Source organism: Helicoverpa zea, chromosome 30 (assembly GCF_022581195.2).
Source record: "Helicoverpa zea isolate HzStark_Cry1AcR chromosome 30, ilHelZeax1.1, whole genome shotgun sequence".
Lineage (NCBI taxonomy): Eukaryota > Metazoa > Arthropoda > Insecta > Lepidoptera > Noctuidae > Helicoverpa > Helicoverpa zea.
Window position 1 is genome coordinate 4,410,788 of NC_061481.1, and position 144,179 is coordinate 4,554,966.

The window sequence follows — 144,179 nt, forward strand, 5'->3', positions numbered from 1 at the left end:
GGTCAACTCTATCTACAAACCTACTACAAAATAAACTACAAACCGACAAACAAAAATATATTTTTTCGCCTTTATAATATACTAGCCGTTTTCCCGTGGTTTCATCCGCGTCCCGTAGGAACTACTGCCCGTACCGGGATAAAATATAGCCTATATTACTCGCAGATAATACAGCTTTCTAATAGTGAAAGAATTTGTAAAATCTTTCCAGTAGTTTTTGACTTACAAACCGACAAACAAAATCCCCCCCCCCCCCCCTTTTAATATTAGTATAGAAACAATTTTGCTTACCATCTGGTCAACTGTCGGCGAATTACTGTAACGTCCCGCGGTGTCAACGTGACAATTTATTGCAAATGGCGGACCATCATGGCCGACGCTTTGTTTTGGGTAAGAATAATTTACTGTATTGCGCGTTTTGGTGAGTTTTCGGTTAAATGATTGAAAGGTGATAGTTTTTTGAGCTTCGTACTGTAGGTTTACCTTTTAAATGCATAAAAATACTTCATCTATTACATACTATTAGTACATACTACTTAATATTAGGTATGACGCTGAAGTTTCTTTCTTTGTTTAAACTCGGTAATTTCAGGAACCTCCCGAGATTCAATTTGAAAAATTATGTCAGTGGTGGATAGTATACAGGGTGTGTCGATCACAATCATATTAAATCCTATCGCATATACTTTATGATATTCTATGGCGAATTGTAAAAAAAGTAACCTTATCCATTCAGTGGTTTAGCCACAGGAGTCATTTTTCGTTTTCATAATTTACAACATCATGTGTAAAGCAGAGATAAAGTTAGGAATACCTATTAATTAATAATACCTAATTGACAGCTGTCAGTTTTCAAGGGAGAATCTCAGTTGTTTGTTATGACTGACTTTTATATGGTGTTCTAATTTTCGCACATTTTTATTATGTTTACTTTGTTTGAAAAACTCATTTTTTTTATCTTTACGTATTTTTCTTTGTTTGTGTTAATCGACAAATATTAACCAGTATATTAACGCATTTCATTTAATGTGATTGTGAACGACACAACCAATATAGAAGATAGTTAATCTGGGAAGGCTATAAGCTACTTTTTATCTCGCTATGCGAAGTTAAAAGCTAGCTATTTACGTACAGCAGAAAGTAAAAGTAGAACGCTGCGCCACCTAGCGGTAATATCTTAACTAAATACACAGAGAGAAAGCTCCCAAAACGTTTCACAACAAATTCACATAACGCTCAACAGATGGCGTTAATTTCAACGATGGCATGGTACTCAAAACATTAGATAGATGGCGCTGATACACAAAACCTACGTTCTTAGAAAACATAGTGAAGGATTGTAGGTATTATAGATGGCGCTACACATTAATAGTATTCATACATTTTTTCTTCATATGTATAGAGTAATTAAATAAGGTCAAAGGCTAGCTCTATACTCAATCCCACCCAAAACAAAAATGTGAAAGACTGCCAAGTTCGATAATATGGGAATGCTTCGCCTATAAAAGAAGTGAGATCTGAATAAGTACCAAGTTCCATACACATACCTCAGTTAAAAATAGTTACTTTTTTAATGATGTTACTTGGCAAGTTTTCATACACCTTGTTATAAACCTACTAAACGCAATGAATCAAGTATTTAATTTTGGCTTATGTTTAACTGATCACCAGATATAGTAACAAACAGCAGACAAAAATAGTAAATGATCACCAAAATGAAACTCGCATTTTAATGTAAAACTATCACCAAAGTTTTAACACTTTGCTATCCTATTTAAGTGAAATTACTCCAAAATAAATCATGCGTAAGCCAAAAATAGTAAATGATCACCAAAATTAAACCACCATTTTAAAGTAAGATTATAACCAAAGTTTTTAAATTCTGCTATCCTATTTAAGCAAAATGAGTCCAAAAAAATCATTGTTATCCCAAAAGTAGTAAATGATCACCAAAAGTAGTAAATGATCATCAAAAAAGTTTTTACATCTTGCTATCCTGTTTAAGTAAACTGACTCCAAAAAAATAAGTTCGGCCTGATAAAATAAAAATGTAATAACATTATGGGGACCCTTTTCCTGCACTAGCGTGGAAAATTGTCTATTGCATGCCTCTAAACAGTGCGATAAGAGTGTATTGAGAAACACTTTCTTCTTCTTCTTTCTCCTGCCCTGTTCCCAATTTTACTTGGCGTCGGCGCAATATGTCATTTTCTTCCATTTTCCCCTGTCACTCGTCATACTGACACTCACGCATGCATTGCAAGCCGGACACATAACTTAATATGGCATCATAATACTTTATTTGGTAATAAGCCTACATTTTATGGCAATCACAGTGACTTATTTAGGCAAAAATAATACATTAATTTGGTCGTCAAGAGTTGGTGATCATTTACTAAATTTGGTGGTCGAATACAATTTAAAGTGAAGTCGTGACTAAAATAGCTGGTACTATTACATTTTTAGACTTTATTTTTCTGGTGTTCAGTAGATATTTCTGGTTGCAAAACTTAGGGTATCAAAGCATTTTATGGTGGTCATTATATTTGTTCCCTTTAATTTTCTATTAAAACTTGCCAAGTAATCATCATTAAAAAGTAACTATTTTTAACTGAGGTATGTGTATGGAACTTGGTACTTATTCAGATCTCACTTCTTTTATAGGCGAAGCATTCCCATATTATCGAACTTGGCAGTCTTTCACATTTTTGTTTTGGGTGGGATTTCATTTATTTTTGTAAGGTTGTTTATTTTATTTTTTTCTTATGATGAAGTTAGTTAAAGAAATGTCTCATTTATACTATTTTTTAGATTTTTTAATATGCACTATGTTTCTTACAAAGAAATGAACTAGATTAACTAAATGGACTAGATTTACCAACTGACTGACATGACATGTTATCATATATTATGTTCGTGGATCAAAGTTACACATTCGTTATTTTCGAAAGTAATTCACACTTGGCCGTTTTCAGATTTTTACTTTACTTTGACTAAATACAAACCTTTGTACCATTCGAAGATATATTATATAAATATAGATAAAGGACAATGGGCACTTTGTATGGGATTTGGTACCCGCTCCAACAGTAACGTATGATATATCATTAGAAAGGTATTTACGTGAAGAATAATAAAAACTATGGGGCATGCCTCAATTAGCTGTCCGATCCGAGTAACGATAAAAATTAAATCGACATAGAAACGAGTATGTCATCCATATATGCAAATTCATTAGGAGGCATATGTCGTCAGTATAATAATTTTAAACTCAGTTAATAGACATCTTAAATTGTTTGAGATACACTCTATTATAATCTAAAGGTTGTAATAGTCTATGGAGTCATACTACGGAAACACAATCGTCATCTGATTTGACAAAAGTTCAAAACATTTCTGAAAACACAACTAATCATTTTAGTTACATACTATCTTTAAACATACTGGCTTCCATGTACCTACACATTATATGAAATAAAAAAAAACCTGTTATTAAAACACGATAATCATTAAACATTAATTGATTGTAAATACTGAAAGACTTTCATCAAATACATAAGCTATATTCTGCGTGAACTGCAAAGGTTTGCACACAGACTTTTTTTAAAGCAGTGGGCAGGCAAACATTCTAAGAAGGCCAAATTCTTGTTTTTTTGTTACTTTACCAGTTTTTATTCAATACAGTTGGATTTAAGAACTACATCTACGTTGATGATTTATGAACATTATACATTCTATTAGTCGATGTCACGCGAAATGGACAAGGTATTGGGACTAGACGTCATAGTAAACATTTTTTGGCTTGCCAAGACCTACGCAATGGTACTAGAATCAACACTGTTGGACAGGGTACCAAAACGCCCATCGTCCTTTAGTTCGTTTTAGTTCCTTAGGGGAATAAATTTACACCGGGTATAAAACACCTTCATTATTTTGAAACCGACTCACACTTGGCCATTTTCAGATTTTTCCCTTTAACTTGACATAAAGACCTACCTCCATGCCAAATTTCAAGTCAATACGACCATTGGAAGTGGTCTAGGTTTTTGATGAGTGAGTCAGTGAATAAGTGAATAAGTGTATAGTAAAAATAGCGATTTTCTGACGTCAATATCTCAAGACCTACAATAGGTATATTAATGAAATTTTGTATTTTAGATAAGTGAGGGGGTCTCAACAGATACTAGAAATTTGATATGCGTAAATAAAATAGATTTTGAGTTACAGGGGGGTCGAATTTGGCCCGAAATGGTTCGTGTAATATAACCCACGGCCGGTGTGTCGCTTTTTTGCTCGAACTTGGCGGACACACTGCCGTGTGTCTAGATACCTACAAAAATAATAAGGACCGCATAGAGTATTTATTGCTTAAAGAATTTGGAGAGCTATATCAACCAAATACCTCATCTATACTAACTTATCAAACATAATGTGAATTTTATAAAATCATTACATTTATGGGAAGGTGAAATAATAATTAGCATTTCGCCGTCAATGAAAATAAATATATCTTACAACATCAACAACGCGTAAAAGGACAAAAGGTACCTTCGTCATTTGTCTCACAAAAGATTTTCAATTTGACTTTAATATACCTATCTAGGTACAACGTTCGATTACAAATATTACGATCTTGATAACATAGTCGAGTATTTACTTTTATTTCCTTTTTACCACCAGGGGCCCGATTCTGCTAAGTTAATAATGTCAAAATTGAATAGAAATTGAATCGCAATAGCAGTTTTAATCTTCATTCTGCTGCGTCTTCCAATGACATTCGATTGGTTTTTCGATTGCTCTGCCATTTGGTCTATACGGTAGTTTGCTCTAAAATCATATTGCAATCGTAGATCATTTGCAGATAAAATGATTCATTATTATATGACAGAAAAGGATAAAAACGTTTATTTAAAAGAAAAAATTGCGGAATGCCACATACGCTTCAATCGTAATTGAGTCGTGATTGGATCTCAGTCGAATGTGAATTGTATGTCGCTTAAGTAAAATTAGGAGAATCGGGCCCCTGGACTACCTACTTATGAATAAAGTCGAACACTTTCATTATCAGTGTCATTTTTATTTCCTTTTTAACACCTGGTTTTCATAACCTTGCAAATATGCTTCAATAAATGTGTAAATATCAACTGTTTCTTGAAAGAAAAATAAAAACAGAAAGCAGACTTCACAAACTGCTTCTTATACCAATTTCTATCGAGTATTGAACATAGTATTGAACTACCATTTCCAATATTCGTAGAATTGGCTTTCAACTTCAACGAATTTAGTTTTGTGAATATCTGATTTGAATTCTCATAAGTGTTTTCAAAATATTAATACGATAAAACGTGTTTGGAATATTTTTATTATATTTAAAAAAAATAGAAGTATGCATATTTTTTCTAAATAAAAATCGACTGCTCAAGTTGAAAATAATAAGAAGACCCGTGTTAAGTTATTACGGAACACTACTTATCTAAATGGATACCTTATTGACGAGCATTCTCAAATTGCAGAATATTAGGTATTGTGCAAAATGGCTAGTAATAAAAGCTCCGACAATAAAATAAGAATGGACCTTACTCAAAATACTAAATCTACTACCTAAATACTAACTTTCCGACTACTTTTGTCCGAACAAAAATAACGAAACGACCGAAAGAGATACTGAAATCTTCGAAAAGTAAACATGACTGTTTATTACTATAATACTTTTCTACCAACATAAATTACGTTCTACTGAACACTATGCTTTGTAATTTTTATTTTTACTTGCCTACTAATAATTCATAAATTTCCTTTCATATTTCATAGACTGGTGCTACTTTAACTGTACCTAACACTGTATTGAAAATATTATTCTTAGTGATTATACAGAAACTATAAATTTAATTCATGGCACCTAAGACGTCCCCTAACTCTGATTGTAACTTGTAGTAACGTGACAAACAAAGGCATGAGCAGGGGCACGATTCTACTAATTTTACTTAAGCGACCTACGATTCACATTCGACTGAGATCCAATTTCGACTCAATTACGATTGAAGCGTATGTGGCATAATGCCACACGCAAAACACGCAATTTTTTAATAATGAACCAAATGATTTACGATTGCAGTGGCATTCCGCAATTTTTAATAATGAACCAAATGATTTACGATTGCAATATGATTGCCGAGCAAACTACCGTAAATAGACCAAAATAACCAAAATAGCAGACCAAACGCAAACCAATCGAATGTCGTTGGAATACGATTGGTCTTATATTACTAGCAGAATGTCCGATATGGTTAAAACTGCTATTGCGATCATATTGCGATTCAATTTCTATTCGATTTTGACATTATTAACTTAGGAGAGTCGGGCCCCAGTGATGTGTTGTAATGGTCTTACCTGGCTGTGGGTTGAGTCTTCGCTTGACATACTCCATGAACTTCTCCGTGAGGCCTCGCTTCTTTGAGTCTTTCTCTTCTTTGTCATTCTGAAACATAAAATTTTGGTCATAATGACAAAATATCTTGTGACAACTACACATTATGAGTATTACAGCCAGTTTCTTCATCAAAAGTAAAAGCCAAAGTAATGTCGTAAAGTAAAAGTAACGGTCAAATTCGTTTTTTCAAGGCTAAAGTAACAGCAAAAGTAATAGATAAAAGAATTTGACCGTTACTTTTACTTTATGACATTACTTTGACTTTTACTTTTGATGAAGAAACTGGCTGTAAGCCATTGAGTCCACCCGTCACCCAGTGCTGCAATTCGACGTCCGATTATTTATAAATGTACCTACTTATGTCTACAAGCCGTTTGTTTGTGTATGTGTGTTTATTACGTTTCTCCTTAGCAAAGAAATGGCTGAACGGATTTTCATGAAACTTGGTACAAAATGTACAAGCATCACAATGTAAAAAGCATTTCATAAGGGTGCGAGAGGTGCCAGGAAGCCTTTACTTTATATTAAAGAAATACTCGTTTAATGCACGGTACCACGGTATTTCACACTTCAAAAACCTACAAAACCCAAGAATTACCATAATAAAATCATCGAATACCTACGCGGCCAATATTGGCCACAAGCCAAAACGTTGGATCCAACACGTTGGCACAAATGACGCGTTAAGCCGCACGTGCGTATTTGTAAGTTATACGAAAAACGTGCTCGACATTTTTAGAGAATATCTTTCGGATTTTTGAGATTTTTTCGCAACCTTTTTTATTTTTAACGATGTCAAAAATCATCACATGACCCCTCCCGCTGTGGGTTAGCAGCGATGAGGGAGTGTCAGACTCTTACTGACTAAAAACCGTCGTATTCCGTCGTAGGCCTTTAATGTACCAGGGCCGCGGTAACTCGCGCGAACAATCCCGCAGCCCCAGATTTTTTCGCAACTTAAAGATTAGTACAGCTGTTGCACCAGTTTTTGTTATATAGTAAAAGAATTTGGGAAGTTTTTATTCAAAGGAGGTTTTACGGTGGTCTTGATATTTAATAGGTTATTTATACTAATTACTATAGACTTGCGTTTTCTGCGGTTTGAGTCTGAGTCTAGAGTCTAGACTGGTAGACTAATGGTACGGAACCCTTCGTGCGCGAGTCCGACTCGCACTTGGCCGGCTTTTTATCTTAGTGAGATTACTCCTAATATCATTTAATCTTTACCCCCCCCCCCCCCCCCCATCGAAAGAAAATATTATGGCTAAAATATTATACTTTGAGCTACATAAGTTAAAGCGAGCCCAATTATTACTGGATCATTTAAATCGGCCATTTTGTCCATATCGTAGCCATTAAATGCAGATGCAGACTCAGTTAATTATAGATAGTTCGATATTATAGACTTAATCTATAAGTTCTCACAGTACAGTCAACTTCAGGTCAGTGGTAACAGTTTTATAGAAAAATCGTGCTTATTACTATTAAGTTAAGGTGCATGACAGTTACCACTGATGTGCAGTCTACCGTACCTATATCTACATATTTTAATTGGCATTCCATATATTATACAGTTGGTACATTTTACAGTCTAGAATAAATATGGACCCTATACGGCACAGCTTAAAAAGAAGTTGGAGAGGTTGACAGTAGCTTATTACTAAATTATACATAATTATATTAAATAACTAGCTTCCGCCCGCGGTTACACCCACGTCCTGAGATAACTGCTTCCCGTACCCGAATGGTGACAAAAACTCCTATGTCCTTCTCCTGGCTCTAAACTACATCCCTGCCAATTTTCCGCTAAATCGGTTCAGCCGTTCTTGAGTTAAAAGTGGAGTAACTAACATGACTTTAGATATATATAGATAAAAAACCTACACTGTGAATTGGTACAGCCTTTTTAACGTCTCACTGGGTTGGTGATTTCAGACTAAGTATGTAGTTCAGGTTTCCGCAAGATGTTTTCCTTCACCTTTTTATCAGCCATTGGTGTCCAAGATATACTTAGAAAGTACATACAAACTTACAAAAGTTGCATTGGTAAGTTTAAAAAAGTAAAGAAAAACGAAATTTTACGTGAACAACTTCCCATGACAGGATAAAATACAGAACATGACTATCAAATTCGTCACGACATTAACAGAGCCCATAATTTACGGGTGATATCGCTTATAACACATTTTATTGGCTATTTTTCTTGGAACACTGCCAATTCAGCTCGTTTGCAGTTTTTTAACGCTTTTTGTACTGTTAAACCTGATTTTATTAATCAGTTTTTATCAGATCCTCTTAATTAGCTTTAACTACGGTTTTTTGAAGCTTAAAATGTCCCACACTGGACCCAGAGTATGGGGTAGGTCACGACAATCAACTTTTTTTTTGTCTATGACGATAACTGTTTTATGAGCATAAAAACTTCATTTATGCATATCGTAAAATATAAATCAGTAAACAACTACGGATATATTCTATTCTATATTAGAAACTTTTGACACTTTTGTTTTGCGTAAATAATGAAGTTTAGTTCCTTCGACTACCGCTAGATGTCGCTATTCTCAACTTCTGAAACTTAACTTATTATTTAAGCTGCAATCTGCTAGTTAAGTACCACTTATGTTCGTTTGAGATTGCCATGAATCTTAACGTTGAGTGACTTAACTGTAGGCGATAATGTAACTGGTACAGTCAACTTCAGGTCAGTGGTAACAGTTTATAGGAAAATTGTACTTATTACTATTGAGTTAAGGCGCATGACAATTATCACTGATGTCTACCGTACTTCTTTCTTTGAAGACAAAACTGTAATGTTTGTACTAACTCTTTACCCGTACGACTGTTTTTCGGATGGCACCTCAAACTGTAGGTCCCGGCTGTCATTGAACATCCTTGGCAATCGTTACGGGCAGTCAGAAGCCAGTAAGTATGATAACCAGTCTAACCAAGGGGTATTGGGTTGCCCGGGTAATGGGTTGAGGAGGTCAGATAGGCAGTCGCTCCTTGTGGCACACTGGTACTCAGTTGCAATCGGTTAGACTGGAAGCCGACCCCAACATAGTTGGGAAAAGGCTAGGCAGATTATGAATTATGATTTTTTTACGTTGATTTTTTCAAAGTAAAAAGTTGTTTTAATAAAAACGGATATTTGTGTTGTTGGTAAACTTGGGCTTCCGTTGTACCAACCAAAATTGACTATTTAATATGTAAAATATTTAAATAAATCCCTCTTATCACTTAAACTGTAAATCGAAGTCAAAATGCCGTCCATATATTACGGCCGGCAGATAATATCTATGCAACCATAAATTATAGAGGGATTACGCCACGTTGTCTATGGTTAACGTTAATATGGATAGATATTGGTGTTTATTGCTGTTTGTCTATGGATTTAGCACGTATAGACTAAAATACAGCTTTATGCCCACTTCACATTACAAGATCTATGAAATAAACAAATAGGTAGCGTGGCTTTCTATACTACTATTACAGCCTTTTTATCGTCTCACTGCTGGGCTGCGGCCTCCTCTCACACGGAGAAGGATTGAGCATTAATCACCACGCTTGCTCAATGCGGTTTGGTGATTTCAGACTATATAGTCCAGGTTTGCTCAAGATGTTTTCCTTCACCCTTCAGCCATTGGTGTCCAAGATATACCTACTTCCAAATTATTAAGGCTTTCTATAGGTAAGAGTATTTACCAATTTCTCGTCAGTAGGTCCGGAGATTCAACAAATGAAATACTTTTATTTTACAATTGGTACTTACTTGTAAAAGTTGACGCTCAATGCTTGTCCATGTGAGAGGAGGCCTGTTGCCCGATTCTCCTAAGTTATTAATGTCAAAATTGAATAGAAATTGAATCGCAATAGCAGTTTTAACCATATCGGCATTCTGCTACTAATGTAAGACCAATCGTATTCCAATGACATTCGATTGGTTTGCGATTGGTCTGCTATTTTGGTGATTTTGGTCTATACGGTAGTTTGCTCTACAATCATATTGCAATCGTAAATCATCTGCAGACAAAATGATTCATTATTGAATGACAGAAACGGATAAAGACGTTTATTAAAAAAAAGAAAAAATAGCGGAATGCCACATACGTTTCAATCGCAATTGAGTCGTGATTGGATCTCAGTCGGATGTGAATCGTATGTCGCTTAAGTAAAATTAGTAGAATCGCGCCCCAGTGGGACGGTAAAAAGGCTGTAACGACTGGTAGAAGCATCGTTCTTTATGCTGTGGTGCAGGTTACCTCTATTGTTGCAAATATGAAATGTTTGAAGAGTGAATGAATGAAGATTTTATGAACAATATTCCTTAACTTTACTCTAGGGATATAAAGTAGAGATATACCTAGTTATAGTGAGGTTAAATATGTATTCTATATGATCTATCTATAGGACGTCCACCAACAAGGTGGACAGACGACCTTATAAAGGTCGCCGGAAGACGCTGGATGCAGGTTGCCTCCATCAGGTATCTGTGGAGATCTAAAGCCCCCAGTACACATTGGCCTGTGTTGGGCCAAGCTGTGCAATGTAGGCCACGATCAAATGGTGTTTACACATTGGCGCATGGCTCATTCCTGCCTGGCAAACCACATGCGATGGACGTCGAAGTAATTAAGGCTTCGGCTATTTATTTGTACACTACTATATATATTTATATTATACTACACTACTATATTTATTTTTACACGCAACACAAAAGTGTACTTTATCCTCAGCGGTCGGTGACGAACTAAACATTGGCCGAATGTGTAAACACCACTCGCCAAGCTGGGCCACGATTCCTTTGATGTGTGCCCAAAAAACCGACAACTCGCCGAATGCGCGCCAACCTTGACAAATGTCCGCCAACCTGCACCAATACCCCGTGTACACATTGGTGATGGCGTGTATTGGCCGCACTTGGGCCAACGTGTACTGGGGCCTTAAGGGGGAGACCTATGTTCAGCAGTGGACGTCCTAAAGCTGAGATGATGATGATGATGATGCAGATGATGATGATCTATGATGATGTCCTCCTAGCCGATTATCGGCCACGGCTTCTGTTCTCATGTAAGGAGATCAACCAGCTGCGCAGGACATATTATAATGCACATATGATTTATACTTCTATACTAATATCATAAAGAGGAATATTTTTTGTTTGTTTTGTACGCAAAAAATCTCTGAAACGACTAAACCGATTTGAAAATTTCTTTCACCGTTGGAAAGCTAAACTCTTCTCAAGTAACATAGGCTATATTAATATTATAAATGCGAAAGTAACTCTGTCTGTCTGTCTGTCTGTCTTTTCTTCACGCCTAAACTACTGAACCGATTTGTGTGAAATTTGGTACAGACATAGTTTGAAACTTGAGAAAGGACATAGGATAGTTTTTATTACAAAAAAAAAAAAAAATATTCCGGACATATAGCGCCATCTATTGGTCAAATCAAAAATCTGCTGGTAGTCACTATTCCACGCGAACGAAGTTGCGGGCAAAAGCTAGTAGGCTATATTTTATCCCGGTACAAGCAGTAGTTCCCACGGGACGCGGATGAAACCGCGGGAAACGGCTAGTGAATAATATTGCTTAACTTTACTCTAGGGATATAAGTTCAGTAGAGATATACCTACTTATAGTGAGGTTAAATATGTATGTGTATGATGACGTCATTTTCTTAGAGTTAATGGAATTCCTAACTTTAGTTATACCCCTCGGTTTCGGTCGCGTCCTAAGGGAAATCTGAACTTAATATAATAAAGCTAAAGAGTTAATTTGAACGCGCTAATCTCAGGAACTACTGACCCGATTTGAAAAATTCGTGCAATGCCATTTATCGAGGAAGGTTCGTGCAGAGGTTCCCACGGCATGCGGGTGAAACCGCTGGCAGAAGCTAGTATGCACATATTGGTACTGCCTCGTTGGTCCTGTAGTCGCACAGTGCGACTGCTGTACATGAGGTCTCGGGTCCGATTCCCGTAAGTCAATTTTAGTCTTTGTGGGTTTAAAAAACTTTCACAAAGCAGCCTGGAATCTGGAAGTTGGTGATTGATTCACCCGTGTATCGGAGAAAGATAGAACAATATCTTCTGCCTAACCATTTCCACAATCAAACCTCATGCAGCTGAGTACCAGTGTGCCACATGGAGCGACTGCCTATCTGACATCCTCAACCCAGTTACCCGGGTCACCCAATATCCCTTGATAGTACTGGTTATCAGACTTTCTGGCTTCTGACTACCCGTAACGACTGCCAAAGATGTTCAATGACAGCTGGGACTAGCAACTCAACTCAAAAAGCGTTTATTCAAATTAGGCTGATAAATCAGCACTGTTAGCAAAACGCTCGCCCTTCACCACTTCCTATGTTATTGCTGGGAAGAAGAAGTGGCGCAACAAACTCCCCAGCAACACATGTCTGTCTGTTAGGTTGGAAGAACCAGAATTTATACATTTAGCCAATTTAACGTGCCTTCAACGCCTGAACGTTATATTATAGCTATATATTTTACATTCCCTTGTTAAAGCAAAGTGTGCGAACAAGCAATAAATAAACTGAATGGCTTCAAAATATTTGGGCTATGTAGCTGCAAAATATTCACTCTACAAGGCAGACGCGAAACGACAAATAACGAGCTACCCCATTTTCGGCCACGGCAGCTGTTCTCATATAAGGAGATCAGCTGCGCAGGACATATTATAGTGCACGAGCATTTGCTTGGATACAGGTGCACTCACTATTCCTTCACTCTCATAGCGGGATGGGACGGCAATGCGACACCACCGGAGAGAGATCACAAGCAGGTCCGACATTAACGTGTTCTCCGATGCACGGGTGTATCAATCACCAACTTACAGACTCTCAATTGCTTTGTAAGGGTCCGTTCAGTTAATTTGAAAATCGGGTACTTAGTATTTGAAGTAAGGTTTATTTTTGCACGTGCACTGCTTTTGTCATTAAGAATGCTCGAAGGCGCTCGGTGTGAAATAATAAGAGGAGCCAATCGGCTCCGATCGCCTACTTTTTCTCGGTCTTGTTGACGTTTGGCTCCGATTGCATCTCATGCAGCCGATCGGAACCGAGCGGAGCCGATTCTGGTCTGTGTGAAAAGAAAAATGCGCGCCGATGCTCTCCGAGCCGGTCTGTCTGAACGGACCCTTCGGCTGGATTTAGGAATGGAACCCGAAGCCTCATGCTCAGCAATAATACGAGATACTAAAAATGCAGGTTACCTTACGATTTGGTTCCAAGTAACTGGGTTGAGGAGGTTTGATAGGCTGTTACTCCAAAGTCAATGTGGAACTGCCGGGGCTGCGGGATTGTTCGAAAGAGTTACCGCGGCCCTGGTACATAAAAGGCCTACGACGGAACACGATGGTTTTTAGTCAGTAAGAGTCTGACACTCCCTCACCGCTGCTAACCCACAGCGGGGCCATTTGATGATTTTTGACGTCGTTAAAAAAATCGTTTTTATTCCAAACTAGCTTTTGCCCGCGGCTTCGCTCCCGTCAATTGACTTCTCTACTTTACCCTATTTTTTTTTTCATAAAAACCTTCTCCTGACAATAACAAACACAACAAAAAAAGAATTAGCCAAATTGGTCCAGGCGTTGTTGAGTTATGCGCTTACCAACACATTTTGCGATTCATTTTTATATTATAGATAGGCCTTTGCAGGCTCTTATGAAACGCCACACTAACTACTCCATCAGCGACATGGTAGGGAAGAGCTAGGCGGATGATTAAAAGAAGTGTTGTATGCTCACCTGGTCTCTATCTCTTCGCTGAGCCCTCTCCTTGCCACTCTCCTTCTGTCCAGCCACTACACCGTACATAGTCACTTCAATATAGTGTAACAGTGAATGTTACACTTTACACTATTGTCATTATACGTTTTCGTCTTTAACTGTAGCTTTTCTGTATTTATTGTTTAAATATTTTTAAAAAGACTTAAGAATCACAAGAAATCAAAATATGCTATCGACGTTAAGCCAACGCGAAAAATTTTATCGTTAGGAATATTTATTCATTTCGAAATTGGTTCGATATAAAATGTGTGATAAAATTGTTAAGTGGATACTGATTTTCATGGTGATAGGTAGTAAGTAGTATTACCTAGACCTACAACGAAAAGGTTATATAAAGAACTAGCTTCCGCCCGCGGCTTCGCCCGCGTAGAGTTCGGTTATATCGCGTATCCAGGCCCGCCGCTAGCTGTTTCCTCGCCCGCGTGCAAAACTGATTATGCCGCCCTACGACTATATATTATACTGGGTTTTTTCAAAAAATATATAAGGGGGGGGAGGGTCCAGCGGATCCGGACCCCCCGCCCATTCATATCTATTTTACTTGTCCAACAGAAAAAAATATGTATATAAGTATATGCACCGCTTTGATTGCAGAAAACTCACCTACTTTTGGATATATAAATATATTGCAATACATAACATACATTACACGTAACTTTTTATTTACTTGAAATGCTCTAAGACTTAGAGTAACCTAAGAAGTCCTGGGTCAGCCCATAAGCAAACTAAGCAATTGATTAGGGCATCAATGCAGTGCAATCATTACCCAAGTAGCCCCTATGTATTGAAAGATTGTGATTAATAGGCAGGTACCAACATATGTATATCAAAGTGCTTAGAACAGATTGTGGGTAACTTAAATATCTATAACAATGTTGAAATTCAGTAAAATATGTTATTTATTTACGGTTCCCCGTTGAAAAAGTCAACGCAGAAGACACATTTTATATGTAAGGAAGCGCGAGCGAAGCGAGCGCGAAAATTTTTTAGTCTAAGGGCACAAAACAAATAAAAACCACTGTAAATTAACAAAGCAAAGTCAAAAAGTAAGATACGTACAGAAACGGAGTGCAAATGTATAGGTATGAAGCCGCGAGCGAAGCGAGCGCGATTTTTTCCTTAGATTTTTCATGAAGTAAACATATCATGAAAAGCCAAAGTGTTCAAAAAGCTATAACGAACGTGCGCGAAAAATGACTTTTCGGAACTGAAAATGAATGCCTCAACAATTAAACAAAGTTAAATTGTGATCTAACATGGAGCCGCGAGCGCAGCGAGCGCGAATTTTTTTGGGGATGCAAAGGGTGAACCCGTCAAAATTGATAGGAGACGACCAAAGCTTTTTCTGAAATTTTATTGCTAATCTACTCATCTATTTTTAGTAAAAATATTTTTATTACGTAATTGTGGCTTAATTTTGCCGTGGCTTAATTTTTTTTTTTAATTTTGAAAATGATCTTTCAACAGATGCACAACTGAAACCGGCTGTGTAAGTAATATTCTTAGCGCTATTGCTGTCGGAAATCAAATCAAATCATTGGTAAAAAGATGTTGTATTTTTTTAATATTACGTGAAAAGTCGCTCGATTTGCCGCCCCCTAGGACGTGCCGCCCGCGTGCGGTGCACGCCTCGCACGCCCGCTTACGGCGGGCCTGCGCGTATCCAAGAGAATTCTTCAAAAGTCCGGGATAAAAACTATCCTATGTTCTTTCTCAAGGTCAATTCTATCTCTGTACCAAATTTTATTAAAATCAGTTCAGTGGTTTAGACGTGAAAGCGTGACAAACAGAGTTACTTTCGCATTTATACTATTATAGTTCGGCCATTCAGAGAATGCGTTCCTGACACGTCGCGATTGAACTGACTGAATTATAACATTCATTGATTATTGATATAATAATGTTGTTTTAATGCTCCTCAATTGTTAAAACGGTAAACAACCAGCAAAAATATTTTTATCGTAACTGCAACGCCATTGCAAAGTTACGTCGTCAGTTCAATCGCGACGTGTCAGGAACGCATTCTCTGAATGGCCGAACTATAATATATAGTATATAATATATATAATATATATATATATAGTAGGGATTCTACTGTATTCGCGATAGCCTTCAAAATAAACTGTCAGCCAACCATCGGGCGACTATCGGCCAACAATACAGACTGCAGAATGCGGAAGCTCTTAATAAAAGTATCAAAACTATACAGTCGGTTTATTTACACAAATTCTTTAAACTACAAAATAGCAAAATACAAAAATTTGAAAGTTACACTATAAAGATACTGTAACTTCTTTTAAAGAAACTTTATACTGCCACAAGAATTCTCATTCATATTACTAAGTACCTACTACCTATTTCGTGCGGTTTCTCCCGTGTCCCGTGGGAACTACTGTCCGTACCGGGATAAAATATAGCCTATATTACTCGAGGATAGTGTAGCTTCCCAACAGTGTAAAAAATCTTCAAATTGGTTCTGAAGTTTATCGGAGTCTTTAGGGTACATCATCTCCTGAGCCTTTTCCCAACTATGTTGGGGTCGGCTTCCAGTCTAACCGCATGCAGCTGAGTACCAGTGTGCCACAAGGAGCGACTGCCCTATCTCACCTCCTCAACTCCACCTAAGCGGGTATAAACGCGAGTAAGGAACGAATATTTTGAAAACATTAGCAAAAAAGCCAAGTCATGACATTTAAAAAGGTTGTATACGTATTTAAAAAGGATAAACAAATAATGCTGTTGTTATTTGAATGTTGGTACAACCGGCCATTTTTATACCTTCATTCTTTTTCCTTTTTCCAAAAGGTTCCGTACATAAAGGGTAAAACGGGACCATATTACTAAGACTTCGCTGTCCATCTACCACCAGGCTGTATCTCATGAACCGTGATAGAGAGTTAAATTTTCACAGATGATGTATTTCTGTTGCCGCTATAACAACAAATACTGAAAACTACAATTATCATCTGCCTAGCCTTTTCCCAATGAATGGGTCGTCTATGTTGGGGTCGGCTTCCAGTCTACCCAGATGCAGCTGAGTACCAGTGCTTTACAAGGAGCGACTGCGCTAACTCCCTCAACCCAGTTACCCGGGCAACCCCTTGGTAAGATTGAAAAATACAAAAAAATAAATATTTTCGGTAATTCTTATACAACAAATGTGTTTTTTTTTGTCCGTTTTACAGGTGTAACCTACGGAACCCTTCGTGCGTGATTGTGACTCGCACTTGACCGGATTTTTTCAATGTTTAGGATAGGTCGTTAGGAGGAAGGAATTCGTAATGAAAAATAAATATAAAGTTAGATACAGCTGAAATGTTTGTTTGAACGTGTTAAGGCGACGAATTGTTAAACAATGGGGCTACAATACGTGCGCTAGCTTATAATTAAAGGACGTAAGCGACAAAATGGTTTTGTTATTTCATTATTTAGAAATGATAATTTGATAAATATTCCTTCTACTATTTTAAAGAGTATATATATACTCAAGAGGCTTAAATCGGTCCCGTTTGCCCATAAGATGTGAAGCTCTTTTTAAAAAGAGGTTACATGTTTGATTTATTCTCTGTTAAAAAAGTTACCTAACCATGTTTTGAAAACTAACAGGATAAGGTTTTTATCATGAACTTTCAGGTAACCAACTTGTATTTTGATCCGTTTTGTATTTACTGAGAAAAATTGAGATCATTGGCGCCAAAATTTCCAATGCGTCCTCTTAATCTCTTTAGTAGCCTTATTTTTATCAATAGGCTTTGATTTCCTTATATTATAAAGCTAAAGAGTTAGTTTAAAATCGCTAATCTGAAAGACCAACAAACCAATTTGAATAAATATTTCTTCTTATTTCTTTTAATGATATTTTAGTAGGCTGACACGATTTTTATGTGTAACATAGGTAATATTTTTCACACTGAGGAGAAGGTTTTAACTACACTATTGAAGTTGATTTAATTTCTTCGTTAAGCAGTCTTTCAGTATAAGTCGTGGTGACCTAGTGGGTAAAGAACCAACCTCTCAAGTATGAGGGTGTGGGTTCGATTCCCTGCGGGTTGTTCGAAAGAGATACCGCGGCCCTGGTACATAAAAGGCCTATGACGGAACACGACGGTTTTTAGTCAGTAAGAGTCTGACACTCCCTCACCGCTACTAACCCACAGCGGGAGGGGTCATTTGATGATTTTTAACGTCGGAAAAAAAAAAAAAAAAGGTCAGGCAAGTACCAATGCAACGTTTCTATGTTTGTATGTACTTTCTAAGTAATCTTAGACACCAATGGCTGATTAAAAAAAAAAAAGGTGAAGGAAAACATCTTGAGGAAACCTGGACTATAAAGTCTGAAATCACCAACCCGCATTGAGCAAGCGTGGTGATTAACGCTCAATCTTTCTCCGTGTGTGAGGAGGCCGCAGCCCAGCAGTGGGACGATATAAAAAGGCTGTAACAGTAACAGTAAGCAGTCTTAAATACCCCATTTAAATAGGGCTACTTTTTAATTGCATCGACACTCGAGTGAAACAGTTTGCGGAAGCTAGTTCAAAATATTCGTACGCATAGTGAAACTAACTTTTGTCGGCTGACCTTCTCATAAACCGTTATCTTTAGACTAAATTAAACTGCTGAATAAATCCTACTAATATTATAAACGCGAAAGTTTGTATGTATGGATGTATGGATGTTTGTTACTCTTTCACGCAAAAACTACTGAATGGATTTTAATGAAACTTTACAATAATATAGCTTATACATCAGAATAACACATAGGCTACAATTTGTAAACATATTGTTCGAAATACTAAACCTGCGCAGACGAAGTCGCGGGCACCAGCTAGTTAACAATAAAAACTAAATGTACTGCGGTAACTTTAAAATGTTCTCAAACTAAGTTAAATTCTTATCTCCTATGTGTAAAATAACTTTGTTACTGCTAAAATTTTATTGAAATTTAGTTTTTTTCCGGGTCGGGGACATAGTATATAAGAAATACTGACATAGTATTATAGAAAGTGTAGTGGTAAATATCTATAAGATTATTTTTATTTTATTTTATTTATTGGGAAAACAAACAATTGTGCAATAAAATCTTACAGCTAGTTTTAAATTTAAAGTAATTAAAGCACAATTCACTACGTTTCCACATGTTACTAGGTTAAGAAAAGGGTACAGGTTGGGGGTGTCTGCGATACTACTTCATTATATAAACTTAAACTAAACTTAAACTAATTATGTAGGTATTTAATTAAATACGATTATATTGAAAAATATATATGTATAGCAAAGTTGAATTTTTTGTATAATGTCGTCAATTTCTACCAAATGCCTACATAATATTTTTATTTTTGTCTTCCGTAAGTATTTGTTTTTAAATAATATTGCCACTAAATAAAATCAAAATTTCTACCACGAAAAAAGCGCGCGAATCAATCACAGATTATTAACGAGCACAGATTATAAATAACAACTTATTTTCGCATAGATTATAAAATGGCGCGTTTCCCGCGCAAACGACTAACCGTCGACGTTCCGTTATACGTACTGAATTCATATGTAGTACAATGCAGCATCCTGGGAAATGTACCACGTTATTTTATCAACAATTTATAATGTTACCTACCTTATGTGCACAATATAAGGTCGGTTTTCGAATGTCATAACTGCAAAAGACCAAAGGATAGTTTGTACGCACTGTCGATTGTCTATCAAGCAATTTTGTGCTCTATTTCAATAGTATTAAGGTAGGTTTTAGGAGTGTTACCTAAACGATAAAGGACAATATATTTTGGCGGGCTAGTGCAGATAACATGAATTAATTTTAATTTATTTTCGTTCTGTTAATTTGACAAAAAACTTTGTAGATTCACGTTTTTTAAGGTTTATTTTATGGATTAAGTTTTCTTGGCTAAGAAACAGGATTTTCGTAAATATGTAGGTATCTTACTAGCTTTTACCGCGACTGCAACTGCGGAATTTCTGAATACTTATAGATAAGAATTTAGCTTGAAAATATGTATAAAACATTTGTGTGAACCAACCAAGAATATGACCAACCTGTTTAACCTGTTTACAGAATTACATCGAAATATGTTCATCGTATTTTGCTTGAAAGAGTAACAAAAAAATCCTATCCCTACTTTGTTATCAATGCGAAAGTAATTCTGTCTGTCTGTCTGTTACGATTTCACGTCTAAACCACTGAACTAATTTTAATGAAATTTGGTACAGAGATAGAATTGACCTTGAGAAAGAACATAGGATAGTTTTTATCCCGGACTTTTGAAGAATTCTCTTGGAAACGCGATATAACCGAACTTTACGCGAGCGAAGCCGCTGACGGAAGCTAGTTACCAATAAAATAAAATCAACTTCTTCAAGACATCGACTCCATTTACGACAATTTTGAAATCAGTTAAATCAGTATCGCAAGTTAAGTCACAATGACAGGCTAGTACTGTAGACTGCACATCAGTGGTAACTGTCATGCACCTTAACTCAATAGTAATAAGTACGATTTTCCTATAAAACTGTTACCACCGACCTGCAGTTGACTGTACCTATTCAAATAGGAAGTAGGTAAGAATCACTATAACAATAGCAATTGTGTAAGTTTGTCCAAAACTTCAGATAGTACTGAATAATAGATACTGACCTCAGAAGTTATGTTAACTTAATAGTTGACATAACTTAATAGATACTTAAGTTATTGTGTTATCATGACTGATTTATTAGCTGTTTCCTCCTGCCTCGTTGGTCTAGCTGTCGTAAGCACCTCTGCTAATCGGGTTCGATTCCCGAAATAACTTTGTGGGTTTTAGAAACTTTCACAAAGTAGCCCGGAGCCTGGAAGTTGGAGATTGATACACTCGAGCAACGGAGAGCACGTTAATGTCGGTCCTGCGCCTGATCTCCCTTCGGTCGTGTCGGATTGTCGTCCCATCGGGCTATGAGAATGAAGGAATAGTGAGTGCACCTGTGTCTGCGCAAATGTGCGTGCACTATAATATGTTCTGGGCAGCTGGCTGATCTTCTTATATGAGAACAGCCGCTGTAGCTGATAATAGGAGGACATCATCATTACTGATTTATAAGCCGTGTTTCCTGTATTTCCCAACCTAAGTGAGTATGAAGTAGGTACTAGCCGTTTTTCCGTGGTTTCACTAGCATACAACTTCCCGAATGCGGGTAAAATATAGCCTATTATGTTACTCGGGAAGAGTGTACCTAGGTTTTCAAAAGTGAAAGAATTTTTCAAAACAGTTTAGTAGTTTCAGAGTCCCTAGGGTGAAAGAGGATGTAACTTTAAACGTAACGATGTAATGTAAAAAAACTTGATTAATCAGTAAAATAATAGGTATTTTAACTTTCACCAGTTCATTCGTCAGTTATTCAGTTAGTGTAACTAACTAGTTAGTATTCCATCAGCGAAAGTTAAACTCCGGACTTTTTAACGAGACGGATTTTTCAGTTAACTGTGGACTGAAACCGCCAAACATGGAAAGTTAATGCTTATTTGACCATGTTCCTGTGTATACCACACGAACAATTCCTTAGTATCATCTGGCTAGCCTATTCGGTTCTTAGATGGGTGACCAGTAGACCCAGGCCCACTAGGGCCAATGCCTGCCGGTGCTGCGGTATTGTTCGCGCTCATTACCGCGGCGCTGGTACATAAAGGGCTTCAGAAGGAACATGGTGGGTTTAGTCAGTAAAAGTCTGACACTCAATCACGCTGCACACACAGCGGGAGGGGTGATGATTTCCCATAAAAAAAGAAAGTCAGAAAGTCTTTCAAGCAGTCAAAGAAAGTCAGAAAGTGTTTCTACCAAAGGGACACCCTTTGGTAGAAACACTTTCTGACTTTCTTCTTTTTTGCTAACTATAACTGGTAACGGGTAACTGGGTTAATTGAGCTCCCTGCTCCTTGTGGCACACTGGTACTCAGCTGCATTCGATTAGACAAGAAGCCGAAGACTAGACAGGTGATTATTGAGTGTTATATGCTTCAGAAAATCCTATTGTAGGACAAAGGTTGCTTTAAAAAAAATTCAGAGCCATTGATATTCTAGTACTGCGAAATCAAAACCTAGAAAAAAATCGGAATCCTATTGTATTATTTATGAACTGGTTTGTTCTACGTTTTATGTAGGTATGAATTCTTTTGTTTCCGAACCAATAGTAGGATACTTTTTGATATATTGTCCGGCAACGTCGGAACACTGGAGAACAAAATGACTAGCGGAGATGTACCTACTAATGTATCGGGTGTGTCGTACCTAATCACATTAAATCCTATCACAACTTTTTGATATTCTATGCCGAATTGTAAAAAAAATAACCTAATCCATTCAGTGGTTTAGCCACAGGAGGCATTTTTCGTTTTCATAATTTACAACATCATGTGTAAAGCAGAGATAAAGTGAGGAGTATCGAAGTTGACAGCTGTCAGTTATCAAGGGAGAATTTCCGTTTTTAATGACTGACACATATAAGGTGTTCTAATTCTCGCAAATTATTCTATTTACTTTGTTTGAAAAATTATTTTTTACGTACTTAGGTATTTTTTTTCTTTGTGCTAATCGAGACATATTAACCAGAATATTAACGTATTTAATTGTCCCAACATTATATTTATATTCTTCTGAAAAAACTGAACCAATTTTAGAAAGGTTTTCAGTATTAAGGAAGCACGAAAAATAACTGACGCTGCAAATATTGACTCAAAAATATTTAAAGTAATAAAATGAAAACCTTTAAAATTACAACCCCCAAGTGAATACAGTCAACAGCAGTTTATCTCATAAATTGAACTCGCAATGATGTACAGCGGTAACTATCAGAAAACATAAATGTAGGTACACAATTTATGAACATTCTACCAATATTGCACCTCAATACCAAATGAAATAATATATTAAATGAAAAACTTTTTGCAATAAAAATGTACAACCGACTTCTAAAACATTAAAAAGCCAAAAAAAAACCGGACAAGTGCGAGTCGGACTCGCACTTGTCCGGTTAGGCGCACAAAGGGTTCCGTACCAGAGCAAAAATGAGCAAAAAAATCACGTTTGTTGTATGGAAGCCCCCAAAATTATTATTTTACTAGCTTCCGCCAGCGGCTTCGCCCGCATGGTGTGTTGATAAAAAGTAGCCTATGTGTTAATCCAGGGTATCACCTATCTACATACCAAATTTCAATCAAATCGGTCCAGCCGTTTTTGCGTGATTGAATAACAAACATACATCCATACATTCTCACAAACTTTCACATTTATAATATAAGTAGGATTTTAGTTTTCGTATAATTAATATAGTTTTATATAATTAATATAGTTTTCATAATATAATATCATATTAATATAGTTTTCAGTATTTGTTGCCTGGTGACAGACGGACGGACGGACAGAGGAGCGAAAACAATAGGGTCCCGTTTTACCCTTCGGGTACGGAACCCTAAAAACTAATTTTAGGTACATCGGCCTAGAAGTCGGTGTCCAGTAGATGCAGCTATGTTTATTTCGCCACCGACTTCCAGGCCAGTGCCCCTAAAACAGTATTTTTTTGCTTTTTAGTGTTTTTAGAAGTCGGTTTTTGTTATTTTTCACTTTCCATTACATATAGTTATCGGCACGAATCTTGAGCGCTGACCTTCATCTACACAGAAGCGATTTATTAGCAAAGAACCAACCCCAAGTGACGGCTATGACGCGATGTGCTGCGGGCCAATCACCGCTTTAGCCCGCCCCCGCGCATCACTTCATACCACAAAAGGGTCCCAATAAATTACTTCTGCGCAGGTGAAGGTCAGCGCTCAAGATTCATGCCGATGATGATTATAATATAATCATTGAAATGATATTATCATTTCATTAAAACAATAATTATTTAAGGGTCCTAACGTTGTAATGAATATCGGAAGCTGTATGTAGTTCTGATGACAATACAATAATATGGTACTGTCGAACTGATCTGATGATGGAGCCGGAAGATATGAACTGGAACTTCATAATGGAACATCGTATCGTAGCTGTGTTTGGACTTGTTGGAAAAGTATTGTGATAAACTTTGACCACGATTTAAATATTTCAAAACAGACTACTCATGAAACTCATGAAAAATTAACTAAATATTTTAAAGTTTCGAGAACAATAATAAATTATTTAATTTCAGATTCGTAACTTTTGTTTTAGTTGACAGCGATGAATATCTAAGTGGGTAACTCAGTTGGATCGTGTTCAACGAATTATTAAAGCTTCTTTCAGGGGCCCGATTCTCCTAATTTTACTTAAGCGACACACGATTCACATTCGACTGAGATCCAATCCCGACTCAATTACGATTGAAGCGTATGTGGCAATCCGCTATTTTTTCTTTGAAATAAACGTTTTAATCCTTTTCTGTCATTCAATAATGAATCATTTTGTCTGCAAATGATTGACGATTGCAATATGATTGTAGAGCAAACTACCGTATAGTCCAAAATCACCAAAATAGCAGACCAATCGCAAACCAATCGAATGACGTTGGAATACGATTGGTCTTATATTAGTAGCAGAATTCCCGATATGGTTAAAACTGCTACCTATTGCGATCATATTGCGATTCAATTTCTATTCGATTTTCACATTATTAAGTTAGGGGAATCGGGCCCCCGAGTTTATTCTGAAATTATTCTATGTAGCTAAGTATCACTGTAATCACTAGGTACGTATAGAAGTTAGGAAACAAAGTGGCTGTTTCTGTTATATAGCAAACAATAATCCAACTCCCACTGGTTCGCGAGTCCTTATTTGTTATTTTATTTATTTATTATAAAAAGGTAAATACCTTATATATTTATTTATTATAAAAAGTCGTGGTGGCCTAGTGGGTAAAGAACCAACCTCTCAAATATGAGGACGGACGCGGGTACGATTCCAGGTCAGGCAAGTACCTTCCAATGCAACTTTTCTAAGTTTGTATGTACTTTCTAAGTATATCTTAGACACAAATGACTGTGTTTCGGATGGCACGTTAAACTGTAGGTCCCGGTTGTCAGCGAACATCCTTGGCAGTCGTTACGGATAGTCAGAAGCCAGTAAGTCTGACACCAGTCTAACCAAGGGGTATTGGGTTGCCCGGGTAACTGGGTTGAGGAGGTCAAATAGGCAGTCGCTTCTTGTAAAGCACTGGTACTCAGCTGAATCCGGTTAGACTGGAAGCCGACCCCGACCCGTTGGGAAAAAGGCTCGGAGGAAAAAGGTAAATACCTAGATAAATCATATAGGCACCAACTCAGTCCCACAAAACTGTTGAAATGGTTTGTCAGCGGGGTGAATGAGCGAGGTGATGTCAATTGAATTACTTTTACAATTTTTAAAATTCGCACGATAAAGGTATATTAAGGTCATAACAATGTCGTCTTACTTTTTTATTTTGTAAATATTGTTTTTTTAACTTAACAACTTTTTAAATAATTTATGTAATATTAAACAACTGGTCACACTGGTCTGTCAATGTCAAAGTGACATTAATGACGTAACAAAATTGTTATCAATTTCTGTGAGTGAAGTGGATATTTTCGAAATAACGAATAGTATTTATCAATAATACTCATACAAGTTATCAAAATGGCTTTTCCGAAAATAGACGGTTATGTGGTGACTGAAAAACTAGGCTCCGGTAGCTATTCCACTGTTTATAAGGCATATACAAAGGTAAAAAAAAATCTGTTTCAACTTCCTTTGTGTGAATGTAAACACTAGAATTTATGTATTTTGTTTTATCTTTAAAAGCAAATACTATAATTTATCTATCATATAGTTTGTGCGTGTGTATTTTGCGGTTGTTTCAACTGGTTTAAACTGGATAATTTAATTTTAAACTTCTTATTAGACGACGAGAGAACACTTGAAAAAATTTAAGTGTTTACCTACAAATACCTATTTTGAACAGCTGTTTCGTTTATATAAATAGTCGTAAAAAGCCGCGTTACCTTTACAATAAATCAGTTTTTTTAGATACCTATTAGAACAAGCCAGTGCAGCTATATTTTTAGAAAATTAAACCCAATTAGAAAATTCTCTTACTCTTGGGATGCTACACTATCCTACATTATGCTATATATTAAATACATAAATAATCTTTTTTAATATAAAGTAAACAGATTGTAGCTTAATGTAACAGATTTAAAAATTTGCTAGGTATCTGCAGGTATGAGTCACTAAGAAAAAGGTAGTTGAATTTTGTGGCATGAAAAGGAAAAATATACCATTTCTGTGTAATATTATTAGTCATTGATTTGAGGAAAAAATTTACAAATATTGTTAACTTAAGAAAACATAGCCACACTTATACTGAAAACCAAAAGACTATGTTTGTTTTTTTGAACACACTAATCTTAAGATCTACTGGTCCAATCTGAAAAATTATTTCAGTGAAAGCTAACCCATTTATCAGAGAATGCTATAAGCTACTTTTTATCAAGGTATAGTAACATGTTTCTACATAACTTTCTAAGTATAACTTAGACAGCAATGGCTGATAAATAGGTGAAGGAAAACATCTTGAGGAAACCTGGACTATATTGTCTGAAATCACCAACCCGCATTGAGCAAGCGTGGTGATTAACGCTCAATCCTTCTCCGCGTGAGAGGAGGCCGCAGCCCAGCAGTGGGACGATAAAAAGGCTGTAGTTGTGTGTTTGAAATTTTATACTTCTTTTTATCTTGTACTGCACTCTTCCACAGGTGGGCGCTCGCTCAATCGTAGCAATAAAATGTGTGGACAAATCACGAGTGAAGAACTCAGGGTCTGCGGTAGATAACCTGATTACGGAGATACGTCTGCTCAAGACGCTTACACACACACATATTGTGCATATGAAGAACTTCACATGGGACGACAAGTGAGTGGGAATATATGCTTTAATTACTTCTTTATAAGGCTCACTGCTGACTGCCACACACTGTTTGACTGCCTCGTGCCTGGTCTAGTGGTCGCAAGCGCGGCTGCTGTGCTCGAGGTCTCGGGTTCGATTCCCGGGTCGGGCTGAAATCGCTTTGTGGGTTTTCTTTAACTTTCACAAAGCAGCCCGTAGTCTGGAATTTAGTGATTGATTCACCCGTGCATCGGAGAGCATGTAAATGTCGGTCCTGCGCATGATCTCTTTCCGGTGGTGTCGGATTGCCGTCCCATCGGGTTATGACAGTGAAGGAATAGTGAGTGCACCTGTGTCTGCGCAAATGCTTGTGCACTATAACATGTCCTGCGCAGTTGGCTGATCTCTTTAAATGAGAATAGCCGCCGTGGCCGAAATCGGCCGTGGACGCTATTATAAGGTTCAGTATCAAAAGCCTGTCATTGAACATCTTTGGCAGTCGTTACGGGTAGTCAGAAGCCAATAAGTTTGACAACAAGTCTTATTAGGGGGTATGGCCTATCGAGTTGTCTGTGTAAATGGGTTGACGAGGTCAGATAGGCAGTCGCTCCTTGTAAAGCACTCACTGTCTGTACAGAGAAGTCTTAGTAAAAGTAATTTTTCCCTTTGTATACTCATCATTTGCCTAGCCTTTTCCTAATTGTTGGGGTCAGCTTCCAGTCCAGTGTGCTACATGGAGCGACTGCCTGTCTGACCTCCTCAGCCCAGTATCATAGTAATCGTGACCTGATGCTTTTGAATGACAGCCTATCTGACCTCTTGACACCAGTATCATAGCAATTGTAAGCGGATGCAGCTGCTTGACTGTGCCACATGGAGCAACTGGTACTCAGCTGCATACAGTTAGACTGGAAGCCGACCCCAACATAGTTGGGAAAAAGGCTCGGAGGATGAGGATGATGACATTTCCTAATGTCATGAAGTAACGCCTGATTCCATAATTTACATTTTTTAAAAAGATATTATTTTATAACAGAAACATCTACATAATAATGGAATATTGCTGTGGAGGTGATTTATCTAAATACATACATAAGTACGGACGAGTGCCGGAAAAGCAGGTCAGAATCTACTAGTTTTTATTTTTGTTATTTTGTACCATAAAGGTATAGTTATCGGCACGGATATTGAGCTCTCGGCGGAAGAGTGGGGATTGCTTTGCGCACTGTACACATAAGGCAATAAACCAATAAATCACTTCTGCGCAGGTGAAGGTCAGGGCTCAATATCGTTGCCGATGATTATACCACTATCCTTTGTTTTGAGTAAATAAATAAATATTATTATTATATTAATAAAGGCTACGAAACTACTGAAACGATTATTGTAAACTGTCTGTTTCCCCGCAGTTTCACCCGCGTCCCGTGGGAACTACTGCCCGTACTGGGATAAAATATAGCCTATGTTACTCGGGAAGAGTATAGCTTACCAACAGTGAAAGATTTTTTTTTAATCGGTTCCTGTAGTTCAAACTAAACAAAAAAAAATGATTAGAATGAGATTTTTACCTATGATTTTGGCTATAATTTTATATTTGTTTTTTATTGCAGGTTTTATATTTCCTACAACAGTTAGCATCAGCATTAAAGTTTCTAAGAGAAAAGGGTGAGTTCATTAAAATATAATTACAAATAACATTAAAAGATTCTTAGGGAAAAATAAAAGAAAAATACACTAAGGCCATGTACGGTAGACTGCTCATCAGTGGTAACTGTCTTGCACCTTAACTCAATAGTTATGAGTACGATTTTCCTATAAAACTGTTACCACTGACCTGAAGTTGACTGTACCTATTCGACTGACTTATAAAATATCGCAATTATTGGCAAAGATTCTATTTTTTATTAAATCCGTATGTGGTAGATTTTTTTGCAAGCAACTTCATATATTTTCATTGATTAGACATTCATGACATTTTGTGAATAATTGTGTTTCTAACCGACTTCTGCAGAATGTATGTATTTTTGCAGGGGTGGTACACATGGACTTGAAACCACACAACTTATTACTGCACAAAGGTTCAGACGGAAAATATGTGCTGAAAGTTGCAGATTTTGGGTAAGTGTCACCAAAGTCACAAAGCATCAATTGTTATTAGTATATCTTGGACACCAATGGCTGATAAAAAGATCGAGGAACCCTGGACTATAAAGTCTGAAATCAGCCACCCGCATTGAGCAAGCGTCGTGATTAATGCTCAATCCTTCTCCGTGTGAGAGGAGGCCGCAGCCCATCAGTGGGACGATAGAAAAGGCTGTAACAGTAATAACAAGTTACAAATGTTTTTTCATCGTGTTTACCTACCTATATCGGCCTTTTCAGTGCAAAGAACAATGTCAGGTTTCGGCCCACCCAATCAACTTTTAAAACTGAATTCTCACGGACACAAAGTTCTTTACTACAACAATTTACATATAAAATACTAACTTCTTATAAAATATTTAATTGTTATCTAGAACTTTTCAAAAAAAAATATCATGTTAATAAGTAATTATTTTGTTTATCGAGTTCAGGTTTTTCGTTTGAATAATTTGGAATAATTTGGTTTTGAGAAGTTCAATGCAAAAGTGGAAAACATAGAAAAGCTTCTGACATTAAACTACACAAAAAACTGTAAGAATTTTCACTGTACATGAAATATTTTTATTGAGCCTAAGTTACTATGGACGTCTGACATTGTTCTTTGGCATATTATGATAGTGCATATAATCTGATATCTACTTATTACATATATTTTATCTTAAAACTGTTCTCTGTTTACTAGCTTCGCTCAACACATGACGGGAGACAGTGTGCGGTCGGTTCGTGGGTCTCCACTGTACATGGCACCTGAGATGTTGACAGGAGAGTACGATGAACGAGTCGACTTGTGGAGTGTCGGTATGTATGTCATTATAAATGACTAGCTTTGCTCAACACATGACGGGAGACACTGTGCGGTCGGTTCGTGGGTCTCCACTGTACATGGAACCTGAGATGTTGACAGGAGAGTACGATGAACGAGTCGACTTGTGGAGTGTCGGTATGTATGTCATTATAAATGACTAGCTTTGCTCAACACATGACGGGAGACAGTGTGCGGTCGGTTCGTGGGTCTCCACTGTACATGGCACCTGAGATGTTGTCAGGAGAGTACGATGAACGAGTCGACTTGTGGAGTGTCGGTATGTATGTCATTATAAATGACTAGCTTTGCTCAACACATGACGGGAGACAGTGTGCGGTCGGTTCTTGGGTCTCCACTGTACATGGCACCTGAGATGTTGTCAGGAGAGTACGATGAACGAGTCAACTTGTGGAGTGTCGGTATGTATGTCATTATAAATGACTAGCTTTGCTCAACACATGACGGGAGACAGTGTGAGGTCGGTATGTATGTCATTACGTTACATTTAATTAAGGTGGCTCTACATTCATACATTAATAATATATGTACAGTCAACTTCAGGTCAGTGGTAACAGTTTTATAGGAAAATCTTACTTATTACTATTGAGTTAAGGTGCATGACAGTCACCACTGATGTGCAGTCTACTGTACATGAATCATTTTCTTTATTTTTCTCTGGATCTGTAAGCTAAGGGCTCTGAAGCTATAACTTCTAATACACTCTCCCCTGGAAAGCTACACTCTCCCTGAGTAACATAGGCTATATTTTATCCGGGTACGGACAGTAGTTCCCTGAGAACAACAGCGAGAAAACGGCTAATTTGTAATATTTTTTTGTTATTTAACTGTGATTCTGAATAACAGCCAGTTTCTTCATCAAAAGTAAAAGTCAAAGTAATGTCATAGAGTAAAAGTAACAGTCAAATTAGTTTTTTCACGATTTTATCTATTAGTTTTGCTGTTACTTTAGCCTTGAAAAAACGAATTTGACCGTTACTTTTAATTTATGACATTACTTTGGCTCTTACTTTTGATGAAGAAACTGGCTGTAAATGACCTCTATACCAATAGTAATTAGTGAACATTTCCTCACAACAGGTGTGATAATGTACGAGTGCCTGTTCGGTCGTGCGCCGTACTCCTCCAACACGTTCAAGGAGCTCGTCGATAAGATACAGAGGCAGGCGCCCATAGAGGTATGTTTTAATGCCAGTCCCCGGAAAATAGCACTCGACTTCCACTGACTTTGACCTTGACTTTGACCTTGACCTTGACTTGACTTGACCTTGACTTGACCTTTACTGTGACTGGACATGGACTCTGACTTTGATCTTGACTTGACTTGACCTTTACTTTGACTTTAGTCAGTTAGTAGTATTAGTCGACATTTCCTCGCAACAGGTGTGATAATGTACGAGTGCCTGTTCGGTCGCGCGCCGTACTCCTCCAACACGTTCAAGGAGCTCGTCGACAAGATACAGAGGCGGGCGCCCATAGAGGTAATAGGACTCGACTTCGACTGACTATGGCTTTGACTTGACTTTGACTCATTCTGACGTGGACTCTGACTTTGGCCTGACTCTGACCTTGACTTTACTTTGACCTTTACTTGACCTTGACCTTTACTTTGACTGGACATGGACTCTGACTTATCTTGACTTGACAAGGTACAGAGGCAGGCGCCCATGGAGGTATGTTTCAATGCCAGCCCCGGAAAATACTTTGACTTTGACATGGACTCTGACTTTGACCTTGACTTGAATTTGACTGGACATGGACTCAATCAATCAATCAATCAAAACATTTATTTGTGAACCATAGGTAAGAACAGATCTTAAAAATATAAAAAGTATCACTATGCTTTGCCAAGTAAGGTGGCGTACAAATATTCAGTAATAAAACTATAACATTATTACATTTGTTTAAAAATTATAGGTACATACACAATTAAGGCACAATACATTTTATTATTATAGTATACAATAGATTAGGTATATCATAATATGTCAATTATATTTAAGTAATTAATTAATCATTTTTAACCGACTTCAAAAAAGGAGGTTCTCAATTCGACCGTATTTTTTTTTTTTTTTTTTTTTTTTTGTATGTTTGTTACGCGATTACTCCGCCAGTTATTAATCGATTTTGATGATTCTTTTTTTGTTTGATAGGATATACTCCCGAGGTGGTCCCATAGTCATCAGGTCAGGATCTGATGATGGAAACCCTGAGAAATCGAGGGCAACCTTCGAAAGTTGTAGGCATACATAGGGTAAAAACTTGACACTCAGGTGTACGCCTAAAAGCACTATTCAACTGTGAAGATTTGGAGCTGATCTGATGATGGAAACCAGAGAGGGTCGAGGGAACTCGACAACTGAATATGTGAACTACCTCGTGTTTGGGCTTAAATTATTTGTATTGACAAGACCTTTGCAACAGTGAAGGTTTGGAGCTGACCTGATGATGGAGACCAGAGAAAGTAAGTCGAGGGAACTCGACAACTGAATATGTAAAATACCTCGTATTTGGACTTATATTCTTTGTATTGATGAGAACTTCTCACTTGTATGGATAGTGACAACTATTCGTATCACTGAAAAGCTTTAAATAAAAAACTTTTTTACAAAAAAATTAAACCGACTTCCCAAAACACTAAAAAGCAAAAAAAAATCTATTTTTAGGTGCATCGGCCTAGAAGTCGGTGGCAAAATTAACTTAGTAACATCCATTAGACACCGACTTCTAGGCCGATGCACCTAAAAATAGATTTTTTTTTGCTTTTTAGTGTTTTGGGAAGTCGGTTTAATTTTTTTGTAAAAAAGTTTTTTTAATATTCATTATTTAGAAAAATACAACAAATTAACATTATCATAACAGCTATACTTAATGTTTACATGTATCGTAGTGTCGAAGAAACGAGACCATGATACGCCGTTAGAAGAGTTGCACGATTTACAGTTTTACTCAGCATATAGAGGGCATAAGAATGTTGATGTAGTTTACTACACACATGTTCTATTTGTTCTCTCCAATTTATTGAATCATTTATATATAAACCAAGAAATTTTGTGGCTTTTGTCATGTTAACTTTTTTTCCATTATAATTTATATTTAAATTTAGGTTTATTTTTGCTCTTTGTCCAAACTGCATTAAATTTGTTTTATCTAGATTAATCTTGAGGTTGTTCTTCTCTAACCAGCTTACTACCGAGCTAATATTTTTATTTATTTCTGTTTCGATGGAATTTGTTTCATCAGTGTCAAAGATAAGCGTACTGTCATCAGCGAACATTATCATGGGATATGTCGTAGCAGACGGAAAGTCATTTATATAAATTACTAGCTTTTGCCCGCAACTTCGTTCGCGTGGAATAGTGACTACCAGCAGATTTTTGATTTGACCAATAGATGTCGCTATATGTCCGGAATAATTTTATTTTTATTTATTTTTTTGTAATAAAAACTATCCTATGTCCTTTCTCAAGTTTCAAACTATGTCTATACCAAATTTCACACAAATCGGTTCAGTAGTTTAGGCGTGAAGAAAAGACAGACAGACAGAGTTACTTTCGCATTTATAATATTAGTTTGGATGAAGAGTAGTGGCCCAAGCACACTACCCTGTGGCACTCCATATTTAATAGTCCTAAGAGGAGATTCAAATGAAATTTCTGTATTTTTAACTATTTTATTAATTATTGTTAATTGTTGCCGATTGGAAAGATATGATTCAATTAATTTAGATATGTTTCCTCTAACGCCATATGAGTTAAGTTTTTTAATTAAGATTTTGTGGTCCACGTAGTCAAATGCCTTTGACATATCCATATATAACCCAAGAACCGGTAGTCTTTTATCTACTCTAGTAATTACTTTATTTAAAAATTCATATAACGCCATATTTATGCTCTTGTTTTTCCTGAATCCTTTTTGATTATCTACAAATAGTTTATTCTTTTCAAAGTAAGAATTTAAATTGTTAGAAATAACTTTTTCAAATATTTTTGACAAGATAGGAACTAAAGCTATTGGCCTATAGCATGACATATTTTTCTTATTGTCCTTCTTAAAAAGAGGCTTAATGGTTGTAATTTTTAATTTATCAGGAAATATACCTTCAGCTATGCATAGGTTAAATATGTGACTGAGTACAGGTGAAATAATTCCCGATACATATTTCAATACTTTTTTATTTACGCCGTCATATGACCTTGCCTTTGACCTTGACTTGACCTTTACTTTGACTTGACATGGACTCTGACTTCGACTTCAACTTTGACCTTGACTTCGAATTCAAGTTTAACTCTGACTTTGACTTCGCCTTGACTTTGATGATGCCTATTCATCGATATATCGATACTCCCCAGATCCCCTCTAAAGCGTCGATATCACCCGGGTGCCGGGAGTTGCTGCTCCGCCTATTACAACACGACCCCAACAACAGGATAACATATGAAGAATTCTTCAGCAACGAGTATTTGGACCTTCAGCATATGCCTTCTAAAGAGAATTATGAGAAGGTATGTATTTACATACAACCCGTGCCAATAAAGAATGGGATTAGAAATCGCGACAGCTGTATTCAACTCTCGCTCATGTGCTATAGTGTAATCGCGACAGCTGTATTTACCTCTCGCTCATACACTATAGCACATGAGCGAGAGTTGAATACAGCTGTCGCGATTTCTAATCCCATTCTTTATCGGCACGGGTAGTACAACTTTTTAATCCTAACTAATATTATAAATGTGAAAGTAACTCTGTCTGTCTGTCTTTCTGTCTTTACCTCACACCTAAACTACTGAACCGATTTGTGTGAAATTTGGTACACAGACATAGTTTGGAACTTGAGAAAGGACATAGGATAGTGTTTATTACAAAAAAAATATAAAAATATTTTTTTTTCGGGACATATAGCGACCAAAAATCTGCTGGAAGTCACTATCTGCAACTTGCAACTTGCAGGCAAAAGCTAGTTAAGGGTCCGTTCAAACAGACCGGCTCGGAGAGCATCGGCGTGCATTTTTCTTTTCACACAGACCGGAGCCGATCGACTGCGCGAGCATTAAAGAGCATTAATGACAAAAGCAGTGCACACCCAAAAATAAACCTTACTACAAATACTATAAGTACTCGATTTTCATCGTGTTAAGAATTTGCGCTCCTCTCCGAGCCGGTCTGTCTGAACGGACCCTAAGTATTCAATAATGCACTAAAAATATTTCTTTCCCAGGCCGTAACACTTATAAAGAGAGCCATAGAGTTAGATTCATCAGGGCAGCTAGAAGAGGCATTCACTCTCTACCGGGATAGCTTGCTCTACCTCGTGCCGTGTGTCGGCTGCGAGACCGACTCGTTGCGAAGAGCCGCCCTCGCTGCTAAGTTAAGCAGGTAAGATAATGGCGTCCACGGCCGATTTCAGCCACGGCGGCTGTTCTCATTTAAGGAGATCAGCCAGCTGCGCAGGACATATTATAGTGCACGAGCATTTGCACAAACACAGGTGCACTCACTATTCCTTCACTCTCATAACCCGATGGGACGGCAATCCGACACCACCGGAGAGAGATCAGGCGCAGGACCGACATTTACGTGCTCTCCGATGCACGGGTGTATCAATCACCAACTTCCAGACTACGGGTTGCTTTGTGAAAGTTTAAGAAAACCCACAAAGCGATTTCGGCCCGACCCGGGAATCGAACACGATACCTCGAGCACAGCAGCCGCGCTTGCGACCACTACACCAACGAAGCAGTCAAGGGATGAGTGACCGTCAATGACATCCTCCGAGCCTTTTCCCCAACTATGTTGGGGTCGGCTTCCAGTCTAACCGGATTCAGCTGAGTACCAGTGTGCCTGAGCGACTGCATATCTGGCCTCCTTAACCCAGTTACCCTGGCAATCCGATACCCCTTGGTAAGACTGGTTAAAAAGTAGCCTAAATGTTATTTCGATATAGAAGCCAATTGTTTCATCAAAATCTATCCAGGGGCCCGATTTTCCTAATTTTACTTAAGCGACATACGATTCACATTCGACTGAGATTCAATCACGACTCGATTACGATTGAAGATTGTATGTGGCATTCCGCTATTTTTTCTTTGACATAAACGTTTTTATACTTTTCTGTCATTTAATAATGAATCATATTGTCTGCAAATGATTTACGATTGCAATATGATTGTAGAGCAAACTACCTTATAGACCAAAGTCACAAAAATGGCAGACCAATTGCAAACCAATCGAATGTCGTTAGAATACGATTGGTCTCATATTAGTAGCAGATCAGTGATAACTGTCATGCACCTTAACTCAATAGTAATAAGTACGATTTTCCTATAAAACTGTTACCACTGACCTGAAGTTGACTGTACTTTCGTATTTATCGTTCAGGTATATGGAGCGAGCTGAAGAGCTGAAAGTCTACCTGAAGACCGGCAGCTTCCCGCAGCAGAATACCGCGGCTGTTCTTATCAGTACTGCTGGGAATAATTGTACTTCTAATACGGGTATGTACAATGTTATTACGAATATGTAATACACCAAGGTGTTATAGTAAGTTCAACTCAGTTGTGCGCGCGGCCTTATGTGTGGGTAACCCTTGTACATATACAGTAACTTTGTGTGCGTGACAAGAGGTACAGTCGGGTACAATACAGTTATTTAGGGGTTGTATACGGGGGTTTAAAGAAAAACAGTTATTACGTAATTTAATGTTTATTTATTTATAATGATTATGAATCGCTATTTGAAAAATCAAATGATGAATTTTCGGATTCGCTACTCTCCAAGGAGAATTATAAATTCTGACTCCAATGTCAAAATGTCTATAGTATTCTTCTTTTTTCTTTTCTACATGTCGACAAGTATTACGCCACATCCCTTCATCAATTTGACTTAAACGTTCATTTATGAGTTTCATTATTTTGTTATTTTGGTCGACATTATGCGAAGCAATATAACTTTTTAAAATTCCCCACACATTTTGTTTACATTATTATACTAGATTATACCTCTTTTTACATTCTTAGTCCACACTTTTATTTATTGTCCACGTACCCCGAGCTAGAAAATATGTACTTAAGGAGTATTCAATTCTTAGATACTGTCAATGTCAATTTGAAAAGACGTATGAAAAAATATATTTAATAATAAAATAAATTATTATATTTAATAATAATAAAAAGCTTTGAATGTCGTTTTATTTTTTGAAACGCTTTATCTGACTCCTTAATAATTTCTCCGCGAATAACTAGTATTTTCGTAAACGACTGTACCCATAAGAAAAAGTGATAAGAACACGTCATGCTCGGACGACGTCACTGTCACACGAATGAAAGTTGTATATTTACAAGCCGACGCACACATAGGGCCGCGCGCAAATCTGAGTTGAACTATCTATACAATGCACAGTGCTGACTATCGCAAAATTATATAATTATCTACTATTTATAGTCATCGGCACGAATCTTGAGCTCTGACCTTCACCTGCGCAGAAGTAATTTATTGGGTCCCTTTTGTGGTATGAAGTGAGGCGCGGGGGCGGGGTAAAGCGGTGATTGGCCCGCAGCGCATCGCGTCATAACCGTCACTCGGGATTGGTTCTTTCACGCATAGGTAAGTGACGCAGCTGCAGCGCTTTTTTTTTTTGTTTTACTGTTTGTTTTGTCCCTAGATTTATTTGTTTGTATTTGTGTGTGTTTGTTTTCTGCGTCATTTGTGTGTGTAAATAAATGGTTTTCTTTCTTCTTCTTCTTTCTAAATCACTTTTGCCCAGATGTAGGTCAGAGCTCAAGATTCGTGCCGATAACTATACTGTGTTCGCTTTTTAGGTTTGTCTCCAACTAAGAAGAAAAAACGCTCGCTCTCCTAGAGGCTTCTTGTCGTTTTGAACTCTTTTTTTCGGTGATTACCAACTTTTATAATCTTCAAATAAACAGACAAAAAATATTCGCGCTCGCGCCTACTATTCATCTTAACACTTTTTCAGTATTTACCCCTTAGATATTCCTCGTTAAGGCGCGTCCCCGAGCAAAACGCAGCGGAAGCCGTTTATTGTACCTACTGTTTTTTGAAGTCAACTTCTCTTTGTCTAAAACAAATACCAACTATAATAAAAAATACATATAATTTGTAGACATTCTTGACTCTTGAATGGTAGTTTTTTTTAGTTTTAAGCAGAATAATGTCTAATTATAGGGTCACAACAAAACCAAAGAAATGAGAAATAATCACTAATAAGACTAACTATTATTTTTATTTGCTACCTAAACTATTATGTAATTTAATAGCGAACATTATGGTATTTTCGAAATACGAACATTTTATTTTATAAACATTTTAATCCAAAATATGAACGTTCTCGCTACGTATTTCTTGCGCCAAGTTTGTATGGCGCAGAGGCTCAAGGTCATTTGCTCAGGGTACCGTCTTAAGTGATATTAATACTTTTTTCTGTGCTCCTCGTCAAAAAAAATTAATATAAATAGAAAAGTGTTCCTAACATTGTAATTCGTATTTTTCTAACACACTCATATATATGTTAATAATATTGACAGCACAATCTCGTCCTACCTGTTCTTCGTGTGTTACGGAGCCCTGCAAGTGTAGTGCACAAGTCAACGGCACAGTGGAAGTACCCGACAATATTGTACAACAGGTAAGTAAATACTACTTGTGACGTTGATAACTTGTGTGGTACCTACTGGGGCCCGATTCTCCCAATTTTACTTAAGCGACATACGATTCACATTCGACTGCGATCCAATCCCGACTCAATTACGATCGAAGCGTATGTGGCATTCCGCTATTTTTTCTTTGAAATAAACGTTTTTATCCTTTTCTGTCATTCAATAATGAATCATTTTGTCTGCAAATGATTTACGATTGCAATATGATTGTAGAGCAAACTACCGTAAAGACCAAAATCACCAAAATAGCAGACCAATCGCAAACCAATCGAATGTCGTTGGAATACGATTGGTCTTACATTAGTAGCACAATGCCCGATATGGTTAAAACTGCTATTCCGATTCAATTTCTATTCAATTTTGACATTATTAACTTAGGAGAATCGGGCCCCCGTACTGTCACACCAAAACTATTCAAGCGATCACAGATATTCAAAACTCTGAAAAGAGATTGTCGTCCCATCGCGCTATGAGAGTGTTGCTCAAAAATAAATCGATTTTTCATTTATTTATCTTCTAAATGATAATCTGTGTCTCGTTTCAGACGGCGGCGTCTTCTCAACCTACCAATATAAACACAACGCCGAAATCTAATCGCTTTGGGTTCAAGCGATTATTTGGCAGACAGGCGTCCATACCTTATTTAGATACCAAGGATTCTAGTATTGTGAGTATTTAAGATGCGTCGCATGGCCGCTGAATGCCGAAATTGGCTTGTCTCAAATTTTTTGGCCAAATCTATACAGTTTTTGACGGCGAAAAAAATATATATTAATCTTGAACATATTTCTGAGAACCCTGTTTACTGTTTTGAGAAAAATAATCATTTTTTTTTTAATTTAACAACGTACATTGATAAAATTTGTAACATTAACGAGTCCATATGTAAATACAGAACTTGGTTAATTTTTATTTTTGATTATTCAACTTTAATTTATATGTATGTAACGAACGTTGCGTCAACAGGCTTCTCTCTCTGAGAGAGAAAGAGAGTGTTTTGGGTGCATTCAGCCTCTTAACATTTATTTTCGTATTTCAGACAGCAGACCCAACACAAGAAAAACAGAAAATACCTCAAGCTGAAAATAATGACGGTTGTAGAATTACATGAACTTATATAACATAAAATATAAATATTGCTTAAATGTATGTGGCCTTATCAGTTCAGTATTGCACTGTTGTGTTCAAAAATGTGCTTTAAAATTATTTTGAAAAAATCTACGGCCTGTTAATATTGATTTTAGAGTTAATAAAGAAACACTATTACTAAGATTTCGCTGTCCGTCTGTCACCAGGCTGTATCTCATGAACCGTGATAGTTAGTTGAAATTTTCACAGATGATGTATTTCTGTTGCCGCTATAACAACAAATACTGAAAACTAGAATAAAAATGCTGTTTTAAGGACGATATTAATAACTGTATGAGACTCTATAGAAGCTTGTCCGATTCACACTTTCTTGCCAGTTTTTTAGGGTTCCGTACCCAAAGGGTAAAACGGGACCCTATTGTTTTCGCTCCTCTGTCCGTCCGTCCGTCTGTTCGTCTGTCACCAGGCTGTATTTCATAAACGGTGATAGTTAGAGAGCTGAAATTTTCACAGATGATGTATTTATTTGAAAAGTAGAATTAAATACCTAAATATTTTGTGGGGCTGCCATACAACAAACGTGATTTTTTTATCCATTTTATAAATAATGGTACGGAACGGTGGTATGGATGCAATAAAGTAAATGGGTATGTTAGTATAATTGATTCTGTAAAAATATGTGCTTGGTGTGTTTAGTCCACGGCTAGCATGTGTTCACGCCTTATCAATGCAAAATGATTAATTTGAAAAGAATTAAATTGTAAGTATAATGTTTTTGTTTAAATAATTATTGTATAAAACAATGTTGATTTATTTTTAAAAATATTTGTAAGTTGTTTATGTCGACGTAAAAGAACCAGTTAAAAATTTAGGTTTTCAAATGACTTTTACCGTCTTACCACAAAAACTTTTAAACGTCAGTTTAAGCCTTGTCTAAAAAAATGTCAAATTATGACGTTGACATATGGTTCATTTTGCAGCCACAATTTTTTTAGACAAGTGTAAAACAGGCGTTTAAGTTTTTGTAGTAAGGCCATTAAAGTTTGGTACATACATATTTAAATCCTTCACCGATATTATAAAATTAGCTACCGCTAGCAGTTTCACCCGTGTCTCGTAGAAGCTACTTTCCATAGCCTTACAGAATACTAGCCGTTTCCCGCGTCCCGTGGGAGCTACTGCCCGCACCGGAATAAAATATAGCCTATGTTACACGCAGATAATGTAGCTTTGTAATGGTGAAAAAATATTTAAAATCGGTCCAGTAGTTTTTGAGATTATCCATTCATCATCATCATTGATTGGCCACAGAGCATCTTGGTCAGATGATTGTGGCAGTGCTTGTCTGCGCGGTTATTAGTGCCGCAAGCACTTTCTTTTGTGGCTAAATAAGCCCATTATCCATTACAACCAAACAAAGTTTTCCTCTTTAAAATATTAGTATAGATATAACTGACGTTTCGGTCGTATTGCACCGACCGTGGTCACAGGTGGACTGATGACGGCTAGTGGCGTCTCCTTGAAGCACAGTTGCTACCCTCGTTTAGTTGTCACAATTTTCACATTTTGCATTTGCAGTCATTTTATCCGGATGCGGGATGTAGTGCCCTCGAGGCGGGTGAAACTGCTAGCAGAAGCTACTAGTTGTATAGATTTGAGATTGTGAATCACGAAATTGCTACTTATAAAACATTTAATGTAAAACTGTGATTTTTCATAATAAAGACACTATTTTGTTGTTATTTAATTTGTTTTGTCTTGCATTTTGCCAAAGGTCGTTAAAAGCAGTACAATAATGTTAAAACCCACCAATCCAAATTGTAACGTCGACGACTGTTGCTTAACCCCACCCATCCAAATTGCGACCTCCACGTTTGTTGCTTAACCCCACCCATCCAAATTGTAACCTCGCACCCATCCACATTGTAGCCTCGACCACCGTTGCTTAACCCCACCCATCCAAATTGTAACCTTGATGATTGTTGCTTAACCCCACCCATCCAAATTGTAACCTCGGCGACTGTTGCTTAACCCCACCCGTATGAATCATACGAGTGACCCGTTTTTGGACTCGTACAACATTTACAGTGGCTTCCTATAATCAATCTTTTGCGATTAGGAATTGAATTTTGACATTTATTTTAACATTTAGCTCCATATAAATTTCCGATCTCCAGTCGAGTAACAACGGAAAATCGGTTATAGAAAGTCGCAGATAGTCGCCATTACCAATATATCAAACGGCAGAATCCTAAACGCCGTTCCCAATAATCCTACTATCTGTAGCATCTGTACGCATGTTTTTACATATATCGGGACATCTTTCACACACGGTCGGTTAGCCCCATGGTAAGTTAATTTACTTGTGATATGGGTGCTAACACAACTGATAAACTACATATAGCTACATATTTATAAATATATATTGTAACACCCAGACCATGGCCAACAAGCATGCTCATCACACAAATGTCGACCGAACCGGGAATCGAACCAGGGACCACAGGTTCGGCAGTCTGGCATGGTGACCATTGAGCCATCGAGGTCGTCAAATATGTAAATACGTTTTATGATCAAAATAAAACAAAATGATTCAATTGTATCCATATTTTTATTTCATAACTTATACCGGACGCTCCTCAATCAATAGTTTAAAACGGACGAGACATATTTAATTGATATTATTTTTTCTAAAGAACTTTTATTTTAAAATCCATTTAAATTGCTCCTGGATTAATTTATACTATTATAATATTATAAAGTAAAGCTGAAGAGTTTGTTGAAAGAACTCAGCATCCTTCACCTTTTCCCAACTATGCTGGAGTTGGCTTCCAGTCTAAACAGATGCAGCGAGTACCAGTGTGCCACATGGAGCGACTGCCTATCTGACCTCCTCAACCCAGTTAACCAGGCAACCCAATACCCCTAAATAAAACTGATTGTCAGACTTACTGGCTTCTGACTACCAGTAACGACTGTCAAGGATGTTCAATGACAGCCGGGACCTACAGTTTAACGTGCCATCCGAAACACAGTCATTGGTGTCCAAGATATACTTAGAATGTACATACGAACTTCAAGCAAATTCTACAGCTTTGCACATAATATTAGTATAGATTTTTCAATGGCTGAATCTGTTAAAACAAGATATTGATAAAAGTATTTATTTTATTGGTTTGTTTTATATTAATCAGAGTTCTTACATAATTACAAACTTGACTATTTATGAGAGATCTCAACACTAGGTATTATTTACCTAAACTTGAAATAATGGAATTATAATATTGTAGATTTTTCTCGCACTTTAAGGCTTTTATACGCACAAAGTTTTATTTGAAAAGAACGGCTTTTTCTTTGGGGAAAATAACGGTTTTCGGTACGGCGAAAAGTACTAATTATGATTAATAGCAAGTAAGGTTTTCCGTATAAAATACGGTGTCTATGCCGTAAAATGCTAAGGTTTTTTCTTGCTTTACAAATTCACACAACATACTTTTCTAAGTTTAATTCACATAACTTTTAATATCGATAAAACCATCATCGCTCGCATAAAAAACACCGTAACATTCACGGCAAATTCCGTCTTTTTCGCTTCCATAAACCCGTTACTACTTTGGAAAACCGTATTTTACCGAAAATGTCGCGATTAACGTCGAAAACAGCAATTTTACCATAAAAGCTCTGCCTCACTAGGACGCCATGGCGACGTCCGTGTACATTATAGTGGCAACCACGGCTACGTCGCCAAGCTGCCAGAGTATCCAGAAGCCACGTAGAGAACTGTAGCTCGTGGCCACGCTACCAATTTGGTGACGTTGCCAAGCCGTCGCCATGTGAGTTAGGTACCATACATTTCAATATTAACTGCTTGGATACGTAGCCGGCGACGTCGCCATTGGCGTCCTAATGAGGCAGAGCTCTAAAACACCGTAATTTCACCTTCAAAAACCGCGCTTTACCGTGAGAAACCGCACAAACCTTACCAAGTGCTCTCATGTGAATAGCTATAGAACTAATAGTTATAATCATCGCCGTTCGTGTCTTCCGGGTTGTATTTATTCTCGTCCTCGTTCGGTTCCTGCTTGATCTGCACGTCCAGGGGCGCCATACTGAATTCTGGATAATCTGCGAAAATATATGGAAATGTTAGATTTTTGACGAAAATGTTGAGTTTTTTTTGTGTTTTGTAGAAATATTTGGTATGTACTTATATGCTATTTACGAAAGTATGTTTGTCGCTGCAAAAACGTCGAGACACAGCGTTGTTGTTCCAATAAGCATTTCAGAAGTAAATAAGAAGTAAGAATTTGTTATATAAAAAATCTTCTGTTTTTAGAATTATTTGGATTTTTTCGGGATTAACTGCAGACAAAGAAAGAAAGAAACATAGACTTCTAACAAGTATACCACATTAATAACAAAGTTTGTGAGTTTTGTAACTTCTTCACGCACAAACAGCTATACAGATTTTGATAAAATTAGGCAGTAATATGCAATAAAGTATATTTTTACTTATTTTATATTTTAACGTCAAAGTATAGCTTATACACTTCAGAATAACGTATAGGCCACTTTTTACTCAGGTGCGGATAAATCGGACTGTGTCCGGCTAAAGCTAAGAACTCACCATCAATAAACTCCTTAACATCACCACGTTTGACTCTCCCTTCTATCCGGCAGCGGTTAAAGTGTAAAAACCGGTTAGAGTACGAAATGTTGGAGATAGGCCCAAGTTCATGGACAACAATTACGTAAATTTTCTTAAAAATACGTGTCGACATATGAATTTTGATGTCCAATTGGACTGTTGTTTTGTTTATCAAAATTATTTTATTTTTACCAGTCTATTCATTTTATACCTTAAAAACCATCTGCCTTTTATATCTGACAAATACTATGCGGAACCGCATAAAAATTGGGTCACAAATACACGTGATAATCGCATAATTTCATATATACAGATAAATCTCCTTAAGATTCAGTCAAAAACAGACGTTAATGTTGTCGGTGAACTTAGGCCTAGATTGGTCAAGTGATAAAAAGAACCTATATAGGGAAAAATACCTATATACAGTGGTTAAAATACCCAAAATGTACGCTACTGACCGTCCATAGGCTCCTCCTTGATCTTAATATCCTCCGGCTTGACCTTCGGCTCCTTCCGCTCCTTGTCGCGTCGCGAGCGCTTCTTGTCGCGCTCGCGCTCGCGCTCCTTGTCGCGCTCCCGACGCTCGCGCCGCCGCGGGGAGCGAGAGCGAGACGAGCGACGACGACGGGCCGCGGTGCTGCGGTAGGGAATACATTTTGTTATTAAGGAAAATAAATGATTAATTTGTTTTGGTATATATATTTTTTTTATAACGTTAAACCAATTGAAATAAGCATCTAGAATCAAACTTATTTATATTTTTGACGTTCATAAATATAAAGGCCTAAATGAAATAAATAATTTGAATTTGACTTTTGTACGTCACAGGAGATGTATTTAAATAAGTTTAATTTTAAAGTTTGAACAAAATAACAGTGACGACATTTTCAGTTTGATAGGGACCAATTCAGCATCAAATTTTAGTAAACCAGGGTAACATGTATGGATATTGCAAAATCATAAGAAATTTTAATAAAATCTATTCACTATGGAACAATTGTGTCAATTCGTACTCAAAAATACTTTTACATAATTCAAAATCTTACATTTATCATCTTATATTACACAAACACTCTTAATCCTAATCATTCTCGACTTTTACGCCAAAACTACATAACCGAAATTTCGCTCATAGATGGATCACTCTGAAAAAGGACAGTAGGTATATATGATCCCTTGCTAGACCGTACACTACTTAATACGATGGTAGAAAACAATACTAGAAAGTTAAGTACTGAACACTGTTGTACTGACGAAAAGGTACTAAAGGTAAAGATGAGCATAACTAACTTTACGAAATGGTCAGAACGTTTAGCTGATTTGGTAACTCGAGGCGAACTGAACTTACATATGAACAGTACAGTTGAAATGTGAAATGAAAATGGTGTAAATTGCTAAAGTGGGTAATGTGTGGTTGCACCGTACAAGGTACTTCACTCCCTCATATAACGAATGGAACCTTGAGAAACAGCTAAAGGTTATAAAACTAACCGCTCAGCATCCTCCGGGTCGCGCTCCCGCGCCTCTCGGTCGCGCTCACGCTCGCGATCGCGATCGCGTCTGCGGGAACGCGACGCGGAGCGGCGACGCGACCGCGACCGAGACCGCCTGCGACCGCCTGCCGTCTCTGTGGGGAAGAGAAGCGGTATGTTATAGAAGAGGGTTGTGGGTTTGTGAAAAATCCACTTTAACTTTTAAAGACCTGCGGTCAAAGTCGGGTAAAATATGAAATTACGGCCCATTTTCACTGACAACATGAACATTCACTCAACTGTTTACTGTTAAGGTGAAAATATACTTATACAGATAGATTTAGAAGCATATCGGTTTACATAAATACAACACGACAGTTATGTCCCCAACCATATTAAATATATGAAACCGATAATGCTTCAGCCACGAGACATTAGTGCGGTTTCACCTTTTCTAAACAATTATTTTAAGAAAACTGCCGTTTATGTTGTAAACTTGGGCCTAGGTGTGACAGCGATGTCACGATTCTCAATATTGTTGTTGAAAATGGACCTTCTCAAAGCCTAAATTATCCGGACGGTATGTGACATAGTTAGTTCTTTCAGAGCGCGGTTGAAACTCTTGTATTCATAAAAACCTGCAATAAAGAAACTCATATCTACTCTGCTTCGCTCGCGCTGCTCGAGGCGGCATCGCTCGCTCTCCCGCTCGGCTTATATCTACAACTCACGCGTCCGGTCAGGCCTGGCGTCGTGGCGGGGCCGCTCGTCTCGCTCGCGCTGCTCGAGGCGGCATCGCTCGCTCTCCCGCTCGGCTTATATCTACAACTCACGCGTCCGGTCAGGCCTGGCGTCGTGGCGGGGCCGCTCGTCTCGCTCGCGCTGCTCGAGGCGGTATCGCTCCCGCTCGCGCTCGTTGTCCTCGCGGCCGGAATGCTTGATGTTGACGTCGGCGCCGCCGCGACGTGTGCCGCCCAGTCCTCCGCCTATAAATGGTCATTACGTTATTTGGAGAAAATTTCACGGACATTCATTTATGTAAAAATCGGTTAACCAACAAGTTTATATCTATCAGTTTTTTTATAACATTTTGCGGGAATTGTCTGTTCCCGAATACCTATAATAGGTACATATATGTTCAGCTTTAACTCAAATTTTAATCTATGCTTCTATATAAAGAGGAAAGATTTGTTTGAATCGAATAGGCTTCGGAACTACTGAATCGATTTAAATAATTCAGAATTTGAACTGAAAACGGGCTGTTTTATTCGATCAAGTTAAGAAGTTACCCCGGGACATGGGTACAACAGCTAGTTTGGTATATATTTCAGTTTTTTCCCCTAGTATTGTGTTAATAAATGGTCTTTCTTCAAACTTGCTTCCAAGAGTACCACTTTTTTTTAACGACGTCAAAAATCATCAAATGACTCCTCTCGCTGTGGGTTAGCAGCGGTGAGACAGTGTCAGACTCTTACTGACTAAATACCGTCGTGTTCCGTCGTAGGCCTTTTATGTACCAGGGCCGCGGTAACTCTTTCGAACAACCCGTAGAAAACTGTACCACTTACCCAATCTTCTCGGCAGCCATCCCTTAACCGTGCGAGCCCTCTCGACATCGACTAGTACCCGCTTTCCGTCAATCTTCTTCCCGTCTGCATGTTTGTACGCGGCTGTAATATAGGAAACGGCTGTAGCGTTCGCAATACGGACAGAACCGCGCGACTGGACTAGTGGCGACACCTTATTGAGTTATAACTTGAACCTTTTTAAAAAAAACAGTGTCTATGGAGTTTCTTGCCGGCTCTTCTCCATGAGAGCAACTTTTTGGAACCGTGCAAATAGTGTGACGTTTCATAGGTGCCTGCAAAGGCGTATCCCCACTAATATTATAAATGCGAAAGTAACTGTCTGTCTGTTACGCTTTCACGTCTAAACCACTGTAACGATTTTAGTAAAATATGGTACAGAGATAGAGTTGACCTTGAGAAAGAACGTAGGATAGTTTTTATCTCGGACTTTTGAAGAGTTCTCTTGGAAACGCGATATAACTGAACTCTAAGCAGGCGACGCCGCGGGCGGAATCTAGTTTGAAATAAAAACATTTGATTTTGACTGAAGTTGTCAGGCCTTTTTACCGACATAATTAGTTTCGGAATTCACTCTTATATTAACTGTAGTTTTTGCTTTGAATACATGCCATATATGCATCCATATATACCGAAAATACTTTAGCATATCTTTAAGGAGTAATAATAAATTTTTACTAACAAGAAATGCTTTAATTGTTTAAAATATGTAAGCATTTGGAACAAAAACATTTTATTTACGTATTTTTTTTTACAACTATCTAACTAACTAAATATTTGGACTACTATTATTCTTACATTGGATAATTATTCAGTCTTTTATTTAACTGAAATAAGTAATTAAACTCAAAAAGGTGTCTAGTTTATTTTTTAGCGTAACATAGTCACGCGGTTCTGTCTTATTTTCTGTCAATCTTTTCTGCACATCAAAAAATGTAATAAAAAAAAAAAACAATTCGTTAATTATTAAGTGAAAAATCACTTTTATATTTCAAAATTCAAAAAGTAGTCATACTTTGACTAGAAATTATGCAAAGTGACCAAGAATTAACAACTTTGCCCGCAAAAGATGTGCACAAAAGATGTGATTAATATTAGTTTCAAAATGGACAATTATTATTGTGATTTTTTTTACCTATTTTTCGTGAAGTAGTCCTTGTTAAGACCATTATTATAATAATAAATATCGTGTCTAAAAAGTTACAAAATTAAGAAAAAACGCTTTTTGAAATTAAAAATGGATATTTTTAAACACGATATAACATTGTTTTGTTGTTATAAATACATACAACCTGTAAAGATTCACTTCCCGACCAACAAATGCCGGGTTCCGTCCAACTTGCAACTTTGACCGGCCATTCCGCAAAATTCACCGGTCAAAGTGTTAAAAACATTAATTGTAGTAATAAAAATGTTTTGTATACCTACTTTTTTATACCTACCGACCAAGCCGAGCGACCATATTTAATGAAAAACTCTAGAGGATCAAAAAATTCATACCCACCGTTACAAATACCTACCGTATGAAAATTTACCACTTTTTTTTACTTACAAAACCCGCGTTTTTATCCGTATAACGGCGATTGTACACTTTACCTGGTGCGCTTTTACTTACTTTATCCGATGCGCAAAATACGAAATTACTGACACTTATTTCCAATCAAAAATTTTAATTATCAACAAAAAAAATACTACTTTTTGTTAGATATCAATGAAAAACTTTCGTTCATATATCAAATCAATTAAATTACTAATTTAAGACCAAAAAAAAAAAACATCGAATTAAAAGCTACTTTTCGACGAAAAAAAAAAAATTTTTTTTACTTTTTTTTTGCAATTTTTCGACATCCCGACTCCTTTTTGGCCGGTTATAGAGGCCTCGTCGCCTAAATAAGTATATATAAAATTTTATTTTGCATGTATGTTGGTTTCTTACCACATACAAACCTATTTTTGGTAGTACTCGATTGTCGCTACGGCAAGTCTGGTTCGAAAAAGAAAAATTACTTATTAATATAAATATGCGGAAGTGTGGACGAACCTTTACATACATCGTACATTCTCGGAGGAGATTCGTTTTTTGGTCTGGAGAATCCGTGAAATAACTGGTTAAAGTACGAAAAAATATAGAAAAATAAAAATGTTAGTTTTACTTCCGAATGTAAAGTAAAAAAATTCATTTAAACCAAATAAGTTACTTTTCTAGTAGAAATTCAATATCATTAAACGGTAAAAAAGCCCGTATCCGACAAGGCTCGCGTCAAATCGCGGATAACGGCTATTCAATACTTTCTTTTTAATTTTGTACAAAGTATAATTATAATTGTACCTGGTAATTTAATAATCAAAGTAGCAAGTTTAATAAAAAAAGCGTAATTTTGAAAAAATCCTGCAGTTCGAATCTAGCTTGGTCTGGCAGTTACAATTAATCCAAAAAGACACGTAAGTATGTAACTAAAACATTCGATAAAAAATAGATAGTGTAAAAAAATATTACAATATCAGTCAGATAAATAAGACTGCAAAAAAATAACCTAAATAAAAAATAAAAAAAAAACAGAAAACATCCAGAGACAATCTCCTCCGAGAATGTCTCAACTCCCGCGCATCGATCGACAGAATGGCGCAAGGAGATATATCACCATTACAACCTTTTTTTATATAAAACTCTTTGCTAGAAAACATACTGGAAATATTTCTTTTAAGGTGCATTTACACGGTGCAAGTAGCTTGCGCATGTTGAGGCACATGCGCAGGTTACATGCATTTTAAAAACGTGCGTGTCCAGCGACTCGCGCATGTACCAAAGCAAGATACCCACCCGCGTGCTCTTGTCACTTGCGCGTGTTAACTTGCTCCAGCTACATGCACCGTGTAGACCCACCCATAACATGTCGACTGTACCGTCATAATGGTGATAAAATAATAAAGTAAAAAACATAATAAATATTTATTTTTTTATAATATACAGATTGGTGTTGGTTCTGTGGTGTAGATAATTTAGTCTAGTTTTAAGAATTTTGTTAATAACCCAAAGTTAGTAATATACAATTTACCCTTCATAACTTAAGCTTTTATCCTCCAGTGCTAAGTTCGATAAATATACCCGAAACAATTTTGACTTTATATATTTACCCTATCTTTAGGTGTAACCGTTCAAAACTTATTACCATTTACCTTGTTATCATACTCACACGAACTTTCACACAGACTCCTACATATAAATAAGAAACGAATCGCTTTGCTTGCGGACGGTAACTTATGCGTTTATTTTACTAGTCCTATGTAAAAAGAAACAACTTTCTACGTTACCCAACATTTTTACCCTAACTTTACTCCTCACCCTATGTCAAAGTTACTTCATATTTTAAGCACCTTTTACCCCTATACTATTCTCCCAATTTTAATCGTTACCTTACGCCCACTTAATAACCTCCACCACTTTGCTAGTTACCCGACCCTACCTTACTAGTGACCCTTACACTACAAGGCCCACTTTACGCTTTAGCCTATTCCTAAGTTAGCGTATTCCAACGTTAGCCTATAAATGATATAGGCTAACGTTGGAATACGCTAACTTTACTAGTTAAACTACGCCAACATTACTGCATATTCTAATCTCCTTTTACCCCATAACCTTTTCTCACTCTTCACTGTACCCTTCGACTATTTTACCATTACCCTTCGCCTACTTTGCTAGTTACCCTGTCCCACTTCACTAGTTACCCTACACCACATCACCAGCACGTGGTCTGCTCGTCACCCTGTTGGAGAGCTACTCACAGTGCATGTCGCGTTCGTGTTCGTACTCGATGAAGGCGTAACCGCGGGGTTTGTTGTTGTCTTTGTTGTATATCATGCATATCTGGTAGGGGAGAAAGATGGAGAACATTAGTACTTATAAAACAATTTGGCTACGTTCTAACCAAAATAATTGTCAGACCCAGAATGTAAGTGTCAATCAATGCATATTATGCATCCGTGCATTGGAGAGCACGTAAATGTCGGTCCTGCTTGTGATCTCTCTCCGGTCGTGTCAGATGGCCGTTAAATCCCGCTATGAGAGGGAAGGAATAGTGAGTGCACCTGTGTCTGCGCAAAAGCTTGTGCACTATAATATGTCCTGCGCAGTTGGCTGATCTCCTTATACGAGAACAGCCGCCGTAGCCGATAATCGGCTAGGAGGACAACAATATTAAGCATAACGTATCGTCGGTTAGATGTGAACGAAAAGTGAATATGTATGATAATACAATAAACTGCGTAACGTTCGCTCACATTCGGCGGCAGACAGTCAGTTTGGTTTGAACACAACCTTACTGTCATCTGCCTAGCATAACCAGTTATGTTGGGGTCGGCTTCCGGTCTAAGTCAGATGCAGCTGAGTACCAGTGTTTTACATGGAGTCAATGCCTATCTGACCTCCTCAACCTAGTTACCCAGGTACCCTCTTGGTAGGCCTGATTGTCAGACTTAGACATACCCACCAATTTAAAGTGAGCATAAAGGATGGATCTTGTCATGACAAAGATGGTCACCCGCGTATCGATAGATCAACCTCAATGTCTGTAACTTAGCCACAAACTCCTAACACACATATATTTCATCATATATGCATATCTATACTAATATTATAAAGTTGAAGAGTTTGTTTGCTTGAACCCGCTAATCTCAGGAACTACTGGTCCGATTTGAAAAATTCTTTCAGTGTTAGATAGCCCATTTATCGAGGAAGGCTATTATAGGCTTTTTATTCGGGTTCGTGCAGAGGTTCCCACAGGATGCGGGTGAAACCGCTGGCAGAAGCTAGTTAATTGATATAATTGCGAAAGCGAATTTGTTTGTATTGCTTCCACAGTACCTACATAATATAGCTAAATTAATTTGGATGAAATATGATATGGCGACACACATATATCAAGGACAGTGTATGGTTAGGTCCAACCACAGTGTATCATATTACCTAGTAACAATGTAGAGGTCAGATAGGCGGATGCTTCATGAAAAGTACTTGTTGCATCTTTTATATAGCAGTGTACTAAAGGTATAATCATCGGCAAGATATTGAGCCCTGACCTTCACCTTTAGAAGTGATTTATTGGTTTATTGCCATAAGTGTACAGTGCGCAAAGCGATCCCCACTCTTCCGCCGAGAGCTCATTATCCGTGCCGATAACTATACGTTTTAAATGCCAACTGCCGACTGCATGATGTCGGCCACAGCTGCACTTGTATGTATTTACATGAAACCATTTTGGATCGAAGCGGCAGCAGCATGATCAGTCGCTGTCAGATATCAATTGTACTCAGGCTGTCGCGGCATGTGCGGTCGGCAGTTGTATTCAAAGCGAACCTTAAAACTTTGGGAATGAATTAAGCAAAAACAACTTACTTTTTTAATCGCTCCATAACCTTCAAACTCTCTCCGTAACTTAGATTCTGAAGTATCGTAGTTCTGTGGACAAAATAACATAGAATTAAAATCATCATCCTCCCAACCTTTTTCCCAACTATGTTAGAGTCGGCTTCCAGTCTAACCGGATGTAGCTGAGTACCAGTGCTATACAAGGGGCGACTGCCTATCTGACCCCCTCAACCCAGTTACCCGGGCAACCCAATACTCCTTGGTTAGATTGGTGTCAGACTTAGTGGCTTCTGACTACCCCTAACAACTGCCAAGGATGTTCAATGCCAGCCAGGAGCTAAAGTTTAACATGTTGCTTCCTAACTGGAAAATATTTTTTCAAATTAGTTCAGTAATTTCATAGTCTTTTGAGTGCAAACATATGACCCATTGACCTAAATATGTATATAGCTCTATAGCTAAAAAAATATAATGTGATACTCACAATCCTAGCCACAAACAGAGTCTTGAAAGGGTCCATAGTGGCCCTCGCATTTGTCGTGGGGTCCCATAGCGCAATCTCCTGCTCTAACTTGTACGCTGTCTGCTCCGCTCTCTCTCTCCGTCTGCGCTCCAGTCGTTCTTCTCTTGTCTCCACTCGGGTTGGTGGGGGAGTTTCTGATGGGTGCTGTTTGAAAATATGAAGGTTAAATTAAATATTTCATTATGAAAAGTATTAATAATGGCGTTCACGGCCGATTTAGGCCACGGCGGCTGTTCTCATTTAAGGAGATCAGCCAGCTGCGCAGGACATATTATAGTGCACAAACATTTGCGCAGACACAGGTGCACTCCCTATTCCCTCACTCTCATAACCCGATGGGATGGCAATCCGATTATGAAAGTAACCAAGTCATGGTGGCTTAGTGGGTAAAGAACCAACCCCTCAAGTATAATGCCCATTTTCAACAACAAATACATGTATTTAGGGATCCCCTAAGAGCATTTAGGCTGGAAACAGTGCTTGACCAAAGCTCAGCGCTGACCAAAAGTCGACGTAGCTACATCTGTGCAAGTCTATGAAGGAGCATACAGCTACGCTGACAGTACGAGCGTGATGTTGTATGTGATTCGGTCTGGACGTACGGTTAGCACTGACCGTCGGCCGAGCACTGTTTCCAGCCTTAGGGAATACTTAATATGAATTTCGTTTTCATCAAAGTTTAAGTGTCCTGTGTATAACCTTTACTTTCTTCCGCCAGCAGCTTCGCCCACGTGGTGTGTTGATAAAAAGTAGCCTATGTGTTAATCCAAGGTATCATCTATCTACATACCAAAGGAGGATGCCAAGCCGCCATAGTTATTTAGGCCCTGAATGCCCACAAGTAAATCGATTGTTTCTATTAGTATGCCCCACAAAGAATATATTGATAAAAGAAAAATTATTGAAAATAGTTGAAGTTTTCAAATTACAAGGTTTTTTTAATGTGCCCTATATAACGCCTATATAAGTATTAAAAAGTTATTGAAAACGTTCTCATTATCAGCAAGAGCGGAATCCATATTCAGGCCGTGGTCGTCAGGTATAGGAGAATCACCAGAGTCAGTATTCATGGTCAAAAACGTCGATTTTTATAGCAAAATACACGCAGCGAATCACTAAGATGCAAATGCAAACAAAGTAAAGTTACTGAGATGTTTCGTGTCGTGAATAGAAGAGTTAAATACGTAAAATTTACATATTTTTTTTACTAAAATAAATTTCTTGGGCATTGCAGGGCCTAAAATCGGCATTCCCCTTTCAATCAAATCGGTCCAGCCGTTTTTGCGTGATTGAATAACAAACATACATCCATACATTCTCACAAACTTTCACGTTTATAATATGAGTAGGAAGTAGGATTATTGAGGGCGCCCTTATTCTAAGTGACAGTTAGGGAAACGTTTAGAGATTGTTGGTGAAAACGGGCACTAAGTGTTTGATTCCAGGTCAGGTTAGTAACAAGAGTATGTATGAATTTTTGTTTGTATATCTCGGACATACTTAGAAAGTATATATGTTACCGTAAGATTACAAACATCGTTAGATTACAATCTATCTCGAGAGATTGTAAACTGTCGAATTATTGTGAACCGTAACATCTGATTGCAATTTAACGCATTATTTTTCGCTATATTATAATCTATCGATGAGAAATTGTCAAATTGTCAACTGTCCGAAAGCTCTCTCTGATTGGTCAGTCTTTTTGTAAGATCGACCAATCACGACCAGCCGTTCTGTTCCCATGGAGTTCCCGTAGAGTTAGGAATGAAATAGAGGTGTCAGTTAAATAAAATAAATGCTCTTCAAAAATTCTTCAAGTATTAAATTTATATAAAAATAACTCTTATAAAAATACAGTTAGGTATTTTGTCTTCAAATACAAACTAATATTTAAAAATAAAATAAAAGGGGTGCTAATTAAACAGGCTTCTTTTTAATATCATTATTCGCCCCCAAAAATGTATGTTGCCTTCTAAATTACTAAGTCAGCCACAATTAATAAAGCGTCGAGCATCTAAATAATACTATCTTAGCCACGAGTTATCTTCCACTCTAAATACAACTCAGCATGATGGTTATTTTTTTGCATCTAAATTTGTAGCATGCATTCTAACAGTAAACTTCTTAAATACTATTAAATGACATCATAAAAATATTTATTTACCTTCTAATTTTTTAACTCGTACCTACTGAGTTTTTTGTTTAAAATATAACACATCCCATATTAATTGACCCAGCATGGAAGTAAGCATGCAACATGCAGCAAGCATAACTTCTGTCACGGCTCCGGCGCTGCGGGGCTCCGGCGGTCCCATGCGAGCTTATCGTCGCAGATGGTTTTCACGCTCACCACCGCAGCTTCGGCTTGCTGGCCGGCAGAGCCGGCCAGCCTCAGCCGCGGCGGCGAGCGCTGAAACTACCTGCGCCTCAGCTCGCAGGCCGCCTCGCCCCTCCGCGCCTACGCGGTTTTGAATTGCACTCTAGGGGTAGGGCAGACAAGACTACGTGGAGTCGGTTTTGCAGCGATTCGTTTTCGTCACTAACTTCAATTTTTAATAAAATTTTTAATTGTGTGTAATTTGAGTCTTCAAAATTAAGTACAATTTTTGATTTTATAAAAAATTAAACCGTCACTTATTTTTGCACGTCAAAGAGCTGTGACACCGGGAGTTGCAAAGAACATTGTCTTTTTTGACGTTCTACCAATCAGCGCGCAAGATGCATTCCGTTCTACGCCAGTTGACAATTTGACCGCTCTACATCGCTCTCGATCTTACAAAAAGACTGACCAATCCATCGAGCTTAGAATTATAAGGAGACGCCGTGTTGTTATTGACGTATCTATAGTTATATAAATATGGGCGAAATATGAAACAAACTATGCAACATAGTTCTCTCTCACTCTTTCTAAGCAGATAATTATATTTGAAAACAGGGACAACAATATTTTTGTGGTTGCGTGAAATGGTGACATTTATTTTTGATATCCTCCTGTTTGTAGGTGCGTGCCATATCTGGTACATATGTCATGGTAGTTGTGCTGTCAAATAGGTGCTCTTCGTGACTTATTTTTGCTATTTTATAGAAAATCACTCGTGTTTACTTTTAAGACTTTACTATTTCAATAGTGAATTTATCAACGAGTATGCCTACGTGTTGTATCGTGAAGTGTGGTGCAAGTAAGCACAAAAATCAAGCTGGATTGTCTTTACACAGGTTAGTAACCAGTTTTTGCTAGATTCTACATAAACTAATTCACATTGGATAAAAAATATGTTACGGAAACATGAATTGATGGTGAAAGTACTAATATTTAAGTTTATTTCTGTATAAAAAGCTATATTTAGAAATAAATGTTGTTTACAATAACATATCATATTGGCATAGTGCTGTACAGTTGTCATAACTGTATCGATATAATATCCACTTTTATAATTCAGCTTTTACTAATTTTAACAACAGAAGTTACTGTTCCTAAGACACTGAGCCCTCAGAGTTGTGTATTATGTTGAATAGAACATCTCTATTTTGTTATTTACTTAAGTACTATCTTTTCATCGCGGTATTACTCGCGTTCCGATGGATCTAATTCCGTACCCGAACAGTAATAGCCTATGCCCACCGGGTAAAGTGTAGCTTTCAAATCGGTCAACTTGTTTCGGAGCCTATGCAATCCAAACAAATAATCAAAGTATAGATAAGTTCAAGTTTTGATGTTCTTTAATTAAAAAAACATTTTTTGCAGGTTTCCTATACGAAATGATTTAAGGACAAAATGGTTAGAAGCTATTGGTGAGGAAAATATTAATCCCAGACATAAATATTGGTTTGTCTGTTCGCTTCACTTTGAAGATAGTTGTTTTAATAGAACACTGGATATCTTAAGATTACGTGACAACTCTGGGGGTCTACTCTAATTCACCGAAAAACGAAGTTTCGTACGAAATTTCGCGAACTTCTTACCACGGTTCCATTTCGTTCCGAAATTTCGTACGAACGAAGATTGTTTGACGTTTATTGTCTATAAACCTACTCTAATTCGAAATGCTACGAACGAATATTTGAGTTTGACAGACGAAACTTCGGAATTTTAACCTCAAATTCAACGAAACCAAAGGAGTTATCGTTTGATTTTCGTGTTACTTTTCGTTTTGTGAATTTTGTGTGAAAATTATTGGCAAAGGCTACAATAATGCTTTTAATCAAAGCAGCTTTACGTGAAGATCATGTAGAGCGAAGAAGGAACCGGCAGTGCTTGCGCAATCAATTAAATATTAGCGAAATTCCCGACGTAGAGTTTGTAGGAAATCACAGACTCAGTCGGCAATTTTTCGAAGGGTTGTGCCAGGAATTCGTGCCTTTATTACCTCCAAACAATGCACATTGCAATTGCTAGACCTTCTGGAATCGAAAATATTTCCATTCTCTTAACACCCAAGTTGTAAGTATAAGAACTAAACATTAATGATTTAATTGAGGCATTGACTGTTGTTTATTATGATGCTGATCAATCCTTTATTATTTTCCAGATATTATGTGACAGCGATACTATATAACAAATGTGGATGTGTCATTTGGTGGAGCAACACACATGATGCTTATATTTGGAGAGAGTGTGATATTAGAAGCCACTTGGAGGGTCTCCAGAATGAAACAGTTTATCTGTTAGGTATTGTTGGATATGGGTGCAGGTGAGACAAAGAAAACACATGTATCCTGAACGACTGTTATATTTCGAATGTAAGAACGTACGATTAAAGTGAACATTGAATGATTGAATGTTTGACGAATGATTGAAGTAGGTATGCTTTATATAATCTTGGATATTTGTAAAGGAGGTATTATACGTACATCATGCGTATATTCCAACAGCCCCCCTCAAATGTACAAGCATTTTATACAATCATAAGTCAAAAATCGTTTACCCAAACTTGGCTGCAAAACAGCACCTTTTGAACGTCAGGAATTTATAAAAGACAGTCCCCAAAACGCCCACCTTTCACTACTTCCTATGTGTTTTTACTGGGAAGAAGAAGTGGCGCAACAAACTCCCCAGCAACACATGTCTGTCTGTAGGTTAGAAGAACCTTAAACATTGTTTGATATATAAAGTATACAATACAATTTGTACATTGCAGTATAGGACAATATGCAATATTTACATACACTTTATACAGTCATAAATAGTACCTGCTGCATATCAAATTACAATAACTTTGATCAACAGCTTAGATTATAAACATAATAGCATTCTAAATAAAATCATTGAACTGAAATTATTCAAAAATTTACATTAAGTTCAACTTAATTCTAAAAACTTTGCATCATAAGTCAAAGTCAAAACATTTACTTCATTTAGACCATAACAAGCACTTATGAAAATTAAAAACATAAATAAGTTTGATTCTAGTTGCTCATTCCAACAGTAGCTTCCTATGGAGAAGAAGAGGCAAGTAACTCCATGGTTACTTTTTTTTTTTTTAAATACATAGTATGGTATTACAGTTTATATGTATTGATACATACAATAACAGCATGCGAAGGTCATGTAGAATCACAAACAAAAAACATATGAGAATTAAATTACCATTAAAATGCTTCATGCTTCAAATTTTCATGTTTCACGAAAATGCATGAGTCAAATACCATTTATAAGAATAATTATTAAACATGATATGAATCTTTTAATGTACTTTGTAACTTATCTTGTAATAAGTATAAACATTCACATATTTTACATTAATTAATACTTTTATATGTACATATTTTGTCACCAGACAAATAGTCAAAGGAAAAATACAATTTTACTAGCTGGTAAAATTTTAATTTGGTTATTAATTAGATATTGTTATGTCCTATGGAGCAGGACCACCACATTTCTAAGCATTTTTATCTTGAACTTAATGTTCCAACTTATAATATGCTTTCTTAAAAAGTGTGGCTTTTTTATATATGAGTTTTAAACCTCATGTCATTCAGTTCCAGACTGTTGCCTGGTTGTCTGGTATTTTGTTATTACATTTACTTATTTATTTACATATACAACCTTACATCTACCCTTACAGGACGTGCCTAATGCGGCAGATGGGTTCTTATTAATTCTAAACTAAACTAAAAACACATAAATAACACATCACATCACATCACACAAATCAACACATAAAAACTTAACTAAATTCGTCACAATATCGTTTGTGATTTGTAGGATTATTAGCGATGCTAATACAACTGTTATTAACTTCATATATCATCATTGTCTGTTTTATCAGAATAGAACTATGTTATAATGATTTTATCCAAATAGCTTCTCTTATAGCTTCAAATAAGCATATATTCAGCTTCTGTTGAGGAACCGGCGACTATTTTGTTTCCGTGTATTCCACGAAATTGTACAATTATCAAACACTTTAAATATGTGATCTGTTGTACTTATGCGGTCAATAACGTCGCCTCAACCAATCAGAATCTGCATACCCTGCCATCAGTTGTTTGTAATCACATTTCACATAGGTGAGCTTTAATTTAAGAGTTCCTTTTATGTATCTCAAAAGATGTTTTAACCACTTCCATAACTTCATTAATTTTACTTTGATACTGACTTATAATACCTATAGCAGCACAAATATTTGGTCATGTACTAAGCATTGAATGCGCATTGCGTACATAAGGCACTTCCATATAGATATCTTCCTTGATAATGCCTTTCTAAACGGCGGTTTTTACATCCATAAGATGGGCATGTAAATCAAACTGATTTGCAAGAGTTAAAATAAATTGGAAAGATTATATTTGAGCTACTGGAGTCAACGTTTCGTTATAATCTTGTAAGCATTGTTGAGTGACACCACGAGCTACTAATCGGGCTTTATACCATGTAGGTTTACCCAACTCGTTATTTTTAATTGTACATACCCAATTTGAGCTTTTTATGTTAAAATTTTTAGGTCTTGCTATGAGAGTCCAAGTATTATTTCTATGATTAGACTCTATTTCACTTTTTGTGGTTTTCAACATATGTATACTAGAATCATCCCCACTAAAAATGTCACAATAGGTGCATGGTAGTGATTGAACAGTTGTGAGCGATAAGCAAAAATGGGTCATCAATCCTTTTATAATCTATTGGGGTACTTTGAGAATTATTTGTATTACGTCTCAGTTTGCTAGATGAAGGTCCAGCTTCTGAGCTATTATCAGGGGAATGATTATGTTTGTGTTTGTTGCCTATTAACTTTGCCGATTTATCGTCGTTATCGTGCTTGTTAATTTAGGCGGGAATTTGAACAGGTATTATAGAAATACAACTCATCAAATCATCATCATCATTGGCCACAGAGCATCTTGGACAGATGATTGTGGCAGTGCTTGTCTACGCGGTTATTAGTGCCGCAAGCACTTTCTTTCATCAAATCAACATCCCTCGCAATAGGGAATTGGTTATTTTCTGTATTAGGTAAATAGTTTGTAACCATTTTGGTCGTAACCAACTAATATGGCTTTAAATGACTTTTCGTCAAAGGATGATGGGCAATTTTGTATGAACCCTGGCCTGATAACCAATAGCGTTCTAATGTGAATTAGATTATTGCTTATACCCTACAGTTACTGAAATAAAACAGTTCATGTCAAGAATCGACCGGAAATAAGTACAGTCGGGCACAAAAGAGTTATACTTCTCGTACCATTTTTTTTGTTAAAATAAAATATATAGAAGAAAAATTCATTGCATGATGTATTTTAGTCAACTTATCACTTATTTAAATAAGCCTAGGGTAGACTATCAATAAAAATCGGTCTTAACTAGGCATAATTGTTTTAATAGCAAAACAAAACTTAAAAACTTTTACTTTTACCACCGTATACTATTTCCATTATTGGAGATATATTGGAGATATATTTCCTCGTTCTGCGGCACCAGGATAGTCGGCCCTGGGTTGTCGAATTATTAAATCGCATCAAACTCCGTTGCGTAGTTTGGAAGAGTTAAGCTTTCAAAGGGACGTAGGGATATAAGGAGTGAAAAGCGACTTTGTCTTATACTATGTAGTGATGCATAAATAGTAACCAAACGGGTGGCCAAGTCCGCAAGGATACATGAGGGGTTTAATCAGTAGAATAAAGTTATTTAAGTTGTTTGTCAGCTTTCACAGAGTTCTCATCATATGGCACGTCAGGCTTGTTAGCCAGGACAGTCGACAGGCATTGGTGATGATAGATTGATGCCAGCACACCTCCAATTCCACAGGATTATATTTCAAACCAAGATGTATTATCCTGGCCATTAGACGATGTCTGTGCAAGTACTCACGACAAGTATTTGCATTAAATGGGCTAAGGACTTAACTGAACCGTTTTGAAAAATCTTTCAGTGGTGGAAAAGCTACGTTATTTATAATAAGAAGATAGGTTTTCCTTATATACCATACGTGCCAAAGTAGTTTAATTCCATAGGCAGTCGTAAGCTTACAGGACTGATATCTTTTTTCTCCAGTGCACTGGTTAACAATGTTCCACCCATAACAAAAATTGAATTTTAGGGTATAAGCTATCATTTGATGTGCAAATGGATATTATTGGCTATGCCGGTTAAACTCACTGGAACAGCGGAATAGTTACACCTTACGTTGTGAATACTAACTGTTTTTTTTTTAATATGGACACATGCACCTTCTGTGACACGTCCTGACTGATATTGACAATAATATAACGCACGTAACAGCCCTCCCATACAAAATGAAGTGGTTCAAGTCCATGGGCTGTCCTATGCTATCAAGTGTCATATCTTCGTTCTCCGGTGGTTTACAATATTTTGCCGATAATAAAAAATGAAGCATATGACATAAGCTATCATTTGATGTGCAAATGGTTTTTATTGGATGTACCGGTTAGACTCACCGGAATTGCGGAATACGTACACCATACCTACGCTGTAAATACTACCTGCTAAATAATCTTTTTTTTGTTCAATAAACTTGGAAAACATAGGCACAGACACCTTCTGTGACTTGTTCTGACAATTATTGACAATAATAATGCACTTAAACATCCCTCCCATATGCAATGAAGTGGTTCAAGTCCATGGGCTGTCCTATGCTATCAGGTGTTATATCTTCGTTCTCCGGTGGTTTACAAGGTTTTGCCCATAACAAAAAATGAAGCTTAGGGTATAAGCTATCATTTGATATGCGAATGATTTTTATTGGATGTACCGGTTAGACTCACCGGAATGGCGGAATACGTACACCATACGTTCTAAATACTACCTGTTAAATAATCTTTTTTTTTATAAGCTTGGAAAATATGGGCACAGACACCTTGTGTGATATGTCCATACTAATATGGACAATAATATAATGCACTTAAACATCGCTCTCATACAAAATTAAGTGGTTCAAGTCCATAGGCTGTCCTATGCTATCAAGTGTCATATCTTCGTTCTCCGGTGGTTTACAAGGTTTTGCCCATAACAAAAAATGAAGCTTAGGGCATAAGCTATCATTTGATATGCGAATGGTTTTCATTGGTTATGCCGGTTAGACTCACCAGAACGACGGAATACGTACAAAATAAGTGGTAAATACTACCTGCTAAATAATCTTTTTTTTTCAATAAACTTGGAAAATATGGGCACAGACACCTTCTGTGACTCGTTCTGACAATTATTGACAATAATAATGCACTTAAACATCCCTCCCATACGCACTGAAGTGGTTCAAGTCCATGGGTTGTCCTATGCTATCAGGTGTTATATCTTCGTTCTCCGGTGGTTCACAAGGTTTTGCCCATAACAAAAAATGTAGCTTAGGGTATAAGCTATCATTTGATATGCGAATGGTTTTCATTGGATATACCGGCCAATTTTACCCATCATCCTTTCGAGGCTTTAGTTTTATCATGAACATGTTGAACCGAATCATCATTATTATTTTAAATGTCAATGACTTATTTTCGGTTTCGTATTTTCGGTATTGATTGTGTCATGTTTCGTATGGTGTTTTATTATTGGCGAGCGCTTTTGTGGGTAGTCTATTTGTTAAATATGTATATTAATATAGCGTCATCGCAGAATATTTTATATAATTTCGCACTTGTAACCAATGGTCGAGCCATTTCGCTTAACGTACGATTCATACGCTCCTCGACACCATTTTGTTGTGGCTATTCGATACTGTTAAACAGTACCTAAGTTATTCCTTACAAACACAATAATAATCTTTAAATTCATTAGAAAGATATTCTCGCCCACTATCGCAATATAAATTAGTTTACTTTATGGTTAAATAAATTTTCACTTTTAGCAACAAAATCTTGAAAACATGTCAGCACTTCTGACTTAGCGTAGGTACATCAAATATATAACAGTGTGATATTGCACTGTAATGTATAAAATTGTCTATAAACGTAGCAAAATAGTTCTTATCATCTACAGTACATGGTTTTTACCAAATATGCAAGGTTCACATAATTCATCAGAATTATCAAATAAAAACATTATTTTCATCAACTCCATATTTGAACATTTGATTTTTCTGTTTATTTAAGTGAGTACTATGCCGTATTATTTATACTCTTTTACACAGTCTTGGTGATTCTCTTCAACAAAATTTAAATTACTCAGAGAATTATTACTGTTTAAAAGTAATACTAAAAAAAAAACATTAGTGATTGATGTTCTCACCTGTCATAAAACATTTATTATTTTTACCATAAATGTAAAAAAAAATTACCGACATACCAGTCTTTTGGCATATTATAACGTACCTCCGGTGAATATAAAACGTCATCAATTGATCCTTGAATTTATGTTGTTACCTCGATTTACCCTTTACCAAACTCCAGGATTGAAACTCCTTTCCTAGCAACACCGATCTTCAATGGTGTGGATAATTCGACGTACGAGGTTAAAACCTTTTTACATTGTCAATCTTTTAATTTTTTTTTTTTTCAATATGATATATGTCATCATGATCTGTCACACCAGAATCTAAAAGAAAATAAACAGTATTATTTTCTACATAATTAGCAGACAATTTACATTATGAAATCATAAAAATGAAACCGTCCTGGTCATTGTTGCAGTATTCAATGTTATTGGCAGACTTTTGAAGTTCACCCATTGATTATTTTGCTGCAGTCCCTTTAAGTGACGGCAGTCCTTTTTGAAATTATTCCGACGTCCGCAATGATCACAATACATTTTTTTTTTATGCATTGAATTTCCGGGTTGATAATTATTTTTATTCTTCTTCTTTCGTGTCGATGACATGTCTTATAGTGAGACTACACTTTGTCAGCCCAATATGCCGCCACAGCGAGAGCACTAATTATTTTTATTTTGAGTGTGGGTCTCATGTGGGTCTCATTATTATTATACAATTCATGATCGAGTCGTAGTCTAGTAGTAGGCGTAGTCTTCACAGAAACCATATTGAGTTGCTCATCACCTAGCAACGCAGAAATAACACCGTCATAAGATGTGATATTTTGTTCATTGTTAATGCAATTTTAATTTACACTCTTTCACTGAATTTAAAATTTTTGTTGTATTACTTTTAACTACAGAAAACGGCCTGGGCCCATAACCTGTTGGATATGGGTGCAGGTGAGACAAAGAAAACACATGTATCCTGAACGACTGTTATATTTCGAATGTAAGAACGTACGATTAAAGTGAACATTGAATGATTGAATGTTTGACGAATGATTGAAGTAGGTATGCTTTATATAATCTTGGATATTTGTAAAGGAGGTATTATACGTACATCATGCGTATATTCCAACAGGTATGTTTAACTTTATTGCATTTTGAATATATTTGTACAAGTTGGGACAAAAGCGGTACCCCAAACTTTCACATTTATATTATTAATATTGTGTAGTAGTGTTATTCACATATTTTCATATACATGTGTATTTTAGGTGACTCTGGGTATTCTCTCTAAGGGAGCATATGATGACACCGATAGATAAAGCTGTTGAAGATTCTCTTGAAGGCAGATACAACTTTGCAGAGCTTTGTTAGTGCACATTTTGGAAAGGAATAGGTAGGACAAAGTTCTACTCAAGCACATCATAACATGCTCCAGAAAATATGTATGTTTATTGATTTTAAGTATTTGACATGATGTTATTTATTTCCTTTAGAGTTTAATAAAAGAATAAATTATATGCTTAAAGTTTTATTTACTATTACCCTGTTTAAACATTACAAATTAATAACAAAGAAATATTAAACACAATTAATGACTAACAAAACACTAACAAAATCTTAATTCCTATCCACATATTCCCTTATTGTGTTATGCAGCTGCAACAGGGTAGGACTGATGCCTGCCAATTCGCCCCTGATGCCTGCAAGCTCTGCGTTTTGCACCGTCTCTCTCTGTGCACGCTCCTCTTCATATTGATACAATCTGCTTCTTACACCTGTGCTGGCACATCCTCTGTAATCTCCTAGTAGTAGGCAGTCTCCTTGTAGAGTGTGTATGTCGAGAGGCTGCAAAACAACATTCCAATTTTAGTCAATAGCTCAGAACAACAGCGTAAACAAAATATGGCTAAGACACTTGAACGGGTTAAGTAACAACAAAAAGTTCTCAACTTAACACTTGACCCATTTAATACCATATGCAAACATAATAAAAAAGATGCAATCATTATTCAATAGTATAATGTTAATCTGTATTCTTTATGAAGAGTATTTCTTATAAATACACTAAAAAAAATGTTATCTATATTGTGTACAATTTATTTACAATAGCATTACTCAATATACCACAGTAAAATACTTACAAGGTGTGAAAGTCGGCATTTTTGTGTCAATGGTGGTGGTACTTAGGCAGCTTTTACAGCTGGACTCTCAGGTTATCTTCCTGGCTGGGTTCAACTATTCAATCTCCCGCGAGCTAAATCTCTATGTTCGTCCAGGAAATTGAGGACGGTTTCGATTTGTTGAGGATTTGCCGAACCCCGTATATGGAGCCATTTTAAACTGAAAATATAAATGATTAGTATTAGAAAAGGCAATGGTGTTAGAGCGAAACCAAATATTGCATTTGTTTAGTATGATATCTACTCACGAAGTTTTTAAATCCAAAACAAAACTTGTTGTGAACCAAAATACAGCAGACGTACGTAGAAGTCGGAGTACGTAAAGTACGACATAATACTTCCTTAGGGAACTCGTACCTTGGCATAAAAGCACTTGGAAACATGATTTATTAAATACGACACTTGAGAAACACACTTCAGAAAACTTATCAAAGTATTCAAACAAAAAATCTTAAGTCGACTTGTTATGATTAGATTGTATTATGTAGCTATTTTTGGTTGTCATCCGTGATTACCCATTTTTGGCATGAAATAGTACTCTTCAAATTAGTTGGTTAGCAATGACTGTCAAAGGGTTTTTTATAGTGTCGAGTCGAAAGTAGTTGAAAATATATTTTTTGCCTGAAAGTTTAGATTGTTTGCATGAATATTACAAGAAATATGAAATGAATCACATTTATAATGTTACATGAATAAGTAAAGCTGAAAAGTTTAATAATTTCAAGTTAAAGTAAAAACCGTAACTTAGTTTAGTCGACATCATAAAAGCCCCACACAATATCATAGATTCCATTCGTTCACGAAAATTGTCTATGGTTCCGAACTTCGTATGCGCATCCGAAAATGAAATAGAGTAGGGTCACTAACGAAACTTCGTTTGAATTTCGTTCGATATCGAAGTTTCGTTTCGTTGAATTAGAGTAGACCCCCTGTTCCCACATTATTTTTGGTAAGTCTTAAGATAGTTTTTTTTTTTTTTTTTTGTTAGACAAATCCTATGTAATTACATTATTAGTACAGTATATCTCTCCGTTCAATCGTTATTAAAGGAATATTCTTTTTTTCAGACACCCAAAGAAGGCCCCCAGGAGTCGTTGAATAGCTTGAAAACGATTGTAAATTATTGTATTTTTTTTAAGACAGTATCTACTTATGGCGTTTCTTGCGGATTCTTCTTCATAAGACCGAATCTTTGGCACCCTGCAACTAGTCTGACGTGAAAGAACTTTCATAGGGCTATTTGAAATAATAAATAATTACTTTGCCTGTTTTTTTTTTTTTTTCAAAGGTGAAGAAATGACTCCTCCCATTTGGTTGATGTTGTTGAGGTTATTAGTATCAGTGAAGTTAATGTGATAGTTAGTTCTATGACGAAGAAATTATTTATACTAGGTTATTTTTATGCACCCAGTAAGACTCGTACGTACTTCTAACTAGAATACAATATCGATATTTGTTGAATCCGGTAGTGGTACAACCCTAGTAATGGCAGCCATTTTAGTTACTACTGCAGACCATTGACATATAACTATAGGGACAGGAAATGTCACGAAAAAAACCTGCACACCTACAGTCTGCAGTAGTAACTAAAATGGCTGCCATTACTAGGGTTGTACCACTACCGGATTCAACAAATATCGATATTGTATTCTAGTTAGAAGTACGTACGAGTCTTACTGGGTGCATAAAAATAACCTAGTATAAATAATTTCTTCGTCATAGAACTAACTATCACATTAACTTCACTGATACTAATAACCTCAACAACATCAACCAAATGGGAGGAGTCATTTCTTCACCTTTGAAAAAAAAAAAAAACACAGGCAAAGTAATTATTTATTATTTCAAATAGCCCTATGAAAGTTCTTTCACGTCAGACTAGTTGCAGGTTGCCAAAGATTCGGTCTTATGAAGAAGAATCCGCAAGAAACGCCATAAGTAGATACTGTCTTAAAAAAAATACAATAATTTACAATCGTTTTCAAGCTATTCAACGACTCCTGGGGGCCTTCTTTGGGTGTCTGAAAAAAAGAATATTCCTTTAATAACGATTGAACGGAGAGATATACTGTACTAATAATGTAATTACATAGGATTTGTCTAACAAAAAAAAAAAAAAACTATCTTAAGACTTACCAAAAATAATGTGGGAACAGAGTTGTCACGTAATCTTAAGATATCCAGTGTTCTATTAAAACAACTATCTTCAAAGTGAAGCGAACAGACAAACCAATATTTATGTCTGGGATTAATATTTTCCTCACCAATAGCTTCTAACCATTTTGTCCTTAAATCATTTCGTATAGGAAACCTGCAAAAAATGTTTTTTTAATTAAAGAACATCAAAACTTGAACTTATCTATACTTTGATTATTTGTTTGGATTGCATAGGCTCCGAAACAAGTTGACCGATTTGAAAGCTACACTTTACCCGGTGGGCATAGGCTATTACTGTTCGGGTACGGAATTAGATCCATCGGAACGCGAGTAATACCGCGATGAAAAGATAGTACTTAAGTAAATAACAAAATAGAGATGTTCTATTCAACATAATACACAACTCTGAGGGCTCAGTGTCTTAGGAACAGTAACTTCTGTTGTTAAAATTAGTAAAAGCTGAATTATAAAAGTGGATATTATATCGATACAGTTATGACAACTGTACAGCACTATGCCAATATGATATGTTATTGTAAACAACATTTATTTCTAAATATAGCTTTTTATACAGAAATAAACTTAAATATTAGTACTTTCACCATCAATTCATGTTTCCGTAACATATTTTTTATCCAATGTGAATTAGTTTATGTAGAATCTAGCAAAAACTGGTTACTAACCTGTGTAAAGACAATCCAGCTTGATTTTTGTGCTTACTTGCACCACACTTCACGATACAACACGTAGGCATACTCGTTGATAAATTCACTATTGAAATAGTAAAGTCTTAAAAGTAAACACGAGTGATTTTCTATAAAATAGCAAAAATAAGTCACGAAGAGCACCTATTTGACAGCACAACTACCATGACATATGTACCAGATATGGCACGCACCTACAAACAGGAGGATATCAAAAATAAATGTCACCATTTCACGCAACCACAAAAATATTGTTGTCCCTGTTTTCAAATATAATTATCTGCTTAGAAAGAGTGAGAGAGAACTATGTTGCATAGTTTGTTTCATATTTCGCCCATATTTATATAACTATAGATACGTCAATAACAACACGGCGTCTCCTTATAATTCTAAGCTCGATGCTGCAGACTGTAGGTGTGCAGGTTTTTTTCGTGACATTTCCTGTCCCTATAGTTATATGTCAATGGACCAATCAGGGAGAGCTTTCGGACAGTTGACAATTTGACAATTTCTCATCGATAGATTATAATATAGCGAAAAATAATGCGTTAAATTGCAATCAGGTGTTACGGTTTACAATAATTCGACAGTTTACAATCTCTCGAGATAGATTGTAATCTAACGATGTTTGTAATCTTACGGTGACATATACAAATACTTACATACTCTCAACATACAGTACATACAAATACTACTTTGAGCACCTGGTTAAAAATAGCCTCAGAGAATGAGGAAGGCAAAACAGTTGGTTGAAAGATGAGATGTGTAAAATTTATAGTTTAGTACATACAACATTTATTATTTACTAGCTTCTGCCCGCGACTTCGTACGCGGATCCTGTCCCTTATGCCAGCGACTACGGGGTCAGCAAAATCAAAGATCTGAACCGTCTGATATTGAATTTTAAGGGCCCGTTGACTTGAAAACAACGGAATACGGATAAACATTAGAAACGTTCCATATATTTAATTAAATTGGACTAAACAAAACGCTGAGAACTGAACCGCAATAGGCGTGATCATAGGGATAAAAGTAGTGATTCTAATAAGTCTGCATTTAAGTTATGTGGCAAAAATGTTACACGTATTATTACGTAAAAAAACATTAAATAGATGACAAAGTCGTGGTGACTTAGTGGAAGTCGTGGTGGTTTAGTGGGTAGAGAACCAATCTCTCAAGAATGAGCGTGCGTCTTTGATTCCAGGTCTGGCAAGTGCCTGCCAATGCAACTTTTCTAAGTTCGTATGTACTTTCTACGTTTATTTTGGATACCAATAACCGTTATTTGGAGGGGATGTTAAACTGTAGGTTCCGGCTGTCATTGAACATTCTTGGCAGTCGTTATGGGTAGTCAGAAGCCAGTAAGTCTTACCAAGGTATGTTGGGTTGAGCGGGTAACCAGGTTGTGGAGGTCAGATAGGCAGTCGCTCCTTGTAAAACACTGGTACTCAGTTGCATCGTGACTGGAAGTCGACCATAACATAATTGGGACAAAGGCTCTTGAGATAATAACGACAATAATAATGAGATATAGGCACCGCAGGACATCTGAGGCTGATGACGGGGAGTAGCAACCCCGCGGGGCTATACTATATGCTGAGTTCTCCAGGGAGAGTATCCCCCATCTCCGGCCGGTCGGAGTGAACCATGACGGGGGTAGGTCTCACGCCTCTGGCTTGGCTTGGCCGTCCAGAGTGGAGTCGCTAGAGCAGGATTAGTAGCCCTGCTCGGAGGGTAGGTGCCTCATGGTAAGCACAGGGAGCGCGTAATCTGTGTTTAAAGTCCGCCGAGGTATCCTCACGCTTCAGGTTCCCGGGGGCCCAGTAAGTGAGGTGGCGAGTCTCCACCTGCCATTTTTACATGTACCATTGACATCCACTAACATCCCATCACAAATAGCCCAAGTAGTTTCCCTCAATAGTTAGCAATAGTTTAGCACAGAACCGGGGATTGTCTTTTTTTTAACGACGTCCACCGGTGAATGTCCTTGGGTTCATTTCTATAGTGTATAAAGGGATAATCGACGGTATTGTGTCACCATTTCATTAAAGTTGTCTCAAAAGGGCTTCAGCGTGTTGGCTTCGGCCCCACGTTTGCCTCCCAAAAATTCGGAACTCTGTAGTCCCGAGGTCTGGAAGAGACATACAAAATAATAATGAGATATAACGCAACAAAGTCGGAGAGTGAGGGCTCGTGACGCCACGTCTAAGTATGTAAAATTTGTACTAAGCAGTGACTTAACGAAGCGTTGTTGTATCTTCGTTATTATTTGTTTGTGAGAGAGAGAGAAAAGAAAAATACGTGTCCATTATTTTAGGATAGGATTCACCATACCTATTTCATAACATTCATTTCTATACATTTCAAGTGTAGTATTGCTCTTGAAGTTTCATATCAGGTGTTCCAGATCTTCGATGTTTATACATCAATAGAGAGTGCTTATCAGATTGAACCACTTTTGCTAAAACGTCATATCTTCATATGCTATAGTCTAGCTGGACTCCTGGAGTTCCACATCAGGTGTTTTACACCTTCAATTTGTATAAGTCAACAGAGAGTGCTTATCAGATTGAACAACTTTTGCTAAAACGTCATACCTCTATATGCTATAGTCTAGCTGGGCACCTGGAGTTCCACATCAGGTGTTTTAGATCTTCAATTTGTGTAAGTCAATAGAAAGTGCTTATCAAATTGAACAACTTTTGCTAAAACGCCATACCTGTATATGGTACAGAGAAGCTGGGCTCTTGGGGTTCCACATCAGGTGTTCCAGATCTTCAAATTTATTATCTCAACTAAAAATGCTCATCACATGAAACAATTTTTGCCATGGCACCATTTTTATATCTCTTATAGTTTTGTTGGTCTGTTGGAGTTCTGCATCAGGTCTTCAAGTTTCGAAGATATATTATAGCCTATATGTTGACCAGGCTTAATACTGATACAACAAAGAAAAAATCATTGAAATCCGTTCAGTAGTTCCGAAGATTAGCGTGTACAAACAAACAGACATACAGACATACAGACATACAGACAAACAGACAGAATTTTTTTTTTGGATTTGTGCTCCATTACTGTTTCTAAACCCCACCCAATTATTATTTTTTAAATATATTCAATGTACAGACACAGTTTTTTTACAGATTTATTATATGTATAGATATAGATATTTCAGTCTCTCATAAAGAAACTTAGTTGCATTGTTGCATGAGTTAATTATTACGAGTGAAAGACAAAAGATGAACAATGTAGTTCGCTTTACGTCTTAACTTTAACCCTGGACAACTAACCTTCGTCAAATCGACGAATACGCGACACAAAATAGGCTATATCTTTTTAAAGCGGGCGCCAGTGATCGTGTCGCCACTTGTCAACTCAGTGCCTCTCGCGCTCTTTCAGAAAGCGGTTGTGTGCGGCAGGTAAGTTTTAAAGTTTTTGAGATATTCAATATTTAGTCGTCGTTTCGATGAATGGTTAGTGTTTGTGTCACTTTTCATATTTAAATTGAATATTTTATTTCGCAGTTTTCTTTGTGATGGCTTCAAAACAACCACTATCGGAAGAAAATATTACTGTACTGTGTCAACTCTGGGACAAAAGATAATGAGCTGTCGTAATAATATGAAAGAATTGCATTCCCAACTTGTAAAACCGTGGCTCAAAACACGACTGCAAATGCCCACAATGCCCACGCATACAAAAACGAAAATACAAAATGTATTAGGGATTGGTACTGATGATGAAGGTGGTGATCGTGACGAAGTGCAGTCAACGTCGAGAAATGAGTCTGTATCGACAGGTCAAAATATAAGAAAAAGGAAAGTTTGCGGTATATGTTCCTATAAGAACACACAGAGAACTCACAGTGCAGCATCGCAATCTGCGGTGAACATAAGATTGATTTCTGCACTAGTTGCGCAGACAAAAAATAGCTTTTATATATTTTTTTATATTACTTAGATCTTGTTCTATAAGTACTTAAGAGAAAAATATGATTTTTTTTTTTGTTTAAATATTTTTGTTAATTTTCCAAAGAATAACGTTTTTTTGATCTCATGAAAACCAAGTGCATTACTAAAAATGTTAAGTTTGAATAAATTTTTCTCATTACTTTATTTTTTGTAGTTTTATTTGTAAATGTAACCTATGTTATTTAATTGTTCAGAAGAATTTAGATAAAAACAGCATAATTCACCTAAAAATACCACGTTAAAAACATGTTCGTCGAAACGACGAATGGTTAGTTTTAATAGGGTACTCTGGAAGGTTAGTGGTCTAGGGTTAAATAGCATCATGCACCATTTTAATGCAGACAAAACAAAAAAAAATAACTGCAATAATTTCTACATCGCAAATATAGCAACAAAACGATAAAACTAAACAGCACGCCTCATAAAATTCAAGTTTATCAAGCTAATTAATTTTGCAAATTGCCGAATGCGGAATACAAAATCGTATTTTGTTGAACTAACCTCAAAAATGTTGAGGAATGCTCCGACGCCATCGTAGCCCTTTTGTTTCTTCTCGTGAGGAAGTTTTGCGGCTGGAGGAAGGTAAGGAATCGGGTCCCTTGCCGCAAATAACGCTAATAAATTGGGTGGCAAAAACTGCGTCATGATTGCCAAGCCACTATATTGTCTTAAATTTTAACACTTTACTACACTATAAACACACACATTACATAGTCCCCAACTAAGATTATACCCTAACTTAGATATTTAAACACTAATTGCTACTTATTTAATTGCTTTTTAATTAAATTTCACTAAAATTAAAGATGGATTCAAAACACGCTTTCGGCAGCCATTGATGGTGATTTTTTATTTATTGTTGGGGTTACCAACGTAGAAAAAAATAAAAGTTGTAAAGGTTGGAACACACCATGCGGATGCTTCACTATTTGCGATTGCCTTTTGGATGTTTTGATTTGCATTTGGATAAAACTAAAGTTTGTACAAATATAATCGTTACCAGGTCTATTTTTACCATTTTTTCTCATTCGTATAACCGTGAATAAATACGACATTTGTTGCTAACAAGGCAAGGATAGGACCGGATAGGATTACACAGTATACGCCATGACAGACTATGAAATACTTAAATCGGACACCCCGATGCGCAAAAATACAATATATATTTGCATACAAATGAAAAAGACCACACTTAACTAAAAAGGAAACCAAAAAAAGCAAACAACACAGCGTTTATTCTTCAACTAAGTATTAAATTGTCCTCCAAAGCAATACAATTAGAGCCGTGATGGCCAAACTGAGCATTAATATGAAGCCAAGACACAATAACACCTGTGTGTGGCGCCCACAACATGTATTCTCGCCATGTAACCGCCCACGGGTCCTCAAGCCGTTTAGATAGGCTGGTCCTGTGGGCGGACTGTATGCCGGTGCTTGCTTTTGAGGCTGACTTTGACCTGCCTCCATCCAGTGTGATGCAACTCTGTGGAGATTAAACTACAGAAACTATAATACAATATAGGTATCCACTGTTTTACAGAATGTAAAACTAGCTTCCGCGTGTGGTTTCAACCGCGGCCCGAGGGAACTTCTATCTAGAGGATAAAAAGGAGCCTATCTGTTATTCTGATGCATCAGTTGCATAGTGTCTCTACATCTCTAATATGAAGGTACTATTATTTCTTGAGTTTTTTCGAAAGATCAGGAAAGCTGAAGATTTTTTTCATGTGCTTGAACGCGAAATCTCAGGAACTTTTGAAATTTTCTTTCAGTGTCCGCCCATTTATTGAGGAATAGTGATACGCCTCTATTGTTAACAAGTTTTACAGAACACTTACACGCTAACATTTTAAACTAGATAAAGTCTAAATTGTGTTAAAACTTGTATATTTAACAATTGATTGATGAAGTTAATGATGTTCCAACTATCACATGAGACCCTATGCGTTGTGTTAAGATTTTGTAATCCATTTTTATGAAGAGGAAAGATTATGCTTAGGTATTATTGATTCACTCGAAAACTACAACATAAATTACGAAAATCAAAATACTAGGTACATCCTAGAATAACACAGGCCATATTTTATCCGGGTACGAAAAGTTCCTTTAGGACGCGGTTGTACTATAAATAAAAACAGCAACACACTGTTACTAAAGTTTATTATTCAGTCATTTTCCAAATTAGTACAAATATAAATACGGCAAACAAACACAGGATAAAAACGAGGACTAGGCCCCATATAAGGCCCATATGTTTTCCTGCACACATGCGTTCTCCGTGCAAAGGCCCTCGAACTCTGAAGGCGTTTTTATAGGCTGGACCGGTTGGCCCAGACCTGGTAAATGGCCCAGCCCCATATTTAGGCTTTGGATTCTCCATCCAGCCGCTGTTACCGAGCTGTTAATTCTGTGAACATTAAACTAAAGAAACTTTACTACAATCCGTTGAAAATATATATCGACTATATTCAATTTTGGTTAGGTATTTGATTAAAGATAAACAATTTTCTATGATTTTTTTATGTAAATACAATAATAACAACAACTTAATCAAGCGAATTATTATTTTAAGCAGTAATTTATTTGCGTTATATTTGTGTAAAAAATCAAGATTGTTTACCCTTAGTTGAATTGAACATCTAACACTACTATTTCACCAGAGTCCCGGAGGAACTTCACTCATACCCAGATGCTATGCTATGCGTCAAGTTTGTGCTTGTGTTTTTTAGACACCTGCGCCTATACCAATTGAGGTCTATTAAATTTAATGACCAAGGCTCAAGTATGACTCAATAAGTTACTAAATTAGTTCCTCCTATCACATGAAGACCTTATGTACTGGACTTATGCATGGGTAAAAGCTGGAAAATCAGTTTAAGAAAAGCTGGAAGCTTTATCAGGGTGAGTGGATGGAACAACGTAAATAATAATAATTGACTCCCTATTCGTTCACTTCACTGTGATACCCCGATGGGACGACAATCCGACACCATCGTAGAGAGATCAGGCGCACGGCCGTCATTAATGTGCTTCCCAATGCACGGGTGTATCAATCACCAACTTCGAAACTTCGGGCTGCTTTGTCAAAGTTTTTAATGAAAAAAGATAAACTAATATCTCGTACATTTATAATAAGCTAAGACAGTTATGACAATAATCATAATGGCAGTAAAAACATAAGAAGCTACGTAAACTATGTCCATGTGTCTGCCTAACCAAGTATCTTCCCCATATAAACGATTTTCCATTGTAATAAAGTTTTAAGAGTCCTCAGACCTCAGCTTTGACAGTGAAATCCAGTTTTTTGGGCTGTAAGAGAAAGCTGCAGGTAACAAAAGCTTTTAAACATATCTACATACATAAAGGTCAAGATGAGAACCTCCTTATTTTTGAAGTTAAGTTTAAAAACAATCTGTAAGTGCTAAAACTGGTAGAAGTACTAACTTCTCCTAGCGGTTTCACCTGCTCTGAGGCCATTCGTTCCCACACCTGTATACAAAGTAGCCTATATTTTAGTCTGAATTATTATAAGCTAGCGAAATATACCTACTACATAAAACAAAAACCCAAAAGCCTGATGGCCAACCTTCACGAAAGAAGAGGCACCTTCGCTTCAGGAAAAAAGAAGTTGTTTTTGCGTGAAGAAGTAACAAACATACACACTCGTATACTTTATAATATGAGGTACAATTATGACTGGGAGAGCATTCTAAAACCGCGATAAAGCAATAAGAAAAAAACTACTTTTTTCAACAATACGTATGTAATTAACGAATTTTATCACAATTTCCTACAAAATTACGTTACATTTTTTTCTGCAATAACATTTTACATTTTTTCCTGTCATGTAGGTTCAGATTTCTTTACAAAGAGTACCATGAACACGAGTAATATTAGTAAACAGGCGAATACTATGAGGGCGCAGAGCCAAACTATGGCTTGCTTCTTGTCAGCGTTCGGATAGAAACTGACACTGTATTGAGGATGAGGCAACTTTCCTGGGCCCGCTGCTAAAAAAAACGTTTAAAATTATTAAATAAGGGTCATTTAATTTCAAACTACAGTATTTCAGGCTGGAATTTTCAAACTAAATGTACTGACATAATCCTTTTCAAAATTACTTTTCATCGACCGTGAGTCAATTTATACTCTAAATATCTACAAAATACGATGTTCTTTAAAGCATCTAACCAGCAGAGTCACTATGACTACAAATCTCTATGCGAATAAGACAATTTAAGGAGCGAGGGATCAAAGCAAATAGCTCAGTCATTGGTATTTTATGGTTTTATAAAAACCGAGCAGTCAAACTTGGCGCACATATTTAAGTAGGAGAGTTTAGCCCCGGCGCTCATTATCGGCATCGGCGTGGAAAGGGATCTTTCGGCATTTGTTGCTACGATCATATAATATAATGGAAATTTATAGTTTTTTGCCACGAAGTAAATTTTTTAGGTAATGAAAAGCATTATACATTTACTTCATGGCAATAAAGTAGATATTATATATAAAGTAGGTATTCCATGATATATGATCGTAGTAACAAATGCCGAAAGATCCCTTTCCTTGCCGACGCCGATAATGAGCGCCGGGCCTTAGGCGGTGACCTTTCGCTGAGGCGAAGTCACAACAATTAAGTCTCAGAAGCAGAATCCCCGTCACGACTCACGTCCGACGGCAAATTGTAGATCAATTTATTTTTGCATATATTTAGTTACTCTGCAGTTATATAGACACTAGCACCGCATTGGACTTGAGTAGTGGTGCGCACTGTAGTAAGAGTTAGCGCGTCATGGTGGTTGGCGTGAAGTAAGTGTGCAACTACCTTTAAGCAAAAAACATTTTTTCTACTTACCACAATAAGTACAGGTTCGCGGCATTTTTGAACGTTTTCATCTAAAAAAATAAAATTACACTTTCACTAATTCAATTAATTTTCAATATTTATAATCCTTTTTAACGTTAAATAAATAAGGATTATGGTGTTTTTAAAGCTTGTGTTTTCAATTACATTTGGGAAAAATATCTGGTAAAAGGTATCTGGTAAGCATAAAAACTTATTTTTTACCTACCTATCGAGTAGGTACATTAATATAATAAAATGCGTTTAAATAAAATACTCTGATGTGTAAACAGTTCCTCCATGTTTTGGAAGGCACGTTAAGGGTCATTGGAACATCTTTGGCAGTTACAAGTAGACAGAAAGTCCGACAACCAGTCTTATCTAGGGGTATTGGATTGCCTGGGTAACTGAGTTGAGAAGGTCAGATAGGCAGTCGTTTTGTGGCACAATGGTACTCAGCCGCATCCAGTTAGACTGGAAGTCGACTCCAGCGTAACTTGCTTAGTTGGGAAAGGGCTAGGCAGAAGATGATTGTAGTCTACTATTTTAAGGTCTCATGTGATAGACAAGGAACATTATTTCATAGTTAATTTATAAGTTATTGGTATAAAGGCGAATAAGTTAGTACTAAAATGTTCTGACGGATTCATAGAATAAGTAGCTGTAGGTACCTATATCATATTTCAGAGGTGTACCTACTGTCGCCAATCATTATGGTGGTTCATAACTAACTTCAGAGCGGAGTATGTAGGTACACATAGTCCGTAGACTACGGATTTTATTTTGAGGATATTACAGACTAGCTGCTTCACCAGTCTAACCAAGGGGTATTGCCCGGGTAACTGGGTTGAGGAGGTCAGATAGGGCAGTCGCTCCTTGTAAAGCACTGGTACTCAGCTGCATCCGGTTAGACTGGAAGCCGACCCCAACATAGTTGGGAAAAAGGCTCGGTGGATGATGATGGTGATGACAGACTAGCTGCTTCCCGCAGTTTCACCCGTTTCCCGTGGAAACTACTCTACGCACCCGGATAAAATGTATCCTATAGTCTTCCTTGATAAATGGGCTATTCAATACTGAAAGAATATTTTAAATCGGTTCAGTAATTCCTGAGATTAGTGCGTTCAAGCAAACGAACGCTTCATAATTATAATATTAGTATAGAAAAGCTACTTACATAATTATATAAAGGATTTTTTACTATCTTCTCATTTTCCTATTTGATTTGTAAATAAATAATTTTCTTTCGTATATTTTTGTTCTTAACCTATTTATAGCGAATCCAAATTAAATTATTTCTAAAGTATTTCTATTTACTTTCAATTTATCAATGTGTCCACAATGTGTCTGATCAATGTCAGAATTTTTAGAGGATTTGTCAATATACGAAAGGAGGATTTATAGGGCGTGCCAAAGTTTATGTCGTCTCCGAACATCAGCGTAGAAATTATTAAACTGCGCCTAAAAGCTGTTTCAACATGAACATAGCATGGAATCAATTTCTCGTACCTACCCGGGGGCCCGATTCTCCTAAATTTACTTAAGCGACATACGATTCACATTCGACTGCGATTCAATCACGACTCGATTACGATTGAAGCGTATGTGGCATTTGCTATTTTTTCTTTTAAATAAATGTTTTTATCATATATTTCTGTGATTCAATAATGAATCATATTGTCTGCAAATGATTGTAGAGCAAACTAGCGTATAGATAGACCAAATGGCAGACCAATCGCAAACCAATCGAATGTCAGTGGAATACGATTGGTCTTATAATAATTAAGTAGCAGCTGAATGCCCGCTAAGGTTAAAACTGCTATTGCGATTCAATTTCTATTCAATTTTGACATTATTAACTTAGCAGAATCGCTATCGCCCCAGGTCAGATAGGCAGTCGCTCCTTGTGGCACACTGGTACTCAGCTGCATGCGGTTAGACTGGAAGCCGACCCCAACATAGTTGGAAAAGTCTAAGTAAGAACGTATATAAATAAAACAACATATAAAATAAAATCAGTATTCTTACATAAGTAGGTATTTTATTTACAACTAAAAAAAAAAAATCCTTAGGACACATCTTACACTATGCTACAGTCCTCGCCAAACTTAATGTCATTTCGCAACTAAATTCACACCCTTCCCTTCCCCGCCACCCGCTTTTTTATTATGAGAAATCATCAAATGACGGTTCCCGCTGTGGGTACAGCGTGAGGGAGTACGTGTCAGACTCTTACTGACTAAACCCCGTCGTGTTCCTTCTAAGCCCTGTATGTACCAGCGCCGCAACAGATTGATAGAATATTGGGAATAATACTAAAACATCACTAAAGTCGTGGTGGCCTAGTGGGTAAAGAACCAACCTCTAGTCTAGAGTATGAGGTTGTGGGTTGGATTCCAGGTCAGGTAAGTACCAATGTAACTTTTCTAAGTTTGTATGTACTTTCTAAGTATATCTTGGACACCAATGGCTGATAAAAAGGTGAAGGATAACATCTTGAGGAAACCTGGACTATAAAGTCTGAAATCACCAACCCGCATTGAGCAAGCGTGGTGATTAATGCTCAATCCTTGTCCGCGTGAGAGGACGCCTGTGCCCAGCAATGGGACGATAAAAAGGCAGTAACAGTAACTAAAATATTATGTTCCGAAACGACAATAAGTTTGGCGACTACTATACTTACGTCACTTAAATCTAGTAACTAAATAATATCTATAATATCTCGCTCTGATATAATCTTTAGCTTATCTTATAATATTCATAACACTGTCAAGCTTCATCAAGATTCATTCAATAGTTTTTGTGTGAAAAATCAACATATATACGTCTTACTTATTCGAAACTTGAGAAACATAATATCACATTTTGTCTTAAACAATAAAAAAAAATAACAAAAACATTAAAGAATTATAAAACTGTTATGAATTTAGTACGAATTGTAAAATCGATTCGACATTTCCATCGCAGTAGACTCAAAAATAATAAATGCGAAACTTTTTATATGAATGCCATATCAAAACATAAATTGTATTTAAAAACTCAAGTTAAAATCAATGTTTAAAACAATAATAACAATTATTTAATCAATTGAATGCAATAAATTTTAAGCAGCAGTAATTTTTTTCAATATTTATTTGTGTCAAACGGTAGCATAAATATTAAATGTACTTTAAAAATATTTATGTCCCAAACATTTACCACAATTTTTATATCGTTTCATCATCATCATCATCATCATCTCAGCCATAGGACGTCCACTGCTGAACATAGGCCTCCCCCTTAGATCTCCACAGATACCTGTTGGAGGCGACCTGCATCCAGCGTCTTCCGGCGACCTTTTGGGTTCAGGTTCAGGTTGTCTGTCCACCTCGTTGGTGGACGTCCACCACAATACATACATACATTTACCACAATTTTTATATCGTTTACACATACATTTTTACAAGGAATATTATTTAGTAATAATACTATATTTAGCTCAAATCTATAATATAATTTGCCTCTTCGATTTTCGGTAAGTTCGTAGGGGGTCTACCGCGTCTCTTAGCCCCCCACGCTAGAGGTCCATTAGGTTCCGTATTTACGGGGTCTTCTATCGCTAGGGGGTCGGTTTCTTGAGAATCCTGCAACTATAAAAATACTTTCGGTTAAAAATAGCCTCTCATTTCGAAACAAGTACTATGACAGTTGATTCGTCAGACAAGTACCAATGAAACTTTTCTAAAATTTGTATGTACTTTCTAAGTATATCTTAGACACCAATGACTGTGTTTCGGATGGCACGTTAAACTGTAGGTCTCGGCTGTCATTGAACATTTTTGGCAGTCGTCATGGGTAGTCATGAGCCAGTAAGTGTGACAACCAGTCTTACCAAGGAGTATTGGGTTGCCCGGGTAACTGGGTTGAGGAGGTCAGATAGGCAGTCGGTTTTTATAAAGCACTGGTACTCAGCTGCATGTGGTTAGACTGGAAGCCGACCCCAACTTAGTCGGAAACAGTTACAGATGATAATGAGATGACCTAGTTTCAAAAGCTTTCAGGTTCGATTCTCGGGTGGGTCCGAAATTGTTTGAATAGTTATGGAGTACCTATTGATGTCAAATGAACAATCAAATCATTCCTCTTAAAGCTGCGCCTACGCTAGGAGAGCCGAGCACGAACGGAGCACGAGCCGAACACAATTCGTCTAGTGTGGACCAACTTACAAGCCTCTAGCGAACGCGCTGCGAGCATTTTGTACTCGGCTGCGTTCCGCCTGTTGTCGGTTTTTGACCAACACAAAGGGGTTTGCTAACAGTGATCGTTGTAGGTTCGTTGTACATCGACACTTGACGCCGCGAACGACAAGCCGAGAACGGCTCCGCTTGTGCTACGCTCGTGCTCGGTTCGTCTAGCGTAGACCCGCCTTTATAATATTCGTGTAAATACCTGCTGTAAACTCTTGTAACAACTTTTAGAGGGCTCCGTACAAGTTCCGATAGACACCATGCCTAGTGGATCGTTCGTTGATACCGAGGGTTGAGGATCTAAGGCATCCTGAAAATAATCCTGTAAATTAAAGAAACCAATAAATAACTTAAAGGCTGGCTACTAATTTGGATAAAAAACCGGCTAAGTGCGAGTCGGACTCGCGCACGAAGGATTCTGTACCATTATTTATAAAACGGACAAAAAAATCACGTTTGTTGTATGGGAGCCCACCAAAATATTTATTTAATTCTAGTTTTTCGCAGATGATGTATTTCTGTTGCCACTATGACAACAAATACTGAAAACTAGAATGAAACAAATAATTTAGAGGGGGTACGAAGTTAGAATCGCAATTGGCTGATTTTCAAAATTTTCCAAAAATCTATGCAATACTTTTTATTTTTTATGTTCAGTTTTTAATATTACCTCGATGGGGGGGCTCGTTTCAGTTACAACTGGAAACCCCATAGGGGATCCGATGGGCCCCACAGGAGATCCTATGGGCCCCACAGGGGGCGATATGGGCCCCATAGGGGGTGCTATGGGCCCCACAGGAGGTCCTATGGGCCCCATATTCATTGGTGCCTGTATGTTGTGTATGGGGTTGGGGTCGACGGCATCCTGTAATTGTCAAAGTATATATAATGTATTAATACTAATATTATAAAGCTGAAGATTTTGAGCGAGCTAATCTCAGGACCGCTGTGTTAATTTAAAAAATTATTTCAATGGGTCCCACTGGGCTTGCGTATCTACTGCAACATAAATACGTATACTACTATTTTTAACCGAATTTGCGTAGTAGTTACACCATTCGGCTTTGCTGAAAATAGTAGACTATTTTTGTCCCCGAAATTAAAATACTTACCACAAAAGAAATAACATCCATAGGTATTTTATCTTCCCAGTCAATTCGACTTCTATCTTCAACATTTTCTGGCAACACCTTACTCTTCTTAACCGGTGTTGCCACTTCATCAATTTGACTCACAGAATCTCTTTTGGGCCCATAAAAGTCTGTTGTTTTACCTTTACTCAGATAAGATTTCAAAAGCATATTTTTTTCATTATCTTTTTGAGTATTTGCTACAGAATTAACATTAATCGCTTCTTGAGCAAGATTCATAGCGGGGTCATTGTATATCAAGACCCCGTTCACAATTTTAGCATTTATAGAAGGGACCACCGTGACCCCCTCTCTGATAGCGATGGGGTGCAACTCTGTAGGCCCGTTGGGGGTCGTTAATAATAAACTGTTGCCAGTAAACACGTCTCTAGGCTGTAGTAGTAAATTTTCTAGGGGTACTGTTAATTTTGGGGTAGGTTTTTCTAGAAGATTCTGTATGGGGACTAATCTTGTGGGGTGTGAATTAGGGAGCGTTTCGGGTACTGTGGGGGCTTGAGATTCGACTTTAGATATTTTTATGCACTGTTCGTTAGAATCCTCATCGTCTAGAATTACTAGTGTTTGTATGTTATCCACGTTTGTGCTGTGAAAGAAAAAAAAACGTTATTAGAACAAAGATAGCTTTATTATATGAAAAGAAACAATAGAAACGGACATTATAAAATACTGAAAGGCAAAAATAAAAAAAATCACCTGGCTCTAGTAGTCGGTGTCTGCGTGTCTGTGAATGTGTTTATTTTGAAATTTACTCCTAGAGCCATGTTAAGACTTATTTTGGTCCTTTCAGTGTTTTGCGCAGGCGGTTTTTATTTGAATGGAAAACCTCTTCCTTTTTGAAAGTCGGTTGATCAATATTATTTTAAAACAACCTTTTAAAGCTCTGCCTCTCATCATCTGCCTAGCCTTTTCCCAACAATGTAAGGGTCAGCTTCCAGTCTAACCGGATGCAGCTGAGTACCAGTGTGCCACAAGGAGCGTCTGATCTTCCCAACCCAGTTACCCTAGTAACTCAATACCCCTTGGTAAGACCTACCTGATGTTCAAATGACAACCGGGACCCACGGTTTATCGTGCCGGAACACAATCCAAGATATACTTAGAAAGTACATACAAACTTAGAAAAGCTACATCGGTGCTTGAAAAATAATAATATACATTACCTAAACAACGGATTTTCCGCGACATTTTCAACCGTTTTTTCAGTTCCAGGCGCCCGCAATATCCCACGGAACTGTTTCGCAAAGTTATCCTTCATATTGAGAGCGTCACAATCCGGGTTGTTTTTGAGTATCTCTGTGACCCCCCCTATGGTGTCTGCGCCTGGGGGCTCGTCAGGTATTAAGTATATGTCTCGTGGGGGTCCGGTGTTTCTTGTGTGGAGGGGTTTCTGAAGAAAATTCTAGTTAGTTGTAGAGTTTGGATTACTTAAATAAAATATCGGTAAGTATTTAAATAAAACTACTTTTACGGATTTTATCGCGATATTTATCTGCCAGTGAACATGGATGCTGTAAAGGATCCGAAACGTCGGTATTAAATAATATTAATATAACCGCGATAATGACATGGAAAGGAGCATTTTTTTTTTAACGACGTAAAAAATCATCAAATGACCCCTCCCGCTGTGGGTTAGCAGCGGTGAGGGAGTGTCAGACTCTTACTGACTAAAAACCGCCGTGTTCCGTCGTAGGCCTTTAATGTACCAGGGCCGCGGTAAAGGAGCACGACTTGGATCAAAAGGAAAGACAAAGTAAGGAGTAGCAACATTAGAAGAAAGACCAGGGTACAGGACATAACCTTGAAAATGAGGCGGCAAAAGTGTAAATGGGCACGACACCATGATCAGGGGAAAGGATAAATGGAGTAAAATAATAACACCATGGTACCCAAGGGATGGAAAGAGAAAGAGAGGTAGACCACAATAAAGGTGGGACGACGACATTAGACAATTCGCGGGAAAAACATGGGGTAGAATGGCCATGGAAAGGCCAGAATGGAGAAGTTTGGTGGAGGCCTTTGCCACCTGGCAAACGGACACGGAAAAGTGGAAGAAAAAATAATATATCAAAAATAAGAAATACTGTAATGTCCGAAAAGAGGCTAAAAACAAATAAATAAATAAAACCGCGATAAAATTGTGTAAATTTTGGGAGGATGATGATGATGAACTTACCCCGTCGACGCCTAACGCCAGTGTTTTAGTTTGTGTCAGTGTAGTAGAACTGCGCACCGCTGCGAATTCAGCCTCCCACGTCGACGGTAACATCATTGTAGCAGGCTGGACAAGATAAAAAATATAATGCATATTACACTACAATATACAAATTGAAGTTGTGGTGGCCTAGTGGGTAAAGAACCAACCTCTTGAGTATCCAGGACAGGCAAGTACCAATGCAACTTTTCTAAGTTTGTATGTACTTTCTAAGTAATCTTAGACACCAATGGCTGATAAAAAGGTGAAGGAAAACATCTTGATGAAACCTGGACTATATAGTCTGAAATCACCAACCCGCATTGAGCAAGCGTGGTGATTAATGTTCAATCGTGTGAGAGGAGGCCGCAGCCCAGCAGTGGGACGATAAAAAGGCTGTAACAACATACAAATTGTATACCAATTGGTGTATTGCCAAAAGTGAAAGGTTCTTCTAACCTACAGACAGACATGTGTTTCTGGGGAGTTTGTTGCGCCACTTCTTCCCAGCAATAACACATAGGAAGTGGTGAAGGGTGGGCGTTTTGGGGGCTGTCTTTTGTAAATTCCTGACGTTCAAAAGTGCTATTTTGCAACCAGTATAAAATGATTTTGAATGAGCTTGGATTTGAATTTCATTAACAACATAAACATAATTGTTTTCTTAAAACAACTGTTAACTTTAAAAATTGTAAATGAAACTTCATAAGTAAACTGCTGTTTATGTTGTTGATGAACTTGGGCCTATTATAAAATATATTAGACGGACTTGACTTTCGCACAAAGGGTACCATACCATTATCTATAAAACAACCAAAATAAAAATGTTTGTTGTAAGCCAAATCATCATCAGCCTATCGCAGTCCACTGCTGGACATAGGCCTCTCCAAGTGCACGCCACTGAGATCGATTTTCGGCTTCTCGCATCCAGCTCCTGCCAGCCGTCTTGCGCAAGTCATCACTCCACCGTGCCTGAGGACGTCCTACACTACGTTTGCCGAGGCGCGGTCTCCACTCTAGAACTCGTTTACCCCAACGGTTATCGGTTCTTCGGCTAATATGGCCAGCCCACTGCCACTTCAGCTTGCTGATTCGATAGGCTATGTCGATGACCTTGGTTCTCTGACGGATTACCTCATTTCTGATGCGATCCCTCAGAGAAACGCCGAGCATAGCCCTTTCCATAGCCCGCTGAGCGACTTTAAACTTGTGGACCAGCCGTACCGTCAGTGTCCACGTTTCGGACTTTTTTGTTCTGCACATAAGAGGAATAAGCCAAATATTCCCCCCAAATTATTTAAAAGCCTAGGCAAATAATCAAACAATAAATTACTCACAAAACCAAATTTATCCATGAGTTTCTTGAAGTTGTTCTTTCTAAACACGTTGTAATGATTATTCTTATGAAGTATTACGTCTGCAAATATAGTGTCTACTGCCACTGCAAAGGTGAGAGATTTAAAGAATTGCAGCGCTTTTAGCGCTTTGTATTCACATATGTAGCAGATGTTGTTGTGCTGGAAGGAAAATGAGCAAAGTTATAAATCAGTTAAGTATTCCCGCTTGCGAACAAAAGGCTGGCCTATACTTTGGGACAAAAATACTTCTTCTTCTTCTTCTTTGGTGTCGATGACATGGCATACATTGAGACTGCACTATGTCAGCCCATAAAAAATACTAATAATTGTCTAATGTAAAGAACCAAACCAGGTAAAGAACCAACCTCTACACTATGAGGGTGTGGGTTCGATTCCAGGTCAGGCAAGTACCAATACAACTTTTCTACGTTTTTATGTTCTTTCTAAGTCTATCTTAGACGCCAATGGCTGATAAAAAGGTGAAGGAAAACATCTTGAGGAAACCTGGACTATAAAGTCTGAAATCACCAACCCGCATTGAGCAAGCGTGGTGATTAATGCTCAATCCTTCTCTGTGTGAGAGTGAGATGAGCAGTGAGAGCAGTGGGATGGTAAAAAGGCTGTAACAATGTAGAGTAAAGAAATCAAGTTTGTTGTAATGGGAGTTTCCCTTAAATGTAATCCAGCTATAACTTTTGGGACCTTGAGATTTGGGACTTAAAATATTTACTTATTATTTTTAAGAAATTGTAAATTCTATCAGTCACTAGTATCCAACTTTAGTTAGGCAAAGGTGTTTAAAGACTGTAAATGACTGTAAAGCCTGATAAATTGAGATGTTATATGAACATCTAGCAGTGTTTACAGGTAGTCAGAAGCTATAAATTCTGACACCTTTCTTACCAATAGGGTTATTCAGGTAACTGGGTAGCGGAGGTCAGCCGTCAGATAGGCAGTCGCTCCATATAGCATACTAGTACTCAGCTGCATCCAACTGGAGGCCGACCCAAACATAGTTTGGAAAAGACTACGCATATAAGAAGAAACTCTTTCAATAACAACGTTAATTTGCATACATACTTTAAATTTAATATCCATTTTGATTTCTTTAGCGAAAGTCTTCACGGCTTCATTATTATTTACTAATTTTGTCTCATGTTTTGTCCGCAAGCAAATGAAACAGTATGCTGTGCCCTTTTTAAATGATGTAAAGAATTTATCGAGTTGCGGAGCTTGGTAATAAACGTTCATTTTGAGCTTAATATTATTCTAAAATGATAGTAAAGTTAATATTGATGGAGAATATTTAACTTAGAGTATGTTTTATATCATTTTCATAGTATTTTCAGTAATATTTTCAAAACAAAACATTGATGTCTAGACAGATGAACATATTTTGACAGTTGAGTTGAGTTGACATTTATTTAGTTTTTTTTTTTTTTAATTTAGAATTTCGTTCCGTTTCCGGTAAATATAAGCTCGATGGTAAATATCGACATGTTTTTTTTCGGAGGACATCTCTACTTCGCATGGGCGTTATATTTACGTACGCGTGAAAAAAAATACGCTTATAAATATACGATAAGGGCAGGAAGATAATGATGATACCCACATAAAACACAGTGTTAACTTCATACGAAATAGTTATTATAGCTGCGCGATAATCTGTAGATGAGTAAAATCTGAACAAGTGATGAATGAGCTATTATAAATTCAAATTCATTTATTTGCAAAAACATGTGTAGATAGTATACATACATAGTGTGATGCTTATTAAAGGTGTTACATAGTCTTCTTTGGCTCAACATGTTTGACCATAGCTGGTGTACAAATTAGTTTGAAACTACCATAAGATTATTAAAACAACAAAAACAAAGAATAATAATACAAATAACTCAAAAATTAGGAATTAATTTCAATAATAAAAAAAAATGGTATAAATGTCACGCAATTCAAAATACTTAAAATAGAAACGCTTCAGAAGGTGCATTTAGAGCGATTTGTCTGTTAAAAATTAAAACTAAAATAGTATATAATATTAACTAAAATAGTAAGTATATAATTTCATGTCTATCAATTCCCGCGCAGGTCACGGCTGAGGAAATTCTAGTAGGTACCTATCTAAATAACAGTTGGACAAAATGGACAAATAAAACAATAAGATTGTACTTACTAATGTATTTTTATGGCAACATGCCGAATAATAAAAACTATAATACATATTAACAAATTGAATAAACATTTATACATATAGCTTAACAAGATAACAACTAGCCTAGGTACAATTGTCGCAAAACTCAATGGCGGTCCCCAGCTTCAGAGCGCAGGATAACCAACCTAGTGACAACCTAGTGACTCCCTATTGAAATCCCATTGAATCACTAGTGACTAGTGACAGCCCAGTGATTCGCTAGTGACTACTTAGTGACTCTTCCTCTTCCAGCCATGAGCCACCTTCAGATGCTGCGTGAGGTTGATCTTAGACTTGAACAGCTTGTTGGGGCAGTGGGGACATGCCACTGATGCTGACTCCGGCGGATGCACGTAGGTACTTGCTGTGTACCGAGTAGCTAACAACAAGCACTAGTGTAGCTCACTAGTGACTCCCTAGTGACTCATTTTTGAGCCCCTAGTGACTATCAAGTGACTACCTTGTGAATCATCAGTGACTACCAAGTGACTCATTAGTGAAATCCCATTGACTCATTAGTGACTACCTAGTGACGGCCTAGTGACTCCCTAGTGACAACCCAGTGACTCACTAGCGACTTTTTAGTGACTCCATAGTGACAACCCAGTGATTCACTAGTGACTACCAAATGACTCATTAGTGACTAATTAGTGACTACCTAGTAGTCAGTGACTCCCTAGTGAAATCCCATTGACTCACTAGTGACTCTTTAGTGACTCCCTAGTGGCCCGTCAGTGATTCCCTAGTGTTATCCCAGTGACTCACTAGTGACAACCCAGTGACTCACTAGTGACAACCCAGTGACTCACTAGTGACAACCCAGTGACTCACTAATGACTACCTAGTGACTCTTCCTCTTCCAGCCATGAGCCACCTTCAGATACTGCGTGAGGTTGATCCTGGACTCGAACAGCTTGTTGGGGCAGTGGGGATATGCTACTGATGCTGACTCCAGCGGATGTACGTACGTACTTGCTGTGTACCGGGTAGCTAACAACAAGCACTAGTGTAGCTCACTAGTGACTCATTTTTGAGCCCCTAGTGTCTACCAAGTGACTCATTAGTGACTACCTAGTGGCTCGTCAGCGACTCACTAGCGACAACCCAGTGATTCCTTAGTGACTCTTCCTCTTCCAGCCATGAGCCACCTTCAAATGCTGCGTGAGGTTGATTCTAGACTTGAACAGCTTATTGGGGCAGTGGGGACATGCCACTGATGCTGACTCCGGTGGATGCACGTATTTGCTGTGCTGATGAAGACAGAGACGAGACTTGAACTCCTTGCCGCAGACAGAGCATTTGTGGATTTTGTCACCTGCGGAGAGAGAGGATTTATTATATTAGTAGGCAGTGAACTACTTCCTGTTGCCAGATAAAATGTAGCCGTCCGGGGATATCGCAGCTTCCCAACAGTGAAAGAATTTTTCAAATCAGGCATTTAGTAGTTTCAGAGCGAATACAGTTAGGGTACAAAAGAAATGTCCTCTTCAAAATATTAGTTTAGAAGAGTTTTTTTTATACTTGTAAATATAGGTGTTAAAGTAATTTATTTTGTTTGTAAGACAAAGGTATAAAAATTTTGATTTTATAAACAGATATGCTCTATGTTTTGTCTACAATGGGTCATACAAATATGGTATTGTTAAAAAGCCTATTTACAAAACAGGCTATAAGCTACTCCGTACCCAAAGGGTAAAACGGGACCCCATTGTTTTCGCTCCTCTATCCGTCTGTCTGTCACCAGGCTGTATCTCATGAACCGTGATAGTTAGAGAGTTGAAATTTTCACAGATGATGTATTTCTGTTGCCGCTACAACAACAAATACTGAAAACTAAAATAAAACAAATATTTTGGGGGTTCCCATACAACAATCGTGTTATTTTTAGCTTATTTTAAATAATGGTACGGATCCCTACTTTCGCGAGTCCGACTCGCACTTGGCCAGTTTTTGTCTTCCTACACAAAGTTTTTCTCAGTTAAACCACTAGTACCAAGTTGTTCCCAGTAGCAGAAGCAAGTAAAAACTAAACCCAACTCACCAGACGGATGCACGTTCCTCTTATGATTAGACAGATACTTTAACGACCTGAACTTTTGACCGCAAAGCTCACATTCCTCTGAATCTTCCACGGCCTCATGAACCAACTTCACATGCTCTCTAAGCGTCAATTTAGACTTAAAATTCCTATTACAACGCCCACACGTCAATATGACATCCGGTTTCCGATGTTCGTTCAACAAATGCTCTTTTATACAATACTTTGGTAAGTCGAGCAAACAAATTGGACAGGAAGCCGGTTCTAACAGATCCTGTTCTTCCATAAAATATTTCGTTTCAACGTCTCTCATAATTTGTTGGAACGTCTTACGTTTTCTGACTTTCTGTTCCGGCTGGCACTCTTGTTGGTGTATTGTCAGAAGTTTTCGCTCTTGGAATGTGTTTTGACATGTATGACATTTGAATAAAACTCTGCGGTAGTTGTGAGCGTTAATCATGTGGTCGGATAGTAAGTTGGAGTCGAAATCTTCTAGGCAATGGAGGCAGATCATTAGACCGGTTTTTGGGTCCATCATTGCATCTGTGGAGTTGAATTCGATGGGCTCTTGGTTCGTTTGTACGCATTGAGCGAGTTCTAAAAGGGCCCTGGAAGTTAATATACTTTATTAAATAAAACCTATCAAGTAAATGGTTCAAATAACTTTACAATGCAACATATTTACTTTCAATTAAGCCCATTAAATAATATAAGGATTCGAGTACCGATATAAGTAAGTGAAGAAAATAGAATGATTAAAAAATAGCATTTTATGAAGGAACGCCCGCCTATCGTGCAACGAGATATATAAAAACTATATATAAGTCTATCTGTATTTATAGACTATTATATCACATAAACACTTGAAAATTCAATAAAAACAGCTCAAATACGTCTTCACACACGACTCCGAACTTACATAGTATTATAATGTTCTTCCTCTTCCTCCTTTATTTCGGCCTTTACAGTCACTCCCATCTCATAGCTACTGCCTTCCAGAGGGTCCGCATCCAATTCCATCATGATTCCGATTTAATATTTGCGAAAAAACATGAAAAATAAGTGCAAAACGCCGATCCCAAACAAAATAATCAATTGATTTGACACTGACAGATAGTGATGTGGGCGATTTGTTTGTATCGAAAAGGTATATCGATAAAATGTTGATGTTGAATGCTGACTTGAGGTGGCAAATTCAGATACGAAAACGATTGATTTTTAATATTTTAACCAACATAAAAAAAGTGGTTCTCTGTTTGATTACGGTTGACCCGTATGTATGTTTGTGTGCGATCATCTCAAGACTTTCTGAACCCACTATGACGTGGTTTTCAGCACAGTATTTGTCAGTCAGAAGCATATAGATTGGTTTGTATTGAAGTCGGTTTAATTTTTTTAATATTTGTTATCTAATCGTTTATTCCGTGAATTAGTTATCATTCAAGACTTATACGGTGATGCTTCCTTTCAACTTTAGGGCCTAATCTTAAACCGAAATAAAAAAGAAAACTCCAAAAAAATCATTATACGCTTTTGTATAATTAAAATAAAGTACAAAATCATACTGTTTACATCTTATACATTTTATACTGAACGCCTATAACGTAGGATTTGTTTAGAATGTCGCACACGCCTTTAAAATCCTCTTTGTTCCGATACTTGTAATACGCCGTGTCTGACCGCCATTTGCTACTGAATTTCGGGTCTGAAAAGAACGGTTCTGCCGTCTGAATGTCCAGTGGTTCTTCGGGTAGAGGAAGCACGAGCCTGGAAGAGAATCGTGTTTATTTGGCATTTTTACTGTGCAATTTTAGAATATAATTAAAACTATAACCGTCGTACCACAAAAATCTTTTGAACGCCTGTTGACTGGTTATGAAGTTAAAATATGGTCCGTTCTGCAGCCATACTTTCTTTAGACAAGTGTTCAACAGATGTTTAAGTTTTTGTAGTAAGGCTGTAAGTCTATCTGTTGAGAGCCATATCTGAAATGGCTAGATCAATTTTGATGAGGTTGCAACCAATTGATAGATGTTTTTAAAAGGAGAAATTTGAGCTACTCGATATTTACTCAAAATAGCCATTTCGGGAACCTTGTCCTTTTTTTGAAGTTGTTAAACCACACCGAACTTTATATGGAAGCAATAAATGATACTGTAGCGATTCTTTCTCTCATTAGAGTTCCTAATTCAATATGAATAAATAAGCTCAATTTCAAATGTTGACCAAACTAAATGAATCTGTAAAATTTCTTCATTAAATTTTCAACCTTATCACAATAGTGGAAGATTAATGTTCGATTGGTAACATTTGATAGATTAGGGTAAGTACGCTGTTGGTGCCTGTATCTGGGGACCGATTCTTCTAATTTTACTTAAGCGACATACGATTCACATTCGACTGAGATCCAATCACGACTCAATTACGATTGAAGCGTATGTGGCATTCCACTATTTTTTCTTTAAAATAAACGTTTTTATCCTTTTCTGTTATTTAATAATGAATGATTGTAGAGTAAACTACCGTGTAGACCAAAATCACCAAAATGGCAGACCACTCGCAAATCAATCGAATGTCGTTGGAATACGATTGGTCTTATATCAGTAGCAGATTGCCCGATATGGTTAAAACTGCTATTGCGATTCAATTTCTATTCAATTTTGATATTATTAACTTAGGAGAATCGGGCCCCTGAACTGTCTTCGTATTAGAGTTACCTAGTGGCATGTAAAAACATCCTGTGCGGCATGCTGTCCCGCGTGCCACTGTACGTGTAGTCGCCGAGGATCGTGTGCCCCACCGCGCTGCAGTGCACGCGCAGCTGATGGCGACGACCTGCAAAATGCATGGACATATTATAGTCAAAAATATATTGAGAAACTTACTTCTTTATTTAAATTACGGATTTTATCGCGGTTATATTCATCATCATCTCAGCCATAGGACGTCCACGGCTGAACATAGGCCTCCCCCTTTGAGCTCCACAGATACCTGTTGGAGGCGACCTGCATCCATGCGGTTATATTAATATAACTTAATCCCGACGTTTCGGATCCTTTACAGCATCCATGGTCGCGGGCAGACTAAGGTATTGGGCGTCTTGCTTTTTTACTTTTGTAGATTAGCATCTTAATATTTGATAATAGATATTGAATACCAGAGACGTGACGAGAAGTTGTGATATTATCCTCATAAAATAATGTCTATTTCCTATCTTTGATCAACTGATGTATATGTGTTGGAAATCCGCTGTCAAAGAAAAACAAGACTGAAGTAATGTAACATTTTCCAAGTAAATCTGCACCCAAATGCAGGCGGTGTATTTTTTTGTACTTTTAGCCATATTACATGAGGAGAATTTCGTGAAAGCTGAGAATGAAAAGCAAATCTCTGTCACCATGTAACAATGATCTAATAGCAAATAGATCAACACCTCGAAAGGCTTTCGTTAGGCAGCTAGGTCAAATTACTGATGATTTCGAAGGCTTTTTAAGAACCTTGTAGGCGAAGTCAGCGGCTACTTATAAAAAATGTTTTAACATTATTTTTATCAATATGTAAAAATTTACAAAATATATGTAGATAAATATTAAATAACCATAATCGTGTGTACAAATAAGAATTATTTACCTGTAACAGGCTTCAACAACAGGACCGACACGGGTCTGTTATCATAATACCCGGTCTCGAGCCGCAGTGCTCGCGTGTGCGCGTGACGCGATTGCAAGCATCGCTCCGACGCTTCGCTCGTCGTGAGCGCTGACATCCGGTGACTTGAGTCTGCTGTTGTTGGGTCTACACCTACAAAAAGTAATTACAAACAACTTTGTCGCTCTACAGTTCTCACCAAGTATGTTAGTCGTTTTCTAGGTTTAATACCTCGCACATACCTAATACTGATAATAATATAACCTGTTTTATACTCGTAGCCAACTTCAGATCAGTGACACAGGCAGCTATTTCACTTACCCACGTTAAACTCAATATCAGCGACTTCAAACGCCACGTGCCCTCTAACGACGGCCAAATAATACTTCATTGTTAGTCTCTTTTCAAAGAGTTTTCCTGCAATAAATAAAAAACGCAAAAATAATGTACACAGTATGAAAATTGGTTATAAAACCTAAAAAATATGTGCTATGAGTAGTTATTACTGAACGGGGTGAAACCGTGGAAATTATTAATTAGTACCTGCTCGGGCCGCAGAGGATTTGTTCTTCGCAATACAGAGGACGCCACTGGTGGCATAGTCGAGGCGTTGCACGAAATGAAGAGGAAACAATGATGAGGACAAGTGCGAGTCCGGTGACGCTACGTGGTACGTTACTGTGTTCTGAAAGTTAAGGAAAAGCCGGGAATTTATATCTTGCTTATATTAATAGCGTGAGTCAAAAATCACTTTTAATCGACTTAAAAAAGGAGGTTCTCGTCTTGACCTGTATGTTATGTATGTTATCTGAAGTTTTGCTGAACTGATTTTGATGTGGTTCTCAGCATAGCATGTTTTTGTCAGTGTTAGGAGAAGGTTTAAGGAATATTACTGAATCCGGTTTTAATTTTTAAGGCTTCAATAGGTCAGTGGACGTGCGCGGTCCGTAGCTAGATACGAGCCGCCGTTAAGTTTGATTTATAATTTATCGATATCGATCCTACAACAGCAAACTACTCAGCGCAACACTACAATATTTACTAAGAAAACATAACCTCCAACGAGCGTATTTTAAGCAAACTGTTCTATGATAGTACGCTTACCTTTTCATTTTCGTCGTCAGAATTAATGTACATATCAAAAGGTTTGTTTACAATCAAAAAATTTTCGCTTTCAAACAACTTTTCCACCGCCATGTTTGTTGACAAAATACCTCTCAATTTTTCAAAAAATCGCGTTCAAAAACAACAGTAATCTAATAAGATACTATGGTTCATAATCCAAGGTCTGTATTCTAAAGTATTTTGGTCATCCAAAATTTTCATAGACGAAATCAATGGAAGACAGTTCGATACCCTGGGGCAAAATATCATCAAGAGGGATTTAAAAACTGTTTGCAAGGCCCTATCTAGGTACTGATCAAACATATCCTCAAGTGGCATTTTGCCCAGTGGATACCGAATATATTTATTTTTGTTACATAATCTCGCAACGAACACAATTTTGCTGGTGACAGAAACCCGTACAAAAACAAATGATAAATATTCTTTTTTATTTGACAACAGGTTGGTGTTTTTTTCTATGGACCGTGTTTTTCTCTTTTCTATAGCATGAACCTCTTTGGAGTTTCTTGAACGCATCCAAATTCTGTCAAAATTGACATAACTCGCAATAATATGCGGCAAAAGTGCGAAGTCTTCGAATTTAAAGGGACTCTTTACAATCTATAACCTTTCAAAATAGTATGAATTATATCACTGCAGTAACAGTTTGTGTATTGTAAAAACAGAGATTTTAAGAGAAAATTGTAAAGATGAAGCGAGTTAAAAGGCATAAAGTGAAAACGGAGGCGCCGGAAACTTCCACTTCTCACAATAGAGACCAAGAAAACCATGATTTGGCGTATTACATCCACGATCGTGTAGAGCTCATGCATCAAGTGTTTTCGGTGATTAAGTATAAAGAATTAAAGGCAATGGTGCCTGCCAGCATCAGAAACATATCTATAGACGACCTACAGGAACTGTGCACTGAAGAGGTATCATAATTTTTATAATGTCCTCTAAATTTTCATATATTTTTACCTATTTTTACTCACTATATTTTTTCTGTTTTGGTAAATATTTGACTCTCTATATCGTAGGTATTTAACGACCACGAAACTAAACCAATAAGTCTCCACGATAGTTGGACTGCACATATATTATATACCGAAATTGGTAGCAAAAATACAAAATTAATTGATCTAACTTAAGTGATTGGTATCTTTACAGTTACTCGGAATAAGTTCAAAGCGTCTCTGCGCTATACTCGATGGTGCTGAGCCACCGTCAGACACGGAGTCATCCAGCCCCTCCCCGCCACCAGAACAGATGGAGACAATATCCTTGGACAGCATATCTTCTGACGATGAGATCTTGAGCCAGTCTAGTAGTAAGAAGAAGAAGGTAAGAAGAATCAAGTCTGTTATATCTACTAATATTAGAAAACTGAAAACCAGTGTGTGTATGCTACCTCATCACGTTAAAACAGCATGAATATATTTTGATGAAACTTGACAGTATTCTATACTAATATTATAAAGCTGAAGAGTTTGTTTGTTTGTTTGAACGCGCTAATCTCAGGAACTACTGGTCTGATTTGAAAATTTAGTTCAGTGTTAGATAGCCCATTTATCGAGGAAGGCTATAGGCTACTTTTATCCCGGTACGGGAAGTAGTTCCCACGTGATGTGGGTGAAACCGCTGGCAGAAGCTATAGTCTGTTTTTTAATCTCGTAGACTAAATTGACACTTGCAAAATGTCAAACTTACAAATAATGTTGCTAGCTCTTTTGTGCAGTGTTGTACTTACGATACCGGTTTGTTGAATCGTAACTTTTTATCTATAATAGACGAATTTAATATTCATTCAAAATTTTATATTTACAATTCACGTACGTACACATGGCTGCACGACGTGCTACAAACTGCCAGAGATATCTGACCACGCAACGCAATGCGTTATCATCAAGAATAAGCCCATTATTTCAGGATGACTTATTGTAAAAAAACGATACTTGATTTTATTAACGGTAAGTTTCGGTCGTGTCTCATCACTATTTAAGAATTTGCAATATACTGACAGCACTCGTAATGTCAGTTAAAGCTAAGCGTCCACTTGTCGGTATCGTACGCAAGAAACTCAAACAAGATGTGCGATGCGTACGATGCGGACAGGTGGACGCACTTGTTTGAGTTTCTATATAAATAATACTACGATCCGTTGCGTGCGTTGCGTCCGTTGCGTACGATACCGACAAGTGGACGCTTAGCTTTAGTCTACGAGATTAAAAAACAGACTATAGTGTAGCTTATAAACCAAAATAACAGACTATAGGCAATTCTTTATCATGATGAGAGTAGTATTTCCCCTGCAAGTGGGTGAAACTGCTGGCAGAAGCTAATTTCTGTTTGCTTGCTGTACTGACTGGTAAGACTACTGCTTGAAAGTTGTTTTTAATGTGTTTACATATGTTTTGATTTAAATAGAGTTTCTGAACAAAAACTATGTGTAGGGTAGGTACTCTTTATTTTCACCGCTTGCACATAGTAGTTCCCATAGCGGTACCAACCACCAGCAGAAAGGCGAAACAGTTCATATGGGAAACAGTTGTGGCCACTGGCTTCAGCTAGTTCAATAACATATTTTTTCTTTCCAGCACAAACACCGCCGCCACTCAAAGTCGAAGTCGAAACGCAAGAAGTCAAAAGAAGAAGACCAGGGTTCAGCAGACAAGAGCAAGGCATCCCGCGCCGGCCTGACAGTGCTGGAGTTGTTGGAACTGCAAGCCAGAGCCAGGGCTATCAGGGCGCAGCTGCAGCAAGAACAGAGGAACAGTCAGTGTTTTACTATTTGCCTAGCCATTTCTGAGTAGCTGAGTACCAGTGTGTCACATGGAGCGTCTGCCCAACTGACCTCTTAGAGAATAGTAAGTATCTCATCTGCCTAGACAGATGCAGCTGAGTCTAAGTGTGCCACATGGAGTGTCACACGGTGTGTCACATGGAATATCACATGGGGTGTCACATGGAGTGTCACATGGAGTGCCACATGCAGAGCATGCGGCCCATGGGGTCGAAAAGTGCTGGAGTGGAGACCACGGACTAGCAAGCGCAGCGTAGGACGACCTTATAAAGGTCGCCGGAAGACACTGGATGCAGGTCGCCTCCAACAGGTATCTGTGGAGATCTAAGGGGGAGGCCTATGTTCAGCAGCGGACGTCCTATGGCTGAGATGATGATGATGATGAAACTTCTTAACTTGGAGTTGTATCCAAACACAAGGTTTAAAAATGTGACTAAGTGCTGCAATAAAAGATACTACTGAACTGATTTAAAAAATACTTTCACTGTTGGTAAGCTACACTCTTCCCGAGTAACATAGGCTATATTTTATCCCAGTACGGGCAGTAGCTCCCACGGTATGCGGGTGGATTCGCATAAAACGGTTAGTACTTTATACTTACACTAGCCGTTTTCCAGCGGTTTCACCCGCGTCCCGCGGGAGCTATTGCCCGCACCGATATAGCCATATAAAATATAGTATGTTACTCGCAGATAATATAGCTTTCTAATGGTGAAAGAATATTTAAAATCGGTCCAGTAGTTTTTGAGTTTATCCATTACAAACAAACAAAGTTTTCCTCTTTATAATATTAGTATAGAGGTAGATATAATATTGTCTATCTTCTCAGAACCGCCATCAGAACCTACTCAAGAGCCCCCTCACTCGTCAGACAACGAGGTGGAGATTAAGGAGGAACCGGCCGAGGTGGTGGAGATCAGCAGCGATGATGAGAAGCCTAAGATTGAAGACTTGCAGAAGAGTAAGTACATTTTATCCTACTATAGTTATTGGCACGAATCTTGAACCTACATCTGCGCAGATTATTAGCAAAGAACCAATCCCGAGTGACGGCTATGACGCGATGCGCTGCGGGCCAATCACCGCTTTAGCCCGCCCCCGCGCCTCACTTCATACCACAAAAGGGACCCAATAAATCACTTCTGCGCAGGTGAAGGTCAGCGCTCAAGATTCCTGCCCATATAATATTATACATTTTTTGACGATGTCTTTGGCGCAATGGTTGCCATTCCAGAATGCCGGGTGTCCCGGGTTCGATTCTCAGTCGACATTTGTGTGATGAGCATGCTTGTTGGCTATAGTCTGAGTGCTATCTATACTTTCACATACTAAAATAATAAATAGGATACATTTTTAGGCTATGTTTTTGGGATACGGGAAGTTTTCTCCCAGGACGCGAGCGAAACCGAGGGAAACAATTCATCATCATTCTCCTGACTTTATCCCAATTTTATGGGTGTACTATGCCAAATCGAATGACAAATAATCGAATATCAATTGATCGACCACTATAAATCGAAATTCTAAATACTCGAACATTCTTAATGTCGAATGGTTATTAAATCGAACATTCAATACATCGCGGTCAATACATCGAGTGTTCAAAATATCGAATGTTCGTTTGATCGAGCGTTAAATGCGTCGCATATTCATCCTATCGAAAAATTTATTTTTTTTATGAATACAAGTAAAACCCAAAATTCACTAATAAATCACATTTTGATCTTTAATTTTTATCTTTTAAAGGTACATTTTGAAATTTTGAGTGAGTTAAAAAGGCAAACGCGGGATTGGGAAGACCTACTTTACAAAAAAGAGGCAAAAGGGATGATAATGCGATTGAAAAACTGTTAAATAATAAAAACTACATTAAAATGTATAAATTATTCATAAATTTTTGTTTTACTTGTATTCATAAAAATATAGATTTTTCGATAGGATGAATATGCGACGCATTTAACGCTCGATCAAACATCATCCTCCGAGCCTTTTTCCCAAACTATGTTGGGGTCGGCTTCCAGTCTAACCGGATGTAGCTGAGTACTAGTGCTTTACAAGGAGCGACTGCCCTGCCTGACCTCCTCAACCCAGTTACCCGGGCAACCCAATACCCCCTGGTTAGACTGGTGTCAGACTTACTGGCTTCTGACTACCCGTAACGACTGCCAAGGATGTTCTATGACAGCCGGGACCTACAGTTTAACGTGCCATCCGAAACACAGTCATTGGTGTCTAAGATATACTTAGAAAGTACATACAAACTTAGAAAAGTTGCATTGGTACTTGCCTGACCTGGAATCGAACCCGCGCCCTCATACTCGAGAGGTTGGTTCTTTGCCCACTAGGCCACCACGACTTTTAACTTCACAAACGAACATTCGATATTTTGAACACTCGATGTATTGACCGCAATGTATTGAATGTTCGATTTAATAACCATTCGACATTAAGAATGTTCGAGTATTTAGAATTTCGATTTATAGTGGTCGATCAATTGATATTCGATTATTTGTCATTCGATTTGGCATAGTACACCCCATTTTTATTTGGGGCTTGGGAATATTGAAAAAATATAGCTGTTCGTAACCTGACCAAATAAGTCTAATTTGCCTTTCAAAAATTACCAGTAGTCGTATTGTCTGTTCTGTAGATCTTATTTCTAAATATTTTCCTTATCAACATTTTCAGAAATAAACCAAGAGAAAGAGCCTGACCTACCCCAACCGCAAGCAACAGTGACAAAACAAGTAAACGATTTAATTATAACAGTACCAAAATCTACCAAACAGAAGATAAAATTAAATAGAAATAAATCCATTTCTTCCACTGACAACACTACCAGTGTTGCCAGCAATAGTGTAGCTACAAACGAAAAATCGGTAAATGAAAATGTTGCTACAGCAAAAAATTCTGAACCAACTACCAAAAGTAACACTGAAGGCAATAAAAATGTTAACAAAAAAGATAAAGGTAAGAAAAAGAAAAAAGATAAAAAGAAAGACAGGAAAGATGACATTGATAATGATGAGATTACTCTACAGTTGTCCGATACTGAAAAGATGGATCTTTTAGAAGATCTTGATAGAAAAAACTATGACAGTGTCAGCTCTTGTTCTGACTCTAGTTCTGATTCTAGCGATTCTGACGATGATAAAAAAGATAAAGGTAACAGTCCCAAAGAAACACCAGCAACTAGCAAGGATAATGAAGAAAACACGGAAAAAGTTACTATTGTATCTGAAAAGATTGAAAAATATAATACTCAAAAAGATTTAGAAGCCAAAGATGATGAATGTCCAAATATAGATACAATTGAGGTTGAAAAGGAAGAAGAATCTAATCAGAAACTTGATCAAGAAGATTGTAGTAAGAACACTAAATTAGAATCTTCTGAAAATGATAATAATACTGAAAAAGGAGACAAAATGGATACTGGCAATGAAGAAATTCATTCTAGCACTGAAATTATTGAAACAAACCCAGAAACTGAATTAAATATTGCTAAAGATAAAGATATAAGTGAAAAAGATCAACCTGCCACTTTAAAAGATGTGACTGTCGAAGGCACAGACATAATAAAAGATATAAATACTATAATAGATGAAGAAAATAACTCACAAACAAAAGATACAGACAACAATATGTCGGAAGGAGAATTGTCAGACCGAGAAAGTTCAGAAGTTGAAGCAGTAGACCTAAAACCTGAAGTAGTCTGCATTTCAGACGAGGAAGGAAGTAAGAAATCCAAAAAGAAAAAGAAGAAAAAAGATAAGAAAGCAAAAAAAGATAAGAAAACTAAGAAGAAGGATTTTCGTGAAAGCGCCGATCAGAACTTTTTCAAAAACAATGATGGTAACACTTCTGAAAATGAAATTGAAAATCCGCGTTCTATAGAAGTTATAGACAATACCACAACAGATTCTGGTACAGACAAGAATGTACCTACAACTGAAAAACCAGACAAAGTAGATTTAACTACAGAAAAGACAGAAAAAGAAAATAAAACCCTTTCAGACGACGACATAGAAGCAGTTTACGAAATAATGGAACTCTCAGACGACTCATCTTGCTGTGAAGTGGAATTTAAAATATTATCTAAAGAACCTACTACTTCGGAAATTGAGGCTCTATCCGCCAAAATTGACGAAATAGAACGCGAAGAAATAATAACAGAAAAAGAAATAATTGAATATGAAAGACAAAAAGAACAAAATGATTTGGATTCAATAACAAATCTATCCTGGAAAGATCGATACTTAGACAGCGCTAAAGTCAAAAAAGTTCTAAACACAGCCAATATTTTAAATGCTATTAGAAAAAAGAATATAGAATTGAAAAAGAAACTAGCAGAATCTAAAAATGATGGAAAGGAGGCAGAAAAAGAAATTGAAATTGAAAAAGAGAAAATAGACAATATAGTTTTAGAAGAAGGGACTATTGAACAGTATAATACTTTGGAAACGTCAAATAAATATGTAGATCCCGTGAAAGAAGTATCTAAAGATTTGAAAAAAGATGCAAAATTGCTTTTGAAAATGTACAAAAAGTTACTTAAATACAACGATATGAATAAACCTGAGAATCCTAATAAACAGAAAAGGAAAAAAAAGAAAAAGGTAAAGAAAGATAGTAAGAATAAAGATGCAAAAGATACGGTAGTGGGCGAAGTAGAAAGTTGTAATTCTGAAGTTAATGTTCTAAGTAAAGATGATATTCCACAAGTTTCAGAGGAATTGAATAATTTAAATTAGGTATGACATAGAAGAAATAAAAAATACTACTAAAAGTAATATAGTAAGATAGATGTTTTAAAACGAATATTAATTTATGTATTCTACAGATTTTTTGGACAAAATAAAACTTTTTAAATTACAATAATAACTTTTATTTCTTAATTATTTTTTACAACATAAAAAAATCTATCAGTCACTATCCCCGGATGACATAAGGGTATATTTCATCCGGGTACGGGATATATAATAGGAGCCTATAAAAATAAATAGTAGTCCGTTCAAACAGGCCGGCTCGGAGAGCATCGGCGCGCATTTTTCTTTTCACACAGACCGGAGCCGATCGGCTGCGCGAGCATTAAAGAGCATGCAATCGGAGCCAAACGTCGAGAAAAAGTATGCGATCGGAGCTGATGAGCTCCTCTTATTATTTCACACCGAGCGCCTTCGAACAAAAGCAGTGCGCGTGCAAAAATAAACCTTACTACAAATACTAAGTACCTACTCGATTTTCAACGTGTTAAAAATTTCCTCTTCTCTCCGAGCCGGTCTGTCTGAACCGACCCTAAAACCTTCATATTCACCTGAATATTCTAAGAAAGTCCTGAAATTGCTACCTCTGTATGCTAGCAGTGGACTTGTGCCGATGTAAAGGAACTCATTTTTTGTTTGCAAACAAAAATTTGCAATTTCTCCATAACAAACTAAAGTCATTTACAGTTTAGGCTGACCGCTGCTACCTCCAACAGTTTTATTCCCTATCACAAGCGCTTGAACAAGCTTCTTCTTCAGATCCTCTTCCTCATCACTGTAACTAGATCCTTCGACGACCTTCTTAAGCATTTCAGCTTTCATCTTCCCTATCTTAGCTTCTCTCATCGCTTTAAAGCGCTCTTTCAATTTATGATAGAACAGCGCTTTATCTTTCACGTCCTCCGTACTTCCTGGCACTGCTAAACTTCTATCATCATCGTTATTCATTCTTCTTTTATAACTCACTTTGCTATGTTTATTAGCTTTCTTTACGTATTCATTATGTTTCTTGTGATCGCTCATAGGTTTAGTGGGTCGCGTCATCAAGTTTACATAGTGCCTAGTCGTTGGCAGTTGGTAGTTCATCTGTCTGAAGTGATAGTTAGACGTCACAATGTGGTATCTTCTCTGTATGGTTGTCGGTACTGTGATAGGTTTCATATTTCTAAGTAATGGGTATTCGTACTCAGTTCTTGGGCGGTATTGTCTCCTGTTATTTCGACTCTGTGTGGTTCGCTTAAGGTTGGTTTTGCGGTGTCTACGTTTGTGGCTGTTGTGTCGTTTTGACTTTTTTCTACTTTTGATGCGTTTTCCTTGACTGTGTTTTGTTGTTTCGGAAGAGTCTTCTCTAGTGCTGTGTGCTTGATCTGTGAAAATATACATATAAATATAAATAGCCTGTTATCATCTGCATAACCTTTTCCCGACTATGTTGGGGTTGCCTTCCAGTAACCGGATGCAGCTGTGTACCAGTGCTTTACAAGGGTCGACTGCCTATCTGACCTCCTCAACCCAGTTACCCGGGCAACCCAATGCCCCTAGGTAAGACTGGTTGTCAGACTTACTGGCTATCCCTAACGTAGTTTAAGAAGCCACAAGCTCTTGAATCGCCAGTACATATAAGTACATTATACCTACAGTTTTTGTTATACATTAGTGACTTGCCCCGGCTAAGCACGGGATAAAAGGATTTCCCCATTATTTAATGGATGTTATTATACATGTAAACCTTCCTCTTTAATCACTCACATGTACTTTCTAAGTATATCTTGGACACCAATGGCTGTGAAAAAGGTGAAGGAAAACATCTTGAGGAAACCTAGACTATATGGTCTGAAATCACCAACCCGCATTGAGCAAGCGTGGTGATTAATGCTCAATCCTTCTTCGTGTGAGAGGATTCCGCAGCCCAGCAGTGGGACGATAAAAAGGCTGTAACAATAACAGTGATGACATACCTCGGTTCAACTCATCGGATTCGCCACTAAACCGCCGAAGGTCTTCTATCTTGTACTGAGGGAACCTTGCCATGAGGGCATCGTTGACCATTTCAATGAGCGTTCCTCTCGCCTCACCTTCTCGCAGTCGGTGCATCGGCGACAGGAATGCCTCTATCAAATTGTTGCAAGTCCAGTAGCCATCATTTTTACCTGAAAAAGAATTTTGTGAAGATCAGCCAGCTCCGCAGGACATATTATAGTGCACAAGCATTTGTGAAGACAAAATCTTCGGCAGTCGTTACGTGTAGTCAGAAGCCAGTAAGTCTGACAAACACTCTAACCAAGGGGTATTGGGTTGCCCGGCTAACTGGGTCGAGGATGTCAGATAGGGCAGTCGCTCCTTGTAAAATACTAGTACACAGCTGCATCCGATTGGACTGGAAGCCGACCCCAACATTGTTGGGAAAAGGCTCGGGAAATGATGACAATCCTCAAAAAGTTTCATCCGTTGCCGTTCCATCGCGCTATGAGAGTGAAGGAATAGTAAATGCACCTGTGTCTGCGCAAATGCTTGTGCACTATAATATGTCCTGCGCAGCTGGCTGATCTCTTTATATGATTACAGCTGCCGTGGCCGATAATCGGTTAGGACGACATCAGGGCTTACTGTTAGGATACTCTCCAAAACTTTTCACAGCATCGAACAGGTTCTTGCCTTCCCACGGGTCATACAAAGACTGGGCGTAGTCTGTAATATTGTTCAGGTCCTCAGCTAATGCTTCCCGTCGTTCTAATAGGATTCTGTACATCATCTTGGCGTGACCTGATGGAGAAAACATGTAATAAATACACAGAGTGAGCAAAGATGAGCGGAGATGGCACCTTCTTCGTTAAATATGTTCGGTGGGCGATCAGTAACGAGTAAACTAACGAGGAGTCATGGTTCTGTGAGATATAAATAATCGATTTTTGGTAGTACATAAAATGGTATTGGACCCGATGTCCAAAGAAGGCGTATAAGGGCGAAGACAGTAACGTTCCTCGTTCCCCGAACATCCGCTTTTTAACGCGTTATTTTCTTTGGAGATTTTCTGTTGTGGCACCTCCGCTAGTCATTTTGTTCTCCAGGGCTTTTGTTGCTCGGGTAATTGGGTTGAGGAGGTCAGATAGGCAGTCGCTCCTTTTTGGCACACTGGTACTCAGCTGCATGCAGTTAGACTGAAAGCCGACCTCAACATAGTTCGATGATGATAAGGATGTTTGTTGGGACTGCCTCTGCCTCGCTGGTCTAGCTGTCGCAAGTGCGGCTGCTGAACACGAGGTCTTGGGTTCGATTCCCGAGTCGGGCCGAAATCGCTTTGTAGGTTTTAGAAGACTTTCACAAAGTAGCCCGGAGCCTGGAAGTTGGTGATTGATATACACTATAATATGTCCTGCGCAGTTGGCTAATCTCCTTACATGAGAACAGCCGCCGTAGCTAATAATCGGCTTGGAGGACATCAGTTTTTGTTGAGAAGAAGAAGTGGTGCAATAAACTTCTCAACAACACTTACTTTGTACGACATCTGTCTCGTTCACCGCTATGAAGTTTGTGACATCTTGAACAACCTGTATTAATGGCCACTTCAACCACTGGAACAGATTATTTGAGACGTAACTGTAACAGATAGAATAGGAATCATGAGTTTGAGACGACATGGTTAATAAATAGTGATTATAATTATTCCGCATTTCAGATTGGCAAGGTTCTATCGATCAAAAGGTAAAGCAACGCTTGACGCGGTTGGTCCGTGGATTTGTGACCATCTTGCTTTTGATTCCAGTCCGCCATCTTGGGGAGGCCGCCATATTGGATTTGTAATGACGTTTCTTAGCTAGTCATGTATTGTCATCAGAACTCAGAGCGTGTGCTTTCATCCCAATCGAAGGCCGGGAAGTGAGTCAAATTAGGATTCCAAGATTTTCTTACATACATAGTTACAAGTAAAGCTAATATATGATACTTACAAATGAACAACATCTTTAGCATGTTTTATGACATCGTGCACGTGTTTTGTATCTTTGAGAGAGATGAGAGCCATAAGTTCCACTAGGAAGGTGACAAACGGACCCTCGCGGAGAGTCTCCATCATGTTCTGATAAGCCATGGTTGTGGGCTTTGTACTTCGGCTAATTGTCGCGTCTGCCAATGTGAACAAAAACATTATAATGATATCATGACTACATAGTATAATCGCTTTGTGAGTTTTCTTAAACTTTCACAAAGCAGTCCATAGTCTGGAAGTTGGTGATTGATTCACCCGTGCGTCGGAGAGCACGTAAATGTTGGTTCTGCGCCTGATCTCTTTCCGGTCGTGTCGGATTGCCGTCCCATCGGGTTATGAGAGTGAAGGAATAGGGAGTGCATCTGTGTCTGCGCAAATGCTCGTGCACTATAATATGTCCTACGCAGCTGGCTGATCTCCTTAAATGAGAACAGCCGCCGTGGCCGAAATCGGCGGTGGACGCCATTATACATAGTATAAAACAAAGTCGCTTTTTCTGTCTCCATGACCCTTTGTACGCTTAAATCTTCAAAATGCAGCCGATATAGATGCGGTTTTTTTTAATAGATAGAGTAAGAGGAAGGTGTATGTTAAATAACATACATGAAAATTGCATGATGAAATAGTAGGGAAATACTGTTGTCCCGTGCGAAGCCGGAGCGGGTCGCTAGTATAATTATAATTTCGTAGAATCATTGGCACGAATCTTGACCGCTGAACTTCACCTGCGCAGAAGTGATTTATTAGCAAAGTACCAATCCCGAGTGACGGCTATGACGCGATGCGCTGCGGGCCAATCACCGCTTTACCCCGCCCCCACGCCTCACTTCATACCACAAAAGGGACCCAATAAATTACATCTGCGCAGGTGGAGGTCAGCGCTCAAGATTCGTGCCGATGATTATAACAATCGTTAGAAAATATAACTCACTTCCGAACAAGGCGTAACCGATTGGAACTTCCTCAGAAAAGGTTCGTCGTGTCCATAGCCACAGTTTTGGATTCTCAGTTACCATCCCGGCTGATACTTTTCGAACTGGCAATCAAATATCATATCATTAGTGAACTGCCTCCGAAAAGTAGTGGTGGCCTAGTGAGTAAAGACCAACCTCTCAAGTATGAGGGAGCGTGGGTTCGATTCCAGATCGGGCAAGTACCAATGCAACCTGTCTAAGTTTGTATGTACATACTTTCTAAGTATATTTAAGTAGATCTTACTGTAGGTTCCGACTATCATTTAACATCCTTGGCAGTCGTTACGGGCGGACAGACGCCAGTAAGTCTGACACCAGTCTAACCAAGGGGTATTGGGTTGCCCAGGTTTTTTTTTTGGTATGTTATCTCTCAGTTCAGCCTAGGAGGCCGTGTACTGCTTAGCCGGTCTTTTCCCTGTGGATGCCTAGAATTTAAGGCCTCCAGTCAGGGGCGTAAAAAGTTATAAACTAAGCGACTGCGCTAAGGGCACCCCCTGTGGGGTCAGACCTCGGCTTAGGATGTCGCTGGGGAGGCAGCAAAAAGACAGGCTGGACCATAGGATCCTTATTATTAAATGGGGAATTTAAAGGCTCAGCTCGTGGGCTGGATCGATGAGCAAGGGACGGGAGGACAAGGAACGGGACGTCGCGGTGGACCTCGGCGGCGAGGTCCCCCACACAGTTAGGAAAATGCTTGGAAGATAAAGAGTTGGTAAAATGGATCATATTTTGACCAAGGCTTAACTACTATTAGTAACACAAAATTAGCTTACTGTGTCCTCCTGCCCAATTCGGCGTCGACATCTCTGCATTTCTCTGCGTACGTTTTTGGAGCCATCTGTTTACAATGTCCGGTAAAGCATCGTGACCATGCGGGAGTGGGGCTCCCTTTGGTGGGGGCTTTTCCTGTGCAGTTGTTCCCATAGGAAGAAGGTAAGTTGGGATGGCAAATGTTCGTACTGTCAGTTTTGGAGCCCCGGCTGATGCCTTTCGAACTGGCGATCAAAAATCCTCATTAGTAAAGTTGTTTGAAGTATCATTATGCTATACGAACACCGAAAACATAATCATCATAAAAACAACAAAATTCAAAATGGCACTTTTTGAACGTCAAAAATTTACAAAAGACAGCCCCCAAAACGCCCTCGCTTCACCACTTCCTATGTGTTTTTGCTGGGAAGAAGAAGTGGCGCAACAAACTCCCCAGCAAAACGTCTGCTTGTAGAATCTTTCAACAATGTTTTATGTATGAATTGTTATATTTTCCAGCCAGTAGTCTCAAGTATGAGGGCGCGGGTTCGATTCCAGGTCAGGCAAGTACCAATGCAACTTTTCTAAGTTGGTATGTACTTCCTAAGTATATCTTAGACACCAATGACTGTGTTTCGGATGGCACGTTAAACTTTAGGTCCCGGGTGTCATTGAACATCCTTGACAGTCGTTACGGGTTAGAAGCTAGGAAGTCTGACACCAGTCTAACCAAGGAGTATCGGGTTGCCCGGGTACTGGGTTGAGGAGGTCAGATAGGCAGTCGCTTCTTGTAAAGCACTGGTACTCAGCTGCATGCTGTTAGACTGGAAGCTGACCCCAACATACTTGGGAAAAGGCTCGGAGGATGATGATGATGATGGCTTACCTTCTACGTCAAAACCCGGTCTTTTCTTCGTACCTCTATTTTCCCATTTTTTTACAATCTCGGGTACAGCGTCGTAATAATGCGGCACTGGTACAGGAAGGGGGGTCGTCCACTCCTCTTTAGATGTTTCCACAGGAAGGTGGTAAGTAGGGAGAGGCACATATTTTGTTTCAACATGCCTAGTAATAGTAAGAACAGACATTGTGTCTAATTTGTCCGGATACTCTGGGTGTATGGGAGTGGGTGTCATACTGAAGTCAAAATAATGGTAATTAGTAGCCCGGGATGAATGTTTGAAATCTATTGGATGGTGTGCAGACGGATGCGTAAGAGAAGGAGACATAAAGGTCATAGTTGTCGAAACTTCTGAAGTCGGGTGAGGGAATCCCGTTGAAGGGGTGAATACAGGATGCTGTGGGTAATGATGGTGAATGACCGATGTTGTCGATGGTAAATCAAAATAGGAATCAGGATATTTTGTAGACATAGGAAACTCTTGCGGCAACGAAAGTTTTGTTATGAACGAAGGGAAATGAGGAGTAGTCGATACTGAAACAGTACTGTGAGGCTCAGTTGGTTCTGAATAATCCGTAGGCCTTGTGTATCTTGTAGGTATGATATGATGGCCTATAGGAGTAGGTAGGAATGTAGTTTCAGGGTTGTCTCCCACTTCTGAGCTCCACCAGATATGCGTATTGTCGTAGTCTAGAAATTGCTCGTCTTTCAGTGTTGGTTCTAGGAGACCCAAAGGTCTGGTTTTGTCGTGGTCACTTGTCTCCCGATCCTTCATGCTCTGTTCGAAGTCGTCCATGTATTTGTTGACTACCAATGCTTGTTGGTGACGCTGTGCGATCAGTTCTGCCTCATCGAATTTTGCTGGAACTGATCGTAATCGTTTAAAATACTAGAAAAACACGCACGTAAAAATCATTACAAGAATTCTAGCCATTACAGGACCAAATCATCCTCCGAGCTTTTTTTCCCAACAATGTTGGGATTGGCTTCCAGTCTAACCGGATTCAGCTGAGTACTAGTGCTTTACAAGAAGCGACTGCCTATCTGACCTCCTCAACCCAGTTACCTGGGCAACCCGATACCCCTTAGTTAGACTGGTGCCATTACAAATCCTACAGTCCAAATACTGCTATGATATGATGTTCCATCATGAACTTCCAGTTCATATCTTCCGGCTCCATCATCAGATCAGTTCGACAGTACCATATTACTGTATTGTCATCAGAACTACATACAGCTGCCAATTTTCAAGATGCTACGATCTACGTTCGTTACGACTTTAACGTTCTTATTAAAGAATTTTAAAATCTCAAGCCAGAACAGTTGTTTTCATAAATGCCTACATAGAAATCTACTATTTAATTTTGCGTGTTTAAGGAGGCACGATAAATTGTTGGGTCTCGGCTGTCATTTGAACATCTTTGCCAGTTGTTACGGGTAGTCAGAAGCCAGAAAGTCTGGTAACCAGTCTTTACAAGGGCTTATGTTTAACTGATCACCAGATATAGTAACAAACAGCAGACAAAAATAGTAAATGATCACCAAAATGAAACTCGCATTTTAATGTAAAACTATCACCAAAGTTTTAACACTTTGCTATCCTATTTAAGTGAAATTACTCCAAAATAAATCATGCGTAAGCCAAAAATAGTAAATGATCACCAAAATTAAACCACCATTTTAAAGTAAGATTATAACCGAAGTTTTTAAATTCTGCTATCCTATTTAAGCAAAATGAGTCCAAAAAAATCATTGTTATCCCAAAAGTAGTAAATGATCACCAAAAGTAGTAAATGATCATCAAAAAAGTTTTTACATCTTGCTATCCTGTTTAAGTAAACTGACTCCAAAAAAATAAGTTCGGCCTGATAAAATAAATGTAATAACATTATGGGGACCCTTTTCCTGCACTAGCGTGGAAAATTGTCTATTGCATGCCTCTAAACAGTGCGATAAGAGTGTATTGAGAAACACATTCTTCTTCTTCTTTCTCCTGCCCTGTTCCCAATTTTACTTGGCGTCGTCGGCGCAATATGTCATTTTCTTCCATTTTCCCCTGTCACTCGTCATACTGACACTCACGCATGCATTGCAAGCCGGACACATAACTTAATATGGCATCATAATACTTTATTTGGTAATAAGCCTACATTTTATGGCAATCACAGTGACTTATTTAGGCAAAAATAATACATTAATTTGGTCGTCAATAGTTGGTGATCATTTACTAAATTTGGTGGTCGAATACAATTTAAAGTGAAGTCGTGACTAAAATAGCTGGTACTATTACATTTTTAGACTTTATTTTTCTGGTGTTCAGTAGATATTTCTGGTTGCAAAACTTAGGGTATCAAAGCATTTTATGGTGGTCATTATATTTGTTCCCCTTTACAAGTAGGGGTTGAGGACATCAGATAGGCAGTCGCTCTATGTAACAGACTGGTACTTAGCTACATCTGGTTAAACTGGAAGCCGATCCCAAAGTAATTGGAAAAACCGGCCAAGTGCGAGTCGGAATCGCGCACGAAGGGTTCCGTACCATTATTTAGAAAATGAGCAAAAAAATCACGTTTGTTGTATGGGAGCCCCCCAAAATATTTATTTCATTTAAGTTTTCAGTATTTGTTGTTATAGCGGCAACAGAAATACATCATCTGTGAAAATGTCTCTTTAACTATCACAGATGGATGGACGGACGGACGGACAGAGGAGCGAAAACAATAGCTATATATGTTTACACCCGTTTACCCTTTGGGTACGAAACCCTAAAAACAGTGTTGAAAAAAAACTAAATATACGAAAAGACATACCCGTTTCATTCCCAGTAATAATTTCAAAAATCAAAAACAAATGAAGTAGTAAAATAATCATTATTTTCTATGATTTAAAAAATATTTATTTTTTAAATAGGCAAGTAACTTATATCCCGTTTGGATTTCGTATTTTTTATTTCGTATACGCCCATTTTTGATTCGATTCAAAAATATTGATTTTATTTTTTAAGTTTTATTGATTAAAGAAGATTTTACATATTTTTTGATTAGTTATCACTTTTTAATAAGTTTTTATGACAAGTAGCACAGTTTTCAAAAACTATTTAGATTTTTTAGATTAAAGGTAAAAAAATGTTATTTAAAACACGCAATTTTAAAAAACTTTAACTTTAGTTTAAAAGTAGTTACTATTTGAGTTTTATGAACAATAAAATAGTTGTAACATCTTTATCGGATTAGAAAATATAAAAATATTTGCATATGCAATGTAATACAAGTTTTACGATTTCATAAAAATGTTAGTAGGTATTTTTATATTAAAATGAAAGTGTGCGCTTGCTTTCTACTGTTCACCATATTTGGTGGTTATTTTATGTTTATTTCAGTGATTAAATATAGTTTGTACATAATAGCGTTTTTCAATAATCTGCGTAAAATTTTTCCATTTTAAATGTGAATTAAATATTTAAGAAATCAACTGAAAACTCTATCTGAAAGTCAAGCTAATTAACAAACAATTATTTCACTCCACCCTTTAAAAACACTTATGAAAATCAAAATAATTAAATGACATCAGACAGTTGCCCATTCCAAAATTAAGTGAATATGGAGAAGAACGGGCAAGAAACTGCTTTACAATATAGCGTTAACAATTTTTTGTAGCTAAGATCATGAATATTAACTATTAAAAATAAATAAATACAAAGGTTAAGACATCTTATGGTAGCTAAAAGATAAGAACATCTTTTTGTGGATGGTATTCACATTAATATTTACACTTGTACGAAAACTCGCAAACCAAAATATACCTCTTTAGAAACAACTCGTCTTTGAGAGTTACACAAACCTTAAAACTTGACCTCAAAAACGTTTATTTTATTACCTAGGCTAATAAATCAGCACTTTCGATCGTGAAAAACAAAAGACAGCCTCGAAAACGCTACCTTTTTATTCACTTCCTATGTGTTATTGCCGGGAAGAAGTGGCGCAACAAACTCCCCAGCAACACATGTCTATTAACTAACGAGAGAAAGCTATTAACTAAGTAAATAATATATTACTTTTCTCTAACATTAAACGCATTCCTCTCTTCTAATTATTTTGTTGTGCCCATCAGGGTCCATAATTGTTACTGTCATTTTATATTTTCCAGCTAACGAACATTATGGAATGCAATAAAATATGATATAATATGATTAGGTTTTAGGTTTTAGATCGTGAAGACGCTCCGTTGAGTTGAGAGCCAACGACACCATCACGTCGGGGTCACCAATTTTGGAGATAATGAAAGAACCAGATATTTTAGTCGACTAGCTTTATTTAGACCAGCGCTCTTTTTATATCCGCACGCCTAGGGCTTCCAATCCCGCAATACCGAGATCTCGGTATTCCGGGATCCCGCATCATTTTTTAGTCCCGAGCGCTGCAGGATTACGCGTGCGGGATCCCGCTCGATTTGCGGGAATGACTGAACTGTTTTTTCGCAAACTACTAAACAAAATTTATTGTTTTATTTGCCTCACATAATATTTTCCATAATTTTATGCGGGATCCCGCCAATACCGGGATCCCGCGGGATTTGAATTCCAACTCCCGCCAATACCGGGATCGAGCATGGGGTGCGGGATTGGAAGCCCTACGCACGCCTGCGGCAGCGAAAATCTGCTTTTGAAATTCTGAATTTGAAGTTTAATCCTAATTTCTATTTTCTTCATGAGTGTTAAAGGTTGCAAGTCAAAGAAGGTTGTATGCATTCCATGTCGCTACAAGGTTAATGCCCAGACTTCTCCGAAGTGGAGAATTTTTAATCAACCAATGGAATTTCGTTATTCAAATAACTCGTCTCTGCCCAATCAGTAGTATGCCTGAACGGCGAAATTCTATTGGTTGTTTAAAAACTTCTCCACTTTGGTGAAGTCTGGCCTTTATTAGACGAGAATTATTGAAAAACCAAATATAAAAAAATGGATTCACATCACAATGATAGCAATACCCAAATGAAAACCAAAAGAACCTTATTAATATAAAAGAGAAAATAATTATGTCTGAAAAAAATCATTTGTTCAAAGTAGGCTGAAAATCAGCACTTTTTGAAGGTCAAGTTTATGAAAGACAGCCCCCAAAACACCCGCCATTCACCACTTCCTATGTATTTTTGTTGAGGAGAAGAAATGGAAGAACAAGCTCCCCAGTAAATCTATCTACTCAAGTTTCTTTTGTAAGTCCATCCTCCGAGCCTTTTTCCCAACTATGTTGGGGTCGGTTTCCAGTCTTACCGGATGCAGCTGAGTACCAGTGCTTTACAAGGAGCGACTGCCCTATCTGACCTCTTCAACCCAGTTACCCGGGCAACCCTTGGCTAGACTGGTGTCAGACTTACTGGCTTTTGACTACCCGTAACGACTGTCAAGGATGTTCAATGTCAGCCGGGAACTACAGTTTAACGTGCCATCCGAAAATCCATTCATCTCTTTTATTTTTTTGTAGAAAAAAGAGATAAATTATATTATTAATACTCCATTCGATTAAAATATGTAAAGCTATAGAAACTATCTCTGTGCATTGGTTTTTTTAGTTACGAAACTAAACTAAACTGCCTAAACTGCTGATCCGATTTAGTTTGTGACATCCTTTTTATAGTCCCACTTTTGGGCACAGGCCTCCTCACACACGGAGAAGAATCATGCTTGCTCAATGCGGGTTGGTGATTTCAAACTTTATAGTCCAGGTTTTTTCAAGATGTTTTCCTTCACCTTTTTATCCGCCATTGGTGTCCAATCCGTGGGTAAAGAGCCGACCTCTCGAGTATGACGGCGCGGGTTCGATTCCAGGTTAGGCAAGTACCGATGCAACTTTTCTAACTTTGTATGTACTTATATACTAATATTATAAAGAGAAAAACTTTGTTTGTTTGTTTGGTTGTAATGGATAAACTCAAAAACTACTGGACCGATTTTAAATATTCTTTCACCATTAGAAAGCTATATTATCTGCGAGTAACATAGGCTATATTCTATATTTTATCCCGGTGAGGGCAGTAGCTCCCACGGGACGCGGGTGAAAGCTAGAAGCCTCCAAAAGAACATGGGCTAAGTACTTTTAATTCATTTGCGGGAGGGGAGTAAAATACTTATCTTATTATTCAGATTGGGATTAATTTATTCTTTACAATTTGGGTAATACACATGGTCACAATATTGTTCTCTGTCAGCAAAAACCTGCATGAGATGCGGGTGAAACCGCTAGGAATAGCTACTATTATAAGCATAGACTAGAAATAAGCACAAATAAATAACTTAAAACATTTAATTCAAGTAGGCATATTTACAAAAAAACAATATAAATAAGCTTCGTGTATTAGAAAGAGACTATACTTCATTTTTTGTCTTTGAGTAAAAAATGACTCTCTTCACTCGGCTGAATTATTAGCTTGTTTTCCGTATCTGTAACATAAAAAGAGAGTTTATAAGTAATGCCATAATCATCTGCCGAGCCTTTACCAACTATGTTGGGGTCGGCTTCCAGTCTAACCGGATGCAGCTGAGTACCAGTGTGCCACATGAAGCGATTGACTATCTGATCTCCACAAACCAGTTAGTTACTTTGGCAGCCCAATACCCCTAGGTAAGACTGGTTGTCAGACTTACTGGTCTCTGACTACCGGTAACGACTGCCAAAGATCTTCAGACGACTGATGGGTTAAACAGAATAACGTGCATTAACTTGAAAGAACTCCGTAACGTCTACGAAGTTTCGTTGTTAGGGCGGCAAGGGCAGGTGAAATTACCCCTGAATAAAAACAGCCGTGTTCCGTCATAGGCCTTTTATGTACCAGGGCCGCGGTAACTCTTTCGAACAACCCGCAGCCCCGGCAGAATTACCCCTCTTGCTGTGGGTCAGTAGCGTGAGGGAGTATCAGACTCTTATAGTTATCGGCACGAATTTTGAACTCTGACTTGATTGAGACCTGACGTGATTTATTAGCAAAGAACCAATCCCGAGTGACGGCTATGACGCGATGCACTGCGGGCCAATCACCGCTTTAGCCTGCCCCCGCGCCTCACTTCATACCACAAAAGGGACCCAATAAATTACTTCTGCGCAGGTGAAGGTCAGTGCTCTAGATTCGTGCCGATAACTATACTGAGATAAAACTCGCCATGTTCGTTTTTATGCTCTTCATGTAGCAGGGTCGCGGTAACTCGCGCCAACAATCCCGCAGAGTTGATTGACCCCCTTACATACCTATTTACATCAAATGGCTTTTATTTCTAACCCATTCTGTTAAAAGTAGTTCAAATACGAGTACCTTTAACGGACTTCTCAACAGCATCATCTCCCATCGTTGCAGAGTTCTCCCTCACATCCACTGCAGACCCGTTTCCTTGCATCAAAGCCTGCACCAGATTATTCTTCAACGCCTCTTCATCATCACTATAGCTTGAGCTATCAGGTATCCTCGGCATTCCTGTCTTTAACCCAGCTTTAACACTCCTTGATTCTTCAGAACGGTTCTTTTGTAAATAAGCCGATATCATTCCCTTTGCTTCTGCTTTCAAATCACCTCTGTCCCAGAGTTTTCCATCATCAGCCCCAAGTTTCTCGTCATAAAAAAACTGTTGTCCTTGTGTGTGTCTACAGTCAATTGTTTTTCCTGTTTCCTTGTCTTGAAATTGTGCGTTTGTGTGAGTGTTAGCACGTCTGTGTTTCGGGAGTATGATGCTTAATTGTTTTTGTTGTTTCGTGGTTGATTTCATCCTTTTTAATTTGAACGTTTCTACCTGAGCATAAATAAAGATATTTAGAAAGTTGTGAAGCTAGAATCATCGGCACGAATCTTGAGCGCTGACCTTCACCTGCGCAAAACGAATTTATTAGCAAAGAACCAATTCCGAGTGACGGCTATGACGCGATGCGCTGCGGGCCAATCACCGCTTTACCCCGCCCCCGCGCCTCACTTCATACCACAAAAGGGATCCAATAAATTACTTCTGCGCAGGTAAAGGTCAGCTCAAGATTGGTGCCGATAACTATACCTACTAACGTTCGTAAAAATGTCACTTACACACGCATGTGCATCGACGAGCTTTTAAGTTCTTCTCTCGGAGCTGTCAGTACTGAATGTCGTGCTTCGAGCTCATGCGTGTGTGAGTGACATTATTACGAACGTTAGTACGTAGCTTCACAACTGTTTACATGAGAATATATTTAACAGTGACCTGAGTGTTGTGACGTCTGTTTGGGCTCTCGTTACGGTATGGTTTGTAGCGTCTTCTCTGCCGTCTTTTGTTTTTGCGTGTTCTTTTAAACACGTATTTCATGGAACGTGATTGGTTTTCTTCGTCTGAAATAATTGAATGGTTTTTGTTTTAAATAATGATTACGGTCGTGATTATAGCAATAGGCTCTCAACTATGAGTGTGCTTGTTCGATTCCAGTAGGCAAGTACCATTGTAACTTAAAGTCATATCATCAACATCTCAGCCATACGACGTCCACTGCTGATCATAGGCTTCACCCTTAGATCTCCACAGATACCTGTTGGAGGCGACCTGCATCCAGCGTCTTCCGGCGACCTTTATAAGGTCGTCTGTCTTTATAAAGTCATATATATGTACTATTTTAATATATCTTGGACACCAATGACTGTGCAAAGGTTAAGGAAAACATTTTGTCATTTGAAAACCTCTGGTAGTCGTTACGGGTAGTCAGAAGCCAGAAAGTCTAATGATACGATGTTGCCAGTAACTGTATTGAGGAGATTAGATACGCTGTCACTCCATGTGGCACACTGGAACACATGCATCGATTTAGACTGGAAGCCGATCCCAACATAGTTGGGAAGAGGCTCGGCAGATGATGACTAACATACCACTATCCTCGGAACTCCTGAGTGTCCTCAGTCTGTAACTACTGAAGCGTGTCGCCAGTATATCATTGATGGAGACCAGCAACTCCTGGCATCGTGTGGAGTGTTGGAGACGACGGAATGGACGGAAGAAGCTCTTGATCAGACTTTGGCAAACTTGTCGACCAGTTCTAGGTACTGGAATTAGATATTAAAATGATGATGAATGTGTTAGAATCTGTAGTTTCGTCTTGTACTTATTATTTCTAAGCTGCACCCGGTTTTACCCGCTTTTCGAGGGAACTACTTAAATAAAAAGCACCTGTATGTAATTTCGATATAATATGCTTTATTTTACTGTCAGGTTGTATCAGTACCCATCCAATAGTTTATGCGTGAAAGAGGAACTAATATCGATAATATAACATTCATTCACATGGATCAGAAGACACATATATAAACTTTTGCGAGAATGTTAAAGACATGTAGTTGGTTTGCTTAAACAAACAGGAACTAGATTGATTTGAATATAATTATTTCATAGCCCGTTTATTGACACAAGCTACTTTAGTCACTTACTAGTTCCCTCGGTAGTTACACTGGTGCAACCATGACCAAAGAAAGCTAGTTACTAAAACGCTTCAAATTTTGAACCGACTTCTCAAAAATAATGACGTTCAAAATTCGGATGTTCATATTTCTTTAAATGAACATCATCAAAAGTCGTGGTGGCCTAGTGGGCAAAGAACCAACCTCTCGAGTGTGAGGGCGCGGGTTCGAATCCAGGTCAGGCAAGTACCAATGCAACTTTTCTAAGTTTGTATGTACTTTCTAAGTATATCTTAGACACCAATGGCTGATAAAAAAGGTGAAGGAAAACATCTTGAGGAAACCTGGACTATATAGTCTGAAATCACCAACCCGCATTGAGCAAGCGTGGTGATTAATGCTCAATCCTTTTCCCTGTGAGAGGAGGCCTGTGCCCAGCAGTGGGACGATAAAAAGGCTGTAAGTGTAACTAACTGTACATCATCATCATCATCATCATCTCAGCCATAGGACGTCCACTGCTGAACATAGGCCTCCCCCTTAGATCTCCACAGATACCTTTTGGAGGCGACCTGCATCCAGCGTCTTCCGGCGACCTTTATAAGGTGGTCTGTCCACCTTGTTGGTGGACGTCCTACGCTGCGCTTGCTAGTCCGTGGTCTCCACTCCAGCACTTTTCGGCCCCATCATGCCACTTCAACTTAAATCTACATACTGTCAGGATACTTCTCGAACTCCATGAGGCTGTCGAAGAGTGCGTAGCCTTCGAGGGGCTCGTACAGCAGGCTGGCAGCATCGATGATGGAGTTCACATGAGCTGACAGCGATGAGCGACGAAAGTGCAGGAGATTGTGTAGCGTGCGAGCGTAGTCTGCAGGAAGACATACATAAAATAAAGTTAGTTACAAGTTTTATAACTCAAGAATGGCTGAACTGTTTGAGAAAATTGGAGGGACTTAGACCAGGGAGAAGGACATATAGTTTTTGCCACCATCCGGGACGCGGGTGAAACCGCGGGCAGAAGCTAGTAATGTTAGGTATATAGAAAAATGAGTCGCACACACTCAAGCACTCATGCCCGTTTTCACCTACAATCTCTTTAAGTTTGCCTACCTAAGTGTCACTTAGAATAAGGGCTCCCCCAATAATAAAGGTTATAAGGGACACTTAAACTTTGGTGAAAACTAAATTCGTATTAAGTGTTCCCTAAATGCTCTTAGAGGATCCCTTTTAGGTATTTGTTGGTGAAAATGGGTATACTCACTCCGCACCCCGTCTATGTCTGTCTGCGCGAGGTACCGGCCGATGCTTATCGTCACATCCCTTAGCGGCTGGCCGAACCAACGCAGATCTGATCTCTTGAACAATCTGGAACGGAACACTTGTTAAGCAGATGAAAAGCAAAAACTAAAACACAAAAATCGAATTGAGAAATACTTCTTTAAACAAAACAACTATAAACTAAATACCAAACATAAAATAATAATTTTCATACATTATTAAAATACATATTATACATAGGTACACAAATTAACTAGGTATTTAAAATTAAATTAAATAAAAATAATAAAAGAAATTACTTAGGAATCTAATATCTTCCACTTTTCATGGTAAGTATGTTTAATTACCAATTACTTTAATTAAATCTACATCATTACAAAAATAAAAAAGGGAAAAATGAAAACAGAAAAAATGTATCCAAAAATTTTTCCGCATCGCTGTCAGCGGGGATCGTGCCCAAAAGGCTGGCTGCATTGCCACGCTGGATGGCAATGCATATTCCTTGACCAAAGTAGATAAGCCTTTTGGTCACGAGTGACTCCACTAATCGCTCGCTAATTTCTCGATAGAGTCTGTTGGCACTTGGGCCTGATAGTCCCAAGGTTTCAATTCCAAATGGCTCAAACATGTAATTGCGGCTGCAGTAGCTGCACCGACACAACTCGCCGTACTGAAGAAATAGTAGTACATACTCAGTGAGCACAGAGTTGGTATGTCCAATGACGTTATACGCGTCACTCGGCTGCTTAGCCGCGATCAGTCTGACAAGCTCCATCAGGAACACTGGCAGGTAGCCCTCGTGGAGTTCAGCCATCATGTCTTCGAAGTGTTGGTAGGGTGAGGCAGCTGGAAGATGGAGTTAACTGATGAAACATTTTAACCAGTTGTAAGCAGGATCAATTGTCTACGAGCGGTTAAGGTTGAAACTCCGACTAGAGCTGGAAATCTATTACTGATATTCATCATCATCCTGCCATTATCCCAATTACATATATGTTTTGTTCTTCCATACAGTTATGTGAGGAATTTATGTTTTTTGGTTTGTAAGTAGCATGAGACTAAATAGTCGATCGATTAGAAGATTAAGCAACGCTTGACGAGTTCTTCGGTGCTTTAACAAAGGAACCCAATTTTACCGGGTATCTGGTTGTCGTGAACGTACGAACTGAACGTGGGATACTAGTACTAGCTGCATCCAGTTAAACCCGGAAGCCGACAACCAACATAGTTTGCAAGAAGGCCAGATTGATCAGCTTATTTAAAAATATCCTTCAAACCTTTATGAAGCACCCCTGTATCTGCAATTTTCTTTTCATACGCCTTGATCACTGGTCTTCCTTCCGACACCATTGAGTCGTGATTTTCAAGACTAGGACTCGTGGGCACGGATGATGAGATACCCTGGTGGGTAACTCTTGGTGAGGAGCTGGAAGTCCTCAGCTTTCTGTTTAGGCGTCTGCTTCGTATCTTACGAGTCTTTGGCTTATCTATGATTTGGCGTCTTCCGTCTGTTGAAATATTGATGAAAATTTGTTATTTTTAGTATGTCTGACGCCAGTCTAACCAAAGGGTATCGGGTTTCCCGGGTAACTGGGTTGAGGGGGTCAGATAGGGCAGTCGCTCCTTGTAAAGCACTGGTACTCAGCTGAATCTGGTTAGACTGGAAGCCGACCCCAACATGGTTGGGAAAAAGGCTCGGAGGATTTCTAGTGCATCTGGCATTCATTCATTTGAACATGGCACATTATACTTAACCTACTGGAAGACTGATTTTCACTCACGCTATTTCAAATTCAAAATTATTGTTCAAACTTTGCGGTCCCCGTATCCCTATCTCCCCATGTCCATTTGTACGCTTTTGAATCTTCAAAACTACGCAACTGATTTTCATGTGTTTTTTTATCAGATAGTGTTTCAAGAGGATGATTACACGCATAATAAACTGGCAGCCACCCATCGGCCAACAGTTCAGTTTACAATTTGTAAGGGCTCTTAAGATTGAATTTAAAGTATAGGTTCAAAAGTTTAGGTTTTATGGAGTACCTACTAGCTTCCGCCCGCAGCTTCGCCCGCGTCGAGTTCGGTTATATCGCGTTTCCAAGAGAACTCTTCAAAAGTCCGGGATAAAAACTATCCTATGTCCTTTCTCAAGATCAACTCTATCTCTGTACCAAATTTTATTATAATCAGTTCAGTGGTTTAGACGTGAAAGCATAACAGACAGACAGACAGACAGACAGAGTTACTTTCGCATTTATAATATTAGTAGGGATACTAAATTCTTACCAACATCTTGTCTCGGCGTCACATCTTTTACAGTCAAGCTATGCCACCACTTGTCACGCACACTGTGCACCAAAATCTTCTTGTCGATCGTATTCGACGTTGAAGCCAGCGACTTCCACCTCAAAGTTGGTGGCTCTCTTACTTCAGGACTTACAGTTCTATCTCCACCTCTTAGGAAAATAGGACGATATGTTGAAGTCGGCAACTTTCTCTTCGAAGTCGCTGTCTCTATTACACCAAGACTCACAGTTCTGTCAACAGTTCTTAGGAAAATAGGACGATGTGTTGAAGTCGGCAACTTTCTCTTTGAAGTTGCTGTCTTTCTTGTACCAGAACCTATAGTTCTCTCTATACGATATGTTGAAGACGATTTTTTCGGTCTTTGAGACGTTAGAATATTTTGAAAGGTCGGAAAATTCTGCAGGCTTTCTTCACTATAGGAATAAACAGTCCTAGGACTTGAAAGTTCAATCTGTTTGTATGGAGGAAAATAATTTTGTGGTATTACCTCAGAAGAGAAGAGAATTGGGGGGAAGACTTTAACCTTTTTACGAGGTATTAAATCTTCTGAAGAAAGCTCGTAACCAGTAGGCTCTGGAAAGTCAGGTTTCTTCTTTTTAGGATACTTAGAAGAGTACCTACGAATATGTCGAGTTCCAGGACATATGGTTCTACTAGTAGGAGAAGGACTTGGTAGTCCAAAAAGTTCATATAAGTTAACTGTTGTAGATTTGTTTGTGAAAGGACTTTCATGTGGATTAACTTCTCCAGATTTTTGAGATTTTGACGGCTTTTTATTAACAGGAATATGGGAAGGTATGAAAGTCGGAAGACCAGTATTTTTATGTGAATTCATTGTAGCTACAGTTTCGCTGGTTAAAACCGGTTTTCGAGAAATAGACTCTGGTGTATCAACTTTTGAGGATCTATGAAAAGGATTGTTAGAATTAGGAGTTGGGAGTCCGAATTTATTATTTACATTAAGTGTTGATTCATCTGTGATTGTCGGAGAAGGTGGCTGAAATATTATAGATGGCTTAAAGTCTCTTTGAGTATTGGAAAGAAAAGGAGATGGATTTAGTACTCCTGACTGTTTTTGAAAATTATTTATTGCCTCATGCCTATTATTAGGCTCAGGATTATGTGAATTAATAGGAGACTTATGGATTCTTGCAGTTTTTGCTACTATAGAACTTGGAGAAGATAAATCAATATGATCTTGTGAATGCCTTGAGTCAGGTTTCCTAGTATGTTTGGCAGTTGAATTAGATAAAAAGGCAAACTTTTCATGCAAATTCTTTGTAGTCCTTCGTCTTCTATGTTTAGAATAATATCCTAGAGGATGTCGGGTTTTCATAGTAGGGCTTGGAAGACTGAAATATTTGTACCAATTTACAGTAGTTTCTACAGGATAGGAAAATTTTGGAGATTGCAGATCAAGACCACCGTTGGTTATTGATTTCCACTTAAAAGTAGGTACGTAAGCACGAGCGAATACTACATCCTTAGACTGTCTAAGTGTTGATACGAAAGTGTTAGAATCTTTAGTGGTCTTCAATAGTTCAGCGATGGTATAGTGTTCCTTGTCATGTCCTGTGGTCTCGCGTTCCAAGTCTTGGGCTGATCTTTCTTCAGGTATATTTTGGTGTACAGTCTTAAGAAAAGTTTGTATTTGTTTTAAGTGTATGTGATGTTTTGATATCAGGATTGACTCGTTGAATGACTCTGAAAGTTTGAGATTTTGTGGTTAGTTTTGCTGGATAAAGGATAGAGAATTTATCATCTGCCTAGCCTTTTCTCAACTAATAATTAATAATGATGTCCACGGCCGATTTCGGCCACGGCGGCTGTTCTCATTTAAGGAGATCAGCCAGCTGCGCAGGACATATTATAGTGCACGAGCATTTACTTGAACACAGGTGCACTCCCTATTCCTTCACTCTCATAACCCGATGGGACGGCTTCCCATCGGGTTATGGGTTATTATTATTTTTCTAGCTTTCTCAACTACATAGGGTTAGACTGCTATCATCGGCAGAGAATGTTACATGGAGCGACTCCCTATCTGTTCTTCTCTGCCCTACACCCTAATACCCATTTGCAAGATTGATACATGAGATCACGTCTTCCCTAGGTTTCTTTTAAAGTATGACAACCAGTCTTACCGCGGTAACTGGGTTGAGGAGGTCTGATAGGGCAGTGGCTCCTTGTGAAGCACTGGTACTCAGCTGCATTTGGTTAGACTGGAAGCCGACCCCAACATAGTTGGGTTCGGGTGATGATGATGAATGAGGCATACCTTTTTCTTCCTTATCGCAGTTAAGAAAAACAAAGTTCAAAATTAAACTGACCACAAGTAACATAGTTATCACTTTTATATTAAATACTGCTTAAACTGAAAATATATTTATATAATGTTTCCATGTTTATAAAAGACTTATTTTCTTCTGATTTTCATTTATTTAAAAATCCGTTCAACAGCCAGTTTTAAAAAACCGTTTACAAAAAATTATAAAAATCGTAAAATCTTCAACTTTAGTTTAAAAGTAGTTACTATTTGAGTTTTATGAACAATAAAATAGTTGTAACATCTTTATCGGATTAGAAAATATAAAAATATTTGCATATGCAATGTAATACAAGTTTTACGATTTCATAAAAATGTTAGTATTTTTATATTAAAATGAAAGTGTGCGCTTGCTTTCTGCTGTTCACCATATTTGGTAGTTATATTTAATTGTATCATAACTAAATAAATAGTTAAATATTCTCTTTATAATAACAGTAATGAGAGAGTTAATTAGGCAAAACCTTCACCGCCGTGCCACAAAAACTTTTAAACGTCTGTTGAACACTTGACTAAAAAATTACAGATTTATGACGCTGAAATAAGATTCGTTTTGCAGCCACATTTTTTTAAAACAAGTGTTCTACAGATGTTTAAGTTTTTGTAGTAAATCTGTCAATTTTTATTACCTATCTTTTTATCAGGGTGCGGAAAGTATAAAGGTACCTACTTGTCTCGAGACATGGTTGGAACTGCGAGGACAAGACACTTACCTAATTATAATTTTCCAAAACAAATCCCTAACATTTGGTTAGCTCACCCTCTCAGGGTGCATACATTTAAGAAACAGGTAACCGGTACAGACAAACCTGTACGGGTAGGTACCGATCAGTGCAGTGGTGCAGGTATAATATTTCAATACAATCCTATTCACTCACTTATAAAGAAACAGGTAAACCTGTTTCTGTTTCAATAGGATTATATTGAAATATTACACCTGCATTGATTTGACACTAAACAATAAAGTTAGCTATGGTTTATTCCCACTACGGGCCAAATAGGACTGAGAAAAGTAACATTCTTCATGTTCAAAACAGATATTAAAGTACATATAGTTGTATTATATAATGTCTTGACTGAAAAATAAGTACACAAAAAAACAGTAAAGAAACGTTCAAAGATATATATGCATAAGAAGTATGGAAGATAGTCCGTTCTTGGGCCGGTTTGTAGACGTTCAAATAGTACTGATATAAATATATCAGTATAATTTCGATGAAATATTTCTCTTTCTGATTAAAATTGACACTAAAATTCCCTTACAGCCCTCACCAATACCACTGCCCAGAAAGACCCAGAAAATCCAGCAAACCTTCATCTATCATGGGAATCGTTCCTAGGATTCGATACAAAACACAAAAAATATAACTTCAAGTTCCTAGATGACGTCAATGATTTCATATCTGAAGTTAAATTTGCTGTGATTAGTAACAAGAATCCGACTAGAGTAGGAGTCAAAAGAAAAGACAACCAAGACGACATAGTTCTAACTGAAGGCAATGATGGAAACGACAGAGCTAAACATACTAAATATGATGACGAAGACAAGAAAAGCCGACAATCCCAAGGTGTAAATGCAAGTAAAGTATTTGGTGACACTATAAAATTCTCTCTAGAATACCAGCCATATGAACCAGAAGATGACAATAATAAACAAACGACAAAGTCAAGGAAACTGTCAAAAGCATTCGGTGCCAAAGATAAGAATATGAATAAATCACATAAAGACACATATGGACTGAAACCTCGTGCTGATGACGATGAAAAACAAAAGCAAGCGAAAGATTCCGAACATAGTATAGAAAAAGATTCTTTGAAACATGACGAAAAATATAATGAAGATCAACCAAAGCCTAAAGATGAGAAAGCTAAATTGTCCAGTGAAGAAGATTTGCCCACAGCTTCAACTGAGGGAAAGTATAAGGAACTGCTACATAATACAGAAAAAAAATACCAAAAATACGATGAAGAACAACCAAGCCCTAAAGATGAAAAAGTTAAGTTCAGCAAAGAAAAAGATTTGACTACGCTAGGCTCATATGAGAGTATGTATAAGGAACAGCTCGAATCAGTCATACCGGATTTAGCGTAAGTGTTCCCAGCCTTTTTCAACTATGTTGGGGTCGGCATCCGTAGCTGAGTACCAGTGCGCTTCATGGAGCGATTGCCCATCTGACCTCGTCAATCCAGTTACTCGGGCAGCCTGATACTCCTTGGTAAGTCTGGTTGTCAGACTTACTAACTTGTCAGCAACGACTACCAAAAATCCTCAAATGACAACCGCGACTCGCCAATGACGTGCCTTCAGAAACAAAGAAGATCTCGGTCTCCAACCCAGTTATTGACCGCGTTTAACTCTGCATAGCTTTAAGAAGGTCGACCCCTCCGCTATCTGTTACTGTTACAGCCTATTTTTTATCGTCCCACTGCTGGGCACAGGCCTCCTCTCACATGGAGAAGGATTGAGCATTAATCACCACGCTTGCTCAATGCGGGTCGGCTCCGCTATCTACTGCAATGCAACAGCTATTTTAAACAAATCAGCAATAATAATTACAATTGTTTCAGTACGAATGCACCTTCTTCTGCGATTACAACATTATCTACGAAATCCATGTTCACTCCGCCTCCATCATTAAGCGATGGAGGTCACAAACAATTGAAGCCAGATCGTCTTTTACGTCCGATGGGTAAAGAAGATTCAGAAACAGACACACCAACTGAGAAGAGTCCTTCACCCACTCCATCTAGTTCACACTGGTTTATTACAGCCAAACATGCTGAATCTAATAAGCAAACAAAACCAAAAGTAAAAACAAATGAAGATAAAGATAGTCAGGAAGGTTTGTGGGCTGGTCAAACTACATCTACAGAGTCTGAAGAAAAAACAATGAGACGCGATACTAAAACATCTGAAGCTAAGAAGAAACCTGAGAAAGTTCACAATGTACTCAAAAGAATTAACGAATTAGAAAAAGAACTGACAGATGTAAAAAATGAATTAGGCAATATAAAAATTAAAAAAGAACTTCGAACCCAAAAGCAGACTATTGATTTTGGTTGGACAATTGACACGCGTAACGCTCAAAAATCGGGTAGAAAGAGTTTGTTAACTAAAACAGAAAATTCTAATAAAATGGATAATGAAAACGCTAAATTCAAATACCTAAAAAGGAACTATTCTAACAACTTGACAGATAACATTGACACTTATAACACAGACTTTGACAGCAATAAAGTGTCAAAATCAAAAGAAACAACATTTGCCACTCAAACGAATTTTATATTCAGAGTGAATTCTGGAACTAAAGCCACCAAAGGTATGAAATTGATGATAGACGATCTTGATTACGTGAATCCGAAAGACCCAAGACTAAGAAACGATTACGAAGGAATAGACGAATGGAAAGCGCTCAAATTCGCAAGGATTGATACTAGAACTCCTTCTAAATTTATTACTGTTAGGACAGCTAAATCTACTGTTAAACCTAGCACTACAACTACTGTTAAACCAGTTTTGATATCTTCTAAATCACCAGCAGTTCCTATATCCACTGTTAAACCAGTTTTAACATCTTCTAAATCACCAGTTGTGCAGAGAGCTTCAGATTCTATAGTTAAAGGAAAATCCACGTCATTTCTGAAAGATGATGTCATTAATGTTTCTACCCCAACCAAGGAGGTTGTAACGGAAATAAATATTAATATGACTGATGTAAATATTGTAGACTTTATGCTATGAAAAGGAATGTCTAACTTTTGGTAGTGTTGAAAGTAGAAGGTGAAATTAAATGTGTTGAATTGTCTATTCTGTGTTTTTATTTTTCTTTATTAGGGTTCCGTACCCAAAGGGTAAAACGGGACCCTATTGCTTTCGCACCTCTGTCCGTCCGTCCGTCCGTCCGTCTGTCACCAGGCTGTATCTCATGAACCGTGATAGTTAGAGTTGAGACTTGAAATTTGCACAGATGATGTATTTCTGTTGCCACTATGACAACAAATACTGAAAACTAGAATACAATAAATATTTTGGGGGCATACAACAAACGTATTTTTTTTTGCTCATTTTCTAATAATGGTACGGGACCCTTCGTGTGCGATTCCGACTCGCACTTGGCCGGTTTAATATGTTTTGCTTTTCCTCAATTTAATTATATTACTTTCCAGTCTATTTACTTGCATCTGAGTGCTATTTTTTACATGAAGCGATTCCTATCTGACCAGTTCAACACAATAGCCATATACCAACAACACTGGTTGTCGAATCTCTGAATAGCTTTATACTGTGAAATATAATTATACTAGCTTCTGCCAGCGGTTTCACCCGCATCCCGTGGGAACCTCTGCACGAACCTGAATAAAAAGTAGCCTATAGCTTTCCTCGATAAATGGGATATCTAACACTGAAAGATTTTTTCAAATCGGATCAGTAGTTCCTGAGATTAGCGCGTTCAAGCAAACAAACAAACAAACTCTTTAGCATTTAATTTAATTTATATGACTCGACTAAAAATTATTCATTCAAACTTGGTTGAAAGAAAAACAGCTCCCAAAACCCACACCCTTCACTTTGTGTTTTTGTATAAAATCAAAACTGAATTTAAAGCTAATAGAATTAACATTTAAAAAAGTTAACTAATTTCACAACAGGAGCACAAGCCCAAACCGTTCTCCATTTTGGAATAAGAGTTAGCTATATTGAAGAAGTAGGTATTAAAAAGTTGTATGACGATTTACTTTAGTGCATTTATTTTACCTAAGAATCAAGTAACCCAAATAACGTTTTAGTCGTAATAAACTATTTTCCGAGTCATGTTTCGATGATATATATAAATAAATTTCGTAATTTATTTCGTCGCTGTTGTAGTCCTACAATTTAACGTACCTTCTGAACTGTAAATTCTCACTTAGTAGCAACATATTGTTATTGCTAACGCTAACTATGCAGGCGCTTATAATTTTTCATTACAAGTTTCATGAGTTAGGTTTTCAGGATTTTCACAGTAAGTATGTATATATATAGTATTTTCGACCTATATAACTTTTTGTAACTAATAACTAATCTATGGATACCTAGCTTTGCTAATATAAGGGCCTTATCATACTAGCGGATTGCGAGCGTCTTCAAAGCGAAACGGACGCGCAACGAATACGTCACGGGCGCGCAACGAACACGCCGCGCATGCGCAGCGAAAGCGAATTCATTGCGGACGCGCAATTAATTCGTCGCGAAAAGCAGTGTTTTATTCGTCTGCGAAAAAACACAAAGTAGTCGCTCTCTTCCATTCGATTATTGTTTGAATCCATTTTGTTACTGAGTTTATTATACGTCGTTAATTTGCTACAAACACGCGACGAAAACGTTGCGAATTTGCCGTACGTCCGCGACGTCTTCGCTGAGCAGCCGCAGCGTGTTCGCGTCGCATTCGCTACGCGCCCGCTCCGCTTTGAAGACGCTCGCAATCCGCAAAGTATGATAAGGCCCTAATAAAACTTAAAACTTGACTGCCTCGTTGGTCTAGTGGTCGCAAGCGCGGCTGCTGTGCTCGAGGTATCGGGTTCGATTCCCGGGTCGGGCCGAAATCGCTTTGTGGGTTTTCTTAAACTTCTTAAAAGCAGCCCGTAGTCTGGAAGTTGGTGATTGATTCACCCGTGCATCGGAGAGCACGTAAATGTCGGTCCTGCGCCTGATCTCTTTCCGGTCGTGTCGGATTGCCGTCCCATCGGGTTATGAGAGTGAAGGAATAGGGAGTGCACCTGTGTCTGCGCAAATGCTCGTGCACTATAATATGTCCTGCGCAGCTAGCTGATCTCCTTAAGTGAGAACAGCCGCCGTGGCCGAAATCGGCCGTGGACGCCATTAAAACTTAAAAGTTGGATTCGCGCACACGCTAATCTCAGGAACTATAGGTCCGGTATAAAAATTCAGTGTTACCTAACCCATTTACAACTCATTTACCATTTACCGAGTTTGAAAATTATTTTTCAATATTTTTTGCGAGTATTAGTTCATTATACTATTAACTTTATTAACGTGAAGTTTATATAAAGGTATGGCTATGTTAATGTTTTTACTCTTTTACCAAAAAGTTACGGATGTTGGTTAATCTTGGCAGTAATATTTTTTACTTGAGTACGGGATGTAATTTTCTTGGGATGCAGTTAAAACTGCGTGCTAGAGCTGGCAGTCATATTTTGTAAACTTACATACAGGGGCCCGATTCTCCTAATTTTACTTAAGCGACATACGATTCACATTTGACTGGAATCCTATCACGATTGAAGCTATGTGGCATTCCGCTATTTTTTCTTTGAAATAAACGTTTTTACCCTTTTCTGTCATTCAATAATGAATCATTTTGTCTGCAAATGATTATGATTGCAATATGATTGTAAAGCAAACTGCCGTATAGACCAAAATCACCAAAATAGCAGACCAATCGCAAACCAATCGAATGTCGTTGGAATACGATTGGTCTTATATTAGTAGCAGAATCCCCGATATGGGTAAAACTGCTATTGCGATCATATTGCGATTCATTTTTTTCAATTTTGACATTATTAACTTAGGAGAATCGGGCCCCAGGACATAGTTCTGGGAACGCCGGTAAAAGGTCATGTTACAATGTATTTGAAAAAATTAAACAAACCAAGATGCTATTTTGACATTTAATGAGTCATGAGCACAATCCACACAGTTTATTATGAATGTTTAATACATCAATCTTAGTCATTCTTTCTACCTTTAAAATCGTAGAACTTTCTATACTTAACATCACCTACTTCATTATTAATAAAAGGTATTTTTTTATTATTATCTAAACCATCCTTTTTAAAATCAAAATCTTCATCAAAAGGCGGAGATGAAAATGCCAGCTCTCTCTGGTTTCTACCAGATTTAACTTCATTTTTTGAACTGGCAACATTGTCTTTAGTGTCATTTCTAACTTTTGAAGTAGATTCTTTATTGATATCTGTTATATTGCTAGATTTGTCGTCGTAATGAATGTTTTTATTACTATTTATATCTTTTATATCTTCTTTAGCATCTTGCGTAGATGACCCTGATTTCATTTTTTGATTATTTTCCGTTAATTCCGTTTCCGTCTTACTTGACGATTTCTTTTCTATCTTTTTAGTTTTCTTTTCTTCCACCTTTCCACCAACAAGTTTCACAATATCATCTTTTCCTTTACCTTTGTCTACTCTTGTAATATTAACATCAATTTTATGTTTGACCTCATTAATCTTCTTTTCAAGGTCATTAATCCTTTTCAGAAATATGACCTCAGCTGGGTTAAGATTTTTATTATTAGTAGCACTTCTTCTAGAAGGAAGGTTTTCATTTCTATCTTTTTTGAACATTTCTATAGAGAGACCTTCGATGGAAGAGAGAGGGAAGGAGTTGTCTCTTCTTAAGTCCTTCTTATTTCTGTGAGATCTTCTTGTATCATTGGTTGATTTTCTTTTTTTGGAAATTTCTCTGAAGGCAGCTTCTACTTGTATGGTGCGACGATGATCAGGAAGTGTATTTTTAGATTTGCTATTGATGTGTTTTCTTGCGTTGGTTAATTCGGTTGAATCTGGTGCAATGTCTGAACCGGCGCTGATGGAGTAAAGGTTTTGTATTAGTAAATGGTAATGTATGGTTTATAATTATAGATTGTTATAGAAAATTATACAGATAGTCTAGTACCTGAAAAAGGATACAGTCTCCTTTTTATTGGGGAGCGGGATGTAGTTGCTAGAGAAAAAATATTGCTAACTGCTTTGATGAAATAGTGCACATGATCAATTTTCTGATTTGATTTGAAATTCTATATAGAAGGTGCGATTATTTATATTTACATTGAATGTTATTTAGTTAGCCTTTAAAAAAAAAGACTTCACTCAGATTAATACTTACTCCGTATCCTCCATTGGATCTCTAAACTGTCTTTTAGTTTCTTTCATAACACTTTTTAATTTATTATCATCTGCTTTAAGTACTTGCGTATTATTACTACTCGTAGCATTAATAACTGTGTCATTTTTCTTCTGTTTCAAATCTATGTCTACTTTCTTCGTTCTCAGAACAGACGGCGTTGTTTTTTGACGTGCCCCAAATAGAGTATCAGAGGTTGGTGTTTCTTTTGACTCTGCGCGATAATTCTTCTTCTGCGGTTTGCTTCTTGATTTTATCTTCTTCGCCTTTTTTGCAGTCTTCTTCGGAGATCCAGTTATTGATTCCGTGTATAGAGTTGCGTATCTCTGTGTGTTGTACTGCTGTTGTCGTTCTAGTGAGAATTCTATAGAGTTACTGTCGAAGGTTTCCGCTGAAGAGAGCTTCTCGGAGTTAAGACTAGATGACTCATCTTTCAGGTTTTTAGAGATTATCTTTTTCTTTTTTACAGGTTTTAATGTCGAATCTTTGTTTGCAGAGAGTGATTCATCAGATGACAATATGTCTCTGATTTTTCTGTCTCTTTTACTAAGTTTACTTTTGCCAACAATTGCTTTACTGTTCAAAGTCTTAGGTTTATTTTTTAATTCAGTTGCGTCACTGTCGTCTTTTGATTCTTCAGAATTTTTCTCAGATTTAATATTTCTGAATTTACTCCAAAACTTATCGATTTTGGTTTTCAATTTTCTTCTGATATTAACATTGAGGTTTGTATAATGGTCGAAAATAACAGACCTAAGACCATCTCTGATTATTTTTTCCAGTTTATCATCTGTTCTTTTAGATTTCACGCCATATTGCTCCAATTCATTCAAGACTTTCTGAAACTTTTCCTTAGAATCATCCTTGTATAGAGAATTGACGTGATCTATGAAATCTTTGACATTATCATCGTACATTTCCTCTTTTAATATATAAGAGAGAGCATTTAGATTCACCTTCGTCATAGGCATCGGTTTGCCTTTAATGAAACTCAGTTCAGCATCCAAAAGTCTTCTAGTATCAAGATTGTCAGTCAACTCATAAAACTTGCAACCCCTGTAGTGGTATTTCTTAATCTCATCATTCAGAACCGCAAAGAACTCGTTAAAATCTTCATCTTTATAACTGTTAAGTTTTTCGATACCTTCTTGGAGGAAATCGGTAAATAGCATGTCTTTAGCTTCACGGAATTTTCGCATTCCGCCTTGTTCTTTGTAATCCTTTTTGCTTAAAACTGAGCTAAGTTTTTTTACGAAGTTGTATATAATGTCCATGAGGCCGGCATCTTTCTTCTTGTCATCGTCAAGTTCTAAGACTGTGTGTAGAGAAAGCTTCATGCCCTTTTTTTTCTCTTCAGACAGCCTCTCTGCGCAGTAGGCTAAAGCTGTAAGCGGAAAAGGTTGTCATTTAAAAGATTCAAAGAGATTGGGGTGCCATTTTAGTACAATTACTAAGAAATTGCTGGATGTAACGCCATGCCGAAAACGACTATTATTTGGAGCATAACATACTATCACAGTTTGAATATACATATTGTCTTGTAAATAGTTGTGAAGCTACGTACTGACATTTTCAATAATGTCACTCACACACGCACGTCCGGTTGATACCGAACGAATACCTGATCGGTCAGTGTTTTGACGTGGTTTTAGTCGGTCAGTGATTTGATTGGAATCAAGATTTTCTTTGAAAAATAATTGCCAACCTTCGGGTCTACAGTGTGTGGCATAAAACCCCTATAACGGGGAACACATTGCAGTCAGCAGTAACAGTTTAAATTTAACTAGCCGTCCGTATCCGCATAAAATATAACCTATGTTACTCGGGAAGAGTGAAACTATTCAAAAGACTTTTTTTGTTAATCCACTACAACCTAACAAAAATAAATTGTTTTCCTCATCATCTCCCGAGCTTTTTCCCAACTATGTTGGGGTCGGCTTCCAGTGCCACCTACCAAAATACAATGTTTTCCTCTTTATAATTTTACTATAGATACTAAAGCAACTGTCAGCCAAACTTGGTAGTAGTCTAGTCTATCGTTCCTACCCACTTTACGGTAGTAGCACAATGAAATGAAATGAAATGAAATGAAATGAAATTATTTATTTGCTATAAATGTAGGTTTTACACACACAAAGTTTTAGCCTTTATAAAATAACGAAGGTCTGGCCGTCGCTGGCTCTTGGGCTATAATCTTTGTTGCGTTATATCTTAATAAATATTTATTATTTTGTTTAAATAAAAAATACGTGTATATTATCTTTGTCCAATCTAAAATGTTAATTAATTAGAATAACTATTTTTGTACCCTGTCATCATGCCTATTGTCACGTCACCTAACCGTGATAGACTAGCCGTTTGAATTCATCAAATTTAATGGGAGTTTGTTGCGCCACTTCTTCTTCCCAGCAAAAACACATAGGAAGTGGTGAAGGGTGGGCGTTTTGGGGGCTGTCTTTTGTTTTTGACGTTCGAAAAGTGCTCATTTTTGAAAGCCTATTTGATTTTTTTTAAACGGGCTTTTGAGTTATAATTTAGCATTATTTTCTAGGAATATCTTATAATATTAATTAGACTGTTCCAAAGAGTTCGTGGCCTATAAAGGAGATGGCCAAAAAAACACCCAGAGTCGACAGGAACTTCATATGTATGATTGGATTCAGTATAATTTGTGGATATTAAAAAGTATTTCAAATCATCTAAAAACCATGGGGTTCTCTTTTTATAACGTTTTTTCGATCAAGATTTTAGTTCACAAAAAAGTTTACTTTTACTGTTTGATGTTCGTTAGAAGTTGAATGCAGACTCGTGATTGGACCGTTTTACATTGCTAAGTCATTTGTTATATTTGACAATGTCACATGGCGCGATTTTCAAAGACAATTTCTCCAAAAACATTTCATAGCCAGTTGTGAAGGTTGCATGGAACTGCGAAACCTCTCCAAGTAGGTAAGGTCGGTGCTTAATCGTATCTGGAGTGGTTAAATACAAGACCTTTTAATCACCAGGCCAACTCTGAAACTATGGGGTTATTACTAGTGGCTTGTATAATGTTAGTTTACTTTGCTTTTTTATGTCCCTTGATGTTAATAATCTTTAAAATCAACATATATTCAACATAATCTATTTTTGCGATAATATGAAATAGCTCCTATACCCCATGGATTTCAGTCTGGATTTTTTGGCACCATCAAAGGTCTATCATAAAGAACCTATTGGTAACCATTTCATTGCTGTCGATTCTGGGTTTTTTTTTCTATGAAAATTTGGCCATCTCCTTTATTTAAGGCAGGGCTATAATAATATATTATTTTACATACCAAATATGGTGAACAGCAGAAAGCAAGCGCACACTTTCATTTTAATATAAAAATACTAACATTTTTATGAAATCGTAAAACTTGTATTACATTGCATATGCAAATATTTTTATATTTTTTAATCCGATAAAGATGTTACAACTATTTTATTGTTCATAAAACTCGAATAGTAACTACTTTTAAACTAAAATTAAAGATTTATGTATTTTTTTGGGCTTTTAAAATAACGTTTTTAAAACATATGAGATTTTCGTTTTAAATTAACCGTCAAGTTAGATAGTATCAATTCTGAAACCGATTTCTCAAAAAAAAAAATACAATCGTCATCAAGTTATTTACAAAATAATAAATAAAAAATCTAGGTACTTACTTATATGGTTAGCAGTAATTTAACGATTTTTGAAAACGAGAAACCCATCCACAAAATAATGCAATTTGTAAAACAAAGAATGACACGACACAAATTATAAAATCCCAAAAAAAACGAAAGTTCTCGAAAGTCGGGTAAAAATATTACTGTAATTAAGATGAAACAATCACAGCCATATGAATTTAGAATTTACATAAAATATATTAAAAAGTAATTTGTTAAGAAACAGAAACAATGTTTGTATTGTTAATTCAATTGTTTTTACATTTTCAACTCATTAATGGCGATAAAAATGGTAAGTACATATATTTGTTTTTTCGTTTCTTATATTAAAAAGCGAAAAATTTTGCAATGTCTATTTATATTTGTCTAGTCTTTTCCCCAACTATGTTTGGGTAAACTTACTGTCTAACCGAGTGCAGATGAGAACCAGTGTGCCAAATGGAGCGACTGCCTATCAACACAGTTACACATGCACCCCTCGATAAGACTGATTGTCAGACTTCCTGGCTTCTGATTACCCGTAACGACTGCCAAAGATGTTCAAATGACAGCCGGGACCCATCAATTGAACGTTCCCTCCGAAACGCAGAAGGCGACCTCAACATAGTTGAGAAAAAGCTAGCTAAAGCAAACATACAACCCCATTTTCAGTCTTATAAATATGTAATCTTCAATAAATCTTTCAGAACGATTCAATGAATATCACCTAATGGGCCAAAATCATCAAAATCAACAAAACATCAAGTCTTACAATCGATTTCGTCCAAAAACATATGAAAATCAAAAAGTTTACCATCCTCCGATTTTGAGAATGTTCGACGATAGACAAAAGCCTGGAAACGAGGGAATTTTTACTATAGGAGAGACTCATGAAATAACACCGCAGGTTACATTTTTAACAACCCCTTATGGGCATGGTATGTTCCCAGCTGAAGTATACGATATATCTGCCACTGACCCAGATTATATTCTACCTTCACAAAAGACTGTACCACCTGAGTTACAAGACGATTACTCCCCAACTACAACAGAAAAACCCAGTTATCTACCACCAGTGTTTGACTCACGACCACCATTTCCTATTCCTCCCTCGCCCACATTTTCAACATCCCCAAAGCAGGATTCACCAGGGACTTTAATACACCCAAATTATCCCAACCTGACTACGCCTAAAGGGTTTCCACCAGGGTACAAATTTCCTACTGCATATCCTTTACCGGCAGATGAAGAGGAAGTTCCGAGCCAAACACGGCTTTCTCGAAAACATTCGTTATTCACTTTACCTGATATTGGTGACCGTCCTAAACCAAGTATTATTGTACCAAATTTCGGTCCTACGCCAGAATTGACTCCAACACCGACAGATTATGAAGAATATTGGGTGCCCGAAGTGACGTGGTCTACGAGTGCTAAAATGACCTATACTACTTTGCTGCCAAGGATCAGTGAGCTGATTGCAGAGTATGCAAAGAATCACTCTATTGAGACTCTTGAGCCTTTAAGTGAGTAGAAGAATATTTGCTGATTCAGACTTAAGGTCCGTTCAGACAGACCGGCTCGGAGAGCAGAGCAAATTCTTACCACGTTGAAAATTGAGTACTTAGTATTTGAAGTAAGGTTTATTTTTGCATGCGCACCGCTTTTGTCATTGAGAATGCTCGAATGCGCTCGGTGTGAAATAATAAGAGGAGCCGACCGGCTCCGATCGTGTATTTTTTCTTGACGGTTTGGCTCTGTTTGCATGCTCTTTAATGCTCGCGCAGCCGATCGGCTCCGGTCTGTGTGAAAAGAAAAATGCGCGCCGATGCTCTCCGAGCCGGTCTATCTGAACAGACCCTAAACAGTCGACCGACAGTTAGTCCAATGTGTTTTTTGTTTTTAAGATAGTCTTGAATTTAATCAAAGTTTTTAGTCGGTCTGATACCGGACAAATACCTGATCGTGTTACATTTGTACTTCCATTCATCTTCATCCTGATTTATGAGTCCACAAACCAACCTTTGGTAGACTAAAAGTTTGTCTTCACGCACATATTTAAGGATTATATTATGGTATAACAAATAACAATTACATATTAAATTCTGGGCTGGCTTTTATTTCGCACAGAGCTTGAGTATTGCCATCCAACGTGGCAATGCTGCCAGCCTTTTGGGTACATTACGCAGTGACAGCGATGAGGAGCAATTTTTTGATGCACTGCATTAGTTTTAAGTTGTATATATATACAACATGTAACGTAATTAACGCACACCCTCAAACACGCCAATTAGAATATTATGTTATAATCATAATACATACACTGAATTTTTAATTTAACATGTATATGCATTGTTATTTACTAAATTAGTTATACCAATTCTTGGAGAACTTTTTGGTCATACTACTACGCACGCAAATATCACGCCGCGCGCCGCTCGACTCGACACGACAGAACGAAACTACGGAAAAAGCCGACAATACACGAAGTCTTATTACTTTGAGTTACGGTCTATTTGAATTTGTTTTGACTGTTCAGGGTTAATATGACAATAATTTCCGTAGTTTTAATTATTTTTGGGATAAAAAATTACCTATATTAAAAATAATATAAATCGATTCAGTAAACGATTCTGAATAAACTAATTTCAGGATGTGCGTTAATTAAGTTACATGTTGTATATGTCGGAGACGGTCAATAGTACGGACACTAATGCCATCCTGATGTTTCGCCTATCCGACATATATATATATATAAGTTTATTTTAACTTTTTATAATTAATGTAAATAGTTCTTTAATTAATTATATTCTTATAAATATTTGACTAATTTGACCAACAGTTGCGCGAACCAGGCCAGTATTTCGGCAGTCATCATCAGCACTTCGGCAGTACCAAAAGAGAAAGTCAAAGCCTCTGTTGCGAAATCCCGACGAAGACACTACGACTCCTACTGATGCTGTAACTCCCACTAATGCCATAGACGTCTTTGAGGTCACAGAACTCACTGAAACCACAGACCCCACTGAAGCCACTGACCCCACTGAGTTCACTGAGGTCACAGACCAGACTGAAGTCACAGACCCCACTGAGGCCACAGACCCCACTGAGGCCACAGAACCCACTGAAGCCACAGACCCCACTGAGGCCACAGAACCCACTGAAGCCACAGAACCCACTGAAGCCACAGAACCCACTGAGGTCACTGAGGCCACAGACCCCACTGAAGCCATAGACCCCACTGAAGCCACAGACCCCACTGAGGAAACTGACCCCACTGAAGCCACAGAACCCACTGAGGTCACTGAGGCCACAGACCCCACTGAAGCCATAGACCCCACTGAAGCCACAGACCCCACTGAGAAAACAGACCCCACTGAAGCCACAGAACCCACTGAAGCCAGAGACCCCACGGAAGCCACAGACCCCACGGAAGGCACAGACCCCACGGAAGCCACAGACCCCACTGAGGCCACAGAACCCACTGAAGCCCTAGATCCCACTGAGGCCACAGAGCCCACGGAAGCCACAGAGCCTACCACTACTACGTCGCCTACGACTACTACGACTACTACAGTTGCTACTACTACTACAGCTAGAAAAACAACTACTACTGCTAGAACTAAGTCTCGTACTGAACTTGGTTACGTCGTTTTTGGAAGTAAGTATTTTTTTTGTTTTTCAAAAGGATATTTGCTAAGAAAAGGTAAAGTTTTTTTTGGATTCTACACATATAAAAATTACTCACTTTTTGAACCCAGGCTCCGCATTTGAGACCATTATTTCCCCCTAATTCGTATTTTGAAGTTAACAAGACTTTTTTTTTTGGGAGTGGGAAATCCTCATGGACTTCCTCCGCCTGGGGAGAGGCGGAGGGGTGTGCCGGACTCCTACCGGCTAAAACCATCCTGTGTCCTCCACGCACATGGGCGCGGGGCCGCGGGAATCCAAATTCTTCCGCAGTAAGTTGGCAAGCCTACTAACTCAGGGAACTCACATTTTACGGTTTTTTCAGACTTTTCAGTAGCTACTACAACAGTGGCGCCCCCCGTACCGTACCTGGACATATTATTGAAGCTGAACGAGGGATACCTGACGGCTTCTATCATAGAGCTGATGGCGATAATATCCTTGAAGGAGCCTGCAGACGCCAACGATATTATGTCGGACACTTATGAAGTTGTTCGTCAGTAAGTATCTATTTCCTATACCCTATTCTTATATAGCTGTTTCATTCGCGTCCGAGGGAACTTCTACGTGGATGATGTTTTCTTCACCCGTAATCGGCTACAGCGCCCGTTCTCTCTAAGGATATATTATAGTGCACAAGCATTTGCACAGACACAAGTGCCCTCAGTATTTCTTCACTCTGATGATGATGATGCTGCTGTTGATGATAATTTTGATAATGAGGTTGATGATGATGAGCATGATGTTGATGATCATGATGTTAAAGTTGATGATGATGATAATAATGATATATTTATGTTTCAGCATGCTCGACACGCAACCAGTGAGTTTTATGGGTGATCCTTTGATACTAGCCGTGGAAGATTTTGCTCGATATGTGGCGAGCACGCCTGTGGACATTCTTCAACGTGAGTATTCAGTGATCAGCATAATGTGATGATGATGATGTCCTCCTAGCCGATTATCGGCTACGGCGGCTGTTCTCATTTAAGGAGATCAGCCAGCTGCGCAGGACATATTATAGTGCACGCACATTTGCTTGGCCACAGGTGCACTCACTATTCCATCACTCTCATAGCGCGATGGGACGGCAAGAAGCATAATGTACCTACACTGGCTTCTGCCTGCGGTTTCACCCATATCCCATAGGAACTGCTGTCCGTATCGGTATAAAGAGCTATAGCCTTCCTCGATAAATGGGCTATCTAACACTGAAATAATTTTTCAAATCGAACCAGTAGTTCCTGAAATTAGCAAACAAACTCTTCAGCTTTATAATAATAGTATAGTTTATAGATATTTAGATAAACTGGCTAGGCAGATAAGGAATTGTATTCTCCACCAGATCAGGCGAGATTGATGTACCACCTCCTGATGGGTCGAAGACAGGAGGTGTCAGAGGAAGTGAATGGAATCTTAGACAGGATCAATACTTTCTTCTTCCCGCACGATGGGAAGAAACTCATGGACGCAGTCAAGGCTTTTGGAGACTATCCTAGTGAATGTAAGTAACAAAGTCCAAAGTAAAGAACTAACCTCTCAAGTATGAGTGTGTTTGATTCCAGGTCAGGCCAGTACCAAAGTTCGTATCTACTTTCCAAGTATATCTTGGACACCAATGACTGTACTAACTATAGGTCCCGGCTGTCATTGAACATCCTTGGCAGTCGTGACGGGTAGACAGAAGCCAGTAAGTCTAACACCAGTTTAACCAAGGGGTATCTGGTTGCCCGGGTAACTGGGTTGACGAGGTCAGATAGATAGTGACAGATTATTCTGTGTTCATAGTTTACAAAGATGGGTCTACACGGTACGCATGGTGAGTCACATGCGCAGGTTACACGCATTTTATAAACGTGCGAGTCCAGCGACTCGCGCATGTACCAAAGCACAATACCCACCCGCGTGCTCTTGTCACTTGCACATGTTAACTTGCTCTAGCTACATGCACGTGTAGACGAACCTTAAGTTAGCATTTTTGTGAATCTATTAATTTTATTTAAATAAAACTACTTTTACGGATTTTATCACGGTTAAAAAAAATATTATTTAATCCGTTTCGGATCCTTTACAGCATCCATGGTCACGGGCAGACTAAGGCGTTGGTCGTCTTAATATTTTAGTTACAAACAGCTACCCTACATTTGTTGATTATTGACAATCCGATAAAGCTAAAAAGCTGTAAAGGATCCCAAACGTCGGGATTTAATAATATTAATATAACCGCGATAAAATCCGTAATAGTAGTTTTATCTAAGTTACTCTTAGGGTTCCGAACCCAAAGGGTAAAACGGGAACCTATTGTTTTCCCTCCTCTGTCCGTCTGTCACCAGGCTGTAACTAATGACAGTTAGAGAGCTGAAATTTTCACAGATAACGGATTTCTGTTGCGGCTTTAACAACAAATACTGAAAACTAGAATTAAATAAATATTTTGGGAGGCACCTATACAACAAACGTGATTTTTTTCTTCCCTTTTTTTCCCCCTGAACTCTTCCTGCGCGAGTCCGACTCGCATTTGGCCGGTTTTTTTTAATCTATATATCATTTTCAGTGCAACAAGAACCCTTCCCTATTTGTATGGAGATTATAGAACGTATATTCCAGCCATTCCTACGTGCTGAGCAAGATTCCCGGATGCCAATAGTAGAAGCCATTAACGAGGCTCTGAAGGCCAGGTTTGTTAAATACAGCCCACATTTCGCAACGCCAGATGAATTTGATGGTGAGCTTTTAAAATATCTACATACTCCATTTGAGTAGGCCACACGTACATAACAAAGATATGGTATTTATAGTCCATATACGTCCAAGGTCAAAGCTAACATAACTGCCTCGTTGGTCTAGTTGTCGCTAGTGCGGCTGCTGAGTACGAGATCCCGAATTCGATTCCCGAGTCGAGTCGAAATCGCTTTGCGGGTTTTAGAAGACTTTCAAAAAGCAGCCCGGAACCTGGAAGTTTGTGATTGATACACCCGATGCACGTGTGAATCAATCACCAATTTCTAGACTACGGGTTGCTTTGTGAAAGTTTACCTTACAGCACAGCGGAGGGGAAGCTACAAGCTGTCATTTGAACATCTGTGGCAGTCGTTATGGGTAGTCAGAAGCCAGTTACTCTGACAACTAGAATTTCGTAAGGGTATTGGGATGTGAAGGTCAGATAGGTAGTCGCTCCTTGTCAAACACTGGTACTCAGCTGCATGCGGTTAGACTGGAAGCCGACCCCAACGTAGTAGGGAAAAGTCTAGGCAGATGATGATTAGCTACAGCGTAATTCCTTGTTCAGGTCTACAAAAAGAGATACTTTTAATCCTTCACGAGATTAGAAATTAGGAAACAATAATCAATTAAAGCATTTTTATTCCACAGATGATGACAAACCGGAAGAGGATACTATAGATGAACCTTCTACAGAACCCACTACTAAAGCTGAGCCTACAACTCCACAACGAAAACGACGTAACTTCTATCAGAATCGTCGCAAAAACAACCTTAGGCGAACCACACAGAGTCCAAATTACAAAAACAGAAGACAATACCATCCTAGAACTGAGTACGAATACCCATTACTTAGAAACATGAAACC

At 37.8% G+C, this 144,179-nt stretch overlaps 7 protein-coding genes and 2 long non-coding RNA genes across 11 annotated transcripts; 3 read left to right on the forward strand and 6 right to left on the reverse strand.

Moving 5' to 3' along the window:
* Window positions 1-25,747: 25,747 nt before the first annotated feature.
* Window positions 25,748-41,562, forward strand: LOC124644622 (serine/threonine-protein kinase ULK3). Of its 2 annotated transcripts, none has more exons than XM_047184110.1 (13): window positions 25,748-25,928; window positions 26,961-27,118; window positions 28,128-28,212; window positions 28,702-28,756; window positions 29,122-29,209; window positions 29,916-30,031; window positions 31,137-31,234; window positions 34,409-34,561; window positions 35,275-35,432; window positions 36,435-36,550; window positions 38,600-38,700; window positions 39,276-39,398; window positions 39,771-41,562. In XM_047184110.1, the coding sequence occupies exons 1-13, from the start codon at window positions 25,842-25,844 to the stop codon at window positions 39,840-39,842; spliced, it is 1,410 nt and encodes a 469-aa protein (XP_047040066.1). In that variant the 5' UTR covers window positions 25,748-25,841; the 3' UTR covers window positions 39,843-41,562. The 2 variants fall into 2 exon arrangements, with proteins under 2 accessions (XP_047040066.1, XP_047040068.1); XM_047184112.1 differs by lacking the exon at window positions 25,748-25,928 and adding an exon at window positions 26,528-26,698.
* An 850-nt stretch (window positions 41,563-42,412) lies between these two features.
* LOC124644419 (U1 small nuclear ribonucleoprotein 70 kDa) lies at window positions 42,413-73,932 on the reverse strand. 2 transcript variants are annotated; one of them, XM_047183760.1, is made up of 9 exons: window positions 73,579-73,932; window positions 53,376-53,558; window positions 52,919-52,981; window positions 51,310-51,391; window positions 47,509-47,610; window positions 46,774-46,926; window positions 45,960-46,095; window positions 44,927-45,105; window positions 42,413-43,945 (listed from the first exon to the last, which is right to left on the reverse strand). In XM_047183760.1, the coding sequence occupies exons 1-9, from the start codon at window positions 73,720-73,722 to the stop codon at window positions 43,833-43,835; spliced, it is 1,155 nt and encodes a 384-aa protein (XP_047039716.1). In that variant the 5' UTR covers window positions 73,723-73,932; the 3' UTR covers window positions 42,413-43,832. The 2 variants fall into 2 exon arrangements, with proteins under 2 accessions (XP_047039716.1, XP_047039717.1); XM_047183761.1 differs by lacking the exon at window positions 52,919-52,981.
* Window positions 57,326-65,582, forward strand: LOC124644420. Its single transcript, XR_006986057.1, has 3 exons — window positions 57,326-57,855; window positions 57,944-58,083; window positions 65,334-65,582. It is a non-coding gene; the product is annotated as an uncharacterized LOC124644420 (long non-coding RNA).
* On the reverse strand, window positions 65,196-67,168 carry LOC124644421. Its single transcript, XR_006986058.1, has 3 exons — window positions 66,494-67,168; window positions 66,207-66,405; window positions 65,196-65,910 (listed from the first exon to the last, which is right to left on the reverse strand). It is a non-coding gene; the product is annotated as an uncharacterized LOC124644421 (long non-coding RNA).
* A 5,993-nt stretch (window positions 73,933-79,925) lies between the features above and the next one.
* LOC124644586 lies at window positions 79,926-88,256 on the reverse strand. Its single transcript, XM_047184062.1, has 8 exons — window positions 87,927-88,256; window positions 86,826-87,005; window positions 85,471-85,575; window positions 84,458-84,684; window positions 83,259-83,880; window positions 82,817-83,011; window positions 82,349-82,468; window positions 79,926-81,549 (listed from the first exon to the last, which is right to left on the reverse strand). The coding sequence occupies exons 1-8, from the start codon at window positions 88,095-88,097 to the stop codon at window positions 81,394-81,396; spliced, it is 1,776 nt and encodes a 591-aa protein (XP_047040018.1). The 5' UTR covers window positions 88,098-88,256; the 3' UTR covers window positions 79,926-81,393.
* A 753-nt stretch (window positions 88,257-89,009) lies between these two features.
* On the reverse strand, window positions 89,010-92,189 carry LOC124644587 (zinc finger protein 724-like). The gene is made up of 3 exons (XM_047184063.1): window positions 91,995-92,189; window positions 91,079-91,683; window positions 89,010-90,352 (listed from the first exon to the last, which is right to left on the reverse strand). The coding sequence occupies exons 1-3, from the start codon at window positions 92,096-92,098 to the stop codon at window positions 90,153-90,155; spliced, it is 909 nt and encodes a 302-aa protein (XP_047040019.1). The 5' UTR covers window positions 92,099-92,189; the 3' UTR covers window positions 89,010-90,152.
* Window positions 92,190-92,593: 404 nt separating this feature from the next.
* On the reverse strand, window positions 92,594-95,977 carry LOC124644506 (RNA pseudouridylate synthase domain-containing protein 1-like). Its single transcript, XM_047183927.1, has 6 exons — window positions 95,828-95,977; window positions 95,267-95,408; window positions 95,045-95,140; window positions 94,706-94,876; window positions 93,793-93,910; window positions 92,594-92,842 (listed from the first exon to the last, which is right to left on the reverse strand). Exons 1-6 carry the CDS (start codon window positions 95,918-95,920, stop codon window positions 92,644-92,646), a joined length of 819 nt encoding a protein of 272 aa, XP_047039883.1. The 5' UTR covers window positions 95,921-95,977; the 3' UTR covers window positions 92,594-92,643.
* Window positions 95,978-96,456: 479 nt separating this feature from the next.
* On the forward strand, window positions 96,457-103,505 carry LOC124644505 (dentin sialophosphoprotein). Its single transcript, XM_047183926.1, has 5 exons — window positions 96,457-96,762; window positions 96,998-97,171; window positions 98,425-98,602; window positions 99,460-99,591; window positions 101,319-103,505. Exons 1-5 carry the CDS (start codon window positions 96,538-96,540, stop codon window positions 103,379-103,381), a joined length of 2,772 nt encoding a protein of 923 aa, XP_047039882.1. The 5' UTR covers window positions 96,457-96,537; the 3' UTR covers window positions 103,382-103,505.
* Window positions 103,506-131,873: 28,368 nt separating this feature from the next.
* Window positions 131,874-136,591, reverse strand: LOC124644383. The gene is made up of 4 exons (XM_047183696.1): window positions 136,552-136,591; window positions 133,214-134,615; window positions 132,201-132,913; window positions 131,874-131,902 (listed from the first exon to the last, which is right to left on the reverse strand). The coding sequence occupies exons 1-4, from the start codon at window positions 136,589-136,591 to the stop codon at window positions 131,874-131,876; spliced, it is 2,184 nt and encodes a 727-aa protein (XP_047039652.1).
* Between the last annotated feature and the right edge of the window lie 7,588 nt (window positions 136,592-144,179).

What these genes read in the sequence shown, in the direction of transcription:
- LOC124644622 (XM_047184110.1), top strand. Translation starts at nt 25,842, where the DNA reads ATGGCTTTTCCGAAAATAGACGGTTATGTGGTGACTGAAAAACTAGGC. An exon ending in TAATTGTACTTCTAATACGG is followed by an intron (nt 36,551 to 38,599) that starts GTATGTACAATG and finishes TAATATTGACAG; the next exon opens with CACAATCTCGTCCTACCTGT. An exon ending in CCGACAATATTGTACAACAG is followed by an intron (nt 38,701 to 39,275) that starts GTAAGTAAATAC and finishes GTCTCGTTTCAG; the next exon opens with ACGGCGGCGTCTTCTCAACC.
- LOC124644419 (XM_047183760.1), bottom strand. Translation starts at nt 73,722, where the DNA reads ATGACGCAGTTTTTGCCACCCAATTTATTAGCGTTATTTGCGGCAAGG. An exon ending in CTCTGTTTGTGGCTAGGATT is followed by an intron (nt 52,982 to 53,375) that starts GTGAGTATCACA and finishes TTTTGTCCACAG; the next exon opens with AACTACGATACTTCAGAATC. An exon ending in ACACGAACGCGACATGCACT is followed by an intron (nt 47,611 to 51,309) that starts GTGAGTAGCTCT and finishes CCTATATTACAG; the next exon opens with CCGCGTACAAACATGCAGAC.
- LOC124644586 (XM_047184062.1), bottom strand. Translation starts at nt 88,097, where the DNA reads ATGAACGTTTATTACCAAGCTCCGCAACTCGATAAATTCTTTACATCA. An exon ending in AAATGGATATTAAATTTAAA is followed by an intron (nt 87,006 to 87,926) that starts GTATGTATGCAA and finishes TTTTCCTTCCAG; the next exon opens with CACAACAACATCTGCTACAT. An exon ending in TGGATGTTATTTCTTTTGTG is followed by an intron (nt 83,012 to 83,258) that starts GTAAGTATTTTA and finishes TGACAATTACAG; the next exon opens with GATGCCGTCGACCCCAACCC.
- LOC124644587 (XM_047184063.1), bottom strand. Translation starts at nt 92,098, where the DNA reads ATGATGGAATTGGATGCGGACCCTCTGGAAGGCAGTAGCTATGAGATG. An exon ending in GAAGAACATTATAATACTAT is followed by an intron (nt 91,684 to 91,994) that starts GTAAGTTCGGAG and finishes ATTAACTTCCAG; the next exon opens with GGCCCTTTTAGAACTCGCTC. An exon ending in GAGGAACGTGCATCCGTCTG is followed by an intron (nt 90,353 to 91,078) that starts GTGAGTTGGGTT and finishes CTCTCTCCGCAG; the next exon opens with GTGACAAAATCCACAAATGC.
- LOC124644506 (XM_047183927.1), bottom strand. Translation starts at nt 95,920, where the DNA reads ATGGCGGTGGAAAAGTTGTTTGAAAGCGAAAATTTTTTGATTGTAAAC. An exon ending in TGATATTGAGTTTAACGTGG is followed by an intron (nt 94,877 to 95,044) that starts GTAAGTGAAATA and finishes TACTTTTTGTAG; the next exon opens with GTGTAGACCCAACAACAGCA. An exon ending in GTTGTTGAAGCCTGTTACAG is followed by an intron (nt 93,911 to 94,705) that starts GTAAATAATTCT and finishes TGCATTTTGCAG; the next exon opens with GTCGTCGCCATCAGCTGCGC.
- LOC124644505 (XM_047183926.1), top strand. Translation starts at nt 96,538, where the DNA reads ATGAAGCGAGTTAAAAGGCATAAAGTGAAAACGGAGGCGCCGGAAACT. An exon ending in CTAGTAGTAAGAAGAAGAAG is followed by an intron (nt 97,172 to 98,424) that starts GTAAGAAGAATC and finishes TTTTCTTTCCAG; the next exon opens with CACAAACACCGCCGCCACTC. An exon ending in GCAGCAAGAACAGAGGAACA is followed by an intron (nt 98,603 to 99,459) that starts GTCAGTGTTTTA and finishes CTATCTTCTCAG; the next exon opens with AACCGCCATCAGAACCTACT.
- LOC124644383 (XM_047183696.1), bottom strand. Translation starts at nt 136,591, where the DNA reads ATGAAAGTGTGCGCTTGCTTTCTGCTGTTCACCATATTTG. An exon ending in TCTGCTGTTCACCATATTTG is followed by an intron (nt 134,616 to 136,551) that starts GTATGTAAAATA and finishes TTCCGCTTACAG; the next exon opens with CTTTAGCCTACTGCGCAGAG. An exon ending in AAAAAATGAAGTTAAATCTG is followed by an intron (nt 131,903 to 132,200) that starts GTAGAAACCAGA and finishes CGGCGTTCCCAG; the next exon opens with AACTATGTCCTGGGGCCCGA.